This window comes from Panthera pardus, unplaced genomic scaffold (genome assembly GCF_024362965.1).
Source record: "Panthera pardus isolate Hobbes unplaced genomic scaffold, ASM2436296v1 HiC_scaffold_2, whole genome shotgun sequence".
Classification (NCBI taxonomy): Eukaryota; Metazoa; Chordata; class Mammalia; order Carnivora; family Felidae; genus Panthera; species Panthera pardus.
Genome location: NW_026526765.1, coordinates 41,614,879 through 41,758,570, shown reverse-complemented (window position 1 = coordinate 41,758,570; position 143,692 = coordinate 41,614,879). Strand labels below are relative to the sequence as shown.

The following is a 143,692-nucleotide window of genomic DNA, read 5'->3' as shown; positions in this document are numbered from 1 at the left end:
CGTGAAGAGGGGCTGGGAGTAGACATTAAAGACGGGTATCTCTCTCAACAGGTGACATTCGAGCTGAGCTGAATAAACAGGAATAGCCATCCTGGTTTGGCGGAGGGTTGTGGGGAAGGAGTGGGTGCAGCACTAAAAAAAGAACGTTACAGGTCCAGGCGGAGGCAGGACCGGATGCAGGTGGGGAGGCTAGAGGCTTCTTTGTGGAAGAGCTGAGCCCAATGCAGATGGTCAAGACCACGTTCGGCATTAGTGAACCTGGGATGGAAATGCCCTACGAGGCTGGGAGGTCAGAGATCTTGCTTACAGTCCTGATGCAGCGGGCTCTGAGGAGGCCTGGGGCCGTGGGATAAAGTGGTCTGGACTGGAGTCCTGACTACTCTTCCTTGCTGTGTGACCTTGGGCAAGTGACTTAACCTCTTTAGGCTAGCTAGGTTCTTTGTGGGTGAAGCAGGGGTCATAACGCTATCTACTTCACTGTTAGCGTCTGCAGCGATGACAGGCATAACGACTTAACACTGTGTCAGGCATCATTAGATGCTCATACGCTTTGCTGTTGTTTACCTCGGAAGAACCTGGCTGATTTGGAGGTGGCTCTCTGGGCCTGAGTTTTATAAGTGGAGGATTGGACCAGATGAGTCCTGAGGTACCTTTTACTCTAGTGTTCTTGGCTCTAAGTATCCGAGTGACCTATGGTTGGAGTTTGGCAGAAGATCTGAGCATGCTCCAGGCTGGTGCAGAGACCTTTGATCCCCCACGGCCACCACTAGTTTGTGCTGAGCCTTAGGCCCTGAGCAAAGAGTAGACTTCCCACCAGGAAATGGTGCTTTGCGTGGTGCTCCCGGACCTGACTCCCTGTGCGCACCCCTTTCCTCCCTGGGGGGAGCTCCCAAACTGCAACGGAATTGGCAGGACACGGGCCTATTTTTTTGGCCAAAACAGTTTGGTGATGGAGCCGTGCTTTTCCCCTGGTTCCTTACATTGTTTTGTGCAAAAATGTTTAAAAAATATCAAAGGTGTCCCCCAGGTCTTTGGGAAGCTTCTGTGGGGGGGCGGGAACAAAGGAATTGGCTTTGAGATCAGAGTATTGGGGGCTGCAGTGCTGGCTGCGGGGGAGCTCTGGCCAGACGGTTCCACCGCAGGGTTCTGCTGAGGCCTTCTACTCACATCCGACCACAGCCCGGGCCTCCTTCCTGACAGTGGCCCTGCCAGCAGAAGAGGCTGGGGTGGAGCCAGCTCCGGATGGGAGGGTGGGAATCTGGTAGATCTGGGAGCTGGACTCAGCCCTGCCATTCCCTTGGCCAGGCTTCACTGGGCTCAGTTTCCTTATTGGCATCTCAATGGGATGTCAGTGAGCCTTCTAACCCCTCCGTCCGTTTGACAGTTAAGAGACCGTCTTACCCATTATTCACTGACCATTTCTCCTCTGCCTACAGTTCTGCTTGTAGTGCCCTCTCCTGCTGTGTCTCCCTTGAATGACGCCAGTCATTTCCTCAAGATGCCCTCAAGTCCTGTCTTCTCCTGGAAGCCATCCTTTGAGCTCCTCTAGCACTGATTGCCCAGGCCAGTCATCAAGGGACCCCCTTCACCTCCTGCCCCCACTCCCTTTGGCTCCCCGCAGAGGGGGTCCCCAGCCTCGCTGTGAGGTTGTCCATCTGGGAACTTTGCACACGCTGTTCCCTACACCTGCTTTGCTCTTCCCTGCTTCTTTGCAAAGCTGGAAGCTCCTCTTCCTCTAGGTCTTTGCTTAATTGCTACCTCCCTAGAGAGGCCCTGCATGACCAGCTAGCCAAAGTATCCCAGAGAGTATCTTTAATTAATGGGTGGAGTAAAATTCTCTCAGACAACATGGACTTACTCATCTCAGAGTCCAGTTGAATTAACTGCCCTGCCCTCCTACCCCGAACTTGGCTTGCTTCCCTCTTGATTCACTTGGCTCCTTAAGACCTAAGTCTATCTCTGAATATGGTCTTCCACTATATCCTGCAGAGTCTGCCAAGGGGGCACCTGTCCCTTAGGCATTCAGAATTATAAGCGGGTCTTCACGGCGGCACAACTGGGAAGTACAGAGAAATGGACTAGCAGTCAGAAGACCCGAGTTTTGGGTTTGCCCTCGCTTCCTCGCTATGTGACCTTGGGCAACCAATTCATTCTTGTTGTCTGAATCTGCTCAGCTGTAATGAATAACAGTTGCCATGAAACATTATCATAATACGTACTGTAATTATCCCTTCCCTGTGTATATCTCAGGGTAGTTCCAGAGATGAAATGAGAAACTGTGTGCTTTGTGAACTCCGGTCTATGCAAAGTAGGTGGTGATTATTTTCCCCTCATTTCATTACAAATCAGCCACTCCGGCTCAGTTATTTACACAGAATTTGTGGGAAGTAACATCATATCCCCTGATATCCAGGAAGCCCTGGTAAAGGGCAAACAGAAGTCCGCGGTATGTGTGCACTAGTCACTTCCCCAGGAACGCCATTAAAGCACAGTGCACTGTTGGGAGTGGCGTTGAAATCCACAGGCCTCCTGCCAGTGCCTCATAACCTCTGAAAGGGCAGCACACCTCTACTTGTGAGAAAGTCCCACTGTTCACTCCCTGGCATTGGGGGAGTTTTAGGTTGCCCCCACTGGGAGAGTATTTAGAGCCCATCGAAACTAAGTCCCTCCTTCTACAGAGTCCCAGTGGCGTCCAGGGAATAGGGCAGTGATGGTAAGGCAAGGAGTCTAGATGCCCCCTAGGTGCTTAGACATTCCCAGAGCTGATTCTGCTTCCGTTCGGGGATTGCCTCTAAGAGTAGGGTCCTCCCCCCATCACAGAGGAATCCCCGCAGGGTGGACAGAGAGGAAATTTCACTGCAGCGTGATTGTCTTTGTGATACAAAGGGAACTGGAAACAGTTTAAATGCCAGTTCAGAGGGAGGCGAACAGCGACGTATCATACTAAGGAATATGACACGGCGAATGAGCAAAGCGAGGTGAGGGCTGGGTCAGAACCTGGAGAGCTGCTCAAGACCTACTGTCTGGTGGGGACAAGGACAGGCTGCAGACCAGTATATACAGTGTGCCACCAGTTATTCCAATGAACACATAGAAACCACACTATCTTTCCTAGGAGTGCATTTTAGGGCGTATGAGATGGGCTGGAATAATAACTGTATTTAGGTCCAGGTGAGAGAGAGCTGGGGAACTGACCCGATGGCCAGGATTGGCAGAGAGGAGTCTTCCTTTTTTAATTTTTAAAAAAAAAATTTTTGAGAGAGAGAAGGTGCAAGTGAGCGAGGGGCAGAGAGAGAGGGAGAGAGAGAATCCCATGAGGGCAGAGAGGGAGAGAGAGGGAGAGGAGCGGGGTTCGCCCAAAGTGGGGCTCGAGCTCAGGAACCATGAGATCATGACCTGAGCCGAAGTCTGTTGCCTAACTGACTGAACCACCTGGGTGCCCCTGGAGGAGAGGAGTCTTAAGGGGACACTAGCCTTAGGGACCATGTTTCGTTTCATTTCATTTTTTTAAATAAGGAAAATGTATTCATGAGTTCTTGTGGGATCAAAAATTAATAATAGTGGTTTTTAAAATTAGCCTTTGACTCTATTGAGCCCTTCCTCTGGGCTGGCAGGACTGATTCATGACCGACTAACTTTGTATGAGTCATGGCGCCTACTAGGGAGGGATGGGTCCACTTCCCGTCTCCATGCTGTCTGGTCCATCTGGTCTTGGGGGCTCCCTTGGCCTTTAGAGGCTTGCCCTATGCCATATCCTGAGTGTGAGCTCGGCATGGCCGGGGTCCTCCCAGTGTGGCAGGGTCCTCTTGTAGCTGACCCGGTGGGTGACTCAACATGAGAGAAGGGTCTGCATAGCATAGTTGATGCAGAACTATAACAACTGTGAGCCTGGACACTCCAGTCCGAATCTCAGTCTTGCTTCCACCACCTGGAGTCCTGGGGCAAGTGCTCCCAGCCCAGCTCCACTCCTACCATCTTCTCCTTGTTCATTCTATTCTGGCCCCACTGGCTTCCTTTCTGGTCACTCTGCCTCCCTAGCTTGCCTCGGGTGTTTGGGGTTGCTGTTCCTTTTAACTAGAACGCTGTTCCCTCTGACTTCCACATGACTGGCTACTTCTCAGGGGTCAGATCTCATCTCTAGCGAACACCAGTCCCTCTCCCTTAACACAAGCTATGTTACTTCCCCCAGGAGCATGGAACATCACCAGAATTCTGTTGTAGAGCTGGGTCGTGCCCTTTTGCAGACCGGGTAGCCCCCTGGAAGGCAGGTGCATTAGGGACAAGCACCTGTCCGGTCCTTCTCTGTAGTTCGAGTACCAAGAATGGTGTCTGGCATATCGTAAGTGCTCAGTAAAGAGTACTCGAATGAATGCATGAGCTTCGCAAGCCCAGCGAGAATGGTGCCCTGGGAGAAGAAGGATGCCAAGCTTCCTTCCAGTCCCTTCCAGGCAAGAGTCAAATCCTTGAGTGAGGCAGGAGTGGATGGAGGAACAAGCCCCACGGCTCCCCTGCCTAAGTCGGTTGCTATGAGGCTGAAAATGTGGGGCCCTTATTTAATGCCCAGAGGCTTCGGTTTGCTCATCTAGAAGACAAAGAGGTTGGACTGGATGCTCCTTTTCTGCTCCAAGCTTTTACTATGCTATAAAATATAAATGGTTTGGGTCCACATGCTCAAATCAAGATATATGCTTGAATACCCTTTCTTTAATATGCCCTTAATATCGGTTTGTGTGTCCCCTCCACCCCCCCCCCCCCCCGCTGCCATTTTCCTCTTTCTCATAAAAAATGGAATGCAGAACGTGCGGCAGCATGGTCTCTGGTGAACTGTGATCCGGAGCCCTTGATGCAAAATTCATTATTGAATCAAAGACTACATTTTTCTCTCCTCATTTGTTTCTTTGCTCTCCAAACAATTTTGAGCTTTGATGTCTTTATTGGTGTCCTTTGGCCTTTGAGCAGAATGAAAATGTGGTGTATCTAGTCATCGGGCTGTATTCTGAATAGGACTAAGCCGGCACGCAGAAGAGTAGGGAATATTGGTTTCAGAACCCCTCTGTTCAGGCACATGGAGTGGGGAGTGGGGAGGGTCAGCTCCTGACTTTCCACACAGCAGAAAGGAGCTGGGTCAGCCTGGTCTCTGGGGCCAGGTTCTGATTTTGGTACTCTTGCTCTACTGCTGTTTGGACAGGGAACTGAGCGGGTGCCCTTGATTTGGAGGCTGGAGACCAAAAGCATGACAAAGCCCCCTTTTACTGACAGCTTGCTGTGGGCCAGACGTTGCGCTAAGGGCTTGGCATGTTACCATCTCACTTAACTTTGATTCTTCCCAGTGCCCCATGAGATAGGAAGTGTTATTCCCTTTATTATTTCAAATGGAGAAACTGAGGCTTAGAGAGAGTAAATCAAATGTCCAAGCTCGTGTAGGGGAGCTAAGATTTGCACCCAGGCTGTCTGACGCTAGCCTTTCCTACTTCCAAGACAGTACACGCATAGTGAAGGATGCTGTGCAAATCCTGGAGTGCAAGTCTGGCTTTGCCAGGACAAGGTGCAGCTAGTGATAGGAATCCCTAACATTCACGTTTCTCATCCAGATTGAAAAAGTAGGAGTGACCATCAGAGTGCTAAAGAAAGATTGTTATAAGCATGTCAGGTATCATTCATTCCTTCAGTAAACCCACAAGCACTCCTCTGTGCAAGGAGGATGTGTATACTTTGCTGTCCCAAAGAGAGACCCCCTATAGAAACATCCCTGTCCTCTTACAGGGGCTAACAGTCACTTGACAACTGAGGGGGTGAAAGCTGAGAGATTTTGTGTAACTGGTCCATCCCATCCAGCTTGTCCACGACGTATCCATTCTGTCCAGCTTGTCCAGCTTGTCCAGAGTTGGAAGGCAGGCCCACCACTGGATGCCTCAGGCACCAAGACAGCAAGACCTCTAAGGTCCAATATGAAAGGCTGTCCGCCATCTTTTTCTTTCCCCTGATCTGTGGCAATATTCAAATAATCATTCAATAGATTGCCGAAGATATGGATCAGTGTGAGTGGATTGAATAGGGCCGGGTTTCTTGACCCTGGTGCCACTGACATTTTGGGCGGGATCATTCTTGGTTGCGGGGCCTGTCCTGTGCACTGTAGGATGTCTAGCGGCATCTCTGACCTTGGCCCACCAGAATGCAGTAGCCAGCTGTGACAACCAGAAAGGTCCCTGGTTATCGTCAAATGTTCCCAGGAGGCAAAATTGCCCCTGGTCGAGAACCACTGGAACTGAGTGACAACTAAACAAAATAAAACACTCACAAAAATTCTTTCTCTGCTGTAAGTCAATGGTGGTGTTGCGTATGTGGGACTCACACATATCAGAGGATCAGACCCCCAAATCTCGTAATAGTTAAAATAGTCCTTGGAATGACTTGGAAGCCTGGAGCTATTATAGGATCATAGTTTCTACAGGTTAGGTTCAGGTTAACTGATAGGCTTTAAGGGCCGTATATAAACAAAATGTGTCTTTAAACACCAGAGTTACTCTCAGTGGGGAGATGCTCAGAGTGAAAGATAAGGAACCAAGGGGTTTGCAGCTCCATTTCCCCCATCTCAAGCTAACTGGAGGCCTCCGTCCAGGGAAAGCATTGGCCCTGGGTGACATGGGCTGTGGCCTTACTACTTAAAGTGTGGTCCATAGACCAGCAGCCACTGGTCACTTGGGAGCTTGCCAGGACACGCAAAAACTTGGGCCCTCCCTCCGCCCTACAGTATCAGAATCTACATTTTAGTAAGATTCCCAAAGGGCTCGTTTGCATTTTAAGGTTTGGGAAAGTAGCAATGTATGGTATTAAAACACACTTTAAGAGTTGAGAAGAGCTCACCTATGTGTTTAAAACGTTCTGTCTCACTTTTGCTGACTGTGCTCGTAAGTGTGTGGGTGACGTTTGTCTGCTTGTTTGCTTCAGCGCTATAGGAATGTGGTTCTGGGTAGGTTGGAAGCATCTAGACTTTATCATTAGGCAGAATTGTTGAAGACGGATGTGAGGTTGGTGCTGTGTGTGTGTGTGTGTGTGTGTGTGTGTGTGTGTGTGTGTGTTTCTGGTTTATATTCTTTTATACGTTTTAAGTGATGAAGCTCCTGTTTGTGTATTCCCTGTCACACACGCCCGCACCCCCATATGTGAGAAAACTCATCTCTGCTTATTTCTAAGACTATTAGAAATAAGACCTCAGAGAAGTCAGCTGACATGTTCCTCACACAAAGGCCTGCTGCTTCGTGGTGCAAGGATGTAAGGAGTCGCTGACTTCGGACGAGCTTTACAAACAGGGACCTGTTGTACAATCACGGGTTGGTGGTGGTGATCGCTGCACCTGCAAAGAATAAAAAAAGGTCACCGCGGAGGATTTTCTCTGTAGCTCAGATGCTGTGTCTGTACTGCCCCCTGCTGGTTAAGGCCCTTCGGGACACAACGCGCTTGGCCATGACTTTTCTCCTCCTCTCTTCTCGCTGTGCCTTCTTCCGCTTATTTACGGCTCCCGAACGGGGGTGGGGGTGGGGGGTGGGGGTGGTGTTGAAACTCCTATTTGTCACTAGTTCCAGGCCTGCTGCTTGCACAGGCCTCTTTTAGCCCAGATGCAAGTCTCCCCAGGAAGGACATCTGACCTGGGCTCGTTGGGCGGAAGGATTCCTGCTTCCCTTGCCCTTTGCTGAGTCCGATGATTGCAAAACCTGAGTGTCCCTGAAAGATAGCTGGACTGAGGAGAAATTCCTTTCCCTGGGAGCGGTGGGGAGTGTCCGTCCTGGGCTCGTGTCCTGACACACCATCCTATCCCAGCTTGTTCACTAGGGAACCTGATTTTCAAGCCTGAGCTTATTGGTGTTAGCACGTTCGCGGAAGCACACTGAATTGAAGGTCCCGGGGTTTGAGTTCTAATGCGGGCTTTGCCACGGGATTGCCTAAAAGGGTTGAAGAAATGATTTAGTCGTTATGGGCCTCAGTTTCTTTCTCTTTGAGGTGGGTTGGAGGAGAACAAGCAGGAATGGACTCCTGCGCTGCCAGCCTCCCAGGGTGGGGCTCCCGTCGCCCGCCCCTTGACCCCAGGCTGGCTGTGGGAGCCAAGAAATAGGAAACTGACACGTTGAAAGAGGATCAGCTGTCCCGGGTGAGGTCACAGCTGGCCACTGGTGACCTCTGCCGGGTCAGCAGGTCAGCAGCCCCGCCCCTCCCGAGCTGCGGCCGCCAGGTCCTCCCCTGACCCTTGGCAAGGGCACGATGCTCATCCGTGCAGAGGGAAGCCGGGAGAACACCTCGCCCGCCCGTGGCTTGGTAATCTGCTACCATGTGACAAGGGCTCTCCAGCCACAGACGCTGCTTCGCCTTTCCTGCCAGAGTGACGGGCACTAACCGAGTGGTAAGGACAGAGCCCTGGAGTCCCACTGCCCTGGCTCGAACCCCGGCTCTGCTGTGCCCTGTCGTCTGAGTGAGCTGGGGCACGTCATTCAGACTCTTGTTTCCTGGTCTTTAAACGGGGGTAATGTTAATATAGCTTTGGTGGAGTGCTAGGAGGACTCAGGGAAATTCTTTTTCTTTTCTCCCCTCCCTTTTGTTTTTTACTTTGTTGACAGGAAATTTATTCCAGAGATCCATATAATATAAAAAGAATTCTCGTCATGAAAGTATAAAATTTGAAATAAAGCATTAGTTATAAAAACCAAAGAGCCGGGCATCTTGATGTAGAGGGCGGAGTAGGAAGTGGGTAAAAGGTGAGTGCTCTTGGACTAGGGCTGTAGGTGAGTCTCCAGGAGGGGGCACATTGCCAGGTGGGTCTTTGTGAAAGCAGGACAAACTTTACTCTGAAAGTTCCCTAGGAGCTTGGATCTGGGTCTAGTTCATTCATTGCTCTATTCCTACTGCCTTGGAGAATGTCTAGCACAAAGTGGGTGTCATATATCTATCTATCTATAGATAGATAGATAGATAGATAGATATATGACACCTACTTTATATATATATATATATATATATATATATATATATATATATATTTGTAAAAATTTCACTCTTCTTGTATTTTTCTTTTGTTCATTACTTTTGTTTCCAGCTTTATTGAGATGTAATTGACATATAACATTGTATTAGTTTTAGGTGCACAACATAATGATTTGTTACACGTGTATATTGCAAAATGATGACCATAATACGTTTCATTAACGTCCATCACCTCATGTAGTTACAAATTTTTTTTTCCATGATGAGAAGTTTTAAGATCTCCTTCCTTAGCAATTTTCGAATATACAATACAGTATTGTTAATTATATCACTATGCTATATGTCGCATGGCTGGGACTTATTTATCCTGTAACTGGAGGTTTGTACCTTTTGACCACTTTCCCCCATTTTGCTTACGCCCCACCTTCTACCCCTGGCCACCACCAATCTGTTCTCTGTTTCTATGAATTTGGGTTTTTTTTGGGGGTGCCACATATAGGTGACATCATTTGTCTTTCTCTAAGTGACTAATTTCACTTAGCATAATTATCCCACAAGGTCCATTCCTGTTGTTGCAAATGGCAGAATTTCCTCCTTTTTAAATGGCTGACTATTATTCCATTGGAAATGTATCTTTGAGGAGTGCCTGGGCAGCTCAGTCAGTTAAGTGTCTGACTCTTGCTTTTGGCTCAGGTCATGATGTTATGAATCGCGGGTTCGAGCCTCACATCGGGCTCTGTGCTGGCAGTGCGGAGCCTCCTTGAGATTCTCTCTCGTGCTCCCTCTCTCTCTCTGCCCCTCCCCTGCTCCCACTCTCTCAAAATAAATAGGTAAACTTAAAAAAAAAATATATATATATATATTTGTGTACATATATATATTTAAATATATATTTGCTAATACATAGATTAACAAAAACTAATAGCAAAAACTTACTGGAGATACATATATATATAAACATATATATAATATTTATGTGCTATATATATGTGTGTGTGTGTATATATATATGTACATATATATATGTACATATATATATACACACACACACATATATATATACATATACATATATATATGTATATATATGTACATATATATATGGGTATATGTAATCTGTAATATGGGTCTTTTCCTTATTCATCTGTAATATGTATATGGGTCTTTTCCTTATTCATATATGTAATATGGGTCTTTTCCTTATTCATCTGTCAGTAGACACTGAAGTTATTGTAAATAATGCTGCAATGAACATGCGGTACAGATATCTCTTTAAAGAGTGATTTCATTTACTTCAGGTAAAGACCCAGAAGTGGAATTGCTGGATCATTGTTGCTAGTAGTTCTGTTTTTAATTTGTTTACTTCTATTTTTAATTGAATTTGTTGACTTTCATACTCTTTTCCATCGTGGCTGTAGCAGTGTGCATTCCCACCAACAGTGCACAAGAGCTTCCTTGCCTATACACCCTTGCTGAGACTTGTTATCTCCGGTCTTTTCTCTAACAGCCATTCTAACAGGTGTAAGATACTGTCTCACTGTGGTTTTGATTGGCATTCATCTGATGATTAGCAATGTTGAACACCTTTTGATGTACCTGTTGGCCATCTGTCTGTCTTTGGAAAAATGTCTATTCTGTTCCTTAGCCGATTTTTTAGTCAAAGGGTTTGTGTTTTGCTACTGACTTGTGTGAGGTGTTTTTTTTTTTTTAAATATTGTTTTGGATAATAACCCCTTATCAAATCTGTGATTTGCAAATATTTTCTTCCATTCCATAGTTGCCTTTTCATTTCGTTGATGGTGACTTTTTTCCCTCTGAGTGCATAATTAATGCTCAATACGTGTTTTTATTATTAATGCTCAGAACAGAGCATAGCACCTAGACCGAGTAGGTAGCCCAGAGATGTTTGATGAATATATGACAACTGCATGAATGAACTGGAAATGAGGAACCATGTTCTAGCTCCATTTCTGCCTCTGACTTCCTTTAACAACAAGTCTACCTGCTGACTCTACTGGCCTTCTCCAAACCTGCCTCTAATTTCCTATCTTAGCATTTTTCCAAGTGGCTTTTCCTCTGTCTGGAATGCTCTTCTCACTTATTTCTGCTGTCACAATTCTATCCTTCAAGATGCAAACGACATGCCCCCTGCTCTGTGAAGCTTTCTTTGTTTCCCCATCTGGTAGTGCTTCTCCCTTCTCATATTTCCAATATATTTCATTGTTGGTGGTTCCCAAATTTATATTTTCAGTCCAGATCTTTCTTATGAGCTCCAAACTGGTATATTCAAACGTCTACTCAGTACCTTCATTTGGATGTCTAATAGACTCAAATTTAATACATCCACCACCCACCCACCCACACTGCTAAGTTAGCTCTACTTGCTGGCTCTCCCCTCTCAGTTAAAGGCAACTCGATCTTTCTAGGTGCTCAGGCCAAAACATTAGTCATCCCAATGCTTGCCTTTCTCTTACATCCTCCTCTTAGTCCATCTGGAAATCTTTTTAGATCTTCTTGGAACTATCCAGAATTAGAACACTTCTCACCACCTCCACTGTTACCACCATGGTCCAAGTCAGGGCCAATGGACTCCACCCCTGCCCTTCCCTCACACACAATCCATTTCTACAGAGCAGCCAGAGTGGTAAAATCTTGGTAAAATACAGGTCAAATCCTCAGTCTCCTGCTAAAAGTCCCGTGGTGGCTCCACATTTCACTTAGAGCAAAAGCCAACATTCTTGAAACACTCTATCAGGCTTTACAAAACCTCACACCTCTCTGACCTCATCTCCCACTGCTCTCTCGGTCCTGGACACTCTCATCTTGTCCCCCAGATTCACTCTTCAGCCTTTTCCATCCCTCTCTCTTCTCCGGGAGACTGGTCACGGGAATCTTCAAACCTTCTTCACAGTCTTTTGGCTTGTAGTTGGATCAGTCGATGGCAGGCGCTGGTTTGGGATGGGGGAGATGGGAGCTGAGAGAGACCGGGGTAGTTAGTCTTCTCTTTCCTTCCCTGCCAAGCCTGGTGGTGGCCATAACTGTTCTTTTACCAAAGACCACGTCTGTCAGTAATGCTCCTATAGCCAGCCTTCTCCGGGCTCTGGGAATGCTGTTCTCTGCTGACCCCTTCTGGCCAAGGAGTGCTATTGCTAATTCTCGGGGGCTTGACCTTGCTGGTTTACCTTACCTCTGTCCACAGCTTTGTAGTCTTTATACTCAACACTCTTCAGTGACTCCTTTGAAGATGCTCTCTGCTTCCTGCCTAATCTTGATTGATCCTTTCCCCGGGGCTCACTTTGTTCAAGCAACACTTTTATGATATTGTCATTTGTAAGAAAAAGATACATTTGTCATTTAGATGATCAAAATATATTTCTCATATATAGTTGGTCTTCATCCAGGGTTCAAACTCTTCAAACCCTTGGAATTCCCTAAATGTTGAGAGTGATAAAGGTGTCTCCTTTATGTTAATGAGGTGACTTTTGCAACTAACCTAAGGATGGGTTGCCAGGAGAACCAACTATGTGATTAGAGGGTTGAAACTTTCAGTCCTGTTACTGACCTCTGGGGAGGGCAGAGAACCTGGAGGTTGAATCAATTGCCAGTGGCCAATGGTTTAATCAATCATGACTGTGTAACGAAGCCTCCATAAAAATGCAAGCGAACAAGGTTTGGAGAGCTTCTGGGTTGCTGAACACCCGGAGATTTGGGGAGAAGGGTGCACCTGGAGAAGTCGTGGAAGCTCTGTGCCTTCCCCGCACCCTGGGGGCTCTGCACTGGCTCTTTCCTTTTCTTGGCAGGCCCTTCTTCTAGATGTCTATGGATCCCTCCTTCATGTCTTTAAGTCTTTGCTCAGTTGTCACCTTCTCAGTGATCATGTGTCTGTGTTCTGATAAAACTGCAGCCCTTCTACCCTGGCAATTACACTTTTTTTTTTTTTTATAGTACGTATCATATAACTCATTATGGTATTTATTTATTTATTTGTGATTTTCACTATCTTTATCTTCTCACTAGATTATAAAATCCTTGAGGGCAAAGATTTCATCTGTTTTTTCACTGATAAATCTCTACTGCTAGAGTAATGCTTAGTATATAGTAGGTGGTAAGGGCCTGTTTGTTGAATGAGTCAATGTTTCCCACTTTGTTCTCAACAGATCCTAAGTGTATAACCCGAGTGCCTATGTCATTACTCCAACTGAAAAGTAAATCTCCAAGAGGAATAATTGACATTTATACCTGAGGTTGCAAGGCAAAGGCCCTTAGGTTGGACTTGGCCTACAGCCAAGTTTTTTTATACTAAGGTATTGGTCCACACAATGTTTCAAGTACTATTTTGATTTACCTTTCCAACATTAAAAAATGGAGGATATTTCACTTAAAGATGTGGGTTTCTGGTTACTAAGCCAAAACAGAAGTCCTGGTCAAATTTTACATCATGTTACTTACTCTGGAACAGCTGAGTAGGGCTTTTCCCCTTAGACTGGACATGTCCTCTCCTGTGCTTCAGGGCTGTACCTTTTTCTGTTGTTTCCCTGACACCCTCAAAAGCTGAGTGTCAGCCAGCCACCTCCACTTATCTAGTCACCTGCTTGGCTCTTGTGAACACAGAAGTTTGCAACTCCTAATGGTCAAGTATATACCAGGGAGGCATAAATGTTTGATGATGATGATATGCTAACGATGATGTAGAAATACAGATAGAATTTATACTTTTTCTATTCTTTTCTCTTGTAACTTCTCTTCATTTACTTGTTCTATCAGTGTTGATGTCTTCAAATATAATTGTGGACTTGTCTTTCCTTTTTTTTTTTAGTTACATCATGTTGCTTTATTTATTCTCCAATTCTGTTATTAAGTGCGTACATATTTATGGCTATGTGACTCGTGAAGAAGACCTGGAATATACCAGAGGAACTGAAGGACACTGAGGACGCGGTCTACCAACTTGTGGTCGATGACCTGAAAGACACTATCAGCCAACCTGACTTAATTGACATGTGTAGAACCTAATAACAAAATAAGCATTCTTTTCAAATACACATGGAACATTCACCAAAGTAATTCATATGCTGGCTCATGAAACTAATACCTGCAAATTTGTAAGGACTTAAATAATACAAAGCATGTTCTTTGATGACAATAGTGTTAAACTAGGATTGAATAAGAGAAAGATACAGCAAAAACTATAATTAGAAATTTAAAAACACATTTCTAAATAATCTGTGGATCAAAGAAGGAATCATGAAGGAAATTCTAATGTATTTTGAATTAAACAAATGGAAACACAACATATTCAAAAAATGTGTGATGCACCTAAAGAAATGCTCAGAGGAAAATGTATAGAATTAATTACTTATAAAGAAGGAAAGTCTCCAACAATGATCTCAGCTACCACCTTAAGAAATTATAAAAGGAAAGCAAGTTAAACACAAAGGAAGCCGAAGGAAGGAAATATAGAGCAGAAATCAATGAAATAGAAAACAGGAAAATAATAGAGAAAAAGCTGTTGAGCCATAACTTACAAATTTATAGTCAGTCTGATCAAGGAAAAAGAGGAGAGAAGATACCGATTACCAATATCAGAAATGAAAGAAAAGACTTTACTATACATCTTACAGGAATTAAAAGATTATAAACAACTTTACACTAACATATTTGAGAACTTACACGGAATGGAAAAATTGCCTGAAAGACCCAAACTCCCAACGCTCACTCAAGAAGAAATAGTCTGATCAGGGCTACATGGTGGTGAATTTTTCCAAACACGTAAGGAAGAAATAATACCAGTTCTAGAGAAATGTTTCCAAAAAATGGTAAAGGGTAGAACATTTTCCAACTTACTTTATGAGGCCGATACTAACATGATACCAAAACCAGACAAAGACCAAGATTTCATGAAAAGTAATCTAAAGCCCAAATATACCTGATGGACATAGATACAAAAGTCCTCAGCAAAATGTTAGCAAATCAAATCCAGCAGTATGTTAAAAAAGATAACACAAGTGGGGGATGCTAGGTTGGTTCGACACTTGAAAATCGATCAATGTAATTTACCATATCAGCAGACAAGCGAAGAACATAATTATTTTAATGATGCAGATGAAGCATTTTAGCAAAATTCAACATCCATTCATAATAAAATCTCTCAAGAAACTAGGAGCTACAAAATAGAGAAATCTGTTCATAATGTCCCATTGCCTGAAGTCTTACACCCTTTCTATTGTTCAGATCCCCTGTCACTCGAGCACTCTGCCAGCTTCCCAAGCCAGCATTCACTCGTTCATTCACTATCTGTCAGTATCTACTGTGTGGAAGGCACAGTAATAGGCACACAGTTATAGGCTCTGGGGGACACAGCTGTGAGCAAAATAATAAAAATTCTGTCCTCATAGAGCTCTCATTCTAACAGGTAATATCAGCTCCCCAGAGCTCCCTGCACTTTGCTCAGTGGCCTTTCACTCCCTCACACTAGTCCTATTCCCCTCCTGGCACAGGGCCTCTGGGAGACATGCCGGTCCCTCTTGAATTCTTTTCTCTCTCATCTTTGCCTATGTAACTTTTACTTATTTTTCAGATGGTAGCTGAAGAGTCCCTTCTATAGGGAAGCCTTCCTTGATTTCCCTGCCTACATGCCTCCTCATGTAAAAAAAAATGTTTATTTATTTATTGAGAGAGAGAGAGAGAGAGGAGAGGAGAGAGAGTGTGTAGGGGCAGAGAGAGAGGAAGAGACAGAGAATTCCGAGCAGTCTCCGTGCTGTCAGCACAGAGTCTGACACGGGGCTCGATCTCATGACCCGTGAGATCCCGACCTGAGCCGAAACCAAGAGTCAGATGCTTACCGGACTGAGCCACCCAGGCACCACCCTCCTCTTTTATATGTACTTATTGTACTTCCCTTCCTCCCCGTCACAGCCCTTGTTGCATAATCATTTGTGGGACACTTTGGTTGACCTCTAAGTGACTGATGGATCATGGGTTCTGTGAAGGCATGGGCTCTGTTTTCACTCAACAGTGTCACTAGTTTCCAGTGCAGAGTAGGGGCTCATTCAGTGTTATATAAAAGAGTGAGTTTGTGCCTCCATCCAAGACTTGATTAAATTTTGGCCTGGAATGGACTGGCATGAGAACTGGACGAAGAACGTGCTCAAAAAACAGCATCCAAGATGGGGATAACAGGGAATCCTTGGGCACCATTGGTGAGAACGTAAATTGGTGCAGCCAGCATGGAAAACTGCGGAGGTTCCTCAGCATATTAAAAACAGAAATACTGTGGGGGCGCCTGGGTGGCTCAGTCGGCTAAGCGTCCGACTTTAGCTCAGGTCACAATCTCGCGGTCCGTGAGTTTGAGCCCCGCGTCAGGCTCTGGGCTGATGGCTCAGAGCCTGGAGCCTGCTTCCAATTCTGTGTCTCCCTCTCTCTCTGCCCCTCCCCCATTCATGCTCTGTCTCTCTCTGTCTCAAAAATAAATAAATGTTAAAAAAAAAATTTTTTTTTAAAAAACAGAAATACTGTGTATGGTCCAGTACTTCCACTGCTGGGTATTTACCCAAAGAAAATGAAAACACTAATTTGGAAAGAGAGACGCATCCCCATGTTTATTGCAGCATTAGTTACAATAGCCAAGATACGGAAGCAGCCCGTGTCCACTGATAGATGAATGGACAAAGATGGGGTATGTAAATGCAGCAGAATATTACTCAGCCATTAAAAAAGAACGAACTCTGGCCATTTGTGACAACACGAAAGGACCTCGAATGTATTATGCTAAGGGAAATAAGTCAGGCAGAGCAAGACAAATACCATATGATTTCATTTATGTGTGGAGTCTAAAAAAATAAAGCCAATATGTACACACATACATACACACACATTAGAAACAGACTCATAAATACAGAGAACAAACTGGTGGTTCCAGGGGGGGGGGAGGGGCAAAACAGGTGAAGGGAATTAAGAGGCACAAACTTCCAGCTCTAAAACGGGTAACTTAGAGGGACGAAAAGTACAGCACAGGAAATATAGTCTATAACATTGTAATAACTTTGTACGGTGACAGATGGTGACTACGCTTATCCTGGTGAGCACTGCATAATGTATAAAACTGTGGAATCACTACGCTGTATACCTGAAACGAATATGACATTATATGTCAACTATATGCCCATAAAAAAGAAAGAAAATAGCACCCGAGGAAGTATTACGTAATTTATTAGTGGCCTTGAAATTAGTCATCAATCTGTCTAACCTTATTTGGATTCAGTCCATAGTTTTTCCATCTCATTTGTGAGATCTCACGGGAGGCTTTTGAAGTTCAGCTCACTATGTCAACTGCATTCCTCTGCTCTGCTGACTATCCAAAACGCAAATGAGGTTTGTTTTGTGTAACTAGATTCTGTGCGTACTCCTAGCCTTCCCACATTTGGTCCTCCGTCCACTCATCTGTAAGGTGCTGGGCTCCATCAGGCGATTTCCCAGATTCCTCCTGACTTTAGGAGCAGGGGCTGGGGTTCTGCACGCACCCCCCTGCCCCCCCCCGATGAGGGGTTGGCTCCCTGATGCTGCTGGGGCCCAAGTGAGACGCTGCGCCCACAGCTCCGGTGTCGCCCAGATCGCTCAGGGAGGTGTTTGCAGAGAGAGGCCGGGTGGGGATCACTTGCTCATTGGCAGGCAAGTCCGTGAGGGCCAAGGCAGTCAGGGGGAAAACAAGCACAGCAGCCTTGATTCCTGGGATGCTCCCTGCCCTCCTCCCCCACCCTGGCCTCCCCCACAGGAACCAAACTGTGTATCTCAATCCTAGAATGTGAGGAATGTGCCAGAGCCTGCTAGGCATGGAGCAATCTGCAGAGAGGCAGGGAGGAGCTTTGCTCCCTGGTCAGAGGCCTGACAGAGCAAGGACTATGGGTCCTGAGGGCTGGGCTGCCCCTTCCACCCTCCCTGGGCCTCCTGCTGCAGCTGGATATCAAAGGCTGCTTTGTGCACTGAGCCGGCTTTCCGTCAGTCCAGTATCTGCTAGGAGGTTGGAGAAGGGGCGCTGTTAGGAAGGGCGCCCCTACCTAACCCCGCTCAGGCTGACGTCCCTTGATCTCTCAGCCCTGGAGGGATGGTGCAGACAGAGGCCTTTGTTTCTGCGTCCCAGGAAGCAGTCTGTCTATTGGCCCAGAGGAGTTTTACCGGTTTTTCAAAGAAATAACTGTTTCGGTTCATAGATATTCTCTATTTTTTCCCAGGTTAATTGAAATATAATTGACAGCATCACCTGGGTGGCTCAGTAGGTTGAGCATCTGACTTCGGCTCAGGTCGTGATCTCACGGCTTGTGGGTTCGGGCCCCACGTCGGACTCTGTGCTCACAGCTCAGAGCCTAGAGCCTACTTCAGAGTCTGTGTCTCCCTCTCTCTCTGCCCCTCTCCCACTGTCTCTCCCCCTCTCTCTCAAAAATAAAACATTAAAAAATATATATACTTGACATACAGCACTGTAGAAGTTTAACATGTACAACATAATGATCTGACTTGTGAAGTGATTATCAGAACGAATTTAAATTAAATGTAATGTCTATGTGTTTGTTCAGTTTCTATTTGATTCCTGCTCTTTCTTATCTCTACTATTTTCTTTCCTCCTTCTCCTTACTTGTTTAGTTTGCCTGCTTAGACGACCGAGTTGAGACTGTCTTCTCTTCTCATATAAGCATTTAATGTGATAAAGATCCCTTTAAGCACTGCTTTTCCTGCAACCCCCAGATTTTGATAGGTTGATTTCATTGCATTCAAACTATTTTTTAATTTCCCTTCTGATTTGTCCCTCATCCCTTGAGTTATTTAAGAGTGTTTTGTTTAATTTGCACATATCTGGGGATTTTCCAGGTATTTCTCTTTTATTGATTTCTAATTTAATTCCTTTGTGTTCAGAGAACATTCTTGGATGATTTTAATTTTTTGAATTTCTCAACATTTGTTTTTTCATCTCAGAATATGTTCTTCTTGGTGAGTGTTCCATATGCACTTGAAAAGATGGCCTATTCTGATGTGTTTTGGTGCACTCTTGTATAAATGTCAGTTGGGTCAAGTTGATTAAAATGTTATTCAAGATTTGTATCCTTACTGGTTTTTGGTGGTGGTGGTGGTTTTTTGTTTTGTTTTGTTTTGTCTTTTGTTTTGTTGTTGTCTTGTTTTGTTTTGGTTTTTTTGGTCTACCTGTTCTATTAATTACTGAGAAAGAACTGTTAAAATATCCTGGTAAAGGGCGCCTGGGTGGCTCAGTCAGTTGGGCATCCAACTTCGGCTCAGGTCATGATCTTGCAGTTGGTGGGTTCGAGCCCTGTGTCGGGCTCTGTGCTGACAGCTCAGAAACTGGAGCCTGCTTCAGATTCTGTGTCTCCCTCTCTCTTTGCCTCTCCCCTGCTTGAGCTGTCTCACTCTCTCAAAAATAAACTTGAAAAAATAAAAAAATAAAAATTAATAAAATATCCCACTCAAACAGTGGACATTATTATTTCTTTCAGATTTATTACTTATTGCTTCATGCATTTTAAGCTGTGTTGGTAAGTACATACACTTTGAAAAAGTTTTTTTTTAACATTTATTTTTGAGAGACAGAGTGAGACAGAGCACGAGTGGGGGAGGAGCAGAGAGAGGGGAGGACACAGAATCTGAAGGAGGCTCCAGGCTCTGAGCTGTCAGCACAGAGCCCAACGCGGGGCTCGAATCCACAAACCGCGAGATCATGACCTGAGCCGAAGTTGGACACTCAAGTGACTGAGCCACCCAGGTACCCCCCCACCCCTTTTTTTTAAAAATTTTTTTTAATATTTATTTTTGAGAGACAGAGTGAGACAGAGCATGAGTGGGGGAGGGGCAGAGGGCGGGTACATACACTTTTTAAAAAGAGATTTTATTTTTAAGTAATCTCTACACCCAATAGTGGCTTGAACTCACAAGCCCAAGATCAAGATTTGCATGCCCCACTGACTGAGCCAACTAGGAGCCCTGGTGCATACTCTTTTAAGATTGTTAATATCTTTTAAATATGTTATCCTTTTTATTATTACAAAATGTTTCTATTTATCCCTGATCATGTTCCTCGTTCTGAAATTTGCTTTAATCAATATGAGGCATTTCTTTTGATTGGTGTTTGAATGGCATTTCTATTTTTATACTTTTATTTTTAACCTAGTTATATCTTTATATTTATACTTATATATTTAGTTCCCTTTATCCAATCTGGCAATCTTTAAGTGGAGAGTTTAGGCCATTTTCACTTAATGTAATTATTATTGGTTGGGACTAAATTTACCATCTTGTTAACCTTTTTCTTGTTGCTATTGTTGTTGTTCCATTTGTCCTTTGTTCCATTTTCTTCTTTTCCTGTCTTCTTTTAGCTTGACTGTTTTTTTAATGATTGTATTGAATATTAGGTATGCATTTTAAAAATTTTAAAACACTCCTCATGTAGAATAGAATCATACGATTTCTGCTATCACACTGCCGCAGGATTAAGCTAGAAATCAATAACAGAAAGATAACTGGAAAATCCCAAAAGATGTGGAGATTAAACAGCACACTTTTAATTTTTTTTAATGTTTATTTATTTTTGAGAGACAGGGCGTGTGTGAACAGAGGAGGGACAGGGGGTGGGGGTGGGGGTGGGGACAGAGGATCCAAAGCAGGCTCTGCACCGACAGCAGTGAGCCCAATGTGGGGCTTGAACTCATGAACTGTGAGATCATGACCTGAGCTGAAGTCGGACACTCAACCGATCGAGCCACCCAGGTGCCCTATAAATAGCACACTTTTAAATAACACATGGATTCTAGAAGAAATCTCAAGAGAAATTTAAAAGAAAATTTGGAACTCAATGAAATGGAAATCATAACTTATCAAAGTTTGTGGGATGCAATGAAAGTAGTACTTAGAGGGAAATTTCTAGCATTGAATGCGTTTATTAAAAAAAAAGAAATATCTGAAATTGATAATCTATGTTTCCACCTTAGGAAACTAGAAAAAGAGAGCAAATTAAATCCACAGTACATAGAAGAAAAGAAATAGTAATGATTAGAGCAAAAGCCAATGAAATTGAAAACGGGAAATCAATAGAGAAAAATCAATGAAACTCAAAACTGCTCTTTGAAAAGATGAATAAAATATATAAAAAATAAAATAGATGAAGAGGGAGGACACAAATCGCTGATATCAGAAACAAAGGAGGGGACATTATTATTAGAACCCACAGAAATTAAAGGATAATAAAGAAATAGTATGAACAATTCTATGCCCACAAATCTGACAATGTAGACAAAATGGACTAATTCCTTGAAATGAACAACCTGTCCAAAGTCACACAAGAAGAAATAGATGCTCTGAATAAGCCCTTATCTATTAAGGAAATTGAATTGACAATTAATAAACTTCCAAAAAAGAAAGAACCAGACCCAGATGGGCTCCTGGGTGAATTCTACCAGATGTTTAAGTTAGAAATTATATCAATGCTCTAAAATCTCTTCTAGAGGATAGAAGCAGAGGGAATACTTCCTAATTCATTCTATGGGGCCAGTATTACTCTAATACCAAACCAAACATAAACATCACAAGAATAGAAAACTGCAATACCTCTTGTGACCATAGATGCAAAAGTCCTCAACAAAATATTAGCAAATTGAATCCAAAAAAGTATAAAAAAATTATATACTATGACCAAGTGGGATTTATCCAGATAGGCAAGCAGGTTTAACATTGAAAATCAATTAATATAATCCATCCCATAGAAAAAAATCACATGATCATATCAATAGATGCAGAAAAAACATTTAATAAAATCTAACACCCATTCAAGATAAAAACTCTCAGTAAACTAAGAATAGAGGGGAACTGTCTCAACTTGATAAAGACTGTCTGCAAAAAACCTACAGGTAACACCATACTTAATTGTGAGAAACTCAAAACTTTCCCTCTAAGGTTAGGTACAAGGCAAGGATATCCCTACTCAGAACTCAGTTTCAGCATTGTACTAGAAGTCCTTGCCAATGCAGTATGGCAAGAAAAGGAAACCAAAGGTATACAGGTTGGGAAGAAAGACTTAAAACTATCATTGTTCACAAATGACATGATCATATGCTATGGCTTTGGACAATGTACAATAAGTAGTCATAGCAAGTTTTCAAAATACAAGTTGGCATATAGACGTCAATTGCTTTTCTAAATACTAACAATGAACAAGTGGAATTTGAAATTAAAAACACAATACCATTTACATTAGCATTCACCAAAAGGAAATACTTACTAACAAAGTATGTACAAGATCTGTATTAGGAAATCTATTAAACTCTGATAAATGAAATCAAAGAACTACATATGGAGATATATTCATGTTCATGAGTGAGAAGACTCAATATTGTCAAGCTGTCTGTTCTCCCCAGCTTGATCTGTAGATTCAATGCAATCCCAATCAAACTCCCAGTAAGTTATTTTATGGATATTGGCAAAATGATTTTAAAATTTATATGGAGTGAGGCAAATGACTCAGAAGAGCCAACACAATATTGAAAGAGAAGAACAAAATTGGAGGACTAATGCTAGCTGAATTCAAGACTTACTATAAAGCCGCAGTGATCCAGACAGTGTGGTATTGGAAAAGATAGGCAAATAGATTAATGGAGGACAACAGAGAGCCCAGGAAATAGTCTCCCATAAATACAGTCAGCTGATCTTTGACAAAGGAACAAAAGCACAAGAATGCAGCCAAGACAGTCTTTTCAACAAATGGTGCTGGAATAACTGGACATCTGGGCCTGTGTCTGGTCTAGAAACAGAACTTACATCCTTCACAATAATTAACTCAAAATGGAGCACAGACCTAAATGTAAAATGTGAAACGATAAAACTCCTACAAGATAACATAGGAGAAAACCTAGATGACCTTGGGAAGACATGATCCTTGGAAGAAATAATTGGCAAACTGGATTTCATTAAAATTAATACAAACAAACACCTTGTGCTTCTGTGAAAGACAATGTCAAGAGAATGAGAAGACAAGCCACAGTTGGGGAGAAAACATTTATTTAAAAAATGTATCTGATAAAGGACTGGTGTCCAAAATAAGCAAAGAACTCTTAAAACTCAACAATAACAAAACTAACACCCCAATTAAAAAACAGACCAAAGACTTTAACAGACACCTCACTAAAGAAGATATGCAGAAGGAAAATAAGTATATGAACAGATGTTCCTCATCATTTGTCATTAGGGAAATGCACATTTATACCATGACATACGTATTAGAATGCTCAAATTCTGGAATACTGACATCACCAAATGCTGGTGAAGATGTGAAGCAACAGGAACTCTCATTTGTTGTTAGTGGAAATGCAAATGGTACAGACACCTTAGAAGACAGTTTGGTGGTTTCTTACAAAAGCAATATAGTCTTATCATAAGATCCAGTGATTGCACTCCTTGGTGTTAACTCTAAGGAGTTGAAAATTTATGTTCATGTAAAAAATTGGACATGGATATTTATTCCTAATTGCCAAAATTTGGAAGCAGCCAAGATGTCCTGCAATGGGTAAAAGGATAGATAAACTGTGGTTCATCCTGATAATGGAATATTATTCAATACTAAAAAGAAACAAGTTATCAAGCCACAGAAAGACATGGAGGAACCTTAAATGCATCTTGCTAAGTGGAAGAAGCCACTCTGAAAAGGCTGTATACTGTATGATTCCAACTATATGACACTCTGGAAAAAGAAAAACTATGGAAATAGTAAAAAGACCAGTGATTGTGGGGGAGGGGGTTGTGATGAATAAGCAGGGCATAGAGGATTTTTAAAGCAGTGAAAATATTCTGTATGATATTATAATGATGACTGTATGTCATTGTACATTGTCCAAAGCCATAGCATATCCAACAGCAAGAATGAATCCTATGACAAACTATGGACTTTGGGTGATTATGCTGTGTCAATGTGGATTCATCCTTGGTAAATATTGTACCAGTCATGTTAACAGGGGTGGCTATGCATGTGTGTGTTGGGGGGGGTGGCTAGTGGGTATGTAGGAAATCTCTGTATCTTCATCTCAATTTTGTTGTAATCCTCAAACTGTTCAAAAAAAGTTAAAAAAAGGTCAACAGAGCCTCAGGGACATGGGAGACAATATCAAAAGGTCTAACATTATAGACTCCCCACATAATTGGACTCCTCAAATGAAAGGGGGTGGGGGTAGAATAGGGCAGACATCTTCTCACAGGTACAAATTCAAGAAGCTCCGTAAGATAAATTAGAAGAAAATTACACCTAGTCACATCATAGTCCAAGTGTTGAAAACCAAAGGTAAAGAGAAAATGTTGAAAGAGCTAGGGAAAATGACACACGGCATACGGTGGAATATGACAGATTCTCTACCTCGACCAAACTTGAATCAAGTTCCTGAGTCTGACTAGGTCCCAGCCTTAGGCTCTGTCCTTGGTCCACTTAGCCCAGGTGTAACAAGAATCCTGCTGAGTCCGTTTAGCCACAGTTCCCTCTTAGTATCTGATCACCCTTGATATCTGATCAAATTCCTCACCTCCTACCCTCAATATCTTATCATCCTGGCTTGCCTTCAGCAAGAATTCTGTTGAGCAAGACTATCAAGAATCCTCATATTCCTGATGTTTTGTTTTAGCAATTTTCCATTTACTTCCCCTGTGCTGCTCCTTGGCTATAAATCTTCACTTCTTCTTGTATTCGGAGTTGAGCCTGATCTGTCTCCCCTATGTAAAACCCCCACTGCAGTAGTCCCTTCTCAAATAGAGTCTTTCTTAACATCTTTAACAAGTGTCATGAATGCTTTTTCTTTACAAAATATCAAGTCTAAAGACATTTGATTTCTCATCACAAACTATGGGGTCTAGAAGTCTGTAAAATAACACTCTAATTACTGGGGAGTGATTGTCAGAGCTGACGAAAAAAAGTGAGACCTAACGAATGCTCTTCACAAGATGTACATTTTAAACATAAAGATAGCTTAAAAGCAAAGGGATTGGAAAATATATCACGTAAACTGCAAGCACATGAAGGCTGGAGTGGCTGTTGTACCCAAAAAGATATACAATCATTAATGTGGGTGCTGAATAATAGATCCTTAAAATACACAAAGAAGCAATTGAGAGAATTTAAGGAAGAAATGAAAATTCTACAATCACAGTTGGAGATCTTAACACCCTCAGCAATTAAAAGAACAAAAATTCACACATAACTGGAAGCATACACAAAGTCAGTAAAAATAAAGATCATCCCAAAACGAATCATCTTGACATAACTGATATTTAGAGAACACCATATCCTATCACTATAGAACAGATATTTTTTTTCTCACGCACATGGTACATTGACTAAGACAGACTGAATTTGTGGAAGAATGACCTATGCTTGGGGCACCTGGGTGGCTCAGTCGGTTAAGCATCCGGCTTTGGCTCAGGTCATGATCTCACGGTTTGTGGGTTCGAGCCCCGCATCAGGCTCTGTGCTGACAGCTCGGAGCCTGGAGCCTGCTTCCAATTCTGTGTCTCCTTCTCTCTCTGTCCCTCCCCCACTTGTGCTCTGTTTCTCTCTGTCTATCAAAAATACATAAATGTAAAAAAAAAATTTTTAAAGGATGACCCATGCTCAAACTCATACTTCATCTGTATACCATCTAGACACCACAACCAAATACATCTTTGTAAGGACATTAATTTTGACTGTGACATGTACTCGTTTATAAATCCTTCATCACTCACCACTGCCTACAAGGTTAATTTCAATCTCTTCAGGCTGATGTACAACATGCAGCACAATCTGGCTGCCGTTCTCCGCCCCCCATCATCATGACTCATAATACTGCATTCCATATAATTTTTTTTGGCCATAGTTCATATGGACTCTGTATTATCTGCCAAACATACATTGAATGTTTGACTGCCAAGTCTTCATCTATTTCTTTCCCACTACTTTTTGTACCCTCCTTCACGTTTTTGCCTAGGATTGTCTACATCCTCCAAGGTTCAGCCTGCCTGAAGGGCGTTTGGGGACGATGTGAGAACATCATGTGTTTTCGTTAGTTCACCAGCTCTGTGACTTTGGACACATTAATTTCTCTTTCTATGCCTCAAATTTCTCATCTGTAAAATGAGTATAATATTAGTAGTTGCCTAATAGGATTGCCTAATAGAATTTAAATGAGCCAGTGCATGTAAGGCACTTATGATGGTGCTTGGCATGGTGTGTGTGTGTGTGTGTGTGTGTGTGTGTGTGTGTGTGTGTGATATCAATTTGTGCTAGTTCTTATTGTGGTGGTGATTATTGGTGGTGACTTCTGAGAGACAATTCAATTGGGTGGTGGGACAGGTGTCAGATTTTATAATTTTCTTATGGGCTTTTGCATCTGAGCCAGCGTTTCCTTAGTGCAATCTCCAAGTTGGCTGTTGCTGGAGAGTTTAGAAACATACCCGCAGCACTATTTGCAGAAATGGGGTGGATCTAACGAGGTCTAATTTCATCGGGACCTTTTTTGTGATGACGTGGATTGTCTGCACTGGCACTCCAATATCTTATACCCTCTCCTTGAATTTCAAGAGGTCAGTACCGCTAAATTAATTTATCACATTTTAACTGGCTTAGCTGTAGGGGATACACTCTCACCATGGAGCACATCACCCCTGTATCGAAGTGGTGGTGGGAGAAATTCTCCTTGTTTCCATCATGTCTTCTGTTGACCTCTCTACCTGGTCACCTATGGGACCCCATCACCAGAGACTGCACATTGGGTAGGGAAGGGGAAAGTGAGCCAGGAGACAGGGATAGATGGCAGAGGAGGAGAGAGGGGAACCGGCTCCTCACACCCCCACCAAAGCACTCTCTAGATCACAGACCTCCCTGAAACACATTAATGAGAGGAAACCCCCACAAACGATCTGGCCACAAGCAGCAGCCAGGATGTGGGGGTCCTGGGAAGCATCCTGCGCTATGCGGGTAGTCTGGCCACTGGGTGTCACTCTTAGTCTGTGTTTCTTTGGTGTCAAGTTTCTGGCATTTGGTGGTCCCCCTCCTCTTCCCACAGGCTCCCTCCCCGTGCTGGTGTGTTTCCCCTGGAAGGCTTTACTGACTGCATAGACAGTACACTGAGAGTGAAATCACCCCAGAAGTGGATTTCTGATCTGCCCATGGAGAAACGGCCTGTTTGTCACAGAAGCAATAAATAATTCTATAACAACAGTACCCAGGAAATGAGCTCTTAAAACATAGAAATAATTTCATTAATTTTTATCATCGATTACTGTTATTTCCTTCTATACATATTATTTGTGTTTATTTTGTCAATCTGTATTCTTATATTTTTACTTACTTTTTTCATCTTACCGAAATGAACATTTAGATGAAATGGAAATTAAACCCAGACAAAAGGATTGGGAGGAAAGACCTGAACACACAAAACCTGCAAAGAAATATAAATCATATTTTTAAAAAAACCTGTTATTTTTATCTACCTTCTTTAGAACTTGGTGTGCATTTTCAATCTGAAGATTCATGTCTTCCATTCTGGAATATTCCTCATCACTCTCCCTGTGAATACCATCTCTTTGAGCCTCTCCCGTGCAAGTTCTATCAGATTCCATCGGGCATCTCCTTCCATCTTCCATCTTGCTTGGTTAATTCTTTCATTTTCTGGTTTCTCCCTGCCACATTCTGAGTGATTTCTGCAGATCTGTGTTTGGGCTCACTAATTTTTTCCTCTGCTGTGCTGAATCTTTTATTTAATTTACCCAGTGAGTCCTTCTACGCAGTGCCTTTGTGTTTCGTTTCCAGCGCTTCGATTTTGTTATTTATCAAATCTGTCTGTACCTTTTCCCATAATACTCTATTGCTTCATTATGGTTCCTAATTTTAAAAATCTCTTAAATTACTTTGAATTGCCTATTCTTTCATTTCTAGCTCTATTATTTCCCATTCTTTCAATGCTGATTTAATGTCTGGTTGCAGCTGCCGGGTTTCTCTCTCATTAGTTAACTTCCTTGTGTGATGAGTATCTCTCTGTGATCTACAGTTGACCCTTGAACAATGCAGGGGTTAGAAATGCTGACCCCGTGCACAGTTGGAAATCTGTGTGTAACTTTTGACTCCCCCAGAATTAATTACTAATGCCAACTGTTAATCAGAACTGTTACTAATAACATAAATAGGCATTAATGCATATTTTCTATGTTATATGTATTATATACTGTATTCTTCTAATCAAGTAAGCTGGAGAAAAGAAAATGTAATTAAGACAATCATCAAGAAGGAGAAATGGTGGCTCTAGGAATGAGCAGCGATTCAGCTGGCAGAGGGAGCATTGAGGAAGCATTTATGACCTTCTACAGTGAGGTGAAACAAATAGAAAAGACAGATTCAGTTCTAACATCCAAAAGTCAGATTAAAAGATCGACCTGTCCTTTTTCTTCCTACTTCCAATTTGAACCCATTTGAGGTTCTTCAGATCGATCCTGAAGTGACAGATGAAGGAATAAAAAAGACATTTTGACAGTTATCCATATTGGTGCATCCTGACAAAAATTAAGATGATGCTGATAGCACAAAAGGCTTTTGAAGCTGTGGACGAAGCTTACAAGTTGCTCCTGGATCAGGAGCAAAGGAAGAGGACCCTGGATATAAATCAAGCAGGAAAAGAATACATAGAACATACTGTGAGAGAGTGAAACAAGCAATTAAAGGAGAAATGAAACCTACAAATGTGGAGAAGGGGGATCCTGAGCTGTTCAAACAAACAGTGTATAAACAGACAGCCGCACGCTTTGCTGAGCTGGAAATTGAAAGGCAAGAGAGAGAAGCGCGAGCGGTCGGGAGAGGTGCGTGAAAGGAAGTAACAGGGGGAGAAAAGATAGAAGCTGGAGAAAAAGCCAAGTGAGAAAGGGAGTGGCAGGAAACTTTGACGAAAGTGAAGATGACCGTGTGGACAGCTGGCGAACCTTGCAAGCATATGCAAAGGGGATTAAAGAAAAGAAATACCGGGCTGCCCTGATTTTACTTTCAGTAAAAATGGAGCAGTGTGAACCACAGAACCTTTCCCCAACTGTCTCCCATCCTACTTTGAAAGACTCATTCTTTTTTCCCATTTCCATACCAACATAGAGTAGATTTGCTTTTTAGTCCACTTTGTTTTCAATCCAATTTAATATCAATCAGAGTAATTCCTTTGTACATTGAAATAAGGGGCTCCGGTGAAAAAGAAACCATCACCCCCTCCCCACCCCTAGACCCACCGGGATTGGAAGGTGTCACCACTGGTGTTGCCTTCTCTTCCCATAATCTTTAAGGTCATCTTTTGTATTTTACTGAATTGTGACGGTTAGAAACTTTGTGTATAGTTTGTGGAAATCATCCCATTAAACGTACTGAGTAAAAAAAAGAAACTCATAAGGAAGAGAAAATACATGGACAGTACTGTCCTGTATTTATCAAAAAAATCTGTGTGTAAGTGGACCCGCGCAGTTCAAACCCATGTTGTTCAAGGGCAAAGTACTCTGAACTACTCTTTAACATAAAAAAAAAAAAAAAAAAAAAAAAAAAAAAGGCTTCTCATTAACCCTACACTGTGAAAGAGTAGTTTTGTGATTGTTTCTGTTATCTCCTTAGAGAATTAACATCCAGGGGCTAGTTTTTGTCACTAACTCCTCTGACTGGGATTCCTACAGACCTCAGGGTAAATTCAGATCCTGTATCTTCCTACAGAGCAGGCCTGGGTATTTGATTTTTCCATGCAAGGCCTCAGATAGACACACAGCTTCTTTAGGGGGTCCTTGGAAGGTGGAAGGAAGTTTTCTAATTCCTTTTTGATGAAATAGCAACACTTTCAGACTTCAGGCTTTATGCACGGAGCGCCTTTCCAGCTCCCCCGCTTGACCTAGGTCCAAAGTCATCTTTAGTAAGGAGGAAGGGGAATTAGAAGGCCAGCCCCAGCTCCAAGGACTCATGTTCTCACTAACACCTCAGAGTCACCATGGCACCTGCTCTCATTTATTCACAGGGCTTTGATTTCCGTGCTTGTTTCTGGACCCTAAGGATTTGTCCTTATTATCTTTGTCATATTTTTATTCTACCTGAACCTTTAGTGATTCCGTTTATCTTCTGGTTTTCTTTCTTTCTTTCATCCCCATGGACCAATGTGGGTTATTTATCTAAGCCACCTCCTGCCATAAGCGAAGGCATGGAAGGTCAGTATCCTGGACATCATTTTATACAAGTGAGGAAGGTAAGCGTAGGGTCTCATGTATTTTTCTGGTCCACGTGCAGAGTCATGGTCCAGACCAGTGCTGTGGTCCCCAACTGGGTAGCGGTCTGGGTTCTCTTTGTTAATCTTCACAGCTGCTGGGAGGTGAATTCACGCCGGAGTTACGGAATAGAGTATGATTACCATCTCCCCAGGGAAAGGGCTTGGTGACGTACGTGGGTCGTGCCGTCTGTGATGTGACTTCAGGAGGACGTTCGGCGTGCTTGCTCCCAGGCCAAGGAGCCCTACAAAGTAGGTGAGGGCTTTCCATGTGAGAGCTGAGCCCTCTGCGTCGTGGGCCCCACTCGGCATGGAAGTCCTCAGCTGTGCCTCGGCCTGACCTGGCAGCCCAGAAACCCGGGACCCAGCCGCCACCATTTTCAACCTCTGTCTCCTGATTTTCTTATCAGACGTTTTCAAACAGGGTCATGTGAGCTGTGGGGAAGGGTCATTTGCCGGGATACTGACACCTTCCTTGCTCTGAACCCTGCCCTCTACCCTGCTTTAAACAAGGAAGCTCTTCTTGTGCCCTGCTGTACAACAGCAGCCTCTCTGTGTGACCCTGGCAAGTACTTCAGTCTTGTGTACCTCAGTTTCTTCATCTGTAAAAAGGGAACAATAGCAGTGCTGCCTCACCGGATTGTTGTGAGGGTAAATAAGATTCATAAAGATTTTCTTTGTTGTTGATTATGGAGCTCCAAGTTACATTTCTTTTTAAAACAATGATTCTGGGGGCGCCTGGGTGGCTCAGTCGGTTAAGCGGCCGACTTCAGCTCAGGTCATGATTTCGCGGTCCGTGGGTTCAAACCCCGCGTCAGGCTCGGTGCTGACAGCTCAGAGCCTGGAGCCTGTTTCAGATTCTGTGTCTCCCTCTCTCTGACCCTCCCCCATTCATGCTCTGTCTCTTTCTGTCTCAAAAATAAATAAACGTTAAAAGAAAAATTAAAAAAAAAAGAAAAAAAGAAAACAATGATTCTGAACTAAAAAAAAAATAATGTCCTTTTAAAATCTAGATGAGGCTTTAAAAACTATATAGATACACTCTAGACTGGGTATTTTCTAAAAGAACTTCTGGTTTGAAAAATTCTTTACCTCTATGCTAATTCTACCAGCAGGAAAGTTAATTTGAGCCAAGTTTGGCTAGCAAAGTTAGTTTTAGCCAAGCTTGGCTTATGCCTGCCAGGGTGGGCATAAAGTTCTCTATTGTTTATGATTATTTTCCTCCAGCCCCCTGACATTCCTCCAGCCCCACTTCCCATCCCATAGCAATTCTTAGCTTTTCTTAATGACTCACAATGAGCTTGTTGTCACAGTTGTACAAGCTTCCTTCGGACTAGAGTCAGCCTTGCTTCATGGTTCGTCAACGTTGTGTCTCCTGCCCCTAGACTTTTTGCTGAAATGGCCTAACTGTAAAGAAATTGTATCTCATGGATCCTCTTTAACCTTTATGTTTACGGTAACCTCTTCGACACTTCCTATGGAAGTGGGGATGATGTAGTCTCACAAAGGATGGGGTTAAGGAAAGGGCTTTGCTTTGTCTCTCAAGAGCAACAGGTATGAGGAGGGGCATTTTTCGTCTGGACTCAACCTACTCGGCAATTGTTCAGGCCAGCTCTGCACCAATGAGCTGCTGATGGCTCTACTTACTTGGGAGCATGATCGTATTATGAATCAAATGAGATTATGAGCCAGGATTCAGCCATGAAGAATGAGGGGGACATCCCAGGGGGAAGTGCAAAAGTGGCAGGGTTGAGGCCTTGCACGGACGTCCCTCTCCCCCCCACCCTCCTTGGGCCTGAATTCATTTTCAGTGACGGGGTGAGATGGTCTCTGTAGGTTTAGGAAAGTGACAGAAAATTGGAGTGGGCCTGTTTCTCTCTAGGCTACTCACATTGCTATATCATCTGCCTGCCAGCTGACTGGACGTTCCTAGTATCTTCTGAAGGCCCAAGCTCCCCAAGATCAATAGGGTCTTTTTAAAGTACGAATAGTGTTGTTCCAGTCCTACCCATGGATTTGGAGCTGTGGTTATAACTGAGTTGATGACTTAGAAAATAGTAGATTGATACAGTTGGTACAAAAAATCCAGGGCTATGTAGAGCATGTCGTCTTATATTTTGTGGAAGCAGGGAGAATAATAAGCCAGGCCTGCCCAGCCTCTTCACTCTACCGAGGTTTGAGAATATAATGTGGTTGAGGGGTCCCTCAGTAAAAGAAGGCTGTGATGATTTTTGCTCAGCCAGGGAGGTTGGTGACCACCTTAGCTTACCCTGGAGCTCAAGCACAGTCTCAGCAGCAACTTGGGCATTCTGATATTTGAGAGAGGATGCCCAGAGCCAGTTGAGGGATATTATATATATGATGCCCAAGACAGGGCAGCAGGGAAAGTGTGGGCTCTTTCTCCCCAAGTTGCTTTAAGGGCCAAAATTTGACACTTTCTTCTAGAGGCAGCTAGAAGGTCTCTAGCTGCCTCATTACCAAAATGAATCAGAGCCTCATTAGTTAAAGGCAATACTACATTTCCATTACCGTGAGTTGATTTGTGTAATAGTGCGAGGTAAGGATCCAACTTCATTCTTCTGCATGTGTCCATGCAGTTCTCCCAGCACCATTTGTTGAAAGACTAATTTTTCCTCCATTGATTTGGTCCCCTTGTGGAAAATCAATTGACATGGGTTTATTTCCGGACTCTCAATTCTATTGCAATGATCTATCCTTATATCAGTACTGCACTGTTTGATTACCATTCCTTTATAGTAAGTTTTGAAATCAAGAAGTGTAAAATTGACAACTTTACCCTTTGTTTTCTTTTTTTTTTTTTAAATTTTTTTTTAATGTTTATTTATTTTAGAGACAGAGAGAGACAGAGCATGAATGGGGGAGGGTCAGAGAGAGGCAGACACAGAATCTGAAACAGGCTCCAGGCTCTGAGCTGTCAGCACAGAGCCCGACGTGGGGCTCGAACTCACGGACCGCGAGATCATGACCTGAGCCGAAGTCGGCCGCTTAACCGACTGAGCCACCCAGGCTCCCCTACCCTTTGTTTTCAAGACCGTTTGGCTATGCTGGGTTCCTAAGTTTCTATATGGATGTTAGTGTCAGCTTGTCAGTTTCTAGAAAAGAAGCTGCTGGGATTTTGATAGAGATTACATTGAATATCTAGATTAGTCTGGGGAGTCTTGCCATCTTAATAGTATTAAATCTTCCAAATCCATGAACATGAAATGTTTTCCTTCACTGAGATCTATAATTTATTTCAATGATGTTTTGTAGCTCCCAGAGTATAGGTTTTGCCCTTCTTTTGTTGAACATATTTCTAAGTATTTTATTATTTTTGATGCTATTGTAAATTGAATTGTTTTCTTAATTTCATTTTTGGATTGTTCATCGTTAATGCAGAGAAAAAAATTGATGTTTGTATATTGTTCTTATATCCTGCAACCTTGCTAAACTCCTCTATTCTAATGGTTTTTAAAAATTGGATTCCTTATGATTTTCGACATATAAGATCATGTCACTTTAGAGTGGGGATAGTTTCCAACTTAAACACTTTTCATTTCATTTTTTTTTCACCCCATTTGCCTTTAAGTACTCCAATCTTCCAACCTCACTTATCACCGGGGGGGTGAAAAGGCAGTCCAGTTCTGTATCATCAGGTGCCGTCTCTCCTTCTGCCATCCCCTCTGAGTCTGGGCTGTAGACTCTGGCTTTGAAAGCAAGTGGACTAGTAGGCCCTGGTCAGAGCAGGAAGGAGCAGAGGGTAGTGGGGAGGATGGGAGGGCATGAGCACCGCATCCTGCAGCTCCCTCAGACCCAAATGCCTGGTAGGAGCAGGGCTGGAGCCCCAGCTCACGTACACCCCGGACTACGCCCATGGCTGGAGAGCCCAAACAGGGCGTGGAGCACAGAGAGGCAGGGCAGGGGCAGCACCCAGGGCTGGGGCTCTGCAGGGCAGCTATCCTGCCCAGGCTCGAAACAGTGACAGGCCTCAGGATCCATCTTTTTGCCAGTGTCAGGAGCCAAAGGCCCCTGCCTGAGCCCCTGCGACTGGTTCATGAATCCCGGTCCTCTTCTAGAGTCTTGTATTCCAAGATGAGCAAAATGAAATAGGGGAGTTCGACCTTCCCGGTGCAGGCCCACGGGGCGGCTGCACTGGGTGGGAGTCCGGGTCTGGGGGCACGGCTGCTAGCTGCTGCCACCTACTGGACACGCCCGTGCATGTCCAGGCTGAGCCGTGCCTGGGTTTCTTCCTGGGTCTTGGGGTGTAATGCAGGGATGGAAGTGTCCTTTGTGTCCTGGGACCAACAAGGGGGTGTTTGAGCACTTGTTTGCTTTTCCTTGGTGCTGAGGTCTAGGGGCTAGACAATGATAGGAAAATAAACCCATCATTGGGAGCGGCGTGGTATGGTAGAGTCTTGAGCAACGCCTTCCCCAAGTGTAGAAGGTGGTCGTTGGACAAGTTGGGGATATGAGGGATTTCTCAAGCCCATTAGCTTATGTGCCTGCATTTTCTGCCGCTTTACTTACCCCCTTCCACCTCCATTGCCAGTTGATTTGTTGCTTGTTCTCTCTCTCCTCCAATGGAAAGTTCGCTAGCTCCATGAAGGAATATACCCTGTCTGTTCACTGTACCACTGTGCTACTCCCCCCCCCCCCCCCCAACCTGGATGCGAGCCTGCTTGTAATCCATGCTTAATCGGTATCTTTTGAATGAAACACTCAACTGATGCTCAGGATCGCTTCCACTCTGGGGTTCTGTAAATGCAGATTGCCTTATTCTTTGCCAAACGCAAAAACTAGGCAAACTCAGTGGTGCCCGGTCAACAGCCTGGCTCTGGATTCCGTCTGCTGGGATCGGAGTCCCAACTCTACCACTTGCCAGCTCTGTGACCTTTGGAAATTTACTCAGCTTCCCAGACCTTCAAATTCTTCATCTTTAGATGGCGATAATGACGGCACCTACCTGTCTGGGTGGTTGTGTGTGTTTAATGAGTAAATCCGTTAAAATACTAGGTGTAGTGCGTCCATATGAAGCGGTCCATGTTCTTTCACTGCCGTTATCATCATTCACCTACATCTACCCATACGACAAGCCCATCCTCTCTCTTCTCACGCAGCCCTGCTGGACCTTCCCACAGTTTGTTCCTGACAGCATTTCCCTGCCTGGGAATGTGGGGTGAGCTCTGTTGCCACGAGGATTTCAGGGTGTGGTCCTTCCTCTGGGCCAATTACAACGATGCTAAATGAGGCTGGCCTGTGTCCCTGTTTCCATCTCCTTTCGGGGAAGTACGCAGATAAAGACCAGGAGAACAGGCTTCAGGCTTTCCTGCTCCGTCTCCATGCCTTCTCTTGCAAAGGCAGTAAGAATTTAAGCCTGCCTCTTCATTTCACAGTCTCGTGAGGGTCTGAATGCAAGTGCTTTCAAAGCAGCGTGACTTCACATTTGAAGGCGACGTGCTTCTGTTTCCTTTCCCTTTATTCCAGGCTGCGATTAATCTCCCTCCAGTTGTGTGGACTCAGTTTAAAGAAACACATTCCGTGCTTCCCAGCACCTCACAATTAACAAAACGCTTCCAAGGATCTTTCTAATTTTCTCCTCGCAACCACTTTGTCAAGCCCTGGAGGTAGAAGTGAACTTCCCACTTGATAGCGGATGCACCCCGCCCTCGAACCATCTGCTGAGAGGCTGAGCAGAGGCAGCATCAGGCTTGAATGTGTCTAGAATCCTTTTCACCTTGCCCAGCTGGGTGCTGGCTTTTAGGAGAGACCCTTGAACCCTAGACCGTCGAAAAGTCTTGAATAACTTCTATTGGGAAAACAGTCTTCTTTCTCCCTGCATAATTATGAGGACATGAAGAAAAGGGTTAATAGAAATAAAAATCTACACCCATGAGGATGTTCACAACAATTGGTGGCCACCAGGAAGGTGCGGGAGGAAGCCACGGGGCTCTGCTGGGAAAGTCGTCAGAGGAGAAGTACCTTGGCTCGTTCCTCTCAGGGAATGGAATCGAGATCTGGGGAAGCAGAGGATCCCTTTGTTTAGAAATTTGTTTTGAACTTTGTTTCGATTCCAGGAAGCGAGACTAAAAACTCTCACCTAGAAACAGGAAAATGTTAGAAATCCACGTGGCTCAGCCATTGGGACTCGCTTGCTCTGTCTCTAGCGAGAGGAAAGAGGAACCCTTTCGGGGCTGGCTTTACCCATGGCTGTGGCCTCACCTTTCACAGGCTGCTGCCAGGGCTGTCCTCACAAAGTCTCTTCCACAAGAGTTACAATTTCTTTTTAACGTTTATGTATTTTTGAAGGAGAGAGAGAGACACACACAGAGAACATGAGCGGGGGAGGGGCAGAGAGAGGGGGAGACACAGAATCCGAAGCAGGCTCCAGGCTCTGGACTGTCAGCACAGAGCCCAGTGCGGGGCTCGAACTCACAAACTGCGAGATCGTGACCTGAGCCGAAGTCGGACGCTTAATCGACTGAGCTACCCAGGCGCCCCGTTTTTTAATCTTTTTAAACATTCATTTTTGAGAGATAGAGAGACAGAGTGTGAGTGCGGGAGGGGCAGAGAGAGAGGGAGACACAGAAGAGACACAGAGAGAGAGGGAGACACAGCTCCAGGCCCTGGGCTGTCAGCACAGAGCCCAATGTGGGGCTCGAGCTCACGGACTGTGAGATCATGACCTGAGCCAAAGTTGGATGCTTAACCGACTGAGCCACCCAGGTGCCCCGAGAGTTCCAATCTTTTCAACCCAAAGCTACAGTCACAAGTCAAGTGCAACAGGCCAGGTCAAGAGATGTCATTCTCACAACGTGGGCTAAGTCCCGGGCAGAGAGAGAAGCAGTGAGTAAATGAGTATATATGATAACGTATATAATATGATCCTATATAGGATCATATGTGTGTATATAATCTTCCTTACAGAAATGGGATCGCATATACACATGTCTAGGATGTAGAGCCAAAGTTCATGGGATACTGCAAAGGGCCTGTGGTTGCCTTCAAGGGAGGGCGCTGGGCTTTGGTTAGGAGCAAAGTGGTTTGGAGGTGGTGTCGACTTTTCCAGATGTATAGGACTGTCACTGTGATGACACCGTTTCAAACTGAATAGGTGGCCTTCCTGCGGATCAGTACTTTCCTCACCACCCTCTACATGGGCTCCGTTTCACCCTCCACCACTATAAACGCCATCTCTGAAATTCTCCGCTGCAGGCTCCGCCTTTTCGCTTTCCCGCTCCCTGAAATCGCCCCCAGCTGCTGGATTTTTTCCGTATGACCTCGGGACACGGGGATTTCTTATCCCCTTTCATCCCCCTTGGCCTCCTCATCCAGCCTGACTCCAAGGTGGCCCATTTCAGTGACCCTCTCACCAGCCCTCTGACACCCCTGCTTTGCCGGCTCTGAACTGTTGTGTGCTGTCCCTGCTCTGTCCTGAGGCTTCTGGAAGAGAGACATACACTGTCATGACTGGGCCCCTGCAGACTTTTAACAGCCGCCCCGCCTGCCCCTCACTGGGCCCAGCAGCCCTCTCATTCCTTGGCAATCAGCGTCTCACTTTGCTACCCCCGTGGGCCCCTTTATTCTCCTCCTCCCTGGTTATACTGTGGCCTTCACCCACGGGCTGCTCCAAATGCACAGCTCATTCCTCCGTACTCTTCATGCCACCTCAGAGGAACGCCGTGCACACTCTCAAGGCCATCCCAGTTCTCCTCCTTCTGGACTCTTTTTTTTTTTCTTTAAAGTTTTAAATGTTTTATTTATTTTTGAGAGAGAGACAGAGTGCAGGTGGGAGAGGGGCAGAGAAGAGGGAGACACAGAATTGGAAGCAGGCTCCAGGCTCCGAGCTGTCAGCACAAAGCCTGGCTCGAACCCATGAACTGTGAGATCAGGACCTCAGCCGAAGTCGGTTGCTTCACTGACTGAGCCACCCAGGCGCCCCCCGCCCCCCTTCTGGACTCTTCTACATCAGTGTTCTTCTTCCTTCCGCATCTTTAGTCTACTCCTCTCTAGTCTTATTGGTGTGACGCAGAGCTCTATTCTGGGCTTAGTTTGATTAAATAGCTGCTTTCCCCCCAGTGCCTGAGGAAACAGAAGGCATGTGTGGTGCATGTTGTGGAGTCTGCCTGGATCCCCACCTATCACGACTGGCCCGCTCCGTCCTCCAGTGGCTGGCGGCTTTCGTGGTTGACAGCTCTCAGCTGAGTCCCTCTCTGGAGCTTGCCTAGAACGGAAGAGTGCCTTCTCCAGTTCATACCCTCCCTCCCCACGCCCCGGGTCAGCCTGCCCTCAATGACTGGCCATTACGAGGATGTAGCTGGTCCAGTGACTAGTCATTATCAGGTACCCTTGTCCCAGGAAGACTCTGCAGGGCCTGCCTACTCCCGAGCTCCCTGCAGGAACCCGCCGAGGACTCTGTTGCGTGTGCTTCACAGGCCACTCCATCCTCTGCCTGGTCCTGTTCCCCCCCCCCCCCCCCCCAGGGATCCTGTGAGCAGAACGCCATACGCTTCCTGCCTGCGAATCTTCTTCTCAGAGTCTGCCTCTTGGGCACTGACCTGCTGCAGCAGGCTTTTCAAATTGGGGGAGGAAGAATCGATGTGCAGATTCGTTTCATCTGCTTGGAACATAGAGCCCAGCCTGAGAAAATTAAGCTCCTGGGTTCAGTCCAAGCTACGTTTGGATTACGTAGCTTAAAACAAACTCAGTTGTGCCAATACAAGTTGCGAGAGATTCGGTCAGGCAGCTTTTTGGAAAACAACTAAGAGTTTCCATGATTTTTTAGTTCATCCGTTCATTCATTCATTCATTCACTCATTCACTTAAGAGTGCCTATCCCATGCCAGGCACCGTGTTGCACGGTGGGAAGGGGGCAGCAGGAACGTGAACACTCCGATTTAGGACTACAATCTCCAAAGTAAATAAACAGGGGGCAGAAATAGGAATAAAAGGAATAGGTGGGCAGACGCCTGGGGAGTCAGAGGTGAGGAACTGAGGGGTCCGTGAGGTCGTGCTCCCATCCCGTGCTAAGTGAAGTGTCCAGACTTTGAAGGACCAGCTGCGGGAGAGTTCTGACGGCCTCGACTCTCCAAGTGTGGTCCAAAGAGCAGCACACAGGCACCGCAGGCAAGCCCCACTGGAACTTCTCACCCCTTCGTGGACCCAGGATCAGGACCTACATCTTGCCAGTTCCCAGGTGTTTTCATTTCCTCTGGCTGCTGTAACAAATGACGAACTTAGGGGCTTCAAATAACACAGCTTTCTAGTCTCAGAGTTCTGGAGGTCGGAAGTCCGAAGCGGGTCTCCCTGGGCTAAAATCAGGGCCGTGTTCCTCTTGGAAGTTCTAGGGGAGAATCCGTCCCATGTCTTTTGGCTTCCCACATTCCCCGTCTCATGGCCCCATCTTCCATCTACAACCAGCATGGCAGCAGTATCTTTAAATTGCTTTCTCTGATTCTGACCTCTGGCTTCTGGGTTACTTGTCACATCTTCTTCTGAGTCTGACCTTCATACTTCCCTTGTGATTACATCTGGTCAACCCAAACAACGTCCCTTCCTCAAATTCCTTAACTTAAACCTATCCACCAAGTCCCTCTAGCCACGTAAGGTAACATAGTCACAGGTTCTGGGGACTAAGACATCTTTGGGGGGTGTTATTCTTCCCAGATGCCAGATCATTAATGTCCATATTCCAGTATGAGAAGCCCTGGTCCATTGTATGTAAATGGTTTCCTTTCCTGCTTTCCCTGGATGTTCACGTATTGTTGAAACCTTTTAAGTGAAGTGCAAGTATGATAAATTTGTTTTGCTTGTTTGCTCAACCTCTGGGCATATGTGGTTCTGTGGAGGTTAAGATTATTCTGATCTTTATTACTGCACAGATGTTGCTTGAGGGAGGGGTTGGGGGTTGGGATGCTGTGGATACGTGTCTGGTTTATATCCTCCCGGCTGTCTTAAGTGGTGAAGCCTCCAGTATGTGCTGCTGCTGGCTGGAATGTTTGAGAAAAGCCATCTCTATGAATTGCTAGCTGCAAGACCTTGGAGAAGTCACCTGACTTCGCTCACACAACCCTTTCATTGCTTATAAAATGGCGCGTCCAACTCCTGTGTTATTAAGATTGAGGATTTAATCAATAGAGAACCCCTGAACAACTGTAAGTCTTTTTTTTTTTTTTTTTTTTTTTTTTTTTTTTTTTTTTGTTATTTATGGATGCTGAAGCTTGCAGATGAAAGGGAACCTCTTGCAGTCTTTTCATTGGAAGAGCTAGACTTCCTGCATGTGCTGCCCCCTTGTGGTTAAGGCTTTTAATTAACTTTGGTGTATATCAGAGATGAAGAGGAGACCTGAGGGGACATTTAGATCCCTGAAATTTACACCTGGGCCTGTCCCTTATCCCTGCAAAAGAAACCCCTGGAGAATTATTTGCTGACATCTGAATGCACATCAGAATTACATGGAATGGGTCTAGTCAGAGATTCTGATTCACTAGGGCTGGGTAAGATCTAGGCATCTGAATTTTGATAAATCTCTCTAAATGCATAGAATATGAGCTACCCTTATGACTCCTTTTGGCTGATGTAAGCTTGGGTTCTATTAACAGAAGTACAATACATGAAACAAAGGAGGGGACAGGGCCTCAGAGCTGTGTACAGAATACGCAGCTGTCCTAGACAGCTGGCTGGAGATCTGGGGAGTCCACTTCCAAAGGAACTTGAACAAAGTCATCACGGGAACAAGACCCGAATGGGTAGGGACCCAAAGCAACATTACATAAGGAACGCAAGGAAAGCACCAAAGGAAAAATGGCTGACTTTTCCAAGGTTACCAAATGAAATTTATCAATGAAAACACCTAGATGGGTACCTGGGTGGCTCAGTCCATTAAGGGTCTGGCTCTTGATTTCAGCTCAGGTCATGATCTCACCATTTGTGGGATCAAGCCCCACATCGGGCTCTACATTGACAGCATGGAGCCTGCTTGGCTCTCTCTCTCTCTCTCTGCCTCTCCTCTGCTCATGCATGCACACACCCTCTCTAAAACAAAACCCCAAACCCAAAACAAAACACCTAGAAAAGGAAAGAGACACACATTTCCTTTTTTTTATTTTAATTTTTTTCTTGACACAGAGAGAGCACATGCACACATGTGCATGTGCTCAAGCATAAGCGGGGGAGGGGCAGAGAGAGAAGGAGAGAGAATCTCAAGCAGGCTCCACACTCAGCTTGGAGCCTGACTGGGGCTTGATCTCACGACTGTGAAATCATGCCCTGAGTCAAAATCAAGAGTCGGGTGCTTAACCGACCGAGTCACCCAGGTGCCCCTCCTTTTGCTTGCAACAGATTCGCTAGATCACAAAGGCCAATTATCATAATGACGAAAATGGTTGACCGTGGGATTTCATTCTTCTTTCTTAAGTAAACTGCTTGCAAAATTCGTGTCTATCAAAAATGTCGGCAAGCCAAGGAATAAGGAGAGAAATACAGCAAGGGTGGCTAGGCTGGATGCCTTTGTCTGAGGTAATGAAAGGAATCTTCCCGATGATCTGAAGACAGCAAGACCTAGTTTCACTTGGATGCATTTCCTTGTAGACTTTCTGATTGGAACTCTGAGATTTTGTCTCTATCACGGCTGATAGGCACATTCTACTCACCAACGATGCCCCTTCCTCCTCAGAGTCTAGACGCACGGAAAACATGCCAAACACTAGCGTAACAGTGATCATGCACACACACGTGCACGTGCAAGATTTGCACAAGTAAACAACCCACCTATAAACCCCGTTTTAAGTCCTCACAACCGTTTTACGAGGGAGAACTTTTTTGTGATCTCTATGTAACTATTACTATCGTTGTTATTGAGAAAGGAGGGACCATGCCAAACAATATACAACTTGAAAATGGCAGAACCAGGATTCGAACTTTGGTCTTCTGACCACAAAGCGAATGCCCAAACTGACCTCTGAGAGGTACGAACACACCGGAGTGGAGGCTGTCCTAACAAGCTGCCCAAACTGGGTGGCTTAACACAACAGAAATGTTATCGTCTCATAGGTCTGAGGGCTGGAAGTCCCAAATCAAGGGGTCTGTGTGGCTATGCCCCCTCTGAAGCCTGCAGGGAGAATCATCCCTTGCCTCTTTCTGGCCTCTGGTGGTTTGTTGGCAAATCCCGGGCGGTCCTGGGCTTGTGGATGCATAACTCTACTCCCCTCGTTGTTGCAGACGCTTCTGCTTGTGATGTCTTCACGGGGTGTTCTTTTTATAAGGACACCAGTCATATTGGCTTAGGGGCCGACCCTACTCCAGAATGAACTCAACTTAAATCATTATATCTACAACAATCCTAATTTGAAATAAAGTCACATTCTGAGGCACTGGGGGGGTTAAGTTTGCAGTATATCATCTTTTGGAGGGGGCGGAATGCCACCCTTGACACAGTCTTTTGGTTTTTCTCTTGAATTATATAGTTCCCAAGGGCATATCTTATTATCCCGACTAGATTGTAAGTTTCCCGAGGGAAACAAATTCAGTTTTACCTCAGAAGGGTCCAACTGGCTGCTCGTGGGTTGGATTTGGCTGGCAGCCATGATGTTTGTCTGCTCCAAAGTGCTGGCCTATGCACGGTGCTTTGGAAGATTTTCTGACTTGGTTTGGGAACACTAATTTTTTTAATACTTACAGTGTTAGATCAGTTTCCAGTGAACAACATAATGATTCAACGATCCCACGCAATCCTCAAAACACGCGAATTTGTGTGTCATCCTTGCATAGGGGCCATGCCAATCTCTGTATCCTTCCAATTTTAGTACATGGGCTGCTGAAGCAAGCCTAGTTTGTGACCATTAAAAAGTTTGGGAACTTCACCTGACAATCTCGATGTCTGGTTTCCATGACAAATCAGAATGTCTGGCCATACGCCAGAGGAACATGGCACCTCACTCCTCATTGCCTGGAGCCTAGCAGGGGCTTCTTAGATGGGGCAGTGCCTTTTCTCACACCACAGATATATTTATACCTTATTGATTCTGCTTCCCCGGAGAACCTTGGTTAATATACTCTTCACTCTGAAATACGCGTCTAATTCCTAAGCTTCTCTTACCCTGTCACTCTGGTTCCAGCCATCATTATCTCTCTCCTGGATGTTATAATTGCTGCATACCTGGAATCCCAGCTCTAGCCTGTTTTTCAAGGAGAAGCCAGGGTGACCTTTAAAAGCATAAGTCCATCATGAGACTCCTCTATTTAGTATCCTCCATTGTCTCCCATGTCACTCGCAGGAGAATCTTAAGTCCTTTGATGGCCTTCAAGGTCCTATGCAATCTGGCCTCCAGCTGCTTTCTCTAACCTCATCTCTATACCCTGCCCTGCCTCATGGACTCCAACCACACAGACATTTCCTTTCACTTGCCACCCATGTCCAGCCTCAGGGCCTTTGCACCTGCTGCTCTCTCTGTCTGGAAAGCCCTTTGTTCAGGTTCATTCATTTGAGTTACCCAGACACAGAAGACCGCTAGTTTCTTGCATCTCAAGAGAAGCAATGACTTTTTCCAGAATGGACTTGCCAAAATGTGTGTCTCAGCTACCTGCCACAGGGTGTCATCTGGGACAGACGGGCTTCCTTTGGTTAGTCTTGGTCATTTACAATTTCTGATCACTGTTGTTGCACTTGTGTAAGAATGGCATGTAGGCAAGTCGAGGAGAAATGATAAGTCTGAGCATTTGTCGTCATGTGCAAGTTAAACCATGGTTTCTTTTCACTGTCTGATTCTCATGTACCTCCCAAAGTTTGAGTGACAACTTTCTTTTTTTCTTAATTTTTTTTTTTAATCTTTATTTTTGAAAGAGAGAGAGAGACAGAGTGCGAGTAGGGGAGGAACAGAGAGAGGGAGACACAGAATCCAAAGCAGGCGTCAGGCTCCGAGCTGTCAACACAAAACCCGATGCGGGGCTCAAACTCAGAAACCGTGAGATCACGACCTGAGCTGAAGTCAGACGCTTAACCGACTGAGCCACCCAGGCGCCCCTTGAGTGACAACTTTCTAAAGAAACTCTTGTTCTTTTATCTTAGGCCCAAGAGAACACTGCTAAAACGCTAAAACACTGCTTTGATGAAGGAGAAGGCATGGGACATTATGGGAAGTGGATACTTTACACAGATGTGCACAGAGACAACATGCCCCACGGTAGCACTGTGATCCGAGAGACCCTGTCCCTCTGGCCTCCCTGCCCCCGCCTCAGCCCTCTTCTCTTGGGCCTTCTATCGTGGCCAGAAAGCTCTGAGGGTTCCCTATCAGATCATCTAATCATTTTTCATTGTAGTTGTGGAAGGAGCTCATGTATTGGAGAAATGAAGCTCCTCAGCTGTGGAATCGATTAGATCTGGCTCCAGTCCTGAATCTGACATTCATAGATGGTGGGGCTTTGGACAAGTTATCCACCCCTCTTTATGAGTTTCCTCACTTACAGAAGAGAGCTGGTAGTGCCTACGTTATGGGGCTGCTACGGGATTTAAATGAGGTAATATATGGTGAGTGGCTGGTCCGTGGCAAAGTCAGTTGACTATGAGTCAAGATGAGTCAGCATTGAAACCGAAGCCCGACCCTGCCACCTGGGGCTGAGCTGATGTGTGCAGTAGATACTCGTGACCACACCAGTGAGACTGAGCCCCGGGCTAGCCTGCACACTGTCACCCCCGTGCCCCTCCCAGAATATAAACACGGCCAGGCCACCTCCCTCCTTAAAATGCTCGTGAGGCTGACCTCCCGCTCGGCCTGCACGGAGCCCGCACGCCAGTGGTTAGGATGCTGCCTCCTCTCGGCCGCACCTCCTCCCTCTTATGGTCACTCACCACTGAACTTTGTGCGAGGCATTAAGAAAATAATAAGTAATTAGCAAGCCTTGGGCTTGGATGTTAGGTCAGTCGTGCCTCTGCCCATCTTGTTGACATTGAACCATATTTTTTCGGCCTCCTTGGGAAGATGTCATGGAAGGTTTTCTGTATTGTATCTGATTCTGTATCGGCTGCAAACTCTGCTTTGTCCCCAAAGGAAAAGAGGCTGGTCTGGTGGGAGCAGGTTTTTGTGCATACCTGTAACCTTACCATACCTGGTCCTCTGTCCTCTCATCTGTAAGGTGCTGGGCTCCATCAGGCGATTTCCCAGATTCCTCCTGACTTTAGGAGCAGGGGCTGGGGTTCTGCACGCACCCCCTGCCCCCCCGATGAGGGGTTGGCTCCCTGATGCTGCTGGGGCCGAAGTGAGACGCTGCGCCCACAGCTCCGGTGTCGCCCAGATCGCTCAGGGAGGTGTTTGCAGAGAGAGGCCGGGTGGGGATCACTTGCTCATTGGCAGGCAAGTCCGTGAGGGCCAAGGCAGTCAGGGGGAAAACAAGCACAGCAGCCTTGATTCCTGGGATGCTCCCTGCCCTCCTCCCCCACCCTGGCCACCCCCACAGGAACCAAACTGTGTATCTCAATCCTAGAATGTGAGGAATGTGCCAGAGCCTGCTAGGCATGGAGCAATCTGCAGAGAGGCAGGGAGGAGCTCTGCTCCCTGGTCAGAGGCCTGACAGAGCAAGGACTATGGGTCCTGAGGGCTGGGCTGCCCCTCCCACCCTCCCTGGGCCTCCTGCTGCAGCTGGATATCAAAGGCTGCTTTGTGCACTGAACTGGGTTTTGGTCCTTCTTGTGCCAGGGAGGAGGCGGGAGGAGGGACACCGTTGGGAGGCTGTCCCCTCCCAGCTCTTCTGGCTGGTGTTCCCAGGGACTTTGGCCTGGGGATGATGATGCACACATGGGTGGCTGCTTCTGTATTCCTGGGGAGCCGAGTCTGTCCTGGGGCCCAGGTGAGTCTCCTGGGGGGCCCGGGCCCGTGGCTTGGCTGAGGTGGTTGGTCCAGTGAAGGCTCAGGGATCTGCTGGGTTGGGGAAGCTGCTTTTCCCAAGACAGGGAGATGGCCGTGCTTTCTGGCTCCCTCTCCTCCGTCCCTCATTCAGTATTTGCTGTTCGGGTTTTGTGAGAAAGGAGTTGAGCCTGGGAAGCTTCTACTTTTCCTGAAGGGCGAGGCTTTGAGCTCACTCTGTGGGGAGCCAGTGCTGCTCTTGGCTTGCAGGGTGTGACTAACCCCTTCCATCCTTTCTTCCCAGGATTCCCTAGGTCAGGAAGAAACCTCAGGCAGTGAGTCTCTGGGGCCCATGCGTGGTCACAAATTTGGCCTCCGTCCCACAACCCTATTTTCATCAGGGTCGCTGTTACCTGAGAAAAACAGGCAATTTCCTGCCTCCTACCTATTACAGAGTGATATATTTTTTTAAAGTTTGTTTATTTACTTTGAGAGAGAGAGAGAACTGGGGGGAGGGGCAGAGATAGATAGATAGAGAGAGAGAGAGAGAGAGAGAGAGAGATTGAGAATTCCAAGCAGGCTCTGCACTGTCATGGCAGAGCCCGATGTGGGGCTCAAATTCACAAACTCGAGCTCATGATCTGAAGAGAAATCAAGAGTCAAACACTTAACCGACTGAGCCACCCAGGTGCCCCTGACTTCTTTCTTTCTTTTTCTTTCTTTCTCTCTCTCTCTCTTTCTTTCTTTTCTTTCTTTCTTTCTTTCTTTCTTTCTTTCTTTCTTTCTTTCTTTCCCTCTTTCTTTCTCCCCTCCCCCCCCTTCTAGGTACATCTTGAGACCATGGAGAGTTGTTGCTCTGTGAAATTGTCAAGTCATCTGAGACTTGATATTAGGTGACCAACCATCCGAGTTTGCCTGGGCCCGAGGGCTTTCTCAGCATGCAGTCAGTGCTAAAAGCAGGACAGTCCCAGGCAACCAGCGTGGTTAAGTCACCCTAACGCAAGCTTCTTGCTTCTTTTCAGAGCAAGGCCAAGGTGGGGCCCTGCCATCTGGGGTATGGCATTTATCAGGATGTGTGGCAGCTTTGTGGGAAGCTGGCAGAGTCAGGGAGGACTTACTTGGGAGATAAGAGAGCACCATGCCAAGGAATCATTCCTAACCCTTGTTAGGATTCCATGTCTTCCAGAAGTACCACGTGATTCCTTGGAAGGGGAGCCCAGGAGGACCCCGAGCCAAGGCAAACAAATTCCCAAATGATGCCCGTAGCACAAAAGACATGATCTTTAGCTGTGAAAACATTTTGTTTCTCCAGACTTCTAAGGTTTATAAACTGTTCGGATCCTTCCCCTAAGTCCTGCTGCCATTGTACCCCATGGGAACAGACAGTGAACGGAGTGTGGGGGCACAGAAAGGATCACTGGTCCGCAAGCCAGTGATCTAGATCTGACTCAGCCTACCTTTAACTGGGCAGGCATCATCATGGTTAATCGCCTGGTCTTTGAGGCCAAAGCGTCCGGGTTCGATCTTGGTTCTTTGACTTGCCTTAGCAATTTACTCAACCTCTCTGTTTCAGTTTCCTTGTCTATAGGTTTATGATATAATTATGCATTCCCCATAGAGCTATGGTAGGGATTAAGCCTACATGTGAAACACTTAAACCGACCTGGCACACGGTTAATTAAGCACAAGAAATTAAGCACATATTAATTACATTTCTATGACCCTACCGTACCAAGCTCTCTCTCTAGGTCTTTGTTTGCTCATCTATAAGATGAGGCGTTGTAGGCTCGGCCTGCAAAGGAGCCCTAGGGAGCTCTGCTCCTGCTCTCCGACCCTCAGGTTCAGCTGGAGCAGCCCTGCCTCTGTCTGACACCCTGTCCTCAGCCCAAGATTTCAGGTACAAGAGTTCCGTGGCCCCAAACCAACCAACCAACCAACCAACCAACCAACCAACCAACCAACCGACACTGAAGAAAGCATCCTCAGAATTCTTACGACCTTATTGGCCAATTATTTTATTGTTTCACCTGAATTGTGGCATCAGTAAGTGGTTGGGATCCTGAATCCACTAGTTCACCAAGAGTCAACCTGCTATTTACTTTATTGAGGCTTTTCGTGCCATTTTCCAAACTGTTTTCTGTGCTTGTCGGGGACTTTCCCTAGGGAGGATGCTATGGCTGTTGTAGGTCTGAGGACTGTTGATATAAACATCGCCTTTTCGGCCCCCCTTGTATCCTGGAGACATGGAACAAGGTATGCGACACATCCTGGAGCGACTCTGTGGTTCTGTGACTTTGGGCAAGTCTTTTACACGCTTCAAACCTTAGTTTCCTATCTGTAACCTGGATCTAATGGTACTATCTGTCATATGGAATTTTTGGTGAGGATTAAATCAGGTAACTCATCTCATGGGTTAAGTACAGGGGCTGGGTTCTGATAACCCCTCAGTAATTGTGGGCTGTTTTCTTGTTCACTAGAAAAGATTATTCCCACAACCCTTGTCCCTAACTCCTGGCTCCACAGTGGTCCTGTTTCTGGCTGCTTCTGCCATTACAGCTGTTTAAGGGGGAGCAAAGAGCAAGGGCCAACAGTCCTCAGGGTGAGGGAGGCAGGAAAGGAGAAGGCTCTTGGTAGCACTGAGCTCTGGACCGATGCCTCGCCGGCTTGCTGGGGTGTCACACAGTGAGGAGTGTTGGCTCTGGCGACCCCAGGTGATATGTATTCTCACACATGGGCTCCGCCTAAAGCGTCTGTTCCCTGTGACGTTTCTCATTTCCTCACAAAGATCTCCCGATTGCACATGCTGGTTCTGGTCAATTGCCGTCTTGTCTGACTTCCTGGACCCTTGGGTATTCTTGCCACAGTTTAATAAATTATAGTTGCTCCCTTAGGAGCCCGGAGCAAGTCATGTCAAAGTTCATCAATCTAAAAGCTTCTAGCACTGCCCCCTTATCTTCAACACATTCTTGAAGAAATTTGGCAGCCTTACACTCTGAAACGGAGGATGTGAGAGAGAACATTTGCCTACGTTGATCATTGGTGGTTTTAACTTTCAACATTTTTGGTAGACGTGAATCATGAGTATAATAATAGGAAATTGAGGGAGAATGCTGCCAATAGTAAATGATGCTTCGTATTTGAACTTTAAAAAGCTTGTGGGGCATTTCGAACTTACTCATAATAGAGAATATCGGAACAATAAACCAACCGTCTAGCTTTAGCATGTTTTGAACATTATACCGTATTAGCTTCAGAATATCTTTATTTTATTCTCTTTCTTAAAAAAAAACGTTGCAGACACAAGTAGGGTCCCCTGGTAGTTCTCTCCTAGTCGCATTTCCCTCCCCCTCTCTCTCCGTAAAGTTAATTACTTTCATTAATTCAGCGGTTTCGTGCTTTTAGTACATGTCCATGTACCCGTAATCATTGCAAAGAATTTCTTCTGCAGATTTTGATACTTAAACAAGATGATAGCATCGTGCAACTTCTTTTTTCCCTCTTTGTCAACATTAGGATTGGAGATATGTCCGTGGAGATAGATGTAGCTGTAGTTCTAATTTGATACTTGCCCCAACCAGGACAGAGTAGGCTTCCATCATAAAAACTTCCAGTGCTGTGACTGTCAGGTCAAAGAAGGAAAAAGTATGTAGGTGGGGGGAAGAAAGCACGCAGGGCAACACTTGCTTCTTAAAGTCGGGGTGGTGGGTAAGAGCAAGGAGGGGAGAAGTAAGTGTAGATGCTTTTGTCCAGCAAGTTTCTGGAAGGGAGATGCTTCCAGATTAGAGCCCTGAATTCCCAGTTAGGGTTAAGGTAATGGTGGCAGCGAGGTCCGCCCCCAGTGATCTGGATGGCCTCTGACTCTGCGGCTAACTCGCTATGTGACCTTGGTAAAATCACTGCTCCTCTTTGGGCCTTAGGTTCTCCACGGTAAAATGAGGAGTAGAACTACATCATCTCTCAGATCCCTCTATCTATTCATTTTTCTATAATAATTGTCTCTCCCTTAGTTTTATCCTTTGTATTCAATTCGTCAAGATGCTTTCTCTTTCCTTACTTGAAAATACCACGTGATTCACTGTATTCCTTCACTTCTCATTTGCCAAGATCACAGTCCACAGTCTCACGCTTCATGTTCCCTATTGCCATTCAAGCTGGCCTCCCCGCCTTTTGCCTTTTCTTCTCCCTGTCCTTCTTGTGCTACCCCCCAAGGTAGAGTTTCCAATATTGTTTTGCCATCCCCAGGCTCAAGATTCCCTTCATGGCTCCCTATTGCTCGCTGTTTCTATTCTACATTTCTCTCCCTCTCTTACCCCTACCATATCTATCAATTTTAGCCCCATGATCACTGACTTCTCTGGTATGTAAAGACTGGTTTCTGCTCTCTCATGTGTATGCAAAGCTCATTCCCCCTTATCCTACTGATCTCTTTGCTGATAGCCTTGCTCCCCCCCCCACCCCAATAAACCTAACAAGAGAATGAAAAAGAAACTGCAGACTTGGAAATAATACGTGAAAACCATGTATCTGATACTTGTATCCAGAACATAAAAAAAAACCCTTTTATAACTCAGTGATAAGAAGGTAAATAACCTAATTAAATGGAGCAAAAAGTTTATAAAGATACTTTCATTCAGAAAATATATCGATGGTTGGGAATGCAAACTGGTGCAGCCACTCTGGAAAACAGTATGGAGGTTCCTCAAAAAACTAAAAAGAGAACTACCCTATGACCCAGCAATTGCACTACTAGGCATTTATCCAAGGGATACAGGTGTGCTGTTTCGAAGGGACACATGCACCCCCATGTTTATAGCAGCCCTCTCAACAATAGCCAAAATATGGAAAGAGCCCAAATGTCCATTGATGGATGAATGGATAAAGAAGATATGGTGTATATATACATACAATGGAGTATTACTCGGCAATCAAAAAGAATGAAATCTTGGGTGGGAAGGAGGGGATGGTGGGTGATGGGTACTGAGGAGGGCACCTTTTGGGATGAGCACTGGGTGCTGTATGGAAACCAATTTGACAATAAACTTCATATATTGAAAAAAAAAGAGAATGAAATCTTGCCATCTGCAACTACGTGGATAGAACTGGAGGGCATTACGCTAAGTGAAATTAGTCGGAGAAAGACAAAAATCATATGACTTCACTCATATGAGGACTTTAAGAGACAAAACAGATGAACATAAGGAAAGGGAAACAAAAATAATATAAAAACAAGGAGGGGTACAAAACAGAAGAGACTCATAAATATGGAGAACAAACTGAGGGTTACTGGAAGGGTTGTGGGAAGGGGGGTGGGCTAAATGGGTAAGGGGCACTAAGGAATCTACTCCTGAAATTATTGTTGCACTATATGCTAACTAACTTGGATGTAAATTTTAAAAAATAAGATTAAAAAAATTGTTTAAAGCAAAAAAAAATAAAAATAAAAAAAAATAAAATCATGAATGGGGGAAAAAAGAAAAAGAAAATATATGGATGGCAAATAAGAACATAAAAATGTTCAACACCATTAGTTATTGAGGAAATGTAAATTGAAACAATGAGATAAAACTGCACACCTATGGAAAGGCTAAATTTAAAAAGAAGATAATATCAAGTGTTGGTGAGGGTATGGAGCAACTGGAACTCTCTCACACTGCTGATAGGAATGCAAAATGGTGGCCATGAACTTACTCCTTCGAGATGGACTTACCTCACAGGCATTCATCATCCTTAGGCTGTTGTTTCTTTTCATGCAGTCTTACAATCAGGACAAAGCTTGCTGGAACCAGGTGTAAATGAGTAAATTTGACAATGTGGGGATGCTGGTGGCCAGCGAAGAACAAATTCCCATAGAGGGGCAGCAACCACTGGGCTCCAGCTGACTGCTGTCACATGAGGGCCCTGAGCTACAGATCTTCCAGTTTTCAAAGCGAAGCCAAGCATCTAGGCTATGTAGAATATCCCAGTTTCTTTTTTTTTTTCAATGATCAATATATGTTTTACTTTATTTTATTTTTATTTATTTTTTTATACAATTTGTTGTCCAATTGGTTTCCATACAACACCCAGTGCTCATCCCAACAGGTGCCCTCCTCAATGCCCATCACCCACTTTCCCCTCTCCCCACCCCACCCCCCCATCCACCCTCAGTTTGTTCTCAGTATTTAAGAGTCTCTTATGGTTTGCCTCCTTCCCTCTCTGAGAGTATCCCAGTTTCTAAATGATGTCAAGGAATTCAAATTTAAACTTTAAAAAATTCACTGTTCTGGGGGTTGGGAGGAGGAAAAGAAAAGAGACGACCAAAAAAAGAACAAAAAAAGAAAAAAAGATGCTTGTGGGTTTGTTATAGCCTCTGGCCTCTAGTCAATCAGTTTTCAGTGTCTCAGAGTAGGGAAGCAGGCCGCCACTCCAAGTGTTTTCCTGGGACCAGCAGGAGCTCCACTAGGGAGCACATTAGACAGGCAGAACCGTAGGCTTTCAACCTAGTTGAGACAGAATCTAAATTTTATCAATATCCCCAGGCAATTCATACACACATTCAAGTTTGAGAAGCACCAGTCTAGGTGTATGGTTCCCAACACTGGGCCCAATTAGAATCACTTGGAGAATTTAAAAGAATGTCTATGACTGGGCTGCACTAGGAAGCAAGTAAGTCAGCATTTCTGGAGATGTGGCCTAGGCACTGCTATTTTTAAAAACCCATCTGAGTGATTCAAGTGGGCAGTCAGAGTTGAGAAACACTAACTTAGATCAGTCTGACATTTATGAGTGGCAAAGTGAAGCCTCGGGAAATGGATGGGTGAAATGTCTTGCCCAAGGTCATTAGCTAGGGTGTGGGAGAATCTGATTTGTGCTCAACCTCTTATCTCACGATTCCCAAGCCTGTGGCTTTTGGCTACCGTTACCTTTGGTTCCTGGGAGCAGAACCACAAAATAATCCTGTTCCACGATAGCTCGATAGCTCATGACTGCCAGCCTTCCAGCTAAGTTGCTTTCAGCACTGAATGCCTAACGAGATGGACTGGATGAAAGGCTGTGAGCTGACGGGCCCCTCCTTCTGCCTATTCAAACCCAAATCCATTTCATTCTCCCTATACGTCACCCCCAAATGTGCTAACTGCTCCTGCTATGAAGAAATGGAAGGTCCTCCACCTGGGCCTCAAAATCTTGCTGCATAGGCATGGAGAGGAGGCCAAGACCCCTGGCAGCAGTGTGAGAATCTGGGCTCGGCACCAATCAGCAGTGAGTGGATGGAGTGTGATTGCTGGTCCCTTATCACTCTTGGGCTGCATCAGTAGAAGAACAGGTCCAGAATGGGAAGCTGGTAGGTTTCCTTGAGTCTGACCTAGCACAGTTTTACAGTTGGAGAAACTGGGAGAATTAACCTTGTGCCTCCCACAGAGTGGTTGAGCCAAGATTCCTAACCCCTCTTTCCAGGAGAAGGTAGTGCTCATAATATGCTGATCCCATGGGATAGTCCTTGAGCAGTTTCGTGGTCAAAGGAACAGAGTAACCACACAAGTAATGTGTCAATGAGTTCTCTTGTGTCTTCAGGATACCACAAAGGAGGCTCACATTTCCCAGTGATACTTGTGAAATGTCCTTCTATTCTTTTATAACCATTGCCCCATGCTTTATGGCTGTATTCGCTTCTCCTTTCAACTCTCTGCCATCAAAATAGCCTCCTTCCTAACCCTAGCCTATGCCATGACCCTCTTTCTTCTCCTTTCACTCCAATTCTACTCCTGTGAAGACAGGAACATTTTGGAGATCTCATACAGGACTCTAGTGGGCAGACAGTCTGGGGACCATCGTACATTTCAGGTCCATGACAACCATGCATGCCTCAGTCATCTCCCTATGACACCACTCTGTCTTGCTCTGCTCTAACACTTCTGTGATCCACCCATGGACCTCAGATCTATAATGACCTTGAAGGCTCAACACAGAATGAGCATCTTCAGGGTACTCAGCCAGGGGACCCAGTCTGACGTGTGAGCACGAATCTGTTCTGTTTGTTTATTTAAAAAAAGTTTTTTTAAATGTTTATTTATTTTTGAGGCAGAGAGAAACAGAGCATGAGCAGGGGAGGGTCAGAGAGAGAGAGGGAGACACAGAATCTGAAGCAGGCTCCAGGCTCCGAGCTGTCAGCACAGAGCCCGACACGGGGCTCGAACTCACAGACCATGAGGTCATGACCTGAGCCGAAGTTGGAAGCTCAACCGACTGAGCCACCCAGGCGCCCCTGTTTATTTTAAATAAAACAGGAGCACCCAGGCGACTGCAGGATTGAGGGAGCATGTGTGACAGGTCTTTGATAACAGTTGAGTACTAAATAATTACAAGGTAATGGTGCAAGCAGTGAGAATTCTTCCATGCCACCAGCCCTGGAGAAAAAAATTGTCACTTGACAAGGACTTACAGTCCATGCTTCTATCTTGCTTACACCCACACAAATGATCTTTCACTTGCTCTCCTCCAGGTAAAGAAACTCCTTCCAAGGATCCAACCATATCGAGTGAGGTTATAGCCTCATCTGAAGACAAGGAAAAATGTTTCCTGTCACAGAATATGACTCCAGGTATTTAAACCCTAAAGAGAAGCCCTATTTGTTGAAACAAATATTATCCATGTCGAATACCACAGTAACCTCCTTATGTCTCCCATCTGCAAGCTCCCTTCCTCTTATCCTTTCTAGGCACCACCACAAAATGCATCGTTGTGGGCATGGGCTTGACTGTGACATTCACTTGCTCACAAATCTTCCGGTGCTCTCTCCATTGCCTGCAGGATTAAGTTAAAGCTTCTCAGACTGACACTCAAAGCTCTTCATGATCCAGCACGTATTAGGAGCTCCATATATGTTTGCTATACTAAAGAAAGTATATTATCATCAGGGACCTTTTTTGAGGGCAAATCGTGTGTCAAGCATGTGCTAAGTGATCGCGTCTCATTCTCACGTGCTCACCTCTAGGAGGTGCCGCCAAACTCCCCATTGCAAAGGTGGCAGAGTCCCAGAGAGAAAGGCAACTTCCCCACCACTGCAAAGCTAGTAGGTGACGAGAAAAGCAATCAAACCTGGGTCCTTGTTCATAACCACCGTGCTTCACTGCCACTCCAAGCATGTGCTCCTGTCTGGCATACAAGTGTTAGATTTGCGAAAAAGATTTGCATTATGAATGTTACAAGCGACATGAACTAGGTAAATGGATATTGCTTACTTGTCATTACGGGTTCTTTATTTTTATTATTATTATTTTTTCAATTCTGTCCAGCTGCTGGGCTGACGATGAGAAAAACCTTGCCCTTTCTTGTTCTTGTGTCAGTCTGCTTATTTGTCTGTCAGCTTGGGCCATCCTGGAAAAAAAGGTAACTTGCCATCTGTTGTTTCCTGAAGGCAGTGGAGTCAGCATTTTGCCTTCTCGATGCATGAAGGCCAATGAACAGAGGGTACGTGTAGGTGAAATTTATCCAACCGGGGCTGGTCTCTTCCATCTTTCAGTGTTTTCCTCCATGACGCTGTTTCCAGGAAAGTCACGGAGTGAGAAGGGGACACTTTACTCCAGCTGCCAATCTCTCCTTTATGCAGAAGAGGCGTAGACAAAATCAATCAGATACATTAGCATGATTAAACGACCAGTTTTCAGAAAGATTTTTAAAAAATGACAAAATGCACTTCACACTAACGCTGGAGTGAACTTGATCTATTCCCCAGTCTGGTCATGCTGAGGGCACTGTAGGATCCCAGACAGGAGGCTCTCACGGATGGCTCTCACCTGTTGGGATCTCAAAAGCAGTTTGCTTATTTAAATCCGGTCTTTTGAGTGACACATCCACGGATCCATATGCAGGGCAAGGAGATCCCCACTGAAAGGACTGTCATTCGTTCGGGGCTATTGCAAGAGATTCTGGAAGGGAGTTTGGGTCAGGCTTTGGAAGGACAGGAGCGATGGGCTTGGCAAAAAGTCATCCCAGAATCAGTCAGAGTCAAGATTGATTACAGGTGTGACAAGATGAGAGCAGAGAGATCAGGAATTGCTGTAGCACTGGGGTGGGGGTGGGAAGTTTGTGAGGGTCAAGAGCCAGCGTTTAAGGTGTTAAGTGAGTATTTGCTATGTTGGAGGCCCTGAACAAAAAGCTTTATATGCATAATCTCATTTGTAAGCCTCTTAAAAGCTGTGTGAGATAGGTTATTCGACAAGTCATTTTGCTAGTGAGAAAAGTCAAGTGTAGAGAGGTAATTAACTGTTGGGCATGGCAGTTAGCCAGCGCGGAGCCCAGCCTTGAGCCCAGGTCTGTGTGACTCCGCCTCCCTGGGCTTCGCCTCCTGCCTCCTCCGAGAGGTCAGCTCGCTGATCAGTGAGGCTCCCAGAAGACTGGATCCGCTCGGCTGCTGAAGATGGACGGCTTGGATGAGATTAGATCGCAGGCCAGGGAGGAACGGAGTGGAACACACATCCACCCGCAGTTCATACCAATGTCAGGTCAGTTGGGCGTGTCCTGTTGGAGCCAATCGGCAGCCACAACATTTTCAGGACTTCTAGTTTAAAAATGGGCCTCTTACAGGTAGGATTCCAGGCTGCCTTGTGTTACCCAGGTCAGCATGAGAGGGGCCGTCTTTAAAGTGCTCAGGGATTTGCAAAGTCCCTGCAAGTTAGGATTAGAAGAGAGACCTCCATGGTTATGCAGTCCAATGCCTTTTTGGCTCCTTGAGTTTGCTAATTATTAACAAGATGGCTACTTATTGTCTAAAGAAGGCATGTGGCAAAGTTCGGTTATAAGATGAACCTCCTCAGCGTGACCTTTCCTCACAACACTATTCAAAGGCATACCTCAGCCTCCAAGTGCTTGGTCCCTCTGTCTGTTCGCCTGATTGCATTTAGTTTGTAGCACTTTTCTCCCTCCGAAATTATTGTGTTCACCGAATGGGTTACTTGCCTAGAATACAAGCTCTGTGAGAACAGGGACCGTGTCTATTTTGTTCCTGTGATACCCCAGTGCCTGAAGCAGCCTCTGCTCACAATAGTGGTTGAATAAATGTGCATTCTGAAGAAATTAAAGGTAGACTTTAATACATTACCAGTTACCCTGACAAACATTAATAGAAACATTATTAGAAAGAAATGGTTTAGAGAAAAACGTATGGTGTATGCATAGTATATAAAGTACATAATATCTATGACATATCATACATTTGACATATTAATACATTTCCCTATGAATGGATAAGTTGGTATTTGTTCAAAACTTTCACAAATCATTCACAGGAGGCAATATATGTCTACCTGTTTGTATCGGCATTCAGTGCCAGGCAGCGTAGAAATATACCTTGTTCAAAGCAGGAATAACCAACAGCAACTCCTGGGATTCCAGAACATGCTGGGGCTTCAGACTTTTCTTTTTCTTTTCTGCCTTGGGGGACATTTTTCAAAAGGTGCTCAGAAGATTGTTAGGTAGTTAGGAGTACTTGTAATCTCTAATTAATGAGGATACCAATTTAAGGTTTAGGTGTGGGAAGCATTGGGCCTCATCTAATTCTTTCTTCCCTTTTATTGCATTTCCAGCCTGACCTGATTGCATTTCTCTCTCTCTTCTCTTTAAGATCTGACCCTCTCCTTCAGTGTGAAGAGCCGCTCCAGGAGGTGTGTAAACGGCCCCCTGCAGGAAGCAGCCAGGAGGCGGCTCTGGGCGCTGGAGAATGAGGACCAGGAGGTGCGTGCACTGTTTAAGGTGAGCTTGGATGGAGGGGTGCGATTCTGAGCCTGCCTTGTGTTTGTCCGGCCGCTGCAAGGTTCACCAGCACCTGGGACAGTGCCGGGAACAAAGTAGGCCCTCAAGAACAGGGCTGACTGAAGGAAACAATGAATGAAAATGTACATATTTTCTGCCCAACAAGAATAGGCAGCACTCCGAAGCTGGCGAGGAGTTGCAGAGTCAGAGAAAACGGTTTCAAATCTGCCACTGTTATTTGTTTGACCTTCTACAAGTTACTTACCTGTGTAGGATGGGAATCGTTATGATATCTATCAAGTATGCTTTAAAAAAAAATGAAATTAATTTTTTTGATTGGAATTTTATTGTTTTTTATTGTGATAAAATATGCATAACATAAACTCTCAACTTTAATTATTTTCAGTGTGTAATTCGGTGACATTAAGTGCACTCACATTGTTATGCAACCATCATCACTGTTCATTCCAGAACTTTTCCATCATCCCAAATGGAAGCTCTGTACCTACTAAACAATAACTCTCCTCTGTCCCCTTTCCTCAACACTGGTAACCAATAAGTATGTATTTTTTTAAATTACCAAAATTGCCAATCAAAAATTAGTAACTATACATTTTAGAATCGGAGGGAAAAAGGCATTGAAGTAAAAAACCAATTCGTCCTCTTTCATAGTGGGTAGCTAGTATCTTCAGTTGTTACACCAAGGAAGAAGGGTATGGCCAAATTATTTACAGCTTAGGAGGGACTTACTAGGAGAGCCAAAGTCAGAAATGGTTAAAAATTGTTGCAACTAGAGGTGGGATAAAGAGAATATTACCTTTTGTAATAAACTAATATGTTCTTGTTATCTTTACAGTCCCTGAATTAATTTGATACAAATTATAAAGGGAAATGTGTTCTATTAATCTGTCACGTATAAAAAAAAAAAAGAAAGAAAGTGTTTGGTTTGTTGGGAGGAGTCAGTGAGTCAGTATCTGTAGAGAGCTTGGCTTTGCTTGGGTGGTGGTATATACTCCATAAATAGTAGATAAATTATAAATAGTAGTGTTTTTTTTTTTTTTTAATTTCCAGAATTCAGAAACTTGGAGGCACGAGCTGCTAACTGGCACCATAGTTTTTTTAAAATTTGAGTCACTCTCGGCGTGGGCAAGAGCTGGGTTTGATTGAGCCAGGTGGTCTGCTGGGTTGAGGATTGAGCCAGGCAAACTTGTGTGCCAGAACTGAGACCTGGAGTCAGCTGGATCTCAGCTCCAGCCAAGGTGCCACGGCACACACACAGGTGACCATGGGCAGATTGCTTAACCTGTCTGTGCCTGGCCCTTTTTGACGTGGAGAGGGCCATTTTCTATTAAATCTGAGGTGCCATTTGATTATAAAACGCACCAACATCTTATATACCTCAAAGGAAAGAAAAGAAATACTGCCAATTAAGTATGATGCTGTGCTTCCTTCTCTCTTGTTTCAGAAATGGTCAAATGTGGGAAATGTGCATCTTAGAATGTATTCAGTAGTGTAATCGTACTCTTTTCACAGGGTTATTGGGAGTAAATGAGGCAATGTTCATAAAGATCTTTGTGAGGTGCCTGACAATTGATGAATCTCCCAGAAATCAATTTTTATCTAGAGCCTGTTCCCTGAGCAACAGGATCGACATCCTCCAAGGATCTGGGGACTCCTGGGGCCTGGTATGGGAGAACCCCAGCGTTTTGACTTTGTTGACCTGAGGGCTCTTTCTCTCTCCTGTCCTCTTCTCTTCTATCCACAGGCTAGATATCCTCTCTTTCTATCCTCTTCTTTCCACAGGGTTCTCCCAGAACAGTATTCCAGGGGTTGATCTTTGATGGCAGGACCTGGCTTGGGGGAGAAAGGATGTTCTGGCCATCAGTCCTTATAGTCAACTGTAGAAGCTTGGACAAGAAACAGAAAAAAGATTTTAAGGGAAAATCAAGTCTGCATAGTGGTTCAGGCCTGTTTTCTCAGTTATTGAAAAAAACTGGGGTAGGGGAGCATGCAAACTGGCCTAGCACAGCCTTTCTGGAGGGCAGTCTGGCCCCTGCATTTTAGGATTGAAAACATGAATGTCTGCATTCCCAAATGCACATCTCAGAATAACTTGCGTCAAGACTATCAAAGATGTGTACAAAGATTTAACTCTAGGATGTTTATCACGGTACTGTTTAGGATGGTAAGAAAATGAAAACAACTCAAATGTCTAACCATAAGGCAATGTTAAGAATTAATTATATTAATGTAGCAATGACATATGTAACCATTAAGAAGAATGTAGATTATTTAATGACAAGGGAGCTGGTTCACAAAATATTATTTAGTTACAAAAGATTACAAAACAACTTACATAATGTAATTCTACTTATATAAAAATAGTTACTTCCAGGGGCGCCTGGGTGGCTCAGTCGGTTAAGCGTCCGACTTCGGCTCAGGTCACGATCTCGCAGTATATGAGTTCGAGCCCCGCGTCGGGCTCTGTGCTGACTGCTTAGAGCCTGGGGCCTGTTTCAGATTCTGTGTCTCCCTCTCTCTCTGACCCTCCCCCGTTCGTGCTCTGTCTCTCTCTGTCTCAAAAATAAATAAACGTTAAAAAAAAAATTAAAAAAAAAAAATAGTTACTTCCAAACTCGTGGAGAGGAAAAAGGATTCAGAGTTAATACGCAAGGGTGTTAACATCGATGATCTCTAGGAGGGGGGATTGTGGATGATTTTTGTTTCTGTGTAATTTGGTTTTTCTGTCAGCTTTATGAAAATACTCATTAGACATAGATTCACAATCAAAGTTTCTTTCAAGGTGCCTTCTATTATCTATCCTTCCCCTTCCCTTATACACCTTTTTTTTTTTTTTTTTTTTTAACACAAAAGGTATTCTTTGCACTTTGCTTTCTTTCTGTTGTGGCTGTTGTTCCATCTAGCAGCGTATATTTGGAGCTGTGTCAGAGCACCAAGAATTTCCTCATTCTTTTTTATGGCTGAGTAATATCATAATATTCCATTGCGTGGATGAATCATAATTCACCAGTCTCCTATTGATAGACATTTAGGTTGTTTCCTTTTTTTTTTTTTTTTTTTTGGTGATATAAAAACAAATCAATGCCACAATCAAGAAATTCATACGAAGCATTTTGCGTGTCTATGAGATCATTAACAAGACGCTGTCACCCCAGGTCTTCTCACTGTTCTCTTTACCCAGGATCTCTCAGCCAGGTTGGTGGGTATCCAGTCCCAGAAGTCTCAGTTCCTCATCACCTTCAAGACCATGGAGGAAATCTGGAAGTTTTCCACCTACTTGAACTTAGGTATGATGTGGAGCAAGCAGGTGGAGGATGTAACTACATCAAAGTTCAGCCAATATGTAGGGCTTGACATTGGGGAATTGGCCCAGCTCTGATAACTGAAAGAGGTAGAGCCCTAACGTGGATGGTTAACTTTTGAAATGTCACAAACTACCTGGAACTAAATCTAAAGCAAATATTGACTACTACCTTCAAATGCTATGTGCCACATTTCTTCGATTTCAGGAAGAGACTACTTTCTCAGATAATCAATCAACTAGCAGGAAGTTCTTAGTGATCTACTAAATTCAAAGGGCTGGGAGAGATACAGATTGATGGTTTTGAAAAAAAAAGGAAACCAGTCTTCAGTAAGATCAGAGTAGCTGCTCAGAATAGTAAAGCTCTGGATACTGTAGCCCACGTTTTTGGAAAAGGGTCAAAGAAAGGGATGGGAAGTTATCTGCTAAAGGGGACTCAGACTGCAGGGTTTTCTAGGAAATGACCTTGTGGAGGGAGGGAGGGGTCAAGATGGCTCTTGGCTAGAAGGTATAGCTTCCCTGGTAGTCATGGCGACTTTCTGTTCTCCATACTGTTCATCTCCTGTGATCATTTAGAGACCCACCTCCAGTTTAAGGTGTACTCCATGGACCAGCAACATTGGCCTCATGTAGAGCTTGTTAGAAAAGTGGAATCCCAGCACCCATCCCAGACCAACTGGCCCAGCATCTGTATTTTAATATGATCCCCAGGTGACTTATGTGCAATTAAAGTACAAGATGCACAATTATAGAAAACACACGAGGCCTAAGCAGGTATAATGGAGAGTCAGAATGGAAAAAAACAGGTTTTTGCATCTTAAGAAAGAGGCAGTCTCAAACAGAAGCAAAATTTTAACATAAGTCATTCACATTTATAGGCGTGTGTGAATTATTACCCATAGTTGCAATTTGCAGAGTTTCCAGTCTGGTTTTAACAAGGGAGACCATACTGAGCATGACTGATGGAGAGGGTCAGAGAGGGGATGTTAAAGAAAATCCTGACTCCTTTGTGGGTCATGGGCAGCCCACCAGCCACTGCATCATCTGGGACATAGAAATTTGAAACTCAAGTCAGGAAAACTTGAAGGGGGTGGGTGACCAGGACCTCCCAGGGTCCAAATTATGATCTTGGAGATTTCTCCATGGATGTATTAGAAAAAGGTAATTAGGTTTGGTCAGCTCATTGCACATTTATGGTGACCCAAAACGTGTTGGGAACGTATTTCCCAACAGATGCTGAGAAGAATCAGTTCACTCTAGAAATTTTCTAGCTACCTCTCTATGCTCTTCTAATGCCAGTTAAATGGGGTCAGGTTGAGGATGGAAGTCCAAGAAGGAACTTCCAAAAGGAGCTTTCTCAACCTTTCCTGGGCTCAGCTAATGGCAGAAATCACGTTGTCCAGGAATCTTGTTGGCTTGATTTCTTAGGCTATGTATCTGCATGTCTGGAACATCTCCTCTTTGACCATAAGTACTGGCTCAACTGCAGATTGGTGGAAGATACAGAGGTCCAAGTTTCCGTGGATGAGAAACACCTGGAAACAATATACCTGGGACTTCTGATACAGGAAGGTGAGCTTGGAGTGGGGTGGAATGGGCTTTTATGTGGATATTTATTATCAGCGTCCTTGAAGTAATTAGGATACACAGAGAGGCAAAAATCATTCAAAGGTGAGAATATTCATAAAGAACCCACCTGTTATAATATTACTCCAAACATATCTCTTGGTTTGACACTGACATGCCATGAACAGCTATATTTGTCAGTCTCACTGATTTTCTGGTGTTAGAACCACTTGGGGAATTTTTAGAAGACGCCCATGCCAGGGCTCCACCAGGGCCAATTAAAACTCCAGAGGTAGGAGCCAGGCTTTGGTATTTTTTGAAAGTTGCCCAGACAATACTAATGTGCATCCGAGAGTAAGAATCCCTTTTTAAAATATATATGATTGGATTGTGAAATAAAATTGCAGATCTTACAAACCCCGCAAGACTTTATGAAATTGAGGAAAATGGTGTCAGGGAACTTCTTGGAGCACCGGCTGATCTGTTTACAAGGAGGAATCTGAGCAGGGCTACAACCAATCAGTTAACAACTGATGACGTCACAGACACAGTGAAAAAGCCAGATTTGCATAGAATTTTTTGCAAAATGATGCTGTTTATGATTGCATTGCACAAATCACAATGGAAGGAAAGAATGTCATACTGTGCTACTGTAAAATCTAGTTGCAGAAATTATATTCGCCCAAATCAACTTATTCTTTTCTGGTCCTCAGGTTAAGCAGAAGCTTGCAGTTGTAACTGAAATTCCATTAAATGTATTTTCATTAATTTTTGTTTCATTTTTTTTTTCAAGGCAAAGTCCCAATTAAACCTTATTCTCACAAATTACTCAGAGCTTGTGGTGTCTAATTTAAGTGCCTTCCCTCTCAGTGGCCTTTTTCCCCCCCTGGTACAGTTCTTCTGGGATCCCAAAGTCTCTCTGGGATGCCTCTCCCTTGGCTGTGTCCTTGACTCCCAGGAAGAAAAGTATTTCGGCTTCTGTTAGAAATGTTATGTTGTGTGATAATCCCTTTTCACTTCCTTCTACTCCTTGGAGGGGCTTTTCTCATTATCTACAGGCCACTTCTTCTGCAGAGCCGTGTGCTCTGTGGCTCAGCCGCCTGAGAAGGAAGGGGAGTATCTGACACTTTGGAAGAAGGAGTTAATCTCCGTGAAAATAGTTGAAGGTGGATCTGAGTGGGAGGGCGTGTCCCTGGTGACTGGTCAGCGGGGCCTGGTGCCCGTGTCAGCCCTGGAACCTCTACCGCTCCCTTTCCACCAGTGAGTAGCCACCTGCATCTTGGGAGTGGGTCCCAGAGCAGAACTGAGGTCTGCACGGAACAGAGGAGACATTTTTGCACATATGGGCATCTATGGTGCCAGGGAGGGAAGAAAACCTGGATGGTTTTTTGTCTTTTGTCATTTTTTTTTTAATGGTCAAAATTTGCACAACTTGATGAAACTGGAGACAACTCAAAATTTCAGATGGACATTGTACCTAAGAGGAAACCTACTGCCTGATCTCCAAATGCAATGTTTCTCAATGTGGGGGCTGGGGACCATTTGTATCAGAATCATCTGGGGATTTACTATAAATTCAGTGCCCCCCTGGCCATCTTCAGACTCTATTAGGATTAGATTCAGGAATTTGCATTTTATATAAGCTCCCTTTGAACGTAAGAGGATGTGTTCCATACTAAAGTTTGAAAATCCCTACCGGGAGATTGTCACATACCGAGTGACAATATGCATGATCCCAGGCTGTGGACTGTGTGGTTGGCTCTGGCAGAGAATTTGACAGTGATAATGGAAAGGGATCCCTTGTTAGTTATTTCACTGGCCAACTAATCGCAGAGCCAAAAAAATCACCCCAGGCCTGCTGAATTCCTCTCCTTTTCACAGTGCCTAAATGCCCAATAAATGTCGGTCATCATTATAATAGGAATAATAACCATGATACTTACCCATTATCACCCTCATTGTTATTTAACGGACTATTCTGCTCGCTGTTGTCAGTTTTTTGAAATCTGTGTTTGCAAACCCCGCGTTTCCATTGGCAGATGGTTCCTAAAGAACTACCCAGGAAGCTGTGGCTTTTCCAGGAAGAGGGATTGGACAGGCTCCTATCAGATCGGTATGGCTGAGTTGAAGACGGTATTGTCCGGGAGATCATATCGCCCTGCCTCCTAATTTTATCTGCAAGTTTGGAGTCCATTGATGGGAATTCCTGTTTAGCCTCTGCTGCTCCCTGGACTTGGAGAAAGTGGTTGCTCTCTATAACCTGGGTTTCCTTGCCTGTGAAATGAGAAGTCTCAACCCAGGGCTATTGATACAAATGCTCCCAGGGGCAGAGAGGGCCTGAATGGGAGAGGTAGGGGAGTGGTAGGGACCATAGGGATTTAAAGACATATGGGTGAATAAGCAGCCTGGTGTGGGCCGCATGTGGGCCGCAGGCTGCCTGTTCTCAATCTCTGGTCAAAACGTTTTTCCAGTTTCCCTTAAAGTTAGGTGAAATGGGTCTTGAATGTAGGAAGAGTCAGAATGCCTGGCACACAATGGATATACTCAGTAAATATTTGTTGAATAGAGAAATGAAGTCTATATATATTTACATATATATGCAATATTATGTATTATGTATATATGCGTATATTCTAGGTAATCTCTGTATGCATGTGTATGGATGTGAGTACACATAAATACACATACACACATGTAGCTATAAGTATACGTGTATCTACTGGAAATGAACTGTAATGTTTTCTAAGTGTCTGAAATATAATTCCGTTCATCTTCACCCTTAGAGCCCCTCCCCACTCCCAACCAACTTAGCCCAAGTGCAATTTTATAAGCTCTGAGCTCCAATGACACTTTATTTTTTTTTTTCCCAAATAGCACTTTATAAAAAGAAATGCAGGGAATTATGGAACCCAGACATTAGATCTAATCAATCAGTTGACCATAAATAAGATTTTCAGCTATCTGAGGCAGTAAAAGCATTCCCTGGAGTTATGAATACAGGGCTGTGACGTCTGCTCTGGGTTCAGATTCTCACTCCACACCTTAAAACCAGCGTGATCTCCGTCGGTTCACAAGCTTACTGTGCCACAAGTTCCTAATGAGTACAATGTTACCATAAAACTGACTTCGAATATCATGAGAAATCCACCAAAGGACATCTGAAAATCTCTTAGTATGGTTTTTTCGCGCTGCAGGTGTTTAACGCACTACAGATCCCATCAACCCACGAAGTGGTGGGAATTTCTGACCTTGAACACACAGCCGATAATAACTTGATCAAAAATGTCAGGGGACAAAAAAAAAAAAAAAAAAAAAGCCAGTAGCTTCAGCAGAACAGCTAACGCAAATACCAAAACTAAGACACACAAAAACCATCATTTCAAGCAAAGCAGGATTAGCGGAAAGAAGTGTTAACCAGAAGTTGAGAGACTGAGTTCCTTGGACAAATCACATACCTTCTCTGTGCTTCCACCTTTTAACCTATAAAAAGGGGATTCTGATCCCCTTGGGACTCTGGGGAGGATCTGAGAAAATGGGCTTAATTAGTACTTTGTAAACTGGACGGTGCGGAGCTTATAAATATGTCATTACTAGATCTTAGCTGGGAAACTCATCAAGCTGAGTAATGACCATCGCCAGAAGGGAAGTCTTCCAAATCCCTCTGGGTCCTGAGCGGTTTTCTGTTCACCGGTGACATGAGGCTAACATTTATGGAGGGTTGATTAGGTACCAGGCATTGGGCATGTAATCTCTTTGGCCTTTCCTAATATTTATGAGGCAAGCATTCTTATTATTCCCATTGTACAGTTGGGGAGACTGAGGCTCATAGTGGCCAAAGGAGTTGGAAGGAAATGGAGAGATCCCACAATGTTTTTCACACTGGTCTGTCAATTTGTGCTAAGCATGACAAAGTATTTACGTGATAATGGCAAATCAGACATAGCAGGACGATATAGGAAGCTTTTCAGCTTGCCATGAGTGAACTTTATTCAGTTTTAGCGTATATCCAGTATTCTGAGATGATCTTTCCTGCATTTGTTAATACATCATTTCTTTTGTAAAGTGAAGGTGACAGTGGATGGTAGTTCCTTTCTTTGAATGTCCTAGTTTGCAAAGTTAAAAGCCAGTTACCCTGTGTCATTCCTGCCAATTTCTTTCTTTCTTTCTTTTTTTTTTTTGGTGGGGAGGGGGGTGTGGTGGGGAGGCGATTTTATTGGTCCTTGAAATTCTAAATTCTGGGGACCCTTCATTTCATAGTATGCTGGAAGCAGTTTCTGCCTTATTTAGTTGACATGGATGTTATCTCCCCACAGGCAGAGGAAAATGTAAGGCCTGGAAAGAATATGAGAGGGAAGAAAAGGATGAGCTGAATTTTCACCAGGGAGAAAGCATCGAGATCATCGGCTTTGTCATCCCTGGGCTTCAGTGGTTCATTGGAAAGTCGACACGCTCAGGAGAAGTGGGCTTTGTCCCCACCAGGAACATAGATCCTGAGTCTTACTCCCCAGTGTGAGTATGGCAGAGAGGCCCTCTGGGATCCTGGAGCGGGCGCCTTCCCAGTGGCCCCACCCCATCCTGAACGGGATTGAGATGAGCTCCAGGGTTCCCTGGCAAGACAGAGCCAGAAGAGCGCATTCTGACCACCAAGGCTGTCCCCAGGGCTGATGGGAAGGGGAGGATGAGTGATCAAGAATGAGTCAGGTCAGTTCCGTTCAGCAGATGGTCATGAAGGCCTTCCTGTAAGGAGAGAAGCACGGCCCCAAGGTGAAGGGCCTGCTGTCATCCCTGCAGGTGTGGTGTTGGCTCTTGTATTCTGCCACTTACCCATCCAATCAAGGGGCCCCATTAGGGAAGGGCTCACACAGGGTCCTATAGATTACAGCTCAGGGAAAGGAGAGATCCTCTCATGGAGGTTTACCTGCTGAAAGCTAATTGTGTGGCAACAGTGTTGGCCACAATGGTAGAGTATATCTTCCACTCATTTCTGCCTGGAGTCTAGAGGGCTGGTTCTGAGGAGCAGATCGTGTGACCAATGAGCAGCAGGAATATTGACCAGTCTCCCTGGGTTGGCCTTCCTGCATGAGGATAAGAAACAGTAGGAAGCCTGGGCCCAGAAAGTACCAGAAGGAACAGAGTTGGCTGCCACATTGAGACACAGGGAAAACGTGGCTCAAGGATTATTGAAGGCCCTGAACACTCGGACTGGAATCCCTTCCCTTGTGTGAAAGAGCCACTGAAGAGAGTGGAAGAAGGGCAAAATCTCCTTCTAAGCCCTGACCTTTATAGGGAGAAGAGACAGAAGGTCGTTTTCCCTACACAGAAATGTGGGAATCCAAGTGAGTCTAATCAAGGAAGAGACTCACTGAGCCCCTAAAGGATTATGGAGTGAATGGGAGTTTATAAGGAGGAAAAGGGTGTTCGGAGAACTCTCATGAAATAGGCAGTATTTGAGCCAGCTTTGTATGATGCAAGATATTTCAACTGATGGAAATGGAGAAACGTGAACACAGGTAGGAAAAGTGAGGGGGATGCTTGAGGAATGGCTCCTGCTCATTGAGAAGCAGGTCATCAGGAGAGCACTGGTGTGGCAAAGACTCGGCGGGGCATGACGTGGCCATGAGGTGGCAGACGGAGAATGCCTGTGCAGGGGCCTGTGTCCTTTAACTGGCAGAGAACGGGGAGCCAGTGAGTGTCTCTGAGAAAGGGTGACAAATGATGTGCCTGGAACTTCTCTAACCATGGCTTTGAGCGAGGTGTGCATGGGCAGGGGAGAAGCTCGAGGCAGGAGACCAGTGAGAATGCTGAGGCTGGCACTTAGGAAGGGCTGGAAGGAACGAAGAGCAGAGGTCACTGCTGTGGACCAGTCAACAGGAATTTAGAGATTCCAAGAGCTTTATAAATATGGATGCTTGTGTTCTGCCCCCAGAGATTCTATCTCATTGGTGCAGGTGGGCCCTGGGCAGCCATGGTTATGGAAGTTCCCCAGGTGGGGCTAATATGCAGCCACAATGAGAACACTGCTCAAGCCACCCCCTCATTTACCGCGGGGGCTAGTGAGGACCCTAGGAGTGAAAGGGCTGAACCCAAGGCTCCGCGTCTGGGACCCCAGAATCCTGATGTTAAAGCTAGCATTCTTTTTTCAGCAACACAGTTCTGCAGCTGAGGTCCTGGTAAGAGGGAGAAAGAATAAAGAGCACTGAGATTTGGTGGGGAAGAACAATTTACAGCGCAGAGGAAGAAGAAATGTAGCAAAGGAGACGAAGGAACAAAGGGGCAAGATGAGGCGGAGGGAGGAAGGGAGGTGGGGAGATCATGAACACTGTTGCAGGCTGCAAAGCGGTAAAGCAGGCCTGCTGAAAGGCCTTTGGGATTGGCCGTTGAGAGGTCACTGGTCACTGAGAGGTCTGTGACCATGGGGAGGTCACTGGTCATCGGGAGGCAGCATAGCTCGGTGATCAGAATTCCAGAGCCAGACTGCCTGAGAGGCATTTATGGATATGTGAGCACATTGTGTGCCTCCGCTAGCTTCCCAGCTTCAGGACCTTGGATATGTCCATCGGTGTCTCTATGCCTCAGGTATCTCAACTGTAAAATGCATACAATGTTAGTACTTGCCCATAGGGTTGTCAGGAGGTAACATGAGCTAATACTGTACATGTAAAGCACTTGGAATGGTGCGTGGCACAGTGTGTGTGTGTATATGACCAATACGCATTGACTCTTACTAGTGCTGTTACTGCCACGGGTAATCTTTGAGAAGCAGTTTGAATAAGATGTCGGGGGCAATGTGTCAGATGTCATACATTATGGGACTTCTGTACCTCGTACCTTGCCCCAAATGGTACTTGTACCTCTAAATTAATTTGATTACCACATTTTAGCTGACTTCGTTGGGTCCACTCTCACCATGAAGAACATAACCCCCTGTATTGAAGTGGTGGCATGAGAAATTCTCCTTGTTTCTAGTGTCTTCTGATGGCCTCTCTACCTCGTCACCTGTGGGACCCCATCACTAGAGACTACATATTGGGTAGGGAAGGGGAAAGTGAGCCAGGAGACAGGGAGAGAGGGAAGAAGGAGCGGGGCGGGGGGAGTGGCTTATCACACCCCCTCTCCCCCCAAAGCACTCCCTAGATTACAGACCTCCCCAAATCACAGCAATGAGAGTCAAAGTCCATAAACCACCTGGTCACAAGCAACAGTCAGGGTGTGGAGGTCCTGGGAATCATCCTGTGTGTTATGCAGGTGGTCTGGCCACTGGGTGTCACTCTTAGTCTGTACTCATGTGGTATCAGGTTTCTGAAGAAGGTCTAGCATTTGCTGGTGTCCTTCCTCTTCCCATGGTCTCCCTCCCTGTGCTAGTATATTACTCCCTAAAGAGTACATTCATTCATTCATTAATTCATCCATCCATCCATTCATTCATTCATCCACTCATCCATCCAACCATCCATCCATCCATCCATCCTCCCTCCCTCCCATCCATCCATCATCCGTCCATGCATCCATCCAACTGTATTTATTTAACCAGATTGGGACAATTAAGAGTGAAATTTCACAGAAGCTGTTTTGTGAGACAGGTTTGGTCTGTGCCTCTGACACACGGGAAAGGGATCCTGTTTTTCCAAGGAGGCAAAGTTGAGGGTTTCCTTTTTTTAACAGCACATATTTCATTATCAGCTACCTAGTTTCACAGCAACAGCAGCTGGAAAACCAGTTCTTAAAACGTGGGGGCAGGCATTCTGTCTAAATAGACATGGTATTTGTTTTGGCCAGAGTGCCTTTAGAGATTTAAAAGCTTCTGATGGTGACAGAATGCCAGACCATTCTTTTCTTTTGATTTTGTGTTTTTAAAGAGTATTTGGTGGGGCGCCTGGGTGGCGCAGTCGGTTAAGCGTCCGACTTCAGCCAGGTCACGATCTCACGGTCCGCGGTCCGTGAGTTCGAGCCCCGCGTCAGGCTCTGGGCTGATGGCTCGGAGCCTGGAGCCTGTTTCCGATTCTGTGTCTCCCTCTCTCTCTGCCCCTCCCCTGTTCATGCTCTGTCTCTCTCTGTCCCAAAAATAAATAAAAAAAAATAAAATAAAATAAAGAGTATTTGGTGTGTGTGTGTGTGTGTGTGTGTGTGTGTGTGTGTGTGTTGAGGGAAAAATGTCTTTAGATATAACTGAAGACCCTTTTTACTCCTTCTGACTTTTGCCTTCTGGTCCTGATTCTTACCCCAGGGGCAGACTCTATTTGAATTTGATATGTATCCTCCCAGTCCTTATTCTGGTACATTTTAGGAATAGATGTTCCCTTGCAAAAACAACAACAACAACATACTAGAGTTTTGTGTATTTAAAAATGTATATAAATGGTTTTTTTTTCCTGTAACTGGCCTTTTTTTCAGTTGATAGGGTAAATTTAGGATATTCACATTATAGTAGATATAGTTCATTTCACCAAAGTGTTACTTAAAGGAAATGTATACATTGAAATGTGTAAATTAAAAAGTAAGCAAAACTGAAAAATTAATGCATTCAGTATCAGATAAAAGAATATAAGAGTAAAGCCAGTATTTCATAGTATTAGAAGTTTGAAAAATTCTGTTTCTTACATCCCCTTTTTTATAGTCCATATTGTTTATCTCTGCCTTTTTTTTATTAAAGAATTTTAAAAAAATATTTATTTATTTTTGTGAGAGAGACAGAGTATGAGTGGGGGAGAGGCAGAGAGAGAGGGAGACACAGAATCTGAAGCAGTTTCCAGGCTCTGAGCTGTCTGCATAGAGCCCAACTTGGGGCTCAAACACGAACCGTGAGATCATGACCTGAGCCGAAGTCAGACACTTAACTGACTGAGCCACCCAGGTGTCCCTATAATTCCATTTCTTGTGGCATCTATTTTTGCTGATGATAAGTTTGCTGTTAATCTCACAGCCATTTCTTGGCAGGTAGGCACCTTTTTTTCTCATTTTTTTAAGGTTATTCTTACTAATGTTTTGTACTATGATATACCTAGGTGTGATTTTTCTGTTACATATTTATCGCAAGGTGTCCACTCCCTTGTTCACATCATGTATCTTTTAGTAGTTATTTCATTGGAGATCTGTGAGTTGTAACTACTCTCAGTCTTCAGTCCTTGTTTGTCTTAAATATACTTAAAATATACTTGTGAATGATAATTTAGCTGAGTATAGAATAGCCTTCAAAGTGGAGGGGAAAATAGCTATTAATATAAAATTTCAAATCTGTTTTGCCAGGGTTTTGTCCATTTTATTAATCCTCGGAAACAATTTTTCTGATGTTGACCATCTATTGTTTGTTTTCTATTTCACTAATTTCACATTTACCTTTATTATTTTCTTCTACTTTATTTGTTTTTATTTCATTAATTTATGCCCTTATCTTTTCTGTTTAACTTTCATCCTGTAAATCGAACAGTCAAGTAATAGATCGTTGAACCCAGAAAGAAGGATTAGGAGAAATGGGAAACATGAAAAGACCAATAACCCTAAAGAAATGGAAGTCATGTTAAAATTTTTATTATTTTTATTTATTTTGCTTAGGACGTGGTGTACTTCTTCAATTTGAAGACTCATGTCTTTCTTCAATTCTGGAAAATTCTCAGTCATTCTCCCTTTGAATATTGCCTCTCTCTCATTCTTTTTAGTCTCTCTTCCGGAATATTCCTATCAGAGGTATGTTGGACTTGCCATTCTATCCTCAATCTCGCTTAATCGGTTCTTTTCCATTTTTCATCTTTTTGTTCTTCTAGGTGCATTCTGGGTGATTTCCTCAGAACCATCTTCAGTTTCACTAAATCTCTCCTCTGCTGAGACTAAACCTGCCGTTTAACTCAACTCATGTCGTCCTAAGTGTCCATGCCTTTATTTTCATGTCTAGAATTTGTATTTTGCTATTTTTCACATATACTTGTTGCTACTGACCAGGTTCATATTTTCTCTGTAGCTTCTATTCAGTCTTTTATTTCATCATGTTAACCATGCCTATTATAAATTACTCTTTAGGGTGTTGCTATTTCTAGCTTTTGTAGTGTTCATTTACCTATTTGTGCACCTGCTGGCACTCATTGTCCATAGCTCATTTCCTTGTGTTTGTATTTTTGGTTATGTGAACGAATTCCCAACATTTTAAAACATGGTCTCTGCATGAAGCTGGACTGAAGAAAACATCCCAGTAGAGCAGTTTTGGCATTTGTTTTCCTTGAAAACTTAAGAACTCAAGGAAACTCAAGGTCCAGAGCTGGTTTTTCAATGTTAAGCTCTCTGACTCTGATACCTCCATTGTACAGTGTAATTCAGAGCCCACACCTTCTAATGGTGTGAGTCCAGGTGTTTGATTTTTTCCAGAGACTCACACAGATGGAAAGTGTGTTGTTGGTAGGCAAGTTTTCCCATCTCCTCTTTACAGAAGTTGTAGTTCTTCCAGACTTCAGGCTCAAAGGGAGCTCAAAGCTATGTAGGGAGCTCAATTCAGCTTCCCAGCTTCACATAGACCCAAAGTCACATCTCCTGTCCCTGTGTGGCATTATAAGGTGAGCCCCAACTCTGAGGGCAAGTATCCCAGCTGAGAACCCCTGGGGTCTCTGGGCCATCTGCTCTGGCTTCTCAACTTGACTTTGGTTTCTCCTTTTGTTTCTGGCTCCCAGGCATTTCCTTTGCTTCCTTTCAGGTTAAAGAATGTATGAGAATATTCATCCACATCACGTTTTATCTAGGATTTGTCTGTGTATGTGGGTGAGAGTTGCCCCCTGTGGAGCAGCTCAGCCTGCCCTATTTCTAGAAGTCCTACCATTCTAACCCAATTTCCATGCCAGGGAAACCCTAATGTAATTTGTGAGGCGTCTTGGACTCTTTCTAAATAGCTGGGACTCAGGCCATTAGCAGATCAGCTATGAGGCAACAGGCACACAGGCAGAAGATCACAGTTTCTGTCTCAGCTTGACCGCTTTCTAGCTGTGTCATTCTGAGCATGTTGCTAAATGAAATAGCGAGTTCAGGAAATCCTGTGTAAAATGTAAGGGTTCTACAGAGATTTGAAATCCTGTAATTTTTTTTTTTTTTTTTTTAACCTCAGCTAAGTTTAGTTGTAGATTTCAGCTAGGTGCTCTTTTGAGGATGGCTGCTCTCATGGTCTGGGAGAATCTGGAAGTCAGGTCAGAGAGGTACAGAGTCAGTAAGTGTCATGGAAAGAGTCCTGGGCCCGGTGTCGGGACAGAGCTTTTGTGCCCGTTCTGCCACGAACTGGTGGTGCCACCTTGAGCCGTTCACGTTAGCTCCTGGCCTTCTCATCACCGGGTTGACCTGAGTTGTGGGGACAAATGTAGGTGGCAGACCACAGCACTCTCATCCCTGCCCCTCCCTCAATTCAACTTGAACTAGAGAAGCTCTTTTTACATCCTGCTGTACCACTTCCTAACCACCGACTTTATTTTTCTGTGTGTCAGTTTCATCCTTTGCAAAAAGTGATAAGAATAGCTCCTGCCTCAGAGGGCAATTGTGTAGACTATATGAGCTCAGACGGTCTGATTCACGATAAGCTCCCCGCCCCCCAACTAGTAGCCGTTATTAACTCTCGGGCCTTCCAAGTTATTTTTGTTTAACAAAATGGATTCTGAGGTTTAAAAAAACCCAGCCTGATTTAGACCTGAAAGAGATCTTAAAAATTGTTCAGGTAGATTCTGGATTGAATTCTTTCCAAAGCACTTCTAGCTTCCACATTCTTTGATTCGATGGCGAATTTCTAGTAAGCAAATTGGTTTTAACAACGAGTTTATACAGCACAGCAAGTATAAGGATCTCTATTATCTGCAGTCACTTCTTGCCGCCCTTGACCTTCCTTCTCCCCACTTCCCATCCACTCTCTGAATGCCACATAGTGCTTTTGTTCTGTGTCGTGAAATGAGATGGCGGCAGTTGTGAAAAGTCCCTCCTGACCATAGTCAAACTTTCTTCATCGCTCCTCTAGATTGTGCCACCCGTCCCTGACAAAGAAATATCTCTTAACGGTCCCTTTTCAACGCTTCCCTTTGGGGGCAACAAATTCCTCTTTCCATTAAAAATGGGCACCGGGTGGTCTCCAAGAAAGGGGAGGGGTCGAGAGAAGGGCCTTTGTTTTTCTCGAGAGATGGAGTTTCAACAGGAGGGGTGTTTTCGTCTCCACTTCGACCTGTTCAGCAGCAGCATAGCTCATCTCTTCACGAGTGCGGTGCTGATAGCTTTTCTTCCTTGGCAGGAGAGGCAAATACCTTATGCAACAATGAGCTGAGGAGTCTGATTTCAGCTGTGGCAAGCGAGTTGGAGGTTTCTCTGTGGCCTTCGCTATATCCTGGGCTGGAGACAGAACGGTTGCGTCTGGGGCCTGGCACCGATCAACATCCATGTCTTTTCTCTCAATGCAGGAACAAGAGCTCCGCCTTTTTCAGCGATGAGGAAAGATGCTCTCTGTGGGTCCTGGGAAGTGACAGGAAAGCTGAGTGTGCCAGCTTCCTCCACACCCTTGCTCATACTGACATAGCGTCTGTCTACCGGCTTAGTGAGTATTTGCTCCTCAGACCCGTTTGAAAGCTCAGCTCAGCGATAGCATGCGAGGTCAACCAGATTGAGCCTTCCCTTCTAATCTTGGAGAAGAAAACTGCCTGAGTTGAGACTGAGGTCTCTCCCCCTAGGGCTGAAGGGGGTCTAGGTCCCCAATGATAAAGGCAGGACGGTAGAAGGTTACAGGTTCTAAGAGGTGATTTCTCCTCTCATTTTATAGATTGGAAATTGAGTTCCTGGTGAATTTGTGCCTGAGCCAGGCCAAGAACCGCCTTTCCCCATTTTCTAGTCAGGACCCTCCCTCCTCTACCACACCGGCCCCAACACAGAATGACATTCGTCTGTTGGGGTGTGTTGGCTTTGGGTGGGGGAGGGACCTCAGTGCTGGCAGTTTTCATCAGTTTCTGCATGACTGATTGAGCGAACGACTGCCACTCCTTTTCCTTATTTTGGAAAGGCCCGCTGCTCTGTGTCAGGAAGGACGTTCACCCTTTGACAGTGGTTTGAGTGGTTTGAGTGGTTCTCCCATCTCTTCAGTGCTGGTGATATTGTGTCCACCCCTGTGTGGCCAGGTCAGATGGGGCACAGTTCATGGGCCCAGGACAGAGAATCTGCCGAGGGAACACACAGGCCCGCTCCCTGGAGCAGAGGTGGGCATTAGAATCTTTCACCATGCACAAGGAGCACTTGTGAGGAGCACCTAGCCCAGGCATCTGCATCAGCCCTGGCAGAACTTTCTTGCCACAAACAGATCACATCCCCTACCAGGCTGGACCAGGAAGCTGAAGCTGTGGACGTTGTCTGGCAGGGGTTGCTGAGGTCCGACAATCCAGGACTACTTCGGGTCTGCCTTCAGCAGGGGCAGGCCACAGACTTGGATCTAAGGGATCTACCAACCGTTGATCCAATGATTGGGAGAGATCTAGGAGCAGGTCCCAGGTAGCCGATTGCCTCCTATCTAAAGAGCGAGAGTGCCTCTCTGTTGGATGCAGGGCAGAGCCTAGTGGTTATAAGGGTTTCCACTGTCACCAAGGCAACCAGCAGAGGGGCATCCTGTTGGTAAATTCCAGCTTCCTCAAGTCCTGTGCCCCAGGAAGGAGTGCCTGTGGGTACTTCTTCCTCCCAGAGGGAGCATCTTTTTGCAACTCACGCACCATTTGTGTTCTTGGTGGCCCTGGACTGGAGAGATATGGCTGCAGTGAGACTCTCATGTGCTCTCAACGTCAGGAAGGGCCAGGGCACAACGGTAGCTCTCCAGAGCCCGGTTCCCTATCTCTCCCACATTTGGTCATGGGGCCTTCTACCCTTCAGAGCTTACAGATCTCAAGTATGGACAACGACTCTCACAGAGAGTGGTAGGCAGAGGCTTGACTTGGTGGAGGGCCTGCTGTCCTCAAAGTTCATTGGAGAGCACAGAGTGAGGGCACAGGCAGCTGTTGTTTCTCTGCCAGGAAGAGTTAGAATCTTATTTCCAGAAGCCCCTGTCCCATGGAGACGAACCTGGTCTTCGCTTCCACAGTTGTACCATGACTGCTTTTGCTAAGAGAGTTAAGTTCTTTGCTGCCAAACTCAAGGTGCCTTCTTGGTTCTCGACCAGCCTTCTTCCACTTTTGTGACGTCAGGCGATGGTCCCACAGGCACCTTGGTCTCTGTGTCTCTTTTCTCTCGGACTGTGCCTTTCCAATCTCCTTCACTGCCTCCCACCTGTCGGGAGATGCTGGTGTTTCTCTGGCTCATTCACAAACTCCCCTCCCCCAGCTGCTTTGCTTTCTTGTCCAAACACTTCTCCTAGGGCCTGGGCCCATTCCTTGGGAGGGGCTGTGGGTCCTCAATCTGTATTTGCAAGTCTCAACTTTTTTCTTTGGCTACAGATCTACTTCATTCTCAGCCTAGAGCCCCTGCGAGTACCTCAGACTCAAAATATCTAAATGCTGTGCTCAAGACTGTTCCTTCTACCTCATCCCATGAGGTTACATGAGGACCAAAACCAGGACGCTCAGTGGCCTCTTCACTCTAGTTGCTTCATTAGTCACCCTTGGTCACCTAGTCCCGCGTCCCATCGTACATACTGGATCAATGACTATTGAGAAGATGAACGATGAACGAATGGAGGAAGGAAGAAGGAAGGGTGTCCACGTGGCATGATGCCACATGCCACAAAGTGCGCCATCCTTGGGAGTTTTGATCATGGCTCTGTTGTCATCTGCCTGGGAGATTTGGGCCTTTAGATTTTGTCATCCTCCCCATTCCCACACCTCCTAGAAGAGAGCTCGTGTTTCTAGCTTCTCCACTTTTCTTTTCTGGCTCTGGGTCTTATTTCTACCTCAGTGCCCAACCGTGAAGTGAGTGGCTTAAACAAGATGCTCTCCAGGTCCCTACAGCTCTTAAGCTGATGATAAAGGAGAAGATTCTGCCCAGTTTCTTAGAGAAATTTAAACACAAAGGGCCCTGAGGGGACCATGGGTCGGGGGTATATACCTGCAGGCCTAGGCATGGTGGCCTATTCTGATCTAACACCAGGTCTGTCTTTCCTCTCTATCCAGGTGGGTTTGAATCCATCCAGAATCTTCCAAACGATCTAAGTGGTGAGTAGAGATCATGCCGAACCTGACCTCCGGTCCTTCAGAACAGCCTCCTGCCCTCTTGCCAGGAGCTGGCCACCACAGTGGCAGGTGCTTAGGGTTGCCCAACTCTGCCTGTCCCTTACAGCGTCCCAGCCTGAAGGCTTCAAGGAGGCCAGGACTGGTAGAGCCTGGGAGGAGCATCAGGCCGTGGGCTCCAGACAGTCCAGCAGTTCCGAGGACTCCAGCCTGGAGGAGGAGCTCCTCTCAGCAGCCTCAGACAGCTATCACTTGCCAGAGCCCGATGACCTCGATGACCCAGAACTGCTCGTGGACCTAAACACTGGTCAGGAAGAGGAGGAGGCTGAGAATTTCGCCCCCATGCTGGCGTTTCTGGATCACGAGGGCTACGCTGACCACTTTAGGAGCCTCTACGACTCCTCCTTCTCTTTCCTCACGTCTTCCTTTTACAGCTTCTCTGAGGAGGACGAACTTGTGGCCTACCTGGAGGCCTCAAGGAAGTGGGCCAAGAGGAACCACATGACCTGGGCCCATGCCCGGCTCTGCTTCCTCCTGGGCCGGCTGAGCGTCAGGAGGGTCAAACTCTCTCAGGCCAGGGTGTACTTTGAGGAGGCTATGTACATCCTCGATGGGGCATTTGAGGACCTATCCTTGGTGGCTGCTCTGTACATCAATCTGGCTGCCATCTACCTGAGGCAGAGGCTGAGGCATAAAGGCTCAGCCCTGCTGGAAAAGGCAGGTGCCCTGTTGGCCTGCCTGCCTGACCGTGAGTCCAGCACCAAGAATGAGCTTGACGTTGTGGCCTATGTGCTACGCCAGGGGATTGTGGCTGGCAGCTGTGTTCTGGAGGCCAGGGCCTGCTTCCTGGCCATCCGATTGCTTCTGGACCTAGGCCGGCATGAGGAGGTCCTGCCCTTTGCCGAGCGTCTGCAACTCCTCTCTGGACACCCTCCTGACCTGGATGCCGTGGCCACCGTCTTGAGTTTTCTGTACGATAAGAAATATCTTCCACACCTTGCGGTGGCCTCTGTCCAGCAACGTGGTACCCAGAGTGCCCAAGGGATGTCCCTTCCAATTTGGCAGGTCTACCTGGTTCTCCAGAACACCGCCAAGCTCCTTGGAGTTCCCTCTTTAAGCTGGGGTGAAGTTTCTGCCCTGGCCTGCCCAGCGCTCAGGCAGGCGCTGGTTGCCTGTGAAGAGCAGGCCAGTCGGAGCACCCAGAGGGCCCTGTGTCTCATCCTGTCCAAAGTGTACCTCCAACACAGGTCTCCTGATGGCGCCATCCACTACCTGAGCCAGGCCTTGGTGCTAGGGCAGCTGCTGGGTGAGCAGGAGGCCTTCGAGTCTTCCCTGTGCCTGGCGTGGGCTTATCTCGTAGCCAGCCAGGCAAAGAAGGCGTTGGACATTCTTGAGCCGCTGCTATACTCTCAGAAGGAGATGGAGAGCATCACCCAAAAGGGGGTGGTCCATAACCTCCTGGGCCTTGCACTTCAAGGTGAAGGCCGGGTGAACAGGGCAGCCAAGAACTATCTCCGGGCTTTGAACAGAGCTCAGGAAATGGGGAACGTGCGTAACCAGGCGGTGACTTTGGCCAATCTTGGCCACCTGACTCTTAAGTCCTGGGCTCGGCAACCAGCCAAGGACTATCTCCTGCGGGCCGTCCGACTCTATTCTGAACTCCAGACCAGCGTGGAGACAGACATGGAATTAGTACAGGTGCTTCTCTGGTTGGCCCAAATCCTGGTGTCTGGACGTCAGCTGGCCAGTGGCCGCCTTTGTTACGAAATGGCATTGCTGTTGGGCTTAAGGCATCGGCACCTAAAGAGTGAGTATGTCCCACACTGTTGCACGCTTCAGAGAAAAGTGTTCGATCACGTTTTGCCCTCGTCCTATCTCAAGTGATCTCATTCATGTCCCTGCTTTATGTTCAGGTCAGCTTCAGGTCACCAAATCCCTCTGCCATTTCTACAGCTCTGTATCCCCAAACCCTGAAGCATGCATCACCTACCATGAGCACTGGCTGGCCCTAGCTCAGCAACTCAGGGACCGAGAGATGGAGGGGAGGCTGTTGGAGTCCCTCGGGCAGCTCTATCGGAACCTGAACACGGCCAGGTGAGTCTGGGCTCGGGGACAGTCCTGGAAACAGCTTACCTTCCTTGAGGAGAAGCAGCACTCTTTTCCTCAGGACGTGAAGTTCACATGCACATTCGAACAAGTTCTCTAATCTCTCTGTACCTCAGCCTCCTCGTCAAAGATGAGAACGGTGGCATAGACCTTATAGTATTAAAAAAAAAAGTTTACTTATTTATTTTAAGACACAGAGAACAGGGGAAGGGCAGAGAGAGAGGGAGACAGAATCCGAAGCAGGCTCCAGGCTCCGAGCTGTCAGCATAGAGCCCGAGGCGAGGCTCAAACTCACAAACCGCGAGATTATGACCTGAGCCGAAGTCCGAGGCTTGACCGACGGAGCCACCCGGGTGCCCCAAGGGGGCCTAATTTAGAGAGGTGGCAGTGATACAGGACTGGACCCCTCAGGAGGTCTTGGTTACCTGTGGACAATGGGTAATAGAGAAAGGACACAAAGTAAGTCAATCCACTGGTGGGGGGAGGGTGGGTAAAATTTGACAGTAAAAACATTTGATTTGCAACCTTACCTTTAAAATGCATCTGGAAGTGATGGACCTAAGTTTATTTTCACCTTTCAGTTAAGAGACTTAGGTTAGAATTGCAACCATGCAATAAGTCATAGAATAAACAGCAAAAGAACTGTTGACTTTTAGCTCAATTGTGTGCACAAGATTGCATAACAGCTTGATGGAATATCCTTTGTTTTGCGATTGACTTTTCAGCCCTCTCTTAAAAAGCCTCCTCTTTGCAAAAATACACCAAACCTTAACTGTTTTACCCCAAAGCTTCTTTTAACCCCTTGACCTTTGAATCATTCTCACGTGAAGCATCCTGCTATCTTCTGCTGGTTTTCTCTTCTCTCACGTCCACACTGGGTCCAATTGGCCTACTCCTCATTCACCAGCGGTGTGGCTGGCTGTTCTGCTTTCCAGCAGGCCTTTAATTGATTCCATTACATTCTGCATGGTTTGCAAGAGATCTGACTTCATTTTGCAACAGATTAGCAGTGTGGCGTTGTACTCATAATTATGAATGACATCTAAAATACAGCAGGGATAATTGCCAGTGTTGAGCAGAGAGAGAGGTGGTTGGGGAGAAGCTAATTGAATGACAAACGTTGCTTCTCTAGGCAACATGGCAACCTGGGGCATCAGGGCAACCAGATCACTAATAGTCAGATAATAATCTCTCTCTGTTCCCCTCCCTCTGTCTCCCTCTCTCTCATCCTTTTCCTCTCTTGCAAGAATCGGGTGTCCTCTAAACCTCCCACCATCTTTGCCTTCAGTTCTAGGACAGGAGGTTTGGATCCTTGCAGCGTGTGAGGGGACAGGAGGTGTGGCCCAGAGCGACACCGCTTCCATTCCAGGACGCCCCATGAAGGTCCTTTTAGTGAGGAGTGGATTTTTGGCGGTCCTCATTCTATCATTCTGGAAGTTGATCCAGATGGGGATCTTTTAATCCTCATATTCTAGAATTCTAATCTCTGAGATTCTGATCTGTACAACTCCCTTTCTTCTGCTTTACCACTAATGTGAGTGATACGAAGAAGTTTAGGAAGTGCCTTAGGTGTTAGAGGAAACCCCTGCAAACATAAGGTCATCATCCCTTTGCAGAAAGCTCAGTTCGTCAAGGAGAACGTGCTACAATGCTATATTTATTTAGCAGATATAAATTACCTACTCCTGCAAGGCACTTAACAGACACAGAGAAACAGGTATTTGCATACACCTTGAGGTGGTTACTGTAATTTAGCTCTAAACTTCCTGGTAACTGAAGTAAAAAGGGGAAAGCCACAGGAGGTTCTCATTGTCTGATTAAAAAAAATAAACAAATGTGTCTGTTGGAGCAAATGCTTTTCTGGCACTTGTTTCTAGGAGGCCCTTATTAAGTGGGTCTTGATGTATGGACAGAGTTCTTCCCCGAAACTCTCCCTGTGGGATTTCCGTACTCATGACGCTCAAAGGCAGGAAGCGTTCCTGGGTGAAGATGGCAGGCATCTGCAGGGGAGGGTTTGGAGGGAAAGAAGAGGAGGGTTGGGGAAGACTTCATGAAGGTGGTAGCGTGTGAAGAAGGTCTTGAGGGATTGGTAAGATTTTGGAAAGCGGAGGAGGGGAAGAGAATAGGATTTGGGGCCGTGGGGATTGCGGGAGCAGTGGGAAGGGGGGACCCATCTGGAAGACACTGTGTAGGTTTGATGAAGTTTGGTGTTCAAGTGGATATGGGTAGTAAGGGAGAGAGAGGCCTTCAGCCTGTCCCCTAGGAGGGGATGCGGAGGTGCGCTGGGGTGGGGAGGGCCTCCGGACTGGCACAGCGGGCAGCCATAATGAAAATGGTGGCCGGAATAGTAGCTAAAGGCCTTCACGGCGAGCATGCAGCGTTTACCAAGATACGTGTAATCTCAGGATAACTGCACAAATGTCCACAAAGACCTGTGGGAACTGAGAACGAAGGAAGCCAAGTAATTTGAAGCTGCGCAGTCGGGGTTGATACCCAGGTTGAGTCTAGCACAGGGGTTGGCCAACTTTTTGTTAAAGGTCAGACAGGAAACGTTTTAGGCGTGGTGGCCATGTGGTCCCGGTCACGACGACGCTGAGGTTGCATTGCCTTGTGAAAACGGCCGTAGACTACGTGTGGGAGGGAGTGCGGCTGGGTTCACTGAGATTTGGTTTACAAAAGCAGGAGAAGGCTGCATTGGCTCATGAGCCATAGTGTGCCAACCCCCGGTCTAGAGTCCATATTCGTAACCACTCTGTATGTATTCTGCCTGTTTGGTCAGCAATTCCCCCCCCTCCCCAGATAAACTGTTAGTGTGGATGGCTATAGCGTGAAGGCTCCAGGAGTTGTATGGATGAGCAGGGCCTCACTGTTCATCTGGTCTGACCCCTGCCTGCTCCAGAGAGTCCAGGCTGCTGACCCACTTGGTTTCACCGGTAGTAGCTCAGATCCCGGATTCCTCCATTTACGGTGGTTTTACTGCCTCATGCTCCCTTTCTACTCATGTCAATTCCTCCTATTCGAAAGGTTTTCTCTAGGGTTTAGAGGTGGAGGATGGTAGGTGAGGGCGTACAGACGGAGAAAGCTGCGGCCCAGCCTTTGGGTGTTTGCCTTGGAATACTTTGCTGTCCCTTTGTCCAGGACTGTCAGGGTCTTGCTATCTCTGCCTCCAGGGTGACAGCTACAAGACCTAGTGTTTCCAGTCTCTCAGTGGGCAGGGCCCTTGGGCATCTTGTTTTCTGTCTTCAGGTGACATAGTATAGACTGTGCCTTGTACTGAACCAGGTGGGATCCATGGGAATTTTGAGGCTCTATTGAACCCAGCCGACAAATATTCACTGGGCGTTTATTATAGCCCAAAAACCTGACGGAGAGCTATAGTCCCTGAGCTCACAATGCTTATAGTTCAAGATATTGACAATATTCACATACGTATTTGCCGAAGGTATCCTATAAATTGTGGTAAGGGCCACCAAGGATGTGCATGTTATTTTTAGAAAGAAGACATGCCTGTATGCAACAAGTCTTCCTGAAGTAATTCTTTGCGTGTGGATAGAATAGTCGCCGGAAGTCAGTATTCCTTATTCTTATTCTTATGTTTCTTACTCCTGTGGAATGAACAGAGAAACGCTTCGCCATTTGGTTTTCGGTGTAACTAATACAACCAACCACTAACATTTCTGTAACCCTGAACGAGGGAGGCACTGCTCTCACTGACGTGTCATGTGATCACGAGGCTGGGACGTACATCACCACCCCTACTTTGGCAGGTGAGGAAACCTTGTTCGAGGCTGGAAGTAGATTACGCTCTTCCCAAACTTCTAGGTCATTAAAGGAGTTAAAAAAAAGCAGAAGCCCTCCCATGTGCTGATTTCTGAGCCCGAGACTGAGCGCTGCTTGAGGGTGTGTGTGGGGTTCTGGAGTCAGATTGTCAGGGTTAGACTCTGGTTTAAACAACGTCTATTACCTGGTCCCTGTCACTTACCCTTTCTGAAACTTATTTTTCCCTATTTGTAAAGTGGATATAATACCGGGACTAGCTGCGTAGGGCTGTTTTGATGATTAAATGAGATAAGGCATGTCAGGTGATCAATAAATGTCAGGGAATTATTACTGTCACGTATTACAAGACCAAACAGCAGAGGGCTCAACCTAAAGCTTTAGAAATGAACAGTGCCAACTTGGACAAATTAAAAAAAAAACCCTCTGAGTTTCTTTATTTGCACAATGGGCTAAGATCCCTCATGGCTTAATGTTTCTGAGGTTTAAATGACAGAATGGACATTAAAATTCATATCCCGACACCTGGCATGGGTCAACCCTCGGTGAGTGGCCGGTCTTATTGTGGAAACAGGGCAGGACCAATGAGTGGAGGCTGAGCCAGAGGCCAGACACTCATTCAGGCAGGGCAGGGATCTGGAAAGCCCCAGCAGGGGATGGAAAGAGGAAGTCTGGGAATGCAGGTGCATGAGAGTCACTTGGCTACAAGTTCATGGTTGATGTCCAGGTGGGAAGGAAGGAACAAGGACTCAGCTGTAGAGAATGAACTTCAGGGGCAGGAAAAATGGGAAACAGAGGACTCAAGATTGGAGAGGAGGAGAGATACCCAGGCAAAGCCTTGGCAATAGGTGGCCCGGAAGAGCATGATGCTCGGGATCAAGGCTGATTGGATGCTGTCCCACCACCCAGGCTCCTTACTTCTTTTGATTTGGGAGCTAAGCCACACCTAGGGGCTGCAGGTAGTAGCTGATGGAACTGGAATGCTGGGCCATTCCAGGCCAAGCCAGTGGCTCATCAAGTGAGTGATGGAGCACAGCCACTGGCATAGGCAAACAACTGGGCAGTGATGGGTGACAGGATAGGACCAAGGAGGCTGGAAACCACCTTCCACTTTCAGACCTTCGGGCACTTGTTTTCACTGGGAGTCACAGATCAGGTGTACGTCTTGGAGGGAGGCAGTGGTCTCTGGGAAACCGTGTATGCACGAGGAGTCTTCATGGTGCTGTGTGAGCAGTTAGGTTTCTGTAAGTCCTGCCTTCCCCTGTGGGGTGTTTCTTGGAGAGAAATCCTGACGGCTCATCCACAGTCATAGTGAGCTCGGAGAGAAAAGGTCTGAGAAGCAAAGTTCCATTCCTCTTCTGCGATCGGCTTCTTTGTAATAACCCACGTCTTGCTCCCTGGGGGTCTGGAGAAAACAACCATAGCTTAAGGGTCTCCCAGGAGAGCAAACAGTAATAAACAAAAACAGAGGAGGGAATAGGAGGATGAGATGTAGGAGTCCTGTCTTCGTCAACTGTTCCAGTGGGAGTGGGGAGAGCGGCGCTTGGAAACTCTGCTTGAGGTCTGGGGTGGGGGGTGCGGGGCGGGTGAGAGAAGATAGGGCCCCCATTTATCTAGCTCAGCCAGGCAGGCTGGTGACCCGCTCAGCACTATGTGCAGCTTCTCAGCTCACAGCCATGAGAATGTCACAGTCTGACATTCTAATACTTGAGAGAGGGTGGCCTGTGCCCATCCTGAATGCCCTATCAAGAGCTGGGAAGTGGGGGAAAACCTGAGTTCTTTCGTTCTTTCTTCTCAGGAGTTGCAAGGGCCAAATGCCTGGCACTTTCTCCAGAAGGCCAGTAGCTGCCTCGTTGCCAACACGAATCAGGGCCTTGTTAGTCAAAGGCAATGCTTGTTTTCATCACTGTGCACAATGATGAGATGGTAACCATGTTTGATGAGGACCTCCTAACTGTGCATACACTTGGTTGATGATGATCCGTGTTTCTAGAAGGATCTTTATGGTTTGGAGTAGTTGTTTTCAGATTTTGATGTGCGTGGACATAACCCCTGGGTTATTAGGGTGTGTTAGGGTGCACCTGGGTGCATTAGGAATCCAGATTCGGAGCTTGCACCTGCCATGATTTGGACTTAGTGAGTCTGAGGTAGCTCTAGGAGTCTGTATTCTTTAAAAAAATTTTTTTTAATGTTTATTTATTTTTGAGACAGAGAGAGACAGAGCATGAATGGGCGAGGGTCAGAGAGAGGGAGACACAGAATCTGAAACAGGGTCCAGGCTCTGAACTGTCAGCACAGAGCCTGACGCGGGGCTCGAGCTCACGGAGCGCGAGATCACGACCTGAGCTGAAGTCGGACGCTTAACCGACTGAGCCACCCAGGCGCCCCTAGGAGTCTGTATTCTTTTTTTTATTTTTTATTTTATTTTATTTTTTTTTATTTAAAAAAAAATTTTTTTTTCAACGTTTTTTATTTATTTTTGGGACAGAGAGAGACAGAGCATGAACGGGGGAGGGGCAGAGAGAGAGGGAGACACAGAATCGGAAACAGGCTCCGAGCCATCAGCCCAGAGCCCGACGTGGGGCTCGAACTCACGGACCGCGAGATCGTGACCTGGCTGAAGTTGGACGCTTAACCGACTGCGCCACCCAGGCGCCCCTCTGTATTCTTAATAAACTCCCAGATAATGCTGCTGCAGGAGGGCCATGAGTCTCAGAGGAATGTGGGTGCTGTGAAATGAGTTCTGGGCCAGGACTCAGGAGAAGGGAGTTTTGGCCTTGGAGTTTCCCCCAATGTGTTGTGCAATCTTGTGCAAATTACTTCCCACTCTTGGCCTGTTTCCTCTATAACATAAGGGACTGGGCTGGATCTCCAAGTTTCAACCCAGGTTACACAGTGAAGTCACTATCGAGCCTTGACTAAATCCTCCCACAGTGTCCCAGGCTAGCATGGCATGTCAACACCTTGGGGTCACTTTGCCTGTGTATGTGTGTTTAAAAAGCTTCTGGGCGATAATTGCTGCTGGAATGGAGAAATACTATCTAGATGATGCCCCGTGTTCCTTCTTGTTCTAGAATTCCGAATCTGTGCCACACTACATAGCCTGTGCGTCACTTCTTCTTTAGTCCCTGTCATGGGGGAAGAGTTTCGGATGTAAGACAATTTTCCAGATAATTCGAGTCCTCCGATAAACACCAACCTTTTAAGACTTTTTGCCCTTGTTCGATTTTTCTTCTCAAACAAAACATCTAAATTTTTTTTTAAAGCATCTAAATCTTTTTGATGATGTAAAGTTACCACTGTGCTCATTCATTCGTGCTTTTATTTAATAAATATGTGTTTGGTATCCACTGTGTGTTAGGTGCTTACGGCAAAAAATGTTACAGTGTAACATCCGAAAGATGGATGTGGGCCATGGGCCATGATAATGACTCTGATAACTAACCTGTGAATATTCATCACTGTTACACTGTTTCTCCATCCCAGCATTCCAGCTTCACCATCTCACTGAATCCTCCCAATAACCCTCAGAGGCAGGTACAATGACACCCCCATTTTACAGATGGGAAAACTAAGGCACAGAAAGCTTCTATACTTTCTCAAGTTCACACAGATGTTTGAAGCTGAGCCAGGCCTCTGATCTCTCCGTGTGATCAGGGACAATCTGGTCCTGGACAATCTGGAGGGTCGCTCCCTCCCAGAGCCTCAGTTTCTTCCTGTGCTGAGTGACTCCGAGGCCCCTTTGAGGGGGCCCTTGACTCACACCTAATGGTTCCATGTCTGCCCGCTCCCCCAACCCAGGTCTCTCAGGAGATCTCTCACCTGCATCAAGGAGAGCCTGCGTATCTTCATCGACCTGGGGGCGAAAGACAAGGCTGCCGAGGCCTGGCTCGGAGCTGGACGACTCCACTACCTCATGCAGGAAGATGATCTGGTGGAGCTGTACCTGCAGGTAGGTCTCCTGCAGAGCTCACCTGCCCCCTTGGGTCATCTGGGGAGACAGCGTACCCTCCAAAGCGACCAGCTGGAGAGAGGTGATGTCCATGCTGAGCCCTGGGAGGGAGGGGTGACGCTGGGATGTTCCCTGGACACAAGATGGAGCCCAGAGTGGTCTGGTGACAGGTGGCCGGTCCCTGAGTCCCATATGGACGTGTGGGCTCTCAAAGAATGTGGCAGGAGAGCCGCTCATCTGTCGTGTCACGATCGATCTCCGCTAATCTCAACACAAACCTTGACTTCCGGGGTTTTGCGACAATATGAGGCGAGGTTGATGAGTGCAGGGTGTTAACGTTATTGTCCTCTTCCAGTCTTTTTGTTTGCATCCCTTTAATGCCTGAGATATGGGATAGTGTAGTGATGAAAGGCCGGGGCTTTGCAGGCAGACAGCCTGGAATCCAGTCACAGAGCCATCAAGTATGGACCACGTGACCTTGGCCTGGCTGCACTGGCCACATCACAGGGCCTCGGTTTCTTCATGGGTAAACCCCATCTCTAAGGGTAAGGATTATGTGTGTCACTTGCGTAGGAAATGCATATACAAAGCAAGCATTTACTAAATGCTTGGGACTTAGTGAATTCTTAATAAATGGCATTTTATTATTATTATTATCATCATCATTGCTATTATCTGCACAGTGCCGACATTATGATGGTATACATCATTTGTTTCATTGGAAACATGTCATTTAGCTTTTCTTCCTTCCCTTTTCTTATTTTTCTCCCTTTTTATTCCCCTTATTACTTAAACTCACACAGTCACTTCCGCCGAGACTTAATGATGGTTATGTTAACAGTGAGTGCATGCTCACTGTGCAAACACATCACATGCCTGCTGTAGTTTAACCCTCATTCCGAATACAGCAGGAGTGTCTACTCCAGTTCCCATTTCACGGATGTGGCTCAATGAGGCTGAGTAACTTGCCCAAGGGGATACGGCTGGTAAGCTGTGAAAACTGCCCACGGGCCGTGTGACACAAAGCCTTCACTCTCAGCCTCCATGCTCTCCTGCCATGGGACTTTAGAGCTGGAAGCTTTTTCAGAGAGCAGACAATTCGGCCTTGCTTTCACTCTCCAGGACATGAGGCCCAGGGGCGGCTGTCTGGGGTGTGCATTTGCTCGGCTGGCAGAGCCCCCTGATTCCCGGATTCTGTCTCCCCACCTGTTTCTCTGTGCAGCAAGGCAATAACAATTACTGCCGGGTCTTCCCCAGGGACCCATTGGCCAGCCCTGGTCTCAGGCCCACGCAACCCCAGACCTGATTTTCTGCAGAGTTGTTCTCAACCTCAGGCCCTCTGAGTTCCCATAGCTGGGCTGCAGATGCTGTGGTACATTCTTCAGCTTCCTCACTATGTTTTGTTTACATGCAATGTGGAATCACTGGTTAGAGATAGAGAGGTCGTGGGCGCTAGGGGAAGGGTATCAGGCTGGAAGACACTAGCATTTCTTTGGCAGTAACTATTATGTAAATGTAGAGAGTTTTCCTTATTCTTTCTGAGCCTCGGTTTTTCCGTCTGCAAAGTGTAGGTGTTGGATGAGATCGCTGTTTTCCAAACTCCAGTCATTTGTGTATGAAGTTAATGGTTTTGTCACGTTTATGTATTGCCTGTACTGTTATTATTTTCTTTGACTCAACTTCAGATCAACTCGATTTGATCAATTAGAGCTTTTTACACTAAATCACACTATCTGAAATCACAGATTTGGATGCATTATTCATCTCTCCTAAAACATATTAAAATAAATACTTAACTATTGAAACACAAAATGCTTGTCTCTGTACTGCTAAAAAATCATCTCAAGGGCTCCCCAAGTAATCTCTCATGCCACGACGGGGAAATGGCAGACTAGGGAATCGCAAAGCCTTCTTACCAGCCCCGTGACTGTGGACCACAATTCAACGTTCAGAGGATGTGAGCCGAGAGTTGAACCAGGTGGCCAGGACCTCGCTCCTGCCGGTCCTGTGACCGTTTGGAAGTCTTCTCTGCCTTTGACAGCTGTCTCTGTCCCATCTAGGCAGCCATCCAGAAAGCCCTGAAGTCCGAAGAGCCCTCCCTGGCTCTCAAACTCTATGAAGAAGCGGGCGATGTGTTCTTCAATGGGACCCGCCACAGGCACCGTGCGGTGGAGTATTACCGGGTAAGTCCAGCCAGCCCAGCCAGGCGCTGGCACAAACGTGCCAGGGCCACAAGGCCTGGGGCCCCCTTCCCCTCTCTTCCTGTTATTCCTTTTCCTTTCGTTCCTCATTCAGTGCCTATGTGGTCTTCCTTTCTTCAATCCACAAGCCCCCAAAGAAGGAGTTGATAAATTCTGTCATTCCTAGGCTTGATAAATTATGTTTTCTGGCAAAACACGCCAAAATAATTGCATCTCTTGGGTGAGTGGTGCTTTACGGTTTCTGGCTCACTTGTGTGTTTACCAGAATGTTCCCGGGTACCACTGGGGGCACGGTGGGGAGATGATTGGTCCAGGGATGAACGCATGTGTTTTACTATGTTTTTATTAAGTGGGCATTCAAATACACTTAAAATATTAAACATGTGTAACACCAGCTCATCAAACCCATGAATTCATTATCGCAAAGGATGAGGCAGAGTGTTGGCTCAAAAAATAATTGTAATTAAGTAATCCTGCAGATGCGAAGCAGATGTGTCAAAATCATAATGGTTGTTCGGTGAAGTCTGGAAAGCTTATTATCTTGTTTGACCCTAAAATTTCTCTTATTCATTCGTTTGCTTGTTCAGCTCTTTCTTCAGTCATCAAACATTTATCGAACACCCACTATGTGCTGGGCACTGAGCTAGGGGGGAGGAGAGCGCGGAGTATGTCCCTGACCGTTGAGGTGCGCGTCGTCATATGCACTTCATAGATGAGAGAATTAAGTCGAGAGAGATGAAGTGACCTGCCTAAAATTCGATCTTCATAAAAATAACAGAAATGGCCATTATTGGGCGCTCTCAGACAGCACGCGCGAATTCCACAGACTGCTGCCGGTGCCAAGGGAGCCTGTGAACTGGGACGTGACTAAGTTCCCATGTGGCCCTGAGATAGGTCATCTTCCTTTTCCCCATCTCGGCTTTTCTAGTCTCAGGAGGCCTGGTGACCTTTACAGTTCTCCTACCTCTAGAATCTGGGCAGAGCGACCAAGAGCAAGGACCAGGAGAGCGAGCTGGGCAAAGCCACGCGTGGCGGCCCCCCAACCCCACCAGCACAGTGTAAGCGCCTAGAGTGCGGTCTGTACCGATGATTTTTAGCTAGACTAGGGCTCCATGTGCCTCTGTTCCCAGGCTGGGGCTGTCCCTTTAGCGAGGAGGATGAAGGCAGTGAGAACGGAGCTCCGGGTTTTCAACAAGCTGACGGAGCTGCAGATCAGTCTGGAAGGCTACGAGAAGGCTTTGGAGTTTGCCACTCTGGCGGCCAGACTCAGCACAGTCATAGGTAAGTGATCCGGATGGTCTGGCATGTTGAATGGGCGGGCTAAAAGCTTATCCTATGGTGGTGGGGGGGCGGGGGGGGGATGGATAACAAAGCAGTAACAGCAAAGGCTCTGGAGTCAGACTGTGTGGGTTCAAATCCCGGATCCAACTGTCGGGAGATCTTAGTTGTAAGCAAGCTGCTTAATGTCTATAAGCCTCAAGTGTGTCATAGGGAAATAAGGCTTAAAAATAGCACCCACCTCATGCAGTTGTTATGAAGACCCATGATTATCCACGTAGAACCCGCAGCACAGCGCTTGGTACGTAAGTCCTAGATAAGCATTACCTGTGTCACCCTGATTATCATACCACCATTGGTATTACTGCCCGGTATGGGGTAAATGGTATCCTATCCCCGCACTGGCAGTGCCCCTGTTACCAAGGGCCTCTGCCCTAGATTTTTAATTGGTTGATTGTTAGTCAAAAGCACATTTTTTTCCCTGCAGAATTGAAATGTAGATGAAGGTCAGATTCCCATTAACTTCACTCACTATGGGGCTGAAATAGTTTGCAATTATCACAGAAGCTAGTGGGAAACAATGTGAGCCATCAAAGCAGAAAAAAGGCGGAATAAAAAAAAAAAGATGAAAAAAACCCCACCCTCGTCTTGAATGTTGGTGTTGAGGAAAAGCAGGTTTGATGAGAGAAGGCTTGATTAGATGTAGGGGCAAATGGAGTCTTCAGCGAGGATGCTTGGAGGGACTTCTGGGCATTCTCAAGGGCCTGAGACGTGGATGGCACTGGACTTTATTGTGTCTTAATTGCACTTCAGAGCTCTGTCTCCTTTTCCTACCTTTTTCTTTACTGCAGAAAATCTTATCTGAGTGACCGCTAGCTCGGCAGAGGCCTTGGGAGCCCCAGGCAGCTCCCTCTCTGAGAGTTCTTTCTCCTTCCCTGGGCAGAAGCTGAAAGCAGGCTATATCCACTTTTATGCACTTCCCCATGACTGGATTTTTCCATATCAGAGAATTTTCTCTCCCTTGGATTTTTTCTTTTCTTGCTGGCGTTTGGTTCTTCGAAGCCTAAAAAGTGGTGTTTTTTAGATTGCATCAAAGAGCCACCTTGAAAATATTCCAAAAACACAATGGGAAGCCTTTGTTCTCTTTAAAAGGCCACTTGGTATTAAAGGAGTTGGTTATTAAAACGACAGACCCACCCAAACCCCAAACAACAAATCATAGACCCATTAGAAACCGAGGTTCTAAAGCATGGGTTTAAAAGTGAGCAGGTCTTTGTAGTAATCTGAGACCTGGAGCTGGTGGTAAAGGAGCCAGAGGGTGACTGATGCCAGTGGCAGCCCCCTGGGGCTTCTCTGAAGGGGGAGACTTTCAAGGGAGAAGACGTTTGCACTACAGAGTCATTCGTTGCAAAGAATCCTTAGCCACTGCATCAAGCTAGACTTGCCACCATGTCTCATTACAGGGAATTGGAAATCACTATCTCCCAGAATCTTGAGTTACAGTCACCTCTGTAATAAAGAAAAAGTTTTCTTCAGGAAATCATCCCAGGAAGTCATGACGGGCACACGTGCTCTCATCACTTCCTCCCAGAGCCCCGTGTTGCCTTTCGCGTCACTTACCGCAGGTGTAGTGTTACTTTTGTTTGTGAGATTATTTAAGGGGCATCTGTGTCCTGTGAGGTGAGAAACCTCACGGGGGCAGGGACCTCTTCTGCCCTGTTCCGTATATCCCAAGCACCGCCCCTGATCCCCAGAAGACCTTCAAAAAACAACACAGACTGGGTGCGTGGACGGATGCCATCAGGTGTTGGCTGCACGATCTCTCCCTCAGTCTTCCAATTCCTAGGAGATCAGAAGCAGGAGCTGGTGGCCTTTCACCGCCTGGCTACGGTGTACTATTCCCTGAGCATGTATGAGATGGCTGAAGACTGCTACCTGAAGACTCTGTCCCTCTGCCCACCCTGGCTGCAGAGTCCCAAGGAGGCCCTGTACTATGCGAAGGTATATTATCGCCTGGGCCGACTCACCTTCTACCAGCTGAAGGTAAGAGCCGTCCTGGCGTCAACCCCACTCTTCCCTGACCCTTAGCCTTCAGGGTACAGTTGAGTGGGCCAAGATGGGGAGTCATATCTCACAGGGTGGGGGGGTGGTGGTGACTCATCTGGGAACACGATGGTTCTTTGCTGCTTAGCCCATGGGAGACCTCAAACGTGCTCCTGTCCGCTGAGGAGACGGATCATAGCTCGAGCTACTCTTTCTCCTTGCCCTGCTCTGATTTCCATAGCCGCTTTATCTGTTAGGTACAATGGGCACATGGCCTAGTGCATGTGAGTTCCTCAGGGGCCTATGGACATACACAAGATACAAAAGAGCTGGAGACTCCCACATTAAAATCAAAATCAGTATTTGGGGCGCCTGAGCGGCTCAGTCGGTTAAGTGTCCAACTTGGGCCTCAGGTCATGGTCTCACAGCTCGTGAGTTCGAGCCCTGCTGACAGCTCGGAGCCTGGAGCCTGCTCTGGATTCTGTGTCTCCCTCTCTCTCTGCCCCTAACCCACTCGCATTCTGTCTCTGTCTCTCTCAAAAATAAATAAACATTAAGAAAATTTTTTTAAAAAAATCAACATTGACGTTCAACTGTACGTCTTCAAAATATTATGGATTAACTAGCCAGTTGCAACGCGCTGCTTATAAAGTTCTATACAACTCTAGGACAAATCTGGGTACGTGTTGACATGACTGAGAGAGAGAGGTGGGATCTCCGAATGTAGGCACGCCTCCGTCCTCTCGAGGCCTTAGCCCTGACTCCTGTTTGCTCTGCTGGAGCTGAATTCAGAGCTTGTTTTTCCAGTCACTTCTAGAACTGTATTGGTGGTCTGAAAGTCTCTGCTACAATTCTGGCCCTTGAACTTTGCCCCCAGCATTGGCTTCCCTTTACCAGAGGTCCCTGTCTGCACCAGCACAGCCCTTAATCTCTTAATATTGTTCTGAGTCACGCCTGTGTTTGGCCCCCAGGGGATCCTCAGCGCAGCTCTGCTGTCCGTTTCTTATTTGCCAGAAGTTGTTTCTGGCCTGAATTAATTATTGACTTATGAGGGTTAATGGGAACCAGACTGCCTTTTTGAATCTCACCCAAAGAAGCATCTGTTCCTCATTCGTACCATGCAGGAAGGGACGACGGCGGGGCGGTGGAGATGGCAGAGGCCATCTTGCCTCTGTCCCATAGCTCCCCGGAAGTGGTTCAGGGACACGGTGCAGACAGTCTGACTGACTTGACCAGCGGTTCCAGGGATTGCAAGGGGGGAAGAACTCAACTCAAATTAGCTTATGCAAAAGAGGCAATTTACTGGCTCCAGTAACTGGGAAGTTCAAGGATAAATTTAAGAGTTCCAGGTAGTTCTGGAGGCTGGCGCTCCAATGTCATCATGGATTTCCTCACCTTTTCTTGTATCTCTTGGCTCTGTATGTTTCTGCTTCTCTCTGTTTCTTGGTGTCCTTCCCGTCCAGCTATTGGCAGGTTTACGCCCACGTCTCCAAGGGTGAGGGACATTTTCTCTGTTAGGTTGCACTGAGAGGTCCCAGGGAGTGGCTGGGGTAGGTCACCTTGAGTCATTTAGGAATCCCCGAGGCACTGTGCCCAGGATGCTGCTGCTTCACGATCAGCTGAGCCTAGGTGAGGTGCCACCTGGCGTGGAGGGCTACTGGAGGTAGCAATGTCGCTGGTCCCCCAGGAACCAGGAGAAGGGGGTGGGAACGTACGTGGGGTAGACAGAATCTGGAGTTCTGAGTTCCCGTCACTGCCTCTTGGCCTCCCCTGGAGATGTCTGCTCACTGCTGTCTCTTCTCTGCCCCCATGTCATGGGGTTAGGACGCCCACGATGCCACCGAATACTTCTGGCTGGCCCTGGCAGCGGCGGTCCTGCTGGGTGACCAGGAGCTGCAGGACACCATTAGAAGCAGGTTGGACAACGTCTGCCGGAGCCCCCTGTGGCACAGCAGCCCCTCGGGGCGCTCCTCAGAGAGGGCGCGGTGGCTGAGCGGGGGAGGCCTGGCCCTCTGAGGAGGGCTGTCCTACATCCGACCAGTGGCCATGGCCAGAAGCTGCCTCCCTGCCCTGGGCTCCAGGACACCCATCTGGAAGGTCTGCATCATAACCTGGCCCAGCCCCCTCATCTTACAATGAGACTAGCACCGCCCAGAGGGAGGGGCTCATTTGGGTCGGCCACACCAGGAGTGGATGACAGAGCAGGGACTGGAGGTCTTGGCTTTGTGTCAGGGGTTGTGTCTAGAGCCTTTTCATTGGACTGTGGCCCTTCCCCACACACAGCCTCTGAAACGCACTTTCTCAACACTCCGTTCTAGAGAACATGAGAACCCTTGTCCTGAGGGGGCAACCTCCCGCCCCCCCCCCCCCCCCAGCCGCCATGAGGAAATCAGGCGCTGCTCTGGAGAGAAGGCAAGCAGATTGGACTTTGTTCCCTTCACTGACTGTTCTCAGGGAAAGACCCTCTCCTCTCGCCAGCAGAGAAACTGCAAATTTCTTTCTTTTGCCAGCCAAAGGGGATGTCATTTCTCTTGCTCGCGGGGACTGGCAGGTGGGAATTCACCATGCTCTTAGCTCAAACGACAGCCCCAGGACGGCCAGCTCAACACACAGGGCCTGGGGTCTGATGCGGATCCACCTCTCCCTCCTGCCCGATGCTCTGCTCCTCCGTAACCGCCTGGAAACTCCGGGAGCCTCCCCAAGGGCCAAGGCTTAAACATTGAACACTAAGAAGACGATGACGTAAATTCCTTCGGAAGAGTGTATATTATTAAATATTGCTCATCTACATGTATACACATCAGTCTCCTTTCTAACAGAGAGAGATGAGATGGGAGGCTTGAAGGATGGGTTAAATACCAAGGTGTCATATGGATTTCGGGGTAGCTCCTTGACAAAGCATCTCTATGAGTTGTCTATCACTGCATAAAACACATATGGCGGCTTGAAACATCCATCATCCTACAGTTTCTATAGAGTGTCAGGACCCGGAGTGTGGCTTAGCTGCTGCTAAGGCTACAATGAAGTGGCTCACAAGGCTACAATGAAGGCATCAGCTGCTGTCTTCTCCAGCTTCGCTGGCGGAGGGCTCCGCTTCCAAATTCACTCACACCGCTGTTGGCAGGGGTCGGTTCCTTGCTTGCTGTTGGCCGGGAGGCTGCCCCCGGTTCCCTTCCATGTGACCTCTCCACAGGACAGCTCACAGCATGGCAGCCTGCTTCATCAGAGAGCAAGACAGTGAGCACCGAGTGAGAGAAGGGAGTCTTCTCATAAGCTCACCTCGGAAGTGACATCCAACTAGCTTTGCCTGGTCTATTCATTATAAGGGAGTCGCTAGGTCTATAGCCCACACAAAAAGGGAGGGATATACCAAGGGCGTGACTACCAGGAGGCAAGGAATCGCTGGGGGCCTTACAGAAGCTGCCTACCACAGTATCTGAGCTATTTGATAACGAAATCGGGAATTCCCTAAGGCAGTGAACTCCAAGTATGGTCCACCCACTGGACCCGCCGCGTCAGCCTTACCTGTGAAATTGTCTGAAACGCAAATTCTGGGGCCCGCCTGAGACCTCTGAATCAGAATCTCCGGAGTCCCGGGGCCCTAGTTTTTGCCTTGCTCTCCAGGTGATTCTAATGCACACTAAAGCATGAGAAACACTAGTCTGAAACATGGTTCTCAGAAAATGTGCCAAAGAATCACCTTTCAAGTTCACAAGAACTTGCTGGAAATGAACCTTCTGGTTCCTGTTCCAGTAATTCTAACTCAGGATGTCTGGGAGACGCCCCTGGTACCTACATTTCTTGGATGGGCCATTCAGGCTGTCCTGATACAGGAGGTTCACTCTTGTTCTGAGATGTGGGAACATTCAAGAAGATCTAGCCATAGGCTTGCCATCTGACGCCCAGCAGCTTAGATTTTACTGTCAGACCCTGGGCCCTTAATTTCTAGCTTTTTGGGCCGACCAGATGGTTGATAGTGGGTTGGGAATGAGTTGAGTCAACATTTCGTCTTCTAGTCACCAAGGTCATCTACACATCGGTACATCTTATTTTCTTTTAGGAGCTTGGTTGGTTGCCAAAATGCACTCCGTTCTAGAATATTCTTCTCCGGGAAGGAAATGAAGGGACCTAATCCATGACCGTGTAGAATAGATGTGATTTGGTTCCCACCACAAACCGTAAAATCCCCGAACGGGGAGGGATGTTGTGGATGGGTCCAACCTCCCAGGCAGCACCCTTTCAACAACATTCCTGGGAGATGGACAGGGGCACATGCATTCCAGGACAGTTCCGCATCTTATTTTGGAGAAAGCTTGCTTGGCCCTGGAACCCATGCCATGGACCATTCCTCATTTGTCTCAGGTTACAGCCCCTTTCCCTTTTCCCACTGACCTATTACTGCCCTCTGGCCAGACGCCAATTTCAGCTCCTCTGAAAGTGTGCTTCCCACAATGCACCAGGCTTTGGTACTGGCTTGTGGGGAGAGCAGAGAGGGCCATCACTGTGCATAATGTAATTTAGTGTTGTATTTTAATGTTGCATTAAGATTTTTCTTCTCTCCAGCACCCGCATCTTACCACTGGCTCACATTGAGCTTTTGATTCATTGACACCTTTTCCCACATGAGCTACTGTTTCTCCAGATCTTTTTTAATTGCTGCAAATCTGTCTCTATCCCTATCATCTCCGTCTCTCTACCTCTGTTTCTATCTCTATTCATATCTATATCTATCAAATTTATTTATTTTTAAGTGAAGGGCATTATACCTACCCACTTTGTATTTCATTGGGAATTTTGGTCAAAATTATCTGATTCTGTGGACTTTGGTTCATCTGTGTACCTGGGAAATCTGCCTCTAACCAGATCAGTTATAAAAATGTTCAACATATTTCCCAAGAAGAGGGGTAGGATTATTTTTTAAATGAGAAAAGCATTGCACTGTATCATTGCAGTTACTATATCCTATATGAAATTGCTCTGCTAAATAAAATGGCCTTTACAAGGGTTTAAGAATCCCTTTTAAACAATATGGTTAACGATTCTCCTTCTTGGAATCATGTTGAAGCTTTTTCTCCCACCACAATCCACAGAGCGTGGAGAGGTGAGCGGATCTGGTCTGCATTTAAGCAGATTCGATTGTACATATGCAGTAGCCAGAGACGAATGAATGAATGAGTTACCCCCTTATATCCTAATCCTCCCCTAAAACTTGTGAGATCCCCCTTCACCCCCCACCCCGGCTCCCGGCTGCTTGTATCTAACCTGAATAAAGAACGAGAAGAGAATTACAACATTGTGGAAAGCCCTGTAACATGTTTTCTCAGCTTTCAGGTACATTTCTTTCCTACCCAACAATGTTAACACTCTGAGATCCAATATTGCTTTTATTCTTTTCTTATTTGCTTCTCTGTTATTTTAAGATGTTTTCATATTGTGTCTCTGTGTGCATGTACGTGTGTGTGTGTGTGTGTGTGTGTGTGTGTGTGTGTTTGCTTGTGCTTTGTAGATAACACATAACTCTTTTGACAGAAGTTTCCCTGGGGAAGGGAGTATATAGGAGTGGAAAGTATCAGAATTAGGGGGAGAAACACATCACCAGGAAGTGGGGTGACCTGTGATTTGGTCTTGGATTTGGCATTAAATTTCATTGTGACCTTGGGCAAGTCATTGAAACTCTATACCTGGCAATTCTCTGATCTGTAATATAAAAAGGATGATCCCCTCTGAGTTCCTTCTCAGCAATGTTATTTGCATACTGAGTGACCAGGAAAAGAAATTTGTATCTGGGAGATGAAATCATATATTTTTATGATCCCATTTTATTCTCTTCTTTTTACAGGTGAGTAAACTGAGAAATAGAAAAGTAATTTTCTCCCAGTTACACAGGATGTTAGTGACAAAGACAACAATACCCGCGATCTCATCACCCAAGTACTTAGCAGCACTAATGACAGGGCCTCTCTCACTCAGGGCGACCTTCATGCAGGGATGCATGTGTGTGTGAACCTCTGCATTTTCACTTTATGTACCGCCTGAACAACCATTTGTCAAACCTTAAAATTTTTTTTAATGTTTACTTATTTTTGAGAGAGAGAGAGAAAGAGAGAGACAGAGACGGAGACAGAGCATGAATGGGGGAGAGGCAGAGAGAGAGAGAGAGAGAGAGAGAGAGAGAGAGATAGAAACTGAAGCACGTCCCAGGCACAGAGCCCGGCAAGGGGCTGGAACTCACAGACCGCGAGATCATGACCTGAGCCGAAGTTGGACGCTCAATTGACTGAGCCACCCAGGCGCCCCTATTAAAATTTTTATAAGTTGATTTGCTTTCTTTATTCATATAAATTAATTTTTACCAAGGATGACTGGTCTGTGTAGAAGACAGACACAGGTTTTGCTTTCCATGAGTAGAATTTCATAAATAGAAACAAATGCAGTGAAAACAAAACGATGCACTACATTCAAGCTGGGTCCTGTTGCCCACAGCAAGTGCCCAGCCGAAGCTTGATCTGGCATTATTTGACAATAAAAAGATTAACAAGTGGCAGGGAGTGTTGCAGACAGGCTAACACCGTTCTCTTTGAGCAAAGAAATGGAAAAAGCAGCACAAAGGACTGAAATCCTCAAAATAAGTCAGTGCTAGTTAATGCCGTGCTTGGCACGTACTTCCCACCTCAGGGAGGTGGGGGCTCAGTTTCCTAAGAGGGAAGGAGAAAATATGAATATGATCCAGGATGGGAAGCTCTGTGGGAGCTAATTACAGGGTGTTATGGGAACTCAGGGGAGGGCACTTAACCCAGCATAGGACCCAGGGCATCAGGGAGGACTTCCTGGAGGAAGTGACATCCAAACTGAGTCAGAGAGATCGATCCACTTAATTCCAATTGTAGGTTAGGGGGTATGGAGTTGACAGGGCATGTGTCAAGCTAAATTCAGAGGGTGGAGGGGACCTGGCATTTTCTGCCAACAGCAGTTCAATGCAGTAAAGCTGGAGCGGAGTCAGGGGGGTTGGGAAGTAGAAGTGGGAGAAGATGCCAGAGAGGAAGCTGGAGACAGACCTTGAGGGGTTTGGTCTTCACCCTGAGCGTGAGCGGGGAGCCAATGTAAAGGTTATAAGCAGTAGAGAGACAGGGTCAGGTTTGTGCGTTAGAAAGATGATTCTGGAAGCAATATGAGAATGGAAGGTGGGGCAGCAGGAAGGAAGGTGGGAAACCCATTAGGACCTGGCTATTGCAATGACACACTCCAGCCTTTATCTGGACTTCATCAGTTTCCCCCACTAAAGTCCTTTTTGTGATCCAGAATCCCAGGGTACCACATTGCATTTAGTTGTCATGTTTCCCTGGTCATCTCGGGTCTGTGATAGTTTCTCAGGCTTTCCTTTGTTTTTCATGACCTTGTCCATTTTGACCTCCTTCCCTTTTTTAAAAAATTTATTTATTTTGAGAGAGAGAGAGAGAGAGCACGCACACCTGTGAATGTGTGCGTGCACAAGCAAGGGAGAGGCAGAAAGAGAGGGAGAGAGAGAGAAAACCCCAAGCAGGCTCCGTATTGTCAGCTCAGAGTCCTACAAGGGGCTCGATTTCACAAACTGTGAGATCAAAACCTGAGCTGAAATCAAGAGCCTTACGCTTAACTGACTGGGCCCCCCAGGAGCCCCTACCTCCTTTCCTTTTGATAATCGCTCCCATTGAGATGGGTGGAAAAGGGGAGGAGAGGAAGGGGAAATTCAAGGCACTAAGACTTGCCCTCACCCAGGCAGCAGTACGGGGTGAGGGCAAGGGCATCAGGCACGCTGAGTTAGAATCTTCGACTAGCTGTGCAACCTTCACCAAATTAATTAAGTTCTCTGAGTCCGGGGCTGTTGGAATTAGATCAGATGGCATACGTAAAAGCACTGAGCACACAGTGCCTGGCACATGGTATAAATGCTATGCTATCTGAGAGATTTGTTTTCCTCCTTTTTTTCATACACAAGGAAATGGCTGAAACACATCTATCTTTGGGGGCGGAGGCTCTGTGCGGCCATTATGTGTGATTTTGTTTGTTTGAAAGAGACAAAGCGCGAGTGGGGGAGGGACAGAGAGACGGGAGAGAGTGAAAAGCCCAAGCAGGCTCCGCACCATCAGCGTGGAGCCCAACGCGGGGTTTGAACTCTCAACCCCTGAGATCATGGCCTCAGTGCTCAACCTACTGAGCCACCCAGGCACCCCTTCCAAATTATTTTAGAGGTGAGAACTCCAGCTCGCACTTCTGGGGCTGCCTTTGACTTATTGCCCAGGGCATCAGGATAGCTCCACGGAAGCGTGCCCTCTGGGTGCACTTCCAGACAGGGTAAAGGGAGGATGACTGAGGTCATATGGACCCAGAAACTAGGCTTTTGCTAATCTATGGTAGTCCCTCTCGGTGAGAAATCAAGAGTTCCAGTAGGGGGCAGTAATGTCTTCTTAAATACTAAAAACAGTATCGAATAGTGTCTATAATAGCTCTGGATCGGCTTGTAGCACTGGCACTGGCTTTCAAACTTTTTTTTTTACTGTGACACACAGTAAGAAATGTATCTTTGTGGTTTTTTTAAATTTTTTAATGTCTATTTATTTTTAAGAGAGAGTGAGAGACAGAGCGAAAGCAGGGGAGGGGCAGAGAGAGAGGGAGACACAGAATCCGAAGCAGGCTCCAGGCTCGAACTCATGAACTGCGAGATCATGACCTGAGCCGAAGTCGGACACGTAACCGACTGAGCCACCCGGGCGTCCCTACATGCATCTTACTTTGTATCCCAGCATACATAGGTATGAACATATAAAATACATGGTTGACAAAATACCATTTAGTCCTTACAACGTGAAGTGCACGGATATATTCTATCCATTTAAAAACTATTCTATTCTAAATTTAAAACATCCAACTTATGACCTGCTAAATTGGTTTCTAACAGGCTCACTAACGTACAGTTTGAAAAGCACTGACCTGGGTGGGAGCTTCAAAGAGCACAAGAGATCTCTGGCCTTTGTTTTTCTTATGTGTCATTTGCTGGACAGCTTCACGGGGACCAGGGAATTCACACACATCAAAATAAAAATAATGGTTGACATTTTTGAGTGAGTATTATGCACGAGGTCCTATGCAAAACTTCTGTCATGTAATCTAACAACGATTTGAGGAAGATGCAATTGTTGTTTTTATCGTCGTTGAGGTTTAAAGAATGGAAGTGGAGGGGCGCCTGGGTGGCTCAGTTGGTTAAGCTCCTGACTTTGGCTCAGGTCACGATCTCCCAGTTCATGGGTTCTAGCCCCGTGTCGGGCTCTGACAGCTCAGAGCCTGGAGCCTGCTTCGGATTCTGTGTCTCCTTCTCTCTTGGTTCCTCCCCTGCTCACGCTCTGTCTCTCTCTCTCTCAAAAATAAATAAAGATTAAAAAAAAAATTAAAAAAAAAAAAAAGAATGGAAGTGGCTCCAGCCTATAGTTAGTAAGTGGTGGGGGTGAGATATGAATTCATGTCTCTCTGATAATGAAATGATTACGTTATATAATGGCTCCACGTCAGGTGACACATCTCTGGGACAGACATCACCACTGATGTGATTACCAACAGGAGCAGGTTCAAGACTTGTTTCGTCAGGCTGGAATGTTGGGCTGAAATCAACGGGGTGATTCTGGTGAGTCAAAAAATGAGTTACTCCAGACCAGGATGGGAGAGAACCGATATCCTAAGAGGTCTTGAGAAAAATATGGAGGTTCTCATTGACCAGTCAAGTAACAGTCTAGGAGAGAGATGATTAACCACCTTTCCCAAAGGGAAAATGAAAGGAGGAACAGAAAACGTAACAAAGGCATAGTGGTGATAGGTCGAAACAAATTATAAATTAGATTTTGAAGACCCCGGGTGAGGAGTGGGGTGAGGGAAGGGAATTTGCAAGATATCTCAGAGCCAATAATGGAAGCCTATGGATGCTTGAGCAGGGAAGGCAGCCACATGGAGCCTCGTGGGTCTCATCATGGTACCGGTGGCTTGAAAGGCGGTGGCAGAAATGCAGTCACAGACATGGGAGAATTACTACTTTTGATATCATGAGAGAGCTGGTGGGAATACCGTCATCCTCCGGGTACGTCTTGTGAAACAAATAGGGTGGAGAAGCCCGTGCTCGTGTTGAGATGCTTTCATTCTTGTGGGTAAAGAGTGTTAGAAACAGTTTTTCATGGACATGTATTTAGAAATCCTTGTCTATTTTCTTAACCTTCTGTTTTATTTTGATTGGGGCTTACACAATTCTATTACAGACGATTTATCTGTGGAAATAATTGTTTTTTTTGGCTTATTTACTTTGAGAAAGACACAGAAAGCATGAGTGGAGGAGGGGCAGAGATAGAGGGAGAGAGAGACAGAATCCCAAGCAGGCTCCGCATTGTCAGCACAGAGCCCAATGCAGGGCTTGAACCCACGAAGCCGTGAAATCATGACTTGAGCCAAAACTAAGAGTCAGACTCTTAACTGACTGAGCCATCCAGGGGCCCCTATCTGTGGAAATGATTTTTAAAATAGATGATGTCTTCTGTCTTTGATTCTGACCTTTCAGATCTAGACTATGATGTTAAACATGATGTATTTGATTCTCAACTACTTTACCTTCCTTGCATGGATCAACTATTATGCGTGAAGGTGAATCTTTGTTCTTGCACCTTCTCGTAAATTGAGGACTTTTGCTGTTTGTTCATCTGGAGATGTATCAGATATTTGTTTCATAGAGATGCTCGTAGGAATGCCCCTGAGTTCTCTGCACATCGTGCCAGACAGGAATGACACCCGCTACGTCTGCTTTCCTCCCGGGGGAGCTGCCGCAGGACAGGCTAAATAACAGCTGCGTGATAATCCTGGTGACCGAACAGCTCCTTATTCATGAAACAAACAAAATGGACTTTTGTCTGTCCTAGAACATGTAGCTTTGGGATTCTGGTGGGTGGAGGGAAGGATAGCCAAACAGACAGATGACCTGGAGGGATTTGCACTTTTGGTTGTTTTAAAGTCCTAAGGGATTATGGAGACTGATAATCTGGCACTCTTTCAAGTCCTGTGGCATTCCTTTCTTTTCTTTCCAGTTATATAAAGTCTGTGTCTCTTTCCTTCTTCTAATATCCTTAGACTAAGTTCTCTCTTTTGCATGCGCTCAAGGATCCCTGTACTTTTCCTTCAGGGAACGTATCACAGTTTATCATGACACCATCCGTGTGGCTTTAAGAAAGATCATCCCATGTAGATTGGAAACTCCATGAGGGCAAAGACCTTGTCTGGATCATTCAGCCCTCTATTTTCAGAGTTGTGCCCCATGTCAACAGATGGTAGAATCTCAATAAAGATTTGGTGAATGGGTTCATAAAAAAAAAATGAACAAACGAAATTTTGGACTCAGATTGTGACCCCTTCTTATTCCTTATGAAAGGGAGAAATTTTTGAGACCAGAACCTACCTGCTTATTGTTCATTAGTGGCTGGGGACTTTGGTGATAGGGCTGCTAACACTCATAGCAGATGCCTAGTTGGAGTTTATTGAGACCAATAAGCATAATTTTTTCATTTGTTTGGGATGGGTTGCCCTAGATGTGCTGGTGTCTTCCTAATTTTCAAAGAGGTAGCAGTTATGGCCAGGGATAATCATGGTCTGTTACTGAGCACGTGTCCTGTAGCAGGCATTATGCTAAGTAATTCACCTACAGTATATTATCTGATCCTCCAAAGGGCTCTAGAGAGAAAATGTTATTCTCCCCACTTACCAGATGAAGGAATCCAGGCTCCAAATCATTAAGATGCTTCCAGAGATTAAAAACCAGTTTTATCTGACATAAAAATCAGTGCTTTTCATAACCATATAATTTTGGTTTCACATTTGCTTGTTTAGAACTTAGGATCTTCAAGAGAAGTATTTCTTTTATGAGCATGTGATAGTTCCCCTTTGTCTTAAGGAGAAGTGACCATGAAATATAGGGGCAGGACGGTTGGTTTCTAGAAGCATGGCTTCTTCACCCAGCATCACAGGAGATCTCTTCAGTGCTGAAGTTCTACGGAATAAAGAGCACCAGGTGACAGGTGACAGCTTTAAGGTATGTTTTGGCCTAAGCGGGTAGAGTATTGTTTTAGAGCCCCCAGACTCCTTCCTTGGGAAATCAGAAACTGGGGGTGTGGTGAGAAGGAGGGCAAAAAACCCAGTCCCTGCTTTTGAGTATCTATTGGCCTGCTTGGAGGAGATTGGGTACACATGTGAGAGGTTCTAGGAGGGAGAGTCATGGGATAGTAAAGGAGGCAACAAGCCACCTTTACTCCCTCTGTCCCTCCCTCCAACCAACGGACCAACTAACCAACTAGCCAACCAAACAACCAAACAACCAATGTTTAATACCTCTCATGTGCTAGGGTTATACTCCAGTGAGCAAGGTAATCACAGTCCATGACCTCATGGAGCCAATGGGCTCCTGGGTGACCAGGATCCTCTGAGAAATTTCTCCAACATTTTGGCCTTCACAGCTGAGATTTGAACACTCATACTCCAGACACTGTGCTAAATGTATGTTCCCATTATATCACTGACTCCTCTCAACAGTCTCTCCCCATCCAGGAAGTAATTGCATAGGACAGTTGTTCATATAGTGCATATAAGGAAGCAAGTTCAGAGTGGTTAAGTAAGAGATGGGCTGTTACTCAAAGCCCTGTAGGTAGAAAGTGGTAAAGTCACCATACAAATCTAAGCCTTGTCCATATTGCTACTGAATAAAACTGAAGCCAGACTTCTGCTAAATATTTTTTAATGTTTATTCACTTTTGAGAGAGAGAGAGAGACAGAGACAGAGATAGAGCGTGAACAGGGGACAGATAGAGAGAGAGGGAGACACAGAGACTGAAGCAGGCTCCAGGCTCTGAGCCATCAGCACAGAGCCCAACGCGGGACTCAAACTCACGAGCGGTGAGATCATGACCTGAGCTGAAGTCAGACGCTTAGCCGGCTGAGCCACCCAGGTCCCCCAGCTTTTGCTAAATTTTGTGGGGCTTCAGCTAGATTGGTCTTGTTCACCAGGATGAATGGTGGTGTCAATGAACAACTCCACTGCTTGTCATATGTGTGACCTCACACAAGATTTTAGCTCTTGGTACCCCACTTTCAGAAGAGTATTTGTTTGCCTGAATATCAGCAATTCAACCCAGAACAACGTGGAACTTATAGTTTGCATCCAACTGGATGTGGAACCAGCTTAATGTCGTACGTCCACTTGACCTTATGTGCCTGCGGTCAGAGATTATGTGGGTCACTGATGCACCCACAGCATGAGAACAGTGCCTGACCCACAGAAGTTGTTCAATACTGATTTATTGGACAAATGAATGAATGAATACATGAATGGATTATACACATTATTTAGGCTATAAATTATACCTGGATAACATGACGAAATAAATAAATATGCCCTCTGTAGGACATCACAGACCTGGAATCGAGAGGTATGTGAGTGAGTGAGTATGGACGTCCTACAGGATGTGAGGCCACCAGGAAGAAGTGAGGTCATTCTCTTTCCAGTCCTAACATGAGCTGTCATTCCAGGGCTCTGGGAGGTCCGGGGCCAGGCCTTCACAGCATCCCGAAGTTCTTCCCCAGCCAAGCCATGTGGCCAATCCCCATGAAAGAAAGGGACCTTTCTTCCTGTCCTTTGACTTCAAGCTAGGGTCAAAGGCGTTAGGCTCGTTGGAAAATAAATAAAGTCCCTGAGCAGACAAAGGCCATTCTGAAGCCAGGCCTTAGTGTAAACACTGGCTTTCCTTTTCTTTGGCCTGAAGCTTCCAGGTACTTCCCTGAGCCCACCATGACCTCACTTGGCCTAAAGGCCTGATGGCTGCAGCAGATTCTGGTGGTCTTGTGGGAAGAGCTGGAGGGGCTCCTGAGGGACATCAGAGGTAAGTGTCTAACAGCTGGCTCTCTGAGAAAGAAAATGTGTGTGGCTAGGCATAGTCAAGTTTAGCATAAATTTTACTTTGGTAAGGGATGTACAGCAACAACTTACAAATAACAATAAATATGAATACTTTTACTGTGAATTTTCATATGGTCCGTTGATTCTCCGACAACGCAGTCATTGATTTATGTGGAACTCTTGTATCTAAGGTCAACTATGGTTGCAACTGGGTAACATAGTTTTGGTATGAATGTTGGCTGATATTTCCTTTGCAAATAAGATGAAGGAGGTTTGAAATCACTTGTTTGTCAATGGCGTGAGCGGCTTTTCTGCTGAAATCAAAAGAACATTGCCTCATTTTTTTGTGTGCTCATCGCGGTGGAATGGATACAGACTTGACCATTTTAAGTATAATATGCTTTATCAGCACCACTTTCCAGACAATCAGTGAAGCCATCAATTAAGTCCTGATTTATAGCATTTGCAAATTTCTGTGGTATAAATACTTCCACTTTGGCTGATTTCAAGCTACTGATGTGATGTCACTGAGTATGAGGCGGGGAAAGATATGCACACGGCCGTATTTAGTATTTGTACCAACAGAGATGATGGGTGTGAACAAACTACAGAGCACAGATAGCAGTAAAAACTACTAAGCTGATTAGGAAGTGATGAATTTTGAATATTTATGACCACTTTTTAATGTGATATATTAAATAATAAGTTTATATTCTTTGTATAATTTAACTGTTAACAGTGGCTGTGTTTAACAACCCACTCAGGAAGTTCCTGACACTTAACAACTAACTCTCAGGAGTAGGTTTGAGCTAGCTCTAGGACACCCCTGACCCCAGCTCCATCAAAGAAGATGAGGTCATGAGAGTGAGTGGGCCAGAGGTCTGGTGGGTGAGCCATTGCCTAGTACTGGAGATGATATGGGGCAAGTAAACTGCTGGGGCCGCCAGAAATGGAAGACACAGAAGGAAGAGACCCCTCTTGTTCAGGAAGTAAAGGAAGTTCTTCAGGAACCCTCCAGCAGCCTCGGAAAAGTCTTCACTCACCCACTCATAATATCTATTCTTTGGTGTTCTGCTTCATCATTGACCTTGTAGGGTTAAAGCGTGTGTAGAAAAATGTAGTCCCTGCTAGTTGCTAGGATCTTCAAGTGAGCTTTTCAAAGGCAGTGATCAGTTCAGCTTGCCTGCCTCATCAGGGCATTGCCTGCAAATGATCCCCTCCTTATTTACCAAACACACCTACAGGACATTTTGTCCTCCTTACATCGGAGCTTTCATTTGACCCTTCTGTTTAACCTGGCAGACATTTTGACCTCTGTGACTTGGCACTGAGGATGCTTTGATTCCATGCTTCTATCTACAAACATTTAAAGGGCAGACATGGCCAAAATTTTGTCAAGAAATATTCTTCATTAACTCTCATTAAACCATTTTAATTTCAAGATCAATGTTCAATATACTACAGTGAAACCATTCATACTTTTTGTCATTTTCCTTTTTATTTTATCAAAATCATTCTATAGAGATCAAAACACCAAGACCCAAATGCCCGACCACCATCTATGGAGGCCAGAAATGGGGCCAGGTACGGGCAAACAGGTCTGAGTGAGGTGCCGTGACCTAAGTCTTCGTCTGGAGCAGACAAGCAGACAGGTAGATCAGTGGTAATGATCAATGATAAGAACTTAAGAGAAACAACGAGATGCAGAGGCCCAAGGCTAAACTCAAAGATATACATGAAGCACAACGATTTCCTAAACCATACCCAAAGCCCGTGAGCTGTGCATGGGACCCCCATAAAGGCAGCTTGACTCTGGCTGACTCTTGGTGCACATCAGAGGGAACCAGGTACCAAGTAAGATCGGTGTGATGTAGCCGAAGAAACTTAGGTTCCAGATTGGGGGCTCTGGGGTCTGAACCCAGCTCTATTACTACTTGCTGTGGTATAGGCAAATCCATTTCCCTCTCTGGGTCTCAGTTTTACCAGTTGTCGATGGGTGAGTTGATCCTAAAAGTTCGTAGACCCTTTTGAAAATCTGAGGAGATCTATGAGAACTGCCTTCAGGATTATGTACACACACTCACATTTTGTACATGTCTTCAGAGAGTTCCTGGACCCTTTAATGCATGCTTGAGGATGATGGGTTAAGAACGCTCAGCCTAGGTGATCTGCCAGAACCTGTCTAGGGTTGACATGCCAGGACCGAGGTAGGTGATATACGTACATCTGCCAGGTGATGCCTGAGAGCTGACACACACACAGTTTATAGATAAAAATGGAGAAATGCAGAAGAGAAGGATCTGGAGTCCTTCATATGCATGGCTGGTCCATTAGTACTTCCATTAATATTATAAATGGTTAAAGGCTTAGACCTCGGGGTTATGCTATTTAGGCTAAAATCCCAGTTCTGGGCATCATCTTGGACAAGGCACTTAACCAGTCTGGAGCTTAATTCTGGCATCTGTAAAATAGAAATATTATGGTATCAACTTCACAGGGTTATTTTATGAAGCAGGTAGATATTCAATTAAGTCACCTCTTATCACCTCTTATGTGTACAAATGCTCACAGAATTTTATGTCATACAAGAGGTAACCATTATAGCTGGTGGGCTTTGGAGACCATTGGGTTCAACTCTTTCATTTTAGGAAGAATCATAAAGGGAAGAGCCTCATCTGAGATAACCCTACTCACCTGTGTGAGTTCAGGGTTGCTCTGTGACACTCCTCTTAGACACTGGAAAAATTTGGCAACTAACATGATGTCATCGGCATACCTCTTTTCAATGCAAGAGGAGGTCCATGCCCTCAGACCTCAGACCAGGTCCCATGTGATTATTTGCTGTGTTTGTAGAGTTCTCCAATATCAGCTGTTTCTGTGTGTGAGCACTGAATGAATCAGGGCAGGCTGAACACCAGTGGGTATGATTTCTACAAAAGCAATTTGCAAGAGCCTCCAATTCCATTGGAAATTAGTCACACTAATTCTAATTACAAGCCTTCGATGACACTGGCTTCCATGACTGGCCGCCCCTCCCAAGGTAGGCATTTCAACCACCCAGTTGTAATGTCTGGGGGCTGCTTAATGTTACCACTCTTGCAAGGACTGGGGCCTCTGAGGGAAACCCTTCTGACACCGTTATTATCTGACTCAAGACAAAAACCAAGGTGGAAGCCTGCCTGAGTAATTTCTGAATTCTACCAGGCACTGGGAAGTACAGGATGATCCCCTAAAGATGGGATTAGCTTTGCTTTTGAAGGAACCGTGGGTAATAGAACTGGTAGAATGACTTGTGTGTGTGTTTGTGTCGGCAAAGGCCACCGCACTTGTGAGGGATGTACGAACATTTACAGATAAGGAAACTGAGCCTCCGGGAGTCCGATGCTTGTATTCCCAAAGAACTGTTGGTCATCTTAATGTGAGCATATTCCAAATGGCCAATGTCCTAGAGGGAATGGAGGACTGCAGGTGTGACAAGAGATAGGGATAAGGAAAAAGGAACAAACAGAACAACCCACCCCACCCCTGAGTTTCACCATAAACTCTCATTTCAAGGTTGACAGGCTGTCTCAGTTTCCGCGGGACTGTTGGTCTATGAGAAAATGCATAGCCAACTGGCTTACAAGGGAGACAGCTTGAACGACTCATGTAAGAAAGTAGCCCCCACTCCATCCAACGCACACACACACACACACACACACGTGCGCATAGGTGTACCCACACACCCATGCCAAGAACCCATTCTTTTCTGTTTTGTATCCTATTCTTTCCCCAGTGCTCATTGATCAGTTTCCTAGTGACAGTTCCTAAATATTCTGGTTGCTACTTAGCTTTTCTCTTTTAGCCCATTCCAGCTGCTTCTGAGTTCCAGACATTGAATCTTGTGGGTCTCCGTGACTGTCAGTTGCGCCTGTGTCCAAAGCCCCCGAATGGGTAATCTCCAGCATCTGTGCATTTTAGAGATGGCATAAACTCTTATCAGGCACAAAGTCCACCAGTATTATCTGGACAATACAGAATTGTGCCAACAACTGTATTAATAGAAATAAGTGGTCTGAAAATGTCAACACTTTGCCATCTTCCGAACTCAGATGTAAGTGCTTCCCTCAGAGTGATATCCAAGGGTACATAGTTCTCTTGGCCAAACCATAGCTCCTGCCCATTGATTCAATAACTCAAGTGTGCTTTCTGGATGCGTGAGGTTGCAGATATGTTTCGTTCTGCTTGAGAGGTGGACCTAAGTTCAGATCCCAGCTCAGGGTACCTAGTGTCTGTGAAGTATTAACGAGTCATGTCACTGTCCCCAGCCATGGTTCTTCCAACTCTAAAGTGGGATAATAAATACCTGTATCACACGGCTGTAAACTTAACAAGTTAATGTGTCTAAAGCACTTAGCACGGTGCCTGGAATATAGGACATACTACCTTATGGCTATGTTGAAGCCTATACGTTTATCTGCGAGTAAAAAAAAAAAGACTCATAAAGGGAATTCAACAACTCCAAAAGGAACCCGGGGAACCATAAAAAAAATAAGTTACAAAACAACCTGACCCAAGGTCTCCCATGACCCAAGACCTTGTTTTGTGTGGGGAGAATGTCTTTACTTGAATGTGTGGGGCCAACTAGACCAGAAAGATCAGAATTCCAAATTCAAAGAAGAAAGCAAAGTGACAACCTTGGAAAATTAGTTACAGGGATTATGTTCTTTGCGCTATGAAAGGAGACATGTGACTTGACCTAGGATTTCTGTGCAATTCTTTGGTGCGAGAGGCCACTTGCAAGATGCGGATTGGATGCGGAATTCCAACTTCCAAAAAATTCATGCGATCTGTGGGAAAGACTACTTGAAATCAGGATGACTTTGAAAAACATGATTATGAGAGCCACAGACCCATAGTCACAGACGTGCATTTGGAGCCAAGTCTATAAAATAGGTTTATGGTATATTTTTAAAAATTTAACTTGATCGTTTCATATCTAGTGCAAACCTTTCCTCATGTCACAGGAAAAAAAAAAAACCACCCTAACTTCGAAATTTAGTTTTGGGGCATCTCTGACGAAACCAACCGTTGGTGAGCCTCTGCTAAGAAAAGGCAAAGTCTTGCATGGTGAGTGTGAGTGACTTGTGAGAGCAGCTCAGGGTCACAGAACTTGTGAAGGAATCTGAGGCAGTGTTCCAGTTATTTGGTTGCATAACAAGCCACTCCAAAACTCGGCGACCTGAAACAATACCTTATTATCTCTCTTGATCTGGTGGGTTGGCTGGGCTCATCTGGGCAATTTTTGCCCGGGGTCTCGCGTGTAGCGGTAGTCAGACAGCGGCTGAGGCTGAGTAATCCAAGGACCCAAAAGGACCAGGCCTCTAAGATGGCACCCTTGCAGGGCTGGCGGAAAGTGCTGGCTGTTACCTGGGAGCTCAGCGGGTCCATGGTCAAGTGGAGTGCTGAGACATGGCCTTTCCATGTGGGGTGGGATTATTGCAGCATGTTATTGGGATCCAAGAGAGAGCATTCCAAGAACTGACATTCCAGGAGATTAAATTGTGAGCTCCAAGACTTCTTAGGATCCAACTTCGGAAGTCACACAGTGTCACTCCTGATGTATTCTGGTAGCTGTACAGGTCTGGCCTCAATTTGATGCGGGAGGGGACCCCTCAGTGGCATGAAAACTGGGATGTATGGTTCCTTGAGGTCATCTTTGAAGCCTAGATATCAAAGGGCTTTATGAGATCGGAGAGCACTGTTATCTAGGTAATACTTTTGAAAATTATTCTCGTTTCCAGGGAAAAGGAGTAAGGATGCTTTGCTGCCTGTTTTTCATAAAACTTAGCTGGTTACCTTGAACCTTCCATCACGCAGCTCCTAACATGCATGCACAAGTTTTTATTACCCAGTGACGCCCAAAGAAATTAGCCTTATCCCTAAGAGCTGCAGGAAGTATATTAGGTCCGTCACTTTCTCTGTCCCCAAGTGGACAGGCATGACTCTGTCCCTGGCCAGAGGCAAGGACAGCAGCATTCTCAGACCTTTCTTGTGGGCATTTGGAAGAGTAGCAGAAGTGTAGATGGGCTCACTTTTGGGTGCACTGAGTATATAAACTTACTCTAGGCCACAGAAAGGAGATTTTGGATGAGAAAACCCAAGATCTAAAGAAGCCCCTCAGTTTTTGAATGAGGTCTAAAGTGAGGACGTGACTTGGCAAGCTTCACACGCTAGTTAAGTGATGTGGGCGTGACCAGAACGGTGTTCTCCTAAGTCTTAATCTGATGATCCTCACCGAGTCACCCCACTTCCCTCCTTGTAAGGTTTCCTTTGTTCTGCAGTGGTTCCTGGCACTTAGTTATTTCAGCGCTTGTACGTAGTGAGCCTCTCAGAAAAGGACCATACGTTAGCTTGAGTGGAAACCCAGCCAAACGCATGGGGCTCACACAGAATATGCCTGAGATCATTGATGTAAAGATCACACAGGTCTCCTCTGGGACAGGGCTGGGAGCTGGAGGCCCAATCTGATCTCTCCCTGAAGAAGCCATGGGAGGGTTTCAACTTGTGTAAATAACCCCCAATTTATTTATGCATTCAGCAATTAGTTCTAGATTCTTCCTACAAGCCTCGCGCTGCCCCAGGCTCTGGAAATAGACCAGCGAACGAAGTCTATCTAAAGTCTCTGACCTCCTGGAGCACAGATTCAGGGATGGCAAATGGCACGAACTTTTGTTCAGAGCAAAGGTGGTTGGCAATTTTGTGTTTCTTCTCCGCACAGATGGGTTACGATGGCTAAAATTTAATTTCAGTTAAATTTAGAAACATTTGCTTCACACATTTTGTTTTCCTAAACAGTGAGACTAATAAGATGGTTATGAAATGGATCTAAAATAAAGAATTTCAAATTAGAGAATGAAGAACAATGAATTCCCAGGAAAGAGATTAGTTTACGGAGTCAATTCTTTATTTTCCAAAAATCATTTCCTAAACAATAGCTCCCTGGCATGGAACGAAGTCTTTGAAAAACGCTGCCTCTCCTCAGAATTCTTGATATGACCTCATCTTACGGCATTGTTAATAATTTCAACCCTTTTGGGTGTAACTGATTTAACAAGTTAACACTCGATGCTGTTTAGACAGCGTGTCCCTCAAAGGGGCAAGCCGGGGCAGGACTGGGTGATCACGGCATGGGAATCGGATTGGGGCCCCTTGCGCCTGGTTGCGTGAGTGGTTTTGTGCTTTCATTTGGCCTCTGACACCCACAAGGGACCCAAAAGAATGGCTTAAACATTTGCCAGAGAAGATATGTGACAAGCAAGACTTGTGAGCATGAATGATTTGATGACAGCCCATATTCCTAATCATCCTTCGAGACACATTTATTGAGGACCTATTATGTACCAGGAAATATAGCTGACAGAGGTGTCTCATCTGGCAGAGCTTAACTTCCAATCCAACGGGGGCAAAGAGACAGTAAAACAAATGCATGAAGGTAACTTCCAATCCAGTGGGGTCACTTCATCCAAATGAATGAAGGTGGGAATCAGCACTATGAAGAAGTAAGACAAGGACTGTGACAGGGAGTGGTTGGGGGTTACTTTAAGTTGGGTGGTAATTCCATCGTGGTGGGGTCTGGCCTACAAACTGGTTGTGTCTGATTGCCGGTCAGCCTTTTTAGAAGGCTGTGCAGGATAACGAGAACGGTGGGCGCAGGGTCAGAAGTTTTACGTTTTTTTCTAGCTAGCCTTGCAAATAGTCACTTCGTGTGACCTTGGCCTTTCAGGGCCTCTGCTCCCTCACTCAGAGGGAGGGTGTCATTACAGGCTATGACTTGGTGGAAGATCTCAAAGGCTCTTTTAGTTCTAACATTGAAACATCACACGATCTGTGCTTTAGGCGGTAAGCACATTTGGGCTTGGTCAGGTTGCCCATAGAAAGCTAGACTCACTAGCCAGGCCTGTTTTCTTAGTACTTTATGTTTAATTGTTTTCTGATTCCAGACCTCCTTCGCACACAGTTTTCGTTTGATCCTCACAAAAAACCCTGTAGAGAGGAAGAATCTGAGGTTTGAGGCAGCTAAGTAATATACTTAGTTAGGCGTGCACAGTAAACATAGGGTCTGTTGAGCAAGGCCTTTCTGAGTGGCACTTGATTACAAGTGGATCAAAACAGCCCCAGTCAGATGACAATATTTCCTTCTTTTTAAAGGCTGAATATACATGTGTACCCAATTGTATATACAAAACAGGCTGTTTCCATATCTTAGCCAATGTGAGGAATGCTGCATTGAACAGGAAGAAAACCCTACCAGGGCGCCTGGGTGGCTCGGTAGGTTAAGTGTCAGACTTCAGCTCGGGTCATGATCTCACAGCTTGTGAGTTCCAGCCCCGGGTTGGGCTCTGTGCTGACAGCTCGGAGCCTGGAGCCTGCTTCGGATTCTGTGTCTCTCCCTCTCTCTCTGTCTCTGCCCCTCCCCTGCTCGCACTCTGTCTCTCTCTCAAAAATAAAAAAAAAAAAACACTAAAAAAGAATAAAAAGGCAAAAAAGAAAACCCTGCCATCTGTGATGACGTGGAAGAACCTGGAGATATTATGCCAAGTGAAAAAAGCCAAACACAAAAATGCAAATACTGCCCGATGCCACTTATATGTGGAACCTAAAAGAACTTGAACTCTTTGAAGCAGAGAGAATGGTGGTTAGCAGGGCTGAGGGCGTGGGGAGTGGGGAAATGTTTGTCAAAGGGCACAAAGTTCTAGATGTGCAGGATGAGTAAGTTCACCAAGCTGTGACTATAGTTAACAATACTGTGTTGTATACTTGACATTGGCTAAGAGAGTGGATTTTAATTGTCCTTACCGGGGGAAAAAAGATAGTTATGTGAAGGGATGATATGTTAATTAGCTTGATTGTGGTAAACATTCCACAACGCATATATATATATCATAACCTGGTACACCTTAAATATATACAATTTTCATTTGTCAATTATACCTCAATAAAGCAGGAAAAAAAAAAAAAAAAACCCAACCTGAACCATTCCCCTCCCCAACGATGTGGGACCAGTGACTTTGATATCCTTTTGACACCCAAGCTCTGCATTTGTGTCTTTAAAAAAAAAAGCAAACAACTGCCCTGAAGCCGGGATGCCACAGAGATGATTGAATGTTATCTGTAGGCTACTTTGCCCCTACCACCGACAGAAAGTTCCTTAAGCCTTGATGGAGACGTGAAAATGTAGGGAAACACGTACGATGACATTCACCCATTGGAAAATGAGGGAGGGTGTTGCTACTGGGAATATGAAATGGAGCAAGCTGCTTTGGAAAATGCTTTGACAGTTTCTTATAAATAAACATACACTGACCAAAGGACCAAAGGACCTGGCAATCCCACTCCTAAGGGTTTATATGAGAGAAAAAAAAAAAAAAACCCGACAAAAACCTATGCACACAGAAACCTGTACACAAATGTTTATAGTGACTTTATTCGTAGTTGTCCCCAAACAGGAGCACCCAATGTCGTCAGACTGGTGAACGGGTAAACAAAGTGTGGTATCCCCATGCTATGGGATACAGTTCAGGAATCAAAAGGGATGGATTGCCAATGCATGCAATAGCTCAGAAGAATCTCAAGTGCATTATGCTAACTGAAGGAAGTTGGATGCAAAGGGCTCCGTGTGTATGGTTCCACTGATGTGACAGTTTGGAAAATAGATCTGTGCCTGCCAGGTGTTGCAAGTTGAGGGGAGGAGTTGATTGTCAGGGGATCAGGGCATCGTTTGAAGCGGTGAGACTATTCCCTATCTTAATGGGGCTGGGGGAACACAACTGAAGGCATTTGTTCGAACCCATGAAACTAGGTAACCACAAAAGGTGAGTTTTACCGCACGTAAATGGTCTGAACTTGACTGCCTCCAAGAAGTGGTAATACTGTATATACTTGTGTGTGTGTGTGTTGATTTTAAAATGTTTTGAGTTAAGAGTTAGTGTCAGAAAAGCACCCCATTTTTCTGCGGTGTCTGTTTTCTGAAGAGGTCACACGGGGTCCGAATTAAGAAAAGTTCTGTCAGGAAGAATTAAGAGTTAACCAGATCAGCTTGCCCAAGTTGGGGGAACCATGAAAACGAATTTGGAAATAATCGGTCAGGAATCTTTCCTTGCTAGGTCCCTAGGACTCACATCCTACCCTCTGCTTTGTAAACTTGTAACATGATACTTCTATAATCCATTATGTTTTTAGCTTCCTCACTCATTCTAACCATATACAGATGGCAAATTTTTTGAGGTCAGGGAAGTGAGTAGAGCAGAAAGCATGCAAAATTTTGCAGGAAGAATTTCCCTTCCTGGTGTAAATTCTTTGAGGTCAGCTACTGGCAACTAATTTACTTATGGCACCGAGTACAGTTCTTGGAGGGCAAGAGCACCCCCTAAACCTCGAAGCAAATGTGGACGTATATCACTCCGGGACACACACTGACAAATTCCTTCCCGTATCCCCACCTGAAAGACCACACCTTGGAAAAATATGAACCACTTCCCAGGCCAGAGTGAGGCAGAGGACTGAGTCAGGGTTTTCATCTTAGTTGAAGGGATGCACTGTTTTATACATCTCCTTTTCTGTCTCCTGGCATATCTTCCTCATGAGTAACGCACCTTGATGCAGCCCCCAGGTTCTTCTCAATAGTGTTCTTCCCAAAGTCACTATCAGACTGCTGGAAGTGGTATTTTATATGCAGGTTGTTCTGGCTGCAAGAAACAGAAGGTGAAACCTAGGTAATTGTCTCCTCCCTTAAGTAATTGCCAAAAAGGAAGAAAGGAAGGAAGGAGGGAAAGAGGGAGGGAGGAGAAAGGGAGGGAAGGAAGGAAGGAAGGAAGGAAGGAAGGAAGGAGGGAAGGAGGGAAGGAAGGAAGGAGGGAAGGAAGGAGGGAAGAAAGGGAGGAGGGAAGGAAGGAAGGAAGGAGGGAGGGAGGGAAGGAAGGAAGGAAGGAAGGAAGGGAGGAGGGAAGGAAGGACGGAAGGGAGGAGGGAAGGAAGGAAGGAAGGGAGGAGGGAAGGAAGGAAGGAAGGAAGGGAGGAGGGAAGGAAGGAAGGGGGTAGGGAATTGGTTCATGTGACTTAAAATTCAAGCCAGTTCCAGGGACAGGTTAATGGTACCTCTAAGGTGTCATCGAAATATCTCTACTCTCTGTTCTTCTTCCATTCCCCAGCTTCATGCAGTTTAAATGTGGTGACCGGCAGCTCCAGAACTTACATCCCCTCCCCCAGGTATGGTTACAACAGCAAAGAGCATCTTGTTCCCAGCACTTTGCACAAAAGCTCCAGGCCTGAAGATCACCGTGGCAGGGAGGGAGGATTCCAGCTTTGGGCCAGCCTGGGACGCCTGGATCCAAGGATGGAGCGCGTGGCCTGGGGACGGTGGGAATGGGCAGGAAACCTCTCCAGTAGAAAACTAGAATGTTGTTACTGGAAGGGGGATCGTTCACTTGGGAGAGATGAAACTAATCTGATTACTCAGAGTAGTTCAACTCTCACGTACACACAAGCAGGAAGAAGGGAGCTGCATTTGGTTTCTTGGAACATCTAACTAGGTAAACTGAGTCCAGGGCTTTATCATGCATCTGAGAGGCCACTCCCATCCTAGCGAATTTGTTTCTTGGTGCTCTTTGCTCTCTGTCTCTTTTTGGCTCATCTTGCACTCGGGACCTGGCCTGTCTTCTCCACCCCAGCTGGAGTCATAGTCACATTCATGGCCCAGATGACCTTCTGCAGAGACAAGGTGAATGTTTCTCGAAGGAAACTCTTACTAAAAAGGTAAGTGGTGATTTTTTCAAAAGGAACAAATTGAGGCAGAGTAAAACAAAACACAGAGCACACGATGCCTTAGACAGGACGTATTTTACAGAACGTGTGGTTTAGTTCAATTTAAGTAAAGCGTAATAATCATAGATTAGATCCCAGGATGTCAGAGCAGTAATCGACCTTTAAAAAGTCCCTTAATTCACCCTCATTATCCTACAAATGGGGGCACTGAGGCCCCGGGAAGGCAATGACTTCCCCAAAGCTAACATCGGCATCAATGTCAGCACCAACATCAATGTTCGAGTTGACCTAGGACCAATATCTTTTCCTGGTGCAGTTCTGTTGTCAGACACGATGCTCCTACTGCTCCGGCCTCTGGAAATGATCTTTCATCAGGTCCACACATGTTGAAAGAGCTCATTTTTATTTAGAAAATATTCCTTTAGCGATAGAAATGAACAGGTAACACTTTCTTATGGATCCCGATAGGCATACAAAGCTCCTGTCTCCCTGTCCTTATTTCTCGTATCCATAGGCAACAGTTTAAAAACAATTTTTTTTAATGTTTATTCATTTTTGAGAGACAGTGACAGAGTGTGAGGGGGGGGAGGGGCAGAGAGAGAGAGAGAGAGGGAGACACAGAATCCGAAGCCGGCGCCAGGCTCTGAGCTGTCAGCGCAGAGCCCGACGCGGGTCTCGAATTCGTGACGTCAGATCATGACCTGAGCCGAAGTCAGACGCCTAACTGACTGAACCACCCAGGCGCCCCAATAGGCAACATTTTTTTTGTTCCTTGTGTATTCTTCCAGGGATATTTTGTGCATGTACAAACAATTCATGACATACCTACTCCCCATTAAAAAAACAAAATCGTTGCATACTATACGCTCTGTTTTGTATTTTGCTTTTTTCACTCAGGTGCAAACACGTTTGTCTTGGAAAACTTTCCGTATGAGTATATCAAGAGCATCCTCATTCAGCTTTACGGCTGCAAAGTTTTCCATTGCATGATGGGGATCATAGTTTATATAGCCGGTCCTCTAATCGTGGCCATTTGGATGGTTTTCAACATTATGCTGTGTGCCACGTTGCAGCTACAAATAACTTTATAAATATGTCATTTCACGTGTCTGTGATTATACATGTAAGATAAATTCTTCCAAAATGAAACAGCAGAACTCCTAAGGGCATGCACATTTGTTGTTTTGACGGATGTTGTTGAACTCGCCCTCCACGACAGTCCTGTCAATGTGGGTTCCTCTGACACCTGAGAGGGCCACTTTCTTCGGGTCCCCCCCAGCACAGCTTGTTACCAAATTTTATATCTTCGAACATCTGATAATAGTGACATGTTATCTCACTGCTTTTCAATTAAAACTATAGAAATAAAAACAATACCCGAATGTCCCTTCCTCGTTTCTTCTGAATCCCATTTCCAGGATAATTTCTATTATTACTCCGAGGGTAGGGATCTCAGGTATATTTGCGACTTTCTTTTTCTTTCAAAATATATCACTGTCCCTATCCAGAACATGCAGATCTGCCTCCTTATTTCATTCGATAGCTATTTCCTGAGCGTGTATCAGGTTTTAGGCTCTGGATGTAAAGCCCCAAGTAGGACACACATTCATTCGCTGTCTCGTGGAGCTTATAGCCGAGTGGCTAAGACATTACCGAATGGATGAACAACTAAACTATCATTGAGGAGAAAGTAAATTGCCCTGAAGAATAACACAGGGTAATGTGCTAGAGGGAGAGAGATGGGGGCAGAGCCACCTGTCCTCCCCCTCCCCCAATATCCTTAAGAGCAAATAGGTCAGTGTGTAAAGTGAGGAAAGTACGCTCACAAACCTACTATTTATAGTAGTAGTTTTTTTTATTTATTAGTTTTGGCCTGAGCTGACCTGCTGCTTCGGGGTTATGTAGCCAGAACTTTCCGATTGCCATTTAGACTGCTCCAAGGGCCCTGAGCTAGGGACAGAAAAAAGCCATTCCGGTTCCCCCAATGGGCTGGTGCTAAAAACACAAACTATCAGTCTAATTCCTGAGGTCACAAGCCAGCACTCAGTGAAGAAAAAGTCATCTCCTCCCTTTCACCAAGCTCTCAATAAACAACTCATTGTCTATAACAGGTTTAGAAAATCCTGTCTGGATTTGGAATCTGGCCCAATTTGCCTCACATGGATTGGGTCGTGGAAAGAGCACTGCTCAGAGGATCTGATAAAGGGAGCTGTGCTTCTGATTCTGACCCTTGCTGCCCGCGTGCCTGTGGACAAGCCTCAGTGGGAGACGCAAGGACTTCTGGACAGGTAGCGTGATTCAAAGCACAAAGTCAGCTTGCTGGAGTTGTGACTCTGACCTTAGTGTGGGTCGCGGTTCTCTTTTCGGAAACCAACCAGGTCTCCGCCTTGGACTTCAGTCCTGGCATACGTCTTGTCTTTCAGAACTGTTGGAAGATTCTCTGGCCACTGCCAGCTACCAGGCATACAGTTCTGTGTCCCTAGGACACGGGCAGTGCCTGCTTCCACCTCATCTTGCTGGATCTTGATTGGGCTGCCCTCTCCCTCTGGCTGGCGCCCCATCCCTGCATTTCCTCAGACACCGCTTCTGTTTCCCAAAGTGGCTGTCCACCATCTACAGCTGGCCTGCCCTTTCTGTCCCCAACTCACAGGCATGTCTAGTTTCTCCCTTCTTCCACTCTGCCCCCTACCACGGCTGGCATGAGGTTGGTCAAAGGCGGTGTCTTCCAACCATTTTTCTCCTTTTGCACATAAAGTTTTAAGCGGAACTCCAAATAGAAAACAGTAAAAAAAAAAAAAAAAAAAAAGGAAGGGGAAAAAAAAAAACTTACTTAGGCTAATGAAATCTTCCTTAAGAGAAACACATCACTGTTTGCCGAGCCAGGAAGCACCCTCAAAATTCAGTTCCTAAGTCTGAACTAGGTGATATAGTCTGTTCCTTTCTATTTTGTAGGCAGCCCAGAAGACCAAGGGGCTCGCTCAGGTCACACGGTGAGACTGGTTGAATCCCGTCTCTAGAGCACGTTGCTCTCAAATAGAATCCTCCCCTTGGGAGGGTAGAGACCTTCGCTGCCACGTGTCCCTCCTGTCTCCTGCGTGCAGAGTGTGACACTTGGCACCTTGCAGGTGCTTGATTGGAAGTGGTGAATGAAGAACGAGTCTCGGTGGAAGAACTTTCACGGGTCAGGCTCCCTGCCCTTGGCTCTGGGAACAGAACCGTGAAGGGGGCTGATTAACATGGTTCCTTCTCCTACAGAGCTTAGGGATAAACTGGGGCTTGGACCCGATACACATTATTACAGAGGTGAATGCAATAATTACAACCGTCTGCTCTTTACGGACAAGAGGACAGGACCCAGGCAGGCCTCAGAGCTGCCCACTGGGTGAGGAAAGGAGGGGAGGCGAGGTGGCGCCTGACCCCCAGGCCCACCTGGCCCCTACTAATGCCTCGTCTTGCTTCACAGAGCTGGGCTCTGTCATCCTGGCTAAAGGGTGTGACTAGGCCTGCCTGAGGGAAGAGTGACCTCAGCTGCTCGGCTGCAGGAGCTCTGCCAGACTCTGTCACACCTACAGCGAGGGCTGCCCCTGCCTGAAGCCCTGGGCTGGGCAGGGACAGGGCAGGTACTGAGTCTCCACCCATCAGCTGTACGTTGTGTTCCCTAAGCCCTCCCACCGGGTCTGCCCCAGCTGTTCTTTCTGCCTGGGGTGGCCGCTCCACTCCTCATCCCCCGAAAAAATTCTTCCCATGCTTCTAGGTGAAGTGTAAACCTCACCTCCTTCAGGAAGTCTGCCTTGATGACTACACCTACTTCCTCATCCAGGGGGAAGTGATTGTTCCTCTTCTGGCCTCACATAGAGCTCAATCTCTCCTTTTCCTGTTGCAGCCACAGGTGCAAATTCTGGGTTCTTGGCGGGGTGTGTTGGTCATTTCTCTATTCATTCCACAGCTATTTATTGAGGGCCGCGGGTTGTCGACAATGTCCCGGCTTTCATGAAGTTTGCTTTCCGATAGGAGAATCGGGGGGGAAAAAAAAAGCAAGTAAGAAAAGAAAATATTTTCAGCTTGATAAGGGATAAGAAAAGAATGTATGATGGAGAGTTTTGGGGTGGGGTGGGTGTGTACCAGGTGAGACAGGTCAGTCAGGGATGGCCTTGCTGAGGAGGTGAAATTTGAGGTGAGGTATGAATGATGAGGGCTGGAAGATGGGCATCCCAGGTAGAGGGAAAAGCAGGTGCCAAGGCCCTGAGGCAAGAAAAAGCTTGGTGCGTTTGAGAAACAGGAAAAGGTTGGTGTCGTAGAAATGAGTGGGAAGAGGAGAAGGACGAAGGGTTCGGGGAGGCGGGCAGGACCCAGGGCTGGTCGGGCCTCGTGGGTCGCATGGGGTTTCGTGAGTCGCGTGCGTGAGTCGCATGGGGTTTCGTAAATACAGGGAGCCACAGGACGGGGGTCAGGTGAGAAGCAGGGGGCGGGGGAGAGCTGACTGGTGTCCGTCCACTCCTTCCTTTGGTGATGACACATGCCTCCCTCGTGACAGGTACAGAGCGAGGTGGTGGCCACACGGGCAAGGCAGAGGTGCTGCTGGCTCTCTAGGTGCGCATGTGGAGCGGATGCCCCCCCCGCCCCCGAAGAGTGCCATCCCCGCAGAGTCTGGTTTCCCGCTTTGCCGATTCAGGTATTTGCTCTGTCGGGTTCCTTGTTATTGACAGTCTGCTGCATTACCCGAGAGGGTGCTAGAAATGCGGGCCCTGGGGCCCCACCCCACACCGATGCAACCAGAATCTGTACGCCCGTTCGAGAGTTGTATTCAGCGTGAAAGTTTGAGGAGGGCTGGCCCAGGAGTAATCAAAGCGTGGAGCACCAGACTCTCGCTAACCGAACCGAGAGGATGGTCATGAGTCTAAATACCAGCTCGACAAGTGAGAGTGGGGGCTGGTGACCTCTTACGTCAGTGCTTCCCCGAACCTTGAAGTGTGTACCCATCGCCTGGGAATCTTGCTACAAGGCAGATTCCGACCCGGTAGGTTTAGAATGGGAGCCCGACTTCTAGAATTTCCAACGAGCTTTAAGGTGATGTTTCTGCTCCTGGCCCACGGAGCTGGCGGCCTTCCACGACTCCCTACGTCAGCCCACTCGATTTGCCAGACTACCCCTCGGTGAGAGGTCGATTCGAGTTATATGGATCAGGAGACGGACTTATGGAGCTGAAGATGCAGCTGTGTGACCTCGGGTGGGTGGCTAGGCTTGTTTTCCTCGTCTGGAAAACGAGGCCGCTGTCCCTCCTGGCTGCTTAGAGGGTCTCTTGGAAGAGGAAACGAAACAAAGCAGGTCACCTGTTGCGCACGGTGCCCGGCACACGGCAAGAGCTCGATCTTTGGCAGCTTTTCTGTTTCCCGAGACTGGAGTCCCGGTTTTCCGACTCCAAAACTGGGGTTCTCGCCACCAGGTGAGTAGAAACCAGGGTTTGGCTCCGCTAGAAGATGGGGTTAGGGATGAAGATATTTAGCAATAATTGACTACGGATGAGTTGGTGGATGCGTCTCCCAGGGAAGTGTGGAAAGTTCACTTCTTCATACGGGATATCAGCATCCTCGGAGCTGGGAGGTTATGCCTCGGGACCTCCCCCCACCTCAGCCTGTGCAGGAGACACACGGGCGAATCTGTATTTTCGTTTTCCCTTCTAGACCACATGCCCACAGCCTGTCCTAACAATCCACCGTGACCTTTGCCCTGTCACGGTTGAGTCGCAGAAAATCTGTCCTGTTCCGAGCATGGTTTCTTGAGGAGAGGCCCTGGTCCCCGGCTGGCCTCAAGCCTGTCCCTGTGGCCACCTCCGTCTCAACAAGGAGAGCAGGTCACGGCCCTATCCGTTGAGGGCTCAGTTTCAGTCTGAGATATCGACATTTCTGGAAGTGCTCCAAATCCCGGGGATACACTCTAGCAGCAGTTCCTTAGTAAAAATAATCTATACAGCACTCAGCGACTTATAATGCGCTCAGTTTTAGTTCACCACTTTGAAAAGGACACAGAACTGATATAATCCATTTTGCAAGTAAGAAAATGAAAGAGGTTAAACGATTCACCCACTGCCACTTGTCTGGTAACTCTCGATTCTGAGACCATTCACTCGGCCAATATTTATTGAGCAGTCAGCGTGAGCAGGTCCTGTGCTGGGCTATGAGAATGCATGTGGAGAAAACTAGACACGGCCTTGCCCTCCTGGAGCTCACATTCCAGCGAGGAAGACCGATGTCAAATAATCATGCCCACAAACGCAACACTGTCACTGTGGCAAGAACTATGAAGGAGAGACACAAGGTGCTATGAGCACACAGAGGGGGATCTGACGGAAAATAGAAGGCTGATGGGGCCTGAAGACGTGGCCACTGAGCTGACCTTTGAAGCTGACCAGACAGAGTCCTGACGAGGACCTTTGACGTTATCCTGACGGTACGGTCTGGCCACTGAAGGGGTTGAGGAGTGAATACGTCAGGTGTGTGTTTTTCATAGAAACTCCTCAGCGTCAATCCTATCTCACCTTTTCAACCTTGCCTTGTTCTCCTGCTTCCCTGGGACATTCTTGAAGATAGAGATCAGGTCTTTAGTAGCATGAGACCCAGTGAGATTACATTTGAGCGGGGTGAGTCAGTCAAGGCCATGCATGGAGTCCTCAGTGAAGGCCTCAGAATGTAGGCAGCCAATGCCAACATTCTAGACAGGCAGGGTGGTGGATGATATTCCGGCACCTGAGCCCACGCTTGAAAGTGGGAAGGGCAACGAATCCGGAACACCCCGTCTTGCCCATCCTTTCATGGAAAGTCAAGAAGCCCTCTCCAGTCCCAGGAACAGGAAGGCCATCAGGCATGGACTTGTCCGACTGCTGGGTTCAAATCCCAGCCCTGCCACCCAGCAGCAGATTCTGGGCAAATCGTTTCTCCTTTCATCTTTATTTCTTCAGGCGGAGAAAGGGCCTGAGCGATTGATTTCATAGAGTGAATCCTGATTCTCTGACTGGGTAGGCGGAAGGCCTCTCACCAAAAATATGATGAGCTGCCTCCTTCTGATGTAACTGATGCATGACCTCATCACAGCCCTAGAGGAAAAAAAAACATGAAAACCTCTTGAGGTTGGCATCCAGAGATGATCACCATGGGGTCCCCGCCTACTTTTTCAGCTTCCATGTGGATCCCTCCCGAGTAGTTCACTGCTGTCCATCATTCCTCTCACGCTTCATGTCTCTGTTTGGGGATTTCTCACCTGCCTAACCGTTCACTTGGAAGCCTCCCAAAGTCACATCCTCCCGAAGCCTTTCCTGATTTCTCCATGTAGGCTACTCATTCATTCAAGCGTGAAGTATTTACTGTTGGCACATCTCATCTGTGCCAAATCTGTCCGAGACCCTGAGGATATAGTGATGAATACAAGATTCAACGTTCCTGCCCTTGTGGAGGTGACATTTTATTCAGAGGAAACAGACAATATGTTGTATACAAGTCAATAAGCAAGGTAATGTCAGAGAGTGACAAATGCATCCGGGGGTAAGAGGTAATGTGATAGGTCTCTGAGGAGGATGTGTAACCAAGGCTGATTGATGGTGAGAAGCTGGCCAAGTGAAGAGGTGGGGAAAGGTCATTCCAGGCAAGAGAGTAGAAGGGCAAGCAAGGAACAGGACGAAGGACAAGGAGGCCAGTGCAGAATGAGGAGGACGAGGGCACTATGATCCGAGCTGGAGAGGCAGGGAGTGCCAGATCGCGCTGTTTCTCTCTGTGATTCCCATGGCGCTTGGTAAGAGCTCTGTGAAGTCCTTTCCAGGTTGGAGTGCAATCGTGGCACCAGGGACCAGGCCCTTCCACGTCTGTAGCCCCAGCGCAGTGTCTGGCCCTCAGTCAAGACTCGCTAAATGTTGACTGCATGAGGTCCAGTTGGAGACAGGGATGGAGAGTCTGGGCTGGACTCCGGGTGGGGCAGCACATCCACGGCAGTCTTTGTGGAGTCAGCACCCTCAATATACTTTTCTCCAGTGAATTCCGGTAGTAACTGGGCATATACCCCGAATTTGAAAACAGTTCCAGAAGAAGCCCTGCCTCTGGTTGAGATAAACATCAATCACCATCTCTCCCGGAAGGAGGAAGCCCTGGACAGGAGGGGTTTTGGAAATGGACACGAGTGGTTGATCAAGACCTAATCAATATCAAAATAGAAACTGTAACTGGGTGTAAATGACATAAGAGTTAAGGACAGAGGCGTGGCCTCCCCAGGAGATCAGATATACTGGCAGGACATTGAGCATTGGCAAAGAGGGAATCCAACGGGCTGAGCATGAAAACTGGAAACAAGTCAGACCCAGGCAGGATGAGTGAGTGCCCAGGAGCGAGAGTCTGACTCACCGCTAATGAAACATGGAACCACACTCAGCTTTTCCTGCCCGCCTAGTGAAAACCGTTTGCTCAAATCCTATTCTATTTCAGGAAACGCCAGCTGTATCATAGGAAGTCCTGCTCTTTCCACATTAGGAACAAGAGTCATTTCTCTTTGCTTTCGGGACCTCACACGGCACCAGCCCTGGGGCCACAGGGTTATGCTGCTCAAACAAGATAGATGGGTATAGTCTGTCAGGGGGGAGGGTGGGGGGCTAAGCCAGAATCCTTCCCTCGGGCAGGGAAAAGCTGAACTTAAGAATTGTCACCATAAAACATGGACTTTGGCCCATCCAAGGAGCCTTAAAATGTGCCCGTGCCAGCGTCAAAGGGAAGAGGCAAAAGTGGCCCAATGCCATGAACTGTCAGGTCTCTTTTTCTCTCCCTCCTGTCCTGCGAGGGGAACTTTGAAACCCTGGTTTCATCTTCACAGAGAAGCAGCATGAGTGAGGATGCTGGAACTCGCCCTCCTTGATAGGCTGATGGCTTCTGTGTACTCTGACATCCAATTATTTCCCTGGGACTGTGCTGAAAGCTGCTCTTTGAGGTCGACCAAGGGCAGGCAAACTGCAGATGACCTTGTTCGTGCGGCAGAGAGGAGTTTTCCTCCCTCTATCTCCTATGCCTGATTTAAAATGTGATAATCAATATACGGTGAGGGCCTGAGCACAGGATGTGCACACTGGGGGTTTTATAGGACAAAGAGTCCTTAGGGGGGTGGGGCTGGGTCTTCTTTCCCTACTGAATTCTTTTTCAAAACAGGTTATCTAGGGATCCTGTTTGAACAGTGGGGTATTCAGAAGTCTCTACACGCTTTCCAGGTTTTATTTGGGACCTTGATGGATATTTCTATCACAAGAACCTCCATAACACATAGGAAGTGAGCGGATGGAGAACGTAGGAAAAAAGAAAAAAAAAGAAAACTTTCCATCTTTGCTAATGAGAGGGATTGCCACGGCTGCCAGTTGGCGATGAATTTTGGATTCGTTTCTTCCCGTCTAAAAGTAAGGTGCATTAAGACCTGTCTTCAGTCATGGTGAATTGCAAATATAAGAATTTGTTTAGATGTAAGTTAGGTGATCTGCAGCCCACTTGTGGCAGAACGTAGTGATCTGGGCAAAAACACAGGGACTCGGGGTTCGGCATTGCTGTTTGCCCTTGGTCAAGTTGCCACCTGTCTCTGGGCCCCACCTTCCTCTGGAAAATGAGAAGCCTGAATTAGATCACGATTCCCTACATACTGTGACTAATTATCACAACATTATAAATGATTAAATCACATAATGGAAAGCTGTGCAGAATTTAATCCTCCTTTAATCCTCCCGATTAAGGAAAGGAGACTGTCTCAGTGGTGTTCATATATCTTTAACACCTTGAAACACTTCCTGATCTTTTTTTTTCAGAAAGCGAGAGCAGACTCCCAGTTCAGAGTCTTCCTTGGACTGGATGTCTCTACCTGGAGGAGAATTTAATCACATTATTTTGTTTTCATTTCATTTATTTTTATGGTCGCTTTTTCTTTAAATGACAAGTGATCTTGGTTTTCCATTCATGGCAATGATGTAGAGTTTTCCCTTAAAATAAAAGTGTTTAAGGGGCGCCTGGGTGGCTCAGTGGGTTGAGCGTCCGACTTCGGCTCAGGTCACGATCTCGCGGTTCGTGAGTTCGAGCCCCGAGTCGGGCTCTGGGCTGATGGCTCAGAGCCTGGAGCCTGCTTCGAATTCTGTGTGTCTCTCTCTCTCTCTCTGCTCCTCCCCCGCTCATGCTCCGTCTCTCTCTCTTTCCTTCAAAAATAAATAAAAAAACATTAAAAAATTTGTTTAAAAAAGTGTTTAAATAGATGAGGGCATACAGAGAAATATATCAAGGTGGTCGTGGCATATGGCAAGACCCATGAGGTTGGTAGATGAATGATTGCCCTTTGGAAAACTCTGGTTGAGATGACCTCTCGGTGCCTTCCAGCTCTGAGGGCCCATGGATGTGAGCACCCTAGTCTCCGCACAGGGCACACGTTGCTGGGTTCCATCCGTCTTCAGTGTAAGCTTTGTGGGTGCGACGACTGTATGTGGCTTTTTGGCCACTGTGTCTGACACATCGGATCCAGCAGGTGCCACGTGGTTGGATTTCAATAAGCGATTCTGAAAGAATGAACATGTGACTCAGGTGGAAAGTACAGGGTTATGACATCTTTGTATGTTTTGGGACAGAAAAGAAGGAAACTCATGTGTTTCAGACCCTGTGGAGTAGTGAGCAGACACAGGTGGGTGTGTGTGTATACACGTACACATTTACACATACACACACATGCAAAAACACTTTATGTTCTGGATGTTAACCTAAGTTGGACTTTTGTGATATCATTGAAATTTGCACGACATACTTAACGCTGTTTAAAAAAAAAAAAAAAAATTGGTTCAGCTCTTAACACCTTTGATCCTCTCTGGAAAAAGGCAAAGTTAAGTAACGAATGAAATTTATCTGTTTGTAGATAAATAGATACATTTAGCTTTTATTTTCAGTTTTCTTTGTTTTTAAGTTTCATTGGCTCTCTGCTGGTGGTACTTTTAAATTGACTGGCTGTTTGGTTCAAATTATGTTTTAAAGTTTTGGCGCGGGCTACAGACCTGGTGTGTGTGCTGAGTTGGAGTTTGGGCGCGTCACCAAGTTGCTTTGGCTGGGTGACAGTTTAAACATGGCCAAACAGCTGGGCCTGCCGGGAGAGTCATCAGTGGGAAGATCCCACAGAAACAATGTCCTGGCCTGGGCATCCCTGCCCCTGCCGGGGGACCAGAGGGGTCAGGTGGTCTCTTCATGTCCAAGGGACAGCTTTGGATTCAGGAGGGCCATCGTGGACCCCTGTCTATCTCTGTTTTCTCTTTCCTTCTTCTCCCGCAGCTGATGTTGGCTCTGACTTCTAGGAGTCATTGGGGACTACTGCCTCTGGAACCAGAGTTGGTGGAGCTGAGAGCCAGAGACTGGACTTTCTCCAATAGGCCCATCCTGCCCCCTCTGTCCAGCTCCAGCCCTTTGGTTTCATTTAAGTCTTTTCTGAGGGCAGAGGGACATCCAGGGCAACGTGAGTGGAAGCAGAATTCTTGCAATCCACTGCAAAGCTTTCTGCTTGCTCAAGCAGCACAGGTAGCTATTACAAAAAAGAACAAAGCGATGTGCTCCTCAGGGCTGTCGTGGTGATGAATTGAGACAATGTGGGTAAAACGTTCTGCCCACCAGAGGCACTCCATAAATAATAGCTAGGACTATTGTTTCTCTCCTCACACAGTAAATGGTTCCTAGTGGGTCTCAATATATAATTGTTGAATGAGAAAATGATGAGCTGGCTGCCTTGGAGGGAGGAAGCCAGAGGTGTCCGAGCTGGACATGCGTGTGACTGAGTGATGGTCTCAGTACTCCCATCAAAGAGCGGGGTAGACCGAAGCGAGGCTCAAAGGCCAGCGTTAGACCTGATACACGTCACCTGCTGTCCTTCAGTGCGGAGTGGCTTTGACTGGCCAGACGATTGCGGAATGACTTTCCATCTACTCTCCCTTTTCTGCGTAATTGATTTTGAAGTCAGAATACGCCCCAAGGGAAGGCACCACGCCTTCCGACTCCGGGGTCTTAAGGCAGCCCTTTCACAAGTCGTAGTTGGGCGCCATGGGGCAGGTGGGCGCCCTCTGTCTGTACTTGCTTTGGGGGTTTTTGAGGTTTGGCTGGAGGGTCCAAGGAGCTCGCTCCTGACTTTGCGGAATAGTAAGAGGAGATAAGGTCACTGGGTCTGTGTCTTCAGAAAGGGTTTCTGTATCTCCTTTTCTGACCTAAGGGTATGATGCAACTAGGCTTTTAGCACCAAAAACTTTACTCAGACAGATTAGATTAGCGGGGACAACACATAGAGCATTACTGGGATAATGAAGAGAGTAAAGTCCACATGAGAGTCTCTTTCTGAGTTATGGTCTGTCCCATCCCAGATATTGTTGGCTCTCAATGACAGGAGCTATGCTTGTGGTCAATAAAATCTCCCCAAAGTTCCCCAGCCAAATGGGCTGTACATTCAAGGTCCCTAGAACCATGATTCTCAAGGGGAAAGGGGATCAGTTAGTGGTGAGGCACGCCACAGAGGGGTACAGCTCTACGCAGGAGCACAAGTTACGACGGAGGGCACTACGGGTTAACAAAAGGCTTCCTCTGTGCCAGGCAATATGTGGGTGTCTCTGTCAATTCTCTGGGAAGCCCGTGGCAGGTGCGTGGTTGTAGATGCCATTGCTTATGGTCCCAGGCAGCTTTCCCACCTACCAAGAGCCCCTGGGTTCCCTTTGGGAGTTCTGTCACATTGTTTACGGTCTTGCTGGGGGGTAAATCAGATGTCTTCCCTTTGTCACTATGGTACCTGAGGCTTTCTTCAAATCACACTGGTGAGGCAAGGGAAAAGTCCAATGGGAATGTCTCTCTTCCAGGACTTGGAACCCTGAGCGCATCCTTTGAGAACAGAAGAAATCCTCAGGACTTGTTGATTGGAGCTCAGAGCAGATTGCCAGATGGCTTCTGCAGTCTGCTCTGAGTTTGTCCTGAGCCTTCTCTTGTCTTCCCTCTTGTGAGCTGCCCCATGCCCCTCCAGGAAATGTCTTTTTAGCCAAAGCCTCTGGGTGGCCCTGAGTTCAGGTCTCTCTGCCCCCAGAGCCCACGAACTGAAAAATGTCGCAATATCAGAGCCTCTCTGTCTCCTCCTGGGCATGAGATCCTAAGCTCCTGAAGATCTGAGAACATAGGATTCTAAAATGACATGATTAATTCCTTTTCTATTCTTTCGGAGCTGGTCAGTGTTCGCACCTGCAAATCCTCCTCCCAAATTAGCTGTCGACTTGAGCTGGCGGCTGAGTCAGCAGCAGGGTGCGGAGGGCTTGTGGACTTGGGCTCAGCTGACAGAACACATCCTTTTACTCATGCCAGCCTCTCCCTGGGGCTCCACATCATACAGCCCTGCCGGCTGAGGCCCCTGACTTCCCCATGAGACCCAGGATTTCCGGTCCCCTGGGAGAAATTTGCAGACCACACCGAAGTCTGGACTTGTGATCAACGAGGTGAAGACCTCAGGAACTGAGACGCTGCAAGAGTGTCGGCCCCGGTCAATCCCCGGGGTGGCCCCACTTTGGTCTGTCCACTCAGCAGGGATGAGCCGGCTCTCACGGCAGCTTCCAGAAATACTTCACGATCTTGCAGACGGGAGATTAGAAACAGTCCCCTGCACCGCCTCTAGGCGGATATCAACAGGTATTCGTATCTAAGTGGCTACAAAGTCATAGTCATTTCCCCAATGTCATTACCAACCAGGTAGGTAATTTGAATTGTGTGAACAGATACCTTTTTCCCATCTGAGACCCACCGAAGCTGTTTTTATTTTGAACAAAATAAAAACAAGGCCCAAGGCTTCCTGAGTTGCCCTTTGCCAGAAGACATTGCTCACCTCAATTGCTTACCTGTTTTAGGCACCGTGACAGGCATGGGAGTTTTCACACATTATTATTTTTTTAAAGCAGTGGCATCGTTCTTTGGAGCACGGTTTTTTGAGGGACTGTGGTATTATACAAAACAGCCAAGGTGGAACTGCTTTGTTGAGTTCCCCCCACTCCCCTCCGTCCGTGGCATCTCTTGTGATTAATTCACCTACATGGGTCCCTGAGGCATCTCCGAAGGACCACAGGTGTTGAGGAAGCATGGGAGACCCGCTGGTGTGGCACACAATTTGAACTGAGTTAGATTCCGTGGTCCTGGGCCCGAACAACCTCTGAGCCACGAAGTCTGCCTTTTTGTCCCCCTCTGTCTCTGTCTTGCCCTCCCCTCTCTGCCCCCAGCTATGGCTGAAGGAATCGATAGGGTGGTTTACAGAGAGAAGAGCGAAGGCAGGTCAGTGTATCCTTGAAGCTGAGGCTCCGGGCAAATAGCAGGGCAGGAGACCGGATGATGGAGAGGTGAGCCGGGCAGGAGAGGAACTCGGGACGCCTGGGGTTTACAGGAACTGGTGGGAAGAACAAACAAGTCAGTGACTAGGTGAGGACAGTAGCTAAAAAGACGGCCAAGGACCGGGTGTCATGGTGTCACGTGCTGAGTTGCCTGTAGCCCGGGGCGTTTAGTGTCTGGGCTTCCTCGGAGCCCTTCTGGACGCAGATTAAGGGCCTTCCTACCAGCAAGTAATCTCCTTGAGCCCTTTTGCTTTGTGTCTGTCCTGCTGATGGGCTACTTTGACCTCTCTCTACAAAATACACTCATTACCAGAATCTTTGAGTTAGCGTTTGGGGCTACGGAAGCCAGAAACCGGTCAAGTTGACGTAGAGGTAGCTTTACAGTTTGCAAAGTACGTTTCTGCATGTGACCTCATTTCTCCTCTGAGGAACATAAGGGAGGTCTGTGTGAGGAATGTTCCACAGCAGCCATGTCACAGAGTGCTGAAGATGCCACCACTGCGTATGGAAAGGAAAACATTAGTGAGGTAGGAGGAGAAATAGGGTACGGACTGGCTAATTGCTGCCTTTTCTGTGCGAGGCCTCCGACCTACGCCCGGCCGCCAGGCAGGACGGTAGCCGTTACGCATTCCATTAGCAATAGGTCAGACTGGCTTTGTGCTAAGTTTCCTGGATTGTGTCACTCAAACGTGTCATGTGTACTTGGTTGTCAAAGCACTTTGCTCAAGGAGGTTGGTCTTCTAAGCCAGAGGTCACAAGCCCGTTGCCCCCAAGTTGTGCGGGTCCCCAGATGGGGTTGGCTCTGGTGTGCATCAGATTTAGAGGTTGAAATGACAGCCGACCCTTAAAAATGAGAGGATATAAATCTCTGCATTCCTGCTTTTCTTGAAAAAAAAAAGGATCTGGCCACATTGCTTTTTGCCCCCTTCCCCTAAGTCACGGGTTCTCCACATTACCACAGACCCCACCCAGCTTGTTTCCCTTCTATACCTGTGTAGACTCCTCTGTGTTGGACTTTGATATCTTTAGCCAAAGTTGCTGGCTTATGTAACTTGCCATGCAGAGCAGGGGTTGGCCAACAATGGCCTGTGGGTTAAATCTGGCCCTCCACCCGTTCATATAAAGTTTTATTGGAGCACGGCCATACTTATTTGTTGACCTGATCCGTGGCTGCCTTCACACTACTCAGACTGCAGCAACTGCAAACATGTTATATTGTCTACAAAGTCTAAAATATTTTCTGTCTGGCTCTCTGGAGGAAAAGTTAGCCGATCCCTATCTAGACCTTGGCCAGAGGGCTGACTTTTGACTACAAAATGGCCCATCAACGCGCTTTCTAAACAAAAGCTTTCTCCTCTCGGAGGGATTCCACCACTGTCCTTAAACTAACTTTATTTTTTTTCCCCCTTTAGATTTTATTTATAACCTACAAACCGAGAGGGGAAGCTGGGGACCAATTGTTCCCTGGGCTGGGGTTATTGCGAGGTCATCTAATGTCAGTGTTAGTGGTCAGGGTCATGAGGCAGTTGGCTTCCTTTCATTTTTCCCTTGCCTGCCACGTCCATAGGGAAAGCACAGGACTACCTAGAATTATTGGCAACCCGCTTTTCTGTAGACTCTGCCTCCAAGCCACAGGGATTAGCACTGCTGTTATTACTTATAAGAACAAAATCTTACGTACGTATGGGTACCTCTCACAGCACTCCTGCACCTTTCCCTGGGTTTCCTTCTCAGGACTCTTCTGCAAGGTTGACTGCTCATGGAAAAGTTCTTCTTCCTCCCGCTTCTCTGCTGTGGAGCCCAGTTGTAGGTAGTGACTGAACATAGCAGACTCTTGCTTTTCTAGCCTTCTGCAGCGACTAGGGCAACCACACGATCCAGTTCTGGCTAACTGCAGATAAGGGAAGTCCTCTGGGAAGCTTCTAGGACATATTTTCTTTCTTCACAAGTTCCTCTTTCATAAAATGGCATAATAAAGACCATCCCATGAGCTTGTTTTGAGTAGTAAATGAGAGGCATGTGAAATGCTTCCCAAAGTATCTGGCACTGAATGGTCACCCAGGAAATGGGAGATAGTGTGATTTGTGAAGGTTGCTTTTTAATTCTTACTGTGAATGTTTGAGGTGATTTGTGGGCTAAAGTGTCTCAAGAACTCACTGTTACATGTAGAGTGGACATGAAATCTTGAGGTTATCTGGGAGTAAGGGAGAGGGCTCATGGTGAGAGGAGGTGACCTAGGAGTCAGGAAAGAGGGGTTCTATCGCAGCTTTGTGATCTCAATGGCTCTCTTTCTCCCTTCCTTCTGCTTCCCCACCTGTCAAATGTGTGTGTTGGCTGAGATGACCTCCAAGGACCTTTTGCAGCTCGGACAGGCCACACTGTCAGACTCCTGCTTTCTCTGTAGGGCTCTGCACCACCCAGGAGCAACTACCTTCCCTGAGGGCCCTGATTCAGTCTTCTCCCAAGTCAGCCAAGCCTGCCCACGGGTTTCCGTCCCAGCACGTTGAGCGCCCAGTGGCTGGCGTGAGGTGCATGGTCAACAATCGTGAGTTGGATGAGTGAATGAACTCCATTGAGTGAGTGTCACCTGTGGCCCCTGAAGGTTGGGCAGGTTTGGGATCTTGCAGTATAAATATTTAGAATATGACCATGATTACAGTTTTTGGCAAGAGCGAATTACTTACTCATGGTCATGGCCTTGAACCTAACAAAACTGTGAGCTAGCACCAGAATAAACTGCACTGAACCACTTGGCCTCGAAGCCAAAGGGAAACTAACTTTCCATTGACCCATGAGCCGGGTCTGGTTTTATAAAAAAATTTTTACAAACAATCCAATTTCTAGCAAACCTGGTCAAACCAGATGCTTCCTTGCATTTTCTGCTAAAATCTTGAACTGGAAGAAAATTAGACCCCGGATAATCTTTTTTATAATCTTGCACAATATGTACAAATAGTAATATCAGCTAACATTGGCAATCAATTTGTGCTAAGTGCATTATCTCATTTATTCCTCAAACAAGCCTTTGAAGTAGGTACTATTTTTATTCCTGTTGTACGAGTGAGGAAAGCTGGACAGTGAAGTAACTTTTGTCAAGGTCACATGGCCATCAGAAGGCAGAGTGGACCTTTGAACCCCAGTCCATTGGATTCTCAGCATCGGTGACAGCTGCAATTTACCAAGCGTGCATCACGAGGCAGTCGGTGGGTTGAGAAGTTTGTATGACGGGGCTGGTAATCCCTGCTATAGAGCTGTCTGGAAAGCACCACTGTTAGCTCTGCTTTGGAGAATGAGGAAACAGCTCTTAAGAGAGTATGTAACCTGCCTGTCATTCGTGGGTGGTAGAACTAAGCTTGCCCCATGGAATAGCAGAGCTCAGGAAACTCTTAAGAGCCACAAAAGAGGAGGGACTTCGTCAAGGTCACACAGCGACTCGGTGGTTGAACTGGGACAGGGCTTCACTGAAGGCTTTCTATTCAGTGTTGGGAGGGTGTTGTGCGGTAACAGTGGGAGGAGACCCACCGTATGGCCCCTCCGCTGTTGCCCTTGCCTTGGTGACAGGGAAGAGAGCTCAGCGGATTAGAGCACACGCTTTGAAGTCAGACAGACCTGTGCTCAAATCACAGCTCCAGAACTAACTTGCTGGGTGACCTTGGGAAAGACCCCTCCTTTTCCTGAGTCTCTGTTTCCTCTTCTGCAAAATGGGACAATACCCATGCCTGCCTCCTGGCGTGGCTGGAGTCGATGAGAGAAGACACATCAAGGGTCTGGCACAACAGCTGCCTCACAATTTACATGGAGCAGCTGTTGTTACTGTTATCGAAATGGTCTGCGAGCCAAAAATGATTTGAGAACCACCGTTCCATTCAGAGAAGCTCTGAAATCTGCTTCACAATGACAAGCGATTATGGTGGGAAGGAGGCCCAGAGGCTAAAGACTGTCTGACTTTTTAAGAGACACGCATGCACTTGGGACACACACACACACCTGCACCTGCGTACCTGGGCACAGACACGTTTGTGGCCCATGCATGCGTGCACAAGTGCACGCAATACATGCGGTGTGTGGGCTCACACATGTGACGCATGCGTGCACGCTGCACCCGTGGCTATACATGCTCACACATCTTTGCATCCACGCACACGTGGGTGCACACACACATCACACATTCCCCCCTTTTGCCTAATTAACACCTACTCGTCCTTCAGCTCGCCGGACAGCTGCCTGACCTCCCAGGTGAGACCGGGCCACTCAGGTTGTGTTCTCTTGGCACCTTGCACCTTTCCTCCCCAGTTTGCATCTCCATCGTCATCGAATAATTGTGTAATAATTGCTTAATTCTGCATTTGCTGCTAGAATGTGAGCCCTGGAGAGGGCAGGAACAGAGCCTGACCGTTTCCCACTGACTGAAATCACCTGCCACAGCCTGGCGCATAAGAGGCCTTCGACAGATAGGTGCCGTTGACTGATCAGAGCCACCGGGATCCCTTTTGCGTGCGAGCCAGGGGATAAGCCGAGTCACTGGGGGGTTTGTACAGGTTTTTTGGGCCTAGAGGTCTGTTATGCTTTGGAAGTGGTAAGAGAGGAAAACCCAACTTTCAAATGCGTTCCTAGCCGCCAGGAAATCAAGGGGTGGTGGTGGAGAGAAACGCCTGGTGAGTCTGAAATGCAGATGCTCCTTACTGCTTCTCCCTCTGCTTTCCCCCCGGGAGGTTAGGGGACACCAGCAGCCCCCGTGATGAATAAGGTTGACGAGCGGCCGCCGGGCTGGGATAGAACAGTTTGCTTTCTCTCAGGCCAGATTAGAGCAGCAAGCAGGCCCCTTTAGGCACAGAGAGGGCAGAGGGCGCTGGGCTGTTGGAAATGAGAAAGGCAGCGCAGGGCGGTGAGCGGCAGGTGATTCAGGGCAGGGCAACTTCTTTTCCGTCACTTATGTATTTGAGGAATGGTTCTGGGCACTTTCTAAGCACCAGGCACGGAGCTGGCTGCTGGGGACACAGAAGAGAAGAGGCTTCTGGAGAAGACGGTGTCCAAGCTGAGACCCGGAGAACGAGCAGCAGTTGGCCAGGCCAGGAAAAGGGGAAAGAGTGAACTGAGGGAGAAGAGTCTGCATGCCAAGGGTCAAGGGCAGGCAGCTAGGGTGGCAGCAGCTGGTTGGTCCAGGCTGGGGCGGCCTGGTGGGCAGGGTCCGTGTGGACTCTGAAGTCCCCCGGCCCCTGGCGGGGTGGCAGATGGGCCCTAGGACCGGAGCGCTTGGAGGCTGGGAGGGCAGCATTCTGAGGGCAGGTGGAGTCCTACCAAGGAGCTGAAGCTTCATCCGAGGTGGGACCGAAGGTTGGAGCATCTCGGCGACAGGGAATTCTCCAGGCCGGAGTATACGCCGCATGGGGGCCGGTGCCCCGCCATCCCCTGCTATACCAGTCCCCCGTTCTCTGGGCTGGAGGCTTCGGTGACCTCGCAGGTACCGTCCAGCAAGCGCTTGTTGGGCAGGATGAGCTGTGTGTTTCCTCCTGTCTCGCGGGCCATTCGGTGCCTCCCCCTCCAGCCCCCACCCCACACCCCTCCCCACTGACCCCGCAGCTCTTTCTACCCTCGGTTTCTGCCCTGGCCCCCCTCGTTCTCTCCATCACGACTCAGAAGCCGTTGTCACCAGGAGCAACTCACGTCGCATCTCTGGACCTCAGTTTCCACCTAAATGGGAAAGTCCTGGGTGTGCTAATACCAGCCTGCTTCTTCCTCAGCCTCACCCTGTGCCCTTCTCCACCCCGGGCCACCTGGCCTTCTCTACCTCAAGCTCACAGAGCTCTTTCTTGCCTCGACTTCTTTGCCTCTTCCTTCCCTCCCACCCACGCCTCACTTTCGCCGTGCTGACACTTCTTCAGTTTTTCAATCTAAGCTTGAGCCTGATTTCTTCAGTGAAGCCTTCCCGAAGAGGGTCCATCGATTACATTCTGTATTCACACTTTGTGTATTTTCTTCCTAACACTTGTCCCAGGGGTTGTTCGCCCAGTGTTGCGTGCTTACTGAATGCCTGAGTGTCGTTCCCCGTCCCAAGACAGAAGGGGACAGAGGATACGACAGGCTCACTGCTACATCCTTTTACCCAGCGCTGTCTCCGGCATGTATCAGGCACGGTGATGAGTTGTTGAATGGATCAGTGACTCTCTCAGTGGATTTAATACATTTCACATATATGTAAATTATTAATTATACTCAAGCCAGGCCAATACGTTTATTTATGCTCTGGTTTTCAAAGAACAGCACAAACTACGGTGACGTATCCTGGCCACTAGAGGGCGAAGTGAAACCAGGAAGCTGGGTGGCCTCGGGGACCCTGGCCCCTTGTGCAAAAATGGAAGGGTAATGTCCACTCATTTCCTGCTCTGTCCCCACCCTAGACTCAGCAAAGACAATTTGAAAATCGAGAGACTGTTACGGCAGAGCCTGTTTGGTCCAACCCTGGACACCGAGGCCTGAGGGAGAGTGCTTCCTCTGCCTCCACTGGCCCCGTGGCACAGACTTGCTCCTAGTTGTGGGTGAACCCCTCTCCTTTCCCGTATTCCTATTTTCTAGCATGTAGGAGAGACCATTGTAACTTCTGTCTGTCTAGAAGTATTTATTGACTTTCTACTCTGTGTTGAGCACCGTGTCAGGTGGTGCTAGAAATTCCAGGGTATAAAACAGGTCCCCTGCCTCATGGAGTCAGTGGGCTGTCTGGCTGGGAAATAATACAAAGTTACCAACTGTGATTAGTGCAGAGAAAAAAAGGCTACGCCTCCGGACAGGATATAACAAGGGCACCTGATTCTTGCCTGAGCTCACTTTCAGAGGAAGGGCCATTTGGTGGAGACCCTGAGCAGTCACTGGCAGGGGGATCAGAAGACAGGGCCTCTGCCCAGCTGGGCTGCCCGGTGCTGCTGGGCAAGTCCTTTCCCCTCCTTGTCTTCTGCTCTCCCATCCTTTTAACTGCGGAGCATTTCAATCCCAAGCGTCTGCCCACAGGAACTTGTACCTTAGATACACTGGATGCTCATAAATGGGGGTCTCAGTCACAGGAACTTGGGGTCCAACTCTTGGGTGAGAAAAGACATCTGAATTGATCGTCTCTGACTGAGCCTGTGCCAGGGGCTGAACCTCCAAGGTTACAAACTCTGGGAAACTTTGTTCAGGTGTTGGAGGACGGACACCTTTAGACCTGGCCCAGAGCCTCCGACTGTGTGACTCAGATTGCCCGCTTCCAATTGCCGTGGAGCTGGTTAAGTCCGCAGATTCTTGGGCCTCATCCTCAGAACTAATGATCAGGTAGATCTGGAGGGAGGCCCCCAAATGAGCTCTGGGTGAGCTCTCTGCATGTTAATGAGCTCTCTGGGTGAGTTGGAGACACATTAAGGTCTGGGAATCATTACCCTGCCATCTTTCTGCAGAAAGGATTTATGGCACTCAGGCCTTCCAACTGGCCTTGGTTTACGTTCTATTATGTGTATTCCAGAAAAGTTGTGGCTAAACTGAATTTTTGTAATTCAAATTACATTCCCAGCGGGAATAGGGATCTTACTTTAAAGAGTCAATGCTTTGCGATGTCAATTTTCGCCCCAGTGGAGTTCTTTCCCATGTATTCATTTTCCTAAATGAGCATCACATCTATTTATGCTTCACAAACTAATTAATTAGTTTAAAATACCTAGAATTCAGCTTTGTGGAAGGTTGGCAGTCTTAATTTCCAGCGGTGGGGAGACAGGGGTCATTTGCGGCGGGAGGCACAGGGAATTAAATTTCAAAGCCTAGAGTTAAGCTCCTCCAGGTTAAGGCATTTATTTATTGTCAGATTTATAATCACTGACCATCTGGGACAGGTGAGCCTTGGTCCAGTGTTCCCTGCATGAAGCTGCAAACCTGATGCCCTTGAAGTTGCTTTGCTATGGATCCTACCCTGCCATGGTTCCTGCCCAGGGTAATTATTTGTGGGGCTAGGGAATGCTCTGGTACCCCTCATTCTGGGCTAAAAAAAAAAAGCAGGGGGTGGGGCTTGCATCATGCAAATGTCTTCGCTCTTGACAATGAATGTTGCAATCAGAATCCTTATCTCCTTGACCTGTCACTCCAGTCCCTGGCTTATCCATTCTTTCCCATTCATGAGGCCATTGAGGCAGGGGTCTAGGCTGGCCCAGAGCAGGGCAACAGTCCTCAGAGCTGGGGTCAACCTCATGTGGCTGCCTCATCTGATAGCTTGTGAGCAGAGAGGTCTAACAATGGAGACGTTGACCCATTCAGCTTTTTGCCTGTCGCAGGATGGCCAGAGATCTCTGGGGAAGAGACAGGGAGGTGATGGGGGCAAAGACCACATAAACCAGCACAAAGGTGGCAGGTCTGTTTGTGCTGACGGCTACTCCAGGTGGTGACAAATCAGCAGCCAGGCTGTTGGATCAGAGAAGACAAGCAGTGTAGGGCCCAAAACCCTCCTCTAATTTGCATTGACAGGGAGGGAGGGCATGGGATCTGGAGGGGCTAGGAAGATGAAACAGGCAAGAACAGGAGATCTGTGTTGATGGAAGCCAGGATTCATGGAAGGAAGGAAGGGAAAAGAGGTTGTTTCGAATGCTAGAGAGAGGCAGTGCTTTCGATCATAATTCTTCGTGAGTGTGTAGACACGTCCACTCCACGTATACTTGATTTATGGACACCAGTCTTGTCCGCTGTCTCTGCTTGGATTCCCTACCGGTGCCGTAAGACAGGCTGGTCACTTCCATGGTCCCAATGGGGAGACTGAGGCCCAGAGATGCTACTCAGTGGGGTGGCCAGGAGCAAGCCTGGGTCTCCGAAATCGGTGCCCAATGCCCTTCTGTTCGAGCAGTTTCCCAAGTTTGACATTTTAGGCAGGGAGCAATTGTAGAGTAAAGATGAAACTTTACCCTCTTGGCTGCTCTCTCCTTGAGGCCGCACTGTGGAACTCCCTTTAGAAGCCACCAAATTCACTGGTGCTTCGTGCCATAGGTGACCCAGAACCACTGGTGCTCTCTGGCAGGGTGTAGGGCAATGGCTTCCGCGATGAAGGCCGTGCTCAGGCACTTTAGCCCGGTGATGCACGCAGGAAAGATTGGAAAGGAAAAGATAGGAAGGGGGTCAACTCGAAAGGAAGTTAACAGTTGCAAGAGATAAGGCACACGCTGCAGGGTCCTATCAGGGATCACCGTCAGTTGGTCACAGGACGAGAAACAGAGCCTGTGAAGGGGAGTGACGGTCCACTCCGTGCGTGGAGAGGTAGTGACCACAGTGCCTCGCTCGGGAACCCCCTGACATTGAGGATGAAAGCAAGGGCCCTGGAGTCAGACAGACTCCAGATCAGTCCTCGCCCACCACATTCTAGTTGAGTCCTTGGACCAGATACATAACCTCGCGGAAGCATAACTTCTTTATCTGTAAAGCAGGAATAATAGTGGTTACAAAGATGAATTGAAATCATGCTTCAAAAGCACTTCACACGATAGGAAGCACTCAATAAATATCAGCTATGGCCACCATAATTATATTAAATAACATGAACTATATCGAATAATGTGAATGACATTGCATAATATAAACACGTTCCTATCTCTTCCCATTGACAATTCCTTCCCTCGATTTCAACCCTTCGGGGCTACCGTCTTCAGACGGTAGTATCTTCTGCGTTTTTCACCCAAATTATTTTTCGCATTTTGCTTTTTCAGATTCCATGCACTGAAGAAAAAATTAACCTCCTTTTGTAGATAAAGAAATCAATCTCGGAGCTGTGAAGTAACGCGAAGTAAGGTGACCAGGCTGATACAGGTAGCATTGCCAGAGTCGCTGCTGGGTCCCAGGCTGTTGGGCATGACAGCCATATGCTCAGTCACTGCCCGTTAGCAGGGAAAGGCCCAATAAACGCCTCGCTGGGCATGTGCAGAGCTAGCCTAACGTAGGGGACCAGGACGGGTTTCCCTGGGCGTTAGCAATGCTGCAGAGGATCGAAGCCTTTCACCAGAGGAATTCCAGAGCTGGAGGCCAGTGATCCCTGAAGATAGTATGACGGGCCCGCTTTCGGGGCCTGGTGGGTGAGAATTTTAAAAATCGTAATAATTATGTGTTATAAATTTTAACACAAGAGGCTTTATTTTGATGTTGACGAGGTGATAGAGAATTTCCTTTATTTATTTATAATGTTTATTTATTTTTGAGAGAGAGAGAGAGAGCGCGCTCAGGAGGGGAAGGGCCAGAGAGAAAAGGAGACACAGCATCCGAAGCCAGCTCCAGGCTCCGAGCTGTCAGCCCAGAGCCCGACGCGGGGCTTGAACTCACAAACCTTGAAATTATGATCTGGGCCGAAGTCGGATGCTTAACCGACTGAGCCACCCAGGCGCCC

At 46.3% G+C, this 143,692-nt stretch overlaps 1 protein-coding gene, 1 long non-coding RNA gene, 1 other non-coding gene and 1 pseudogene across 8 annotated transcripts; 3 read left to right on the top strand and 1 right to left on the bottom strand.

Annotated features, from left to right (window-relative positions):
* The first annotated feature begins 28,112 nt into the window (after positions 1-28,112).
* Positions 28,113-29,489, top strand: LOC109275928 (dnaJ homolog subfamily C member 8-like; annotated as a pseudogene).
* Positions 29,490-38,026: 8,537 nt separating this feature from the next.
* On the top strand, positions 38,027-95,994 carry SH3TC2 (SH3 domain and tetratricopeptide repeats 2). 6 transcript variants are annotated; one of them, XM_019464373.2, is made up of 17 exons: positions 38,027-39,444; positions 54,564-54,662; positions 57,684-57,811; positions 61,014-61,119; positions 62,562-62,705; positions 63,758-63,959; positions 64,739-64,812; positions 67,013-67,208; positions 75,104-75,237; positions 77,783-77,824; positions 77,949-79,646; positions 79,753-79,933; positions 87,524-87,674; positions 89,735-89,857; positions 91,006-91,156; positions 92,985-93,196; positions 95,021-95,994. In XM_019464373.2, the coding sequence occupies exons 2-17, from the start codon at positions 54,653-54,655 to the stop codon at positions 95,210-95,212; spliced, it is 3,744 nt and encodes a 1,247-aa protein (XP_019319918.2). In that variant the 5' UTR covers positions 38,027-39,444; positions 54,564-54,652; the 3' UTR covers positions 95,213-95,994. The 6 variants fall into 6 exon arrangements, with proteins under 6 accessions (XP_019319918.2, XP_053762986.1, XP_019319915.2 ...); XM_053907011.1 differs by lacking the exon at positions 38,027-39,444 and adding an exon at positions 45,860-46,088 and having other exon boundaries at positions 93,003-93,196; XM_019464370.2 differs by lacking the exon at positions 38,027-39,444 and adding an exon at positions 45,860-46,088.
* On the bottom strand, positions 42,972-43,075 carry LOC128778435 (U6 spliceosomal RNA). The gene has a single exon (XR_008424024.1). It is a non-coding gene; the product is annotated as a U6 spliceosomal RNA (small nuclear RNA).
* Positions 95,995-118,811: 22,817 nt separating the features above from the next.
* Positions 118,812-122,080, top strand: LOC109275926 (uncharacterized). The gene is made up of 3 exons (XR_002084443.2): positions 118,812-118,937; positions 121,058-121,234; positions 121,899-122,080. It is a non-coding gene; the product is annotated as an uncharacterized LOC109275926 (long non-coding RNA).
* Positions 122,081-143,692: the final 21,612 nt, after the last annotated feature.

What these genes read in the sequence shown, in the direction of transcription:
- SH3TC2 (XM_019464370.2), top strand. Translation starts at nt 46,037, where the DNA reads ATGGGTGGCTGCTTCTGTATTCCTGGGGAGCCGAGTCTGTCCTGGGGC. An exon ending in AGCGTCTGTCTACCGGCTTA is followed by an intron (nt 75,238 to 77,782) that starts GTGAGTATTTGC and finishes CTCTCTATCCAG; the next exon opens with GTGGGTTTGAATCCATCCAG. An exon ending in AAGGCATCGGCACCTAAAGA is followed by an intron (nt 79,647 to 79,752) that starts GTGAGTATGTCC and finishes CTTTATGTTCAG; the next exon opens with GTCAGCTTCAGGTCACCAAA.